Source organism: Oxyura jamaicensis, chromosome 1 (assembly GCF_011077185.1).
Source record: "Oxyura jamaicensis isolate SHBP4307 breed ruddy duck chromosome 1, BPBGC_Ojam_1.0, whole genome shotgun sequence".
NCBI lineage: Eukaryota > Metazoa > Chordata > Aves > Anseriformes > Anatidae > Oxyura > Oxyura jamaicensis.
The window spans coordinates 177,916,460-178,027,029 of record NC_048893.1 but is presented as its reverse complement, the minus strand read 5'-3'; the positions used below and the strand labels follow the sequence as shown (position 1 = coordinate 178,027,029).

The 110,570-nt window shown below is 41.4% G+C and overlaps 3 protein-coding genes across 3 annotated transcripts in view; 1 reads left to right on the top strand and 2 right to left on the bottom strand.

The window, feature by feature from the left end:
• Window positions 1–10,105, bottom strand: part of LHFPL6 (LHFPL tetraspan subfamily member 6) — a 140,173-nt gene extending 130,068 nt beyond the window's left edge. The window contains exons 1-2 of the mRNA XM_035323893.1: window positions 9,722–10,105; window positions 7,453–8,013 (exon numbers count right to left, since the gene is read on the bottom strand). Coding sequence (XP_035179784.1) covers window positions 7,453–7,837 — 385 coding nt within the window. The 5' untranslated portion in view covers window positions 7,838–8,013; window positions 9,722–10,105. The remainder of the gene's footprint in view (window positions 1–7,452; window positions 8,014–9,721) is intronic.
• Window positions 10,106–25,001: 14,896 nt separating this feature from the next.
• Window positions 25,002–75,954, top strand: COG6 (component of oligomeric golgi complex 6). Its single transcript, XM_035323871.1, has 19 exons — window positions 25,002–25,162; window positions 26,392–26,535; window positions 27,312–27,383; window positions 29,186–29,244; window positions 39,596–39,707; window positions 41,314–41,396; window positions 41,624–41,694; window positions 42,787–42,880; window positions 46,517–46,645; window positions 46,758–46,849; window positions 51,162–51,226; window positions 53,240–53,331; window positions 55,017–55,134; window positions 64,149–64,280; window positions 64,798–64,965; window positions 66,833–66,940; window positions 68,476–68,529; window positions 70,413–70,492; window positions 74,069–75,954. The coding sequence occupies exons 1-19, from the start codon at window positions 25,052–25,054 to the stop codon at window positions 74,214–74,216; spliced, it is 1,932 nt and encodes a 643-aa protein (XP_035179762.1). The 5' UTR covers window positions 25,002–25,051; the 3' UTR covers window positions 74,217–75,954.
• Window positions 75,955–79,102: 3,148 nt separating this feature from the next.
• LOC118165677 lies at window positions 79,103–80,125 on the bottom strand. Its single transcript, XM_035323883.1, has 2 exons — window positions 79,970–80,125; window positions 79,103–79,662 (listed from the first exon to the last, which is right to left on the bottom strand). The coding sequence occupies exons 1-2, from the start codon at window positions 80,071–80,073 to the stop codon at window positions 79,137–79,139; spliced, it is 630 nt and encodes a 209-aa protein (XP_035179774.1). The 5' UTR covers window positions 80,074–80,125; the 3' UTR covers window positions 79,103–79,136.
• Between the last annotated feature and the right edge of the window lie 30,445 nt (window positions 80,126–110,570).

The window sequence follows — 110,570 nt, the reverse complement described above, 5'->3', positions numbered from 1 at the left end:
AAACAAACAAAAAAAAAAACAAAAAACAAAACAAAAAAAAAAAAACAGAAGAGTCAAGATATCTCAACTGGCTGGTGACAGAAAAGAACAAAGACCAAAGTTTAAGGACTACTCTCAGCATTGTTTTTCTTCTAGTTGCATCTCCGGTACTCCAAGACCATTACAGCTCCCTACTTGCTCTGTGATGCTTGCTCGTGAGCTTGCTGGCAGGGATGTCCTCTGATTCTGCACTTTGTGACCAGTAACGTTTATTACTGATTCTTGCTTGCTAACCTGCCCCATTAAAATGGTTGGTGCTGGCTTCAATAGGAAATCTTTGCTAACTCAGCTCTCCTTCGGTTGAACTCCTTGGGGAACAATTGCAAAAAGAGCTGTGCTGGTAGATCTGGTGGGGAAGCAGCCTTTAGCAGGGCTCCGTAGAGGACTTCTGTGACCAAGGTGAAGGCAGTCACGGGAAAGGGGATGGTCTCTTGAGAAAATACTGAATGTCAGTCTGCACGTTTTTGTAAACGCGCTGCATACAAGTACCTGCTAACTTTGATTCTCCTCCAGTCAGATTTGGTGGCCCACGCACAGATGAAAGATTCAAGCTATACAGGCTACACCCGATTAAGCGAGTAGAACTCTTCAGTAATGTCATTTGTAAGCCAAGAGCAACAGAGGACATATATTGCATCAGTTCAGCTTTGGTCATGAATTTGTCTCGTATTTGAACTCCTCTTTTCTGTCTGACTACAGCAGAGAGCGATCTGGCTAATCTTCAATAGAGCATATGCTACAAAATCTGCTAAAGATAACATCACCTTCTAAATTCCCTTGTTCTGAACGTCTTCCCAAACACTTCCATGCCTTACTCAGCTGGACTCCAAACCCAAATCCAAGAATTTGACTCTGCGCTGTATCACAGTATTTGAAGGCACCTTGTAGTACTGAGCATCAGCATTAGCAGTCAGAGGATGCAGTTCAGCAAGACAAAGTGAAGCACAGTCAAGCTAAAAAGGGATGAAGCTGCAAAACTATACACTGCACTTAATCTCTTGGGGGATACCTGTAGAAAAATGGAGTGATAGCTGGTGTGAAACACAGCAGCTACGAAGCTGCTTCTATAGTGGTTTTGGTAAAGAAAGCACAGCGTAGCACAGTTTAAAGGGATTAAAAGCAAACTAACTGACGGATCTTGAAAAAAATAATAATTGTAATGATCCTTAAGCGAATGTGATTTTGCAGTGATCTATTCTTGGTGCTACACTTTTTAATATTTGCATTAATGATCTGGAGGAAAAGCAGTCAGGGTAATTCTCCATTGGAACAACTTATGAAGATCCTGCTTTTCTGTAAGTAATTGAATTCAGACTAGAAGGAGAGGTTTTTCAGCTATTTTTGTGTGTGTCTGTGGGCTTTTTTCCTCTCAGAGATATACTCTTGTTTAAACAGGAATTATATGAAGGCTGTCCTATGACCTGTGCTACACCAGACCTCAGTCTCAATAGTCATAGTGCTCTCTGCTGACCTTATTTTTGCTGAATCTATGAGGCTATGACATGACATATAATCACTCACAAGCCACATTTAATGGTGCCCTGTTCCTTGTATGCTCTTCTGTTACCTCCTGGTGAGGCATCTGTTCCTTTAAAATGCCCCTCTTGTAGTGCCTGTATAGATGCACGAATACGTTAGATTAATACTTAGCATGCAGTTTGTCTTTGTCTAGGATGAGGATTGCCCTGTCACATGTCTACATGAGCAAAGTCACTGAAGCTTTGCATCTGACAAGAGGAAAGAGAGGAGAAGATGTGGCAAAACAGCAGTAAGCAGCCAACTTGCAGGGGAAGAGAGCTTGGCTTTGGGCAGAAACAGATGCTGCTCTCTAGCCTCTCCCTAAAAGTTACCCTTTAAAAGATATTTTAAGCTAAAGAGAATGTAAGAACTAAAAGGCTCTTTTTGTGTGTTCTTATGGCTGCCTTTTTTTCTTTTTCTTTTTTTTTCTGGTGCAAATTTCAGAAGGAATTTGGGGGAACATGTATAGATGGGGGAAATGGATGAGATTAGGCTTGGGAGAGCTGCAAATGAGTCTGAGGTAACCATTTGTTTCCTGGAAGCCTTTGGACCATCTTGGATCCTTCCTGCCCCCATCAAGGTTCATTTTCTCCATGCTATTTTCTCGTAGTTACATTTTCTCCCTATGGGCAGAAAATGATCCTGACCTTAGACTTCCAGGCAGAAAGTCTCACTTCAGCTGTCAGACGAAGTAAAGGTTACTGGTCACTGCCTGCAGTTCTTTCCTTACAGCTCCACGCATACCTCTCCCTGGACAGTTTCTAGTCCCTGTAGTCAACTGGAAATACCCTTTCCAAAGCCACTGCTGGCTTTCTCTTAGATCCAAGGCTGCCTTCATTTTCCTTGCTCACAGGCTGCCTTTGACTGTAAGCCACATTTCTTGAAGCTAGACTGTCCCTTAGATTCAGTGACTCCATCTCTCCCAAGAGCTCCTCTTTCTTCTTCAGCTGTTTCCACAAGCATTTCCTTTGAGGGCAGCTTCTCTACATGGTCCCACAGTGCTCTGACTTTAGTCCTCTTCCCCTTTCTTCACCCTATGTTTTAGACCTTCAGCATCTCACCTGCAAAGTCAGACCCAGCCTGCTCATTTGAAAATATCCTTGGCCTTCTCACTTTAAAACCTCAAAGAGTTTCTCTAAGATTTCCTGACAGGCAATACAGAGCCGTCACCCACACTCAATATTCGCTCTTGACGGAGCACTAGTTATTATTCATAACTCCACACCCAGCAAAAACTACTCCTGAGCAGGCTATGGGTGATGGAAACTGCTACAGCCACTATTGGCATGGGACACAGCAATTTTGTATGGTGCTGGGAACTTTTTCCAAAAGGCCACATTTTTTTCTGAGACAAAATCAGAAGTTGCTAGGCTCTGTGTCCTCTTCTTCTCCAACTAAATGCTCCTTTTACCGCTGCTCACTTAAGAGCTCTCCATATTTTCTAACTAGCAATTAAAGGACCATTGTTTCAGGAGCTTTAGCACTCCCATGAGACACAAGGGAAACAAGACAAAGAAATAAGGAGAGGAAGAGAAAGTGCTGCTGGAAACTTTACTAAAAGGAGCAGCAAAACTTCTTGGATACAAACAGTGAGTGGTGAGTACTAAAGATGACAGTGCAAGCCACATGGCTACCCACAACTACGGGGAGTGCTCGCTTCTCACACGTCACTCAGAATCAGGGTCAAAGTGTCAGATTCAGAGAGGTCTCCAAGTCAGGAGATTATTTCATGCTCTGTCCCCTTGGATTCTTACCCCTCTGAGCTTGGCTTAGCTGTCCTACAGAGCTAAAAGGAATCCTGAACAAGTGCAGATTTCAGCCATAATTCCTGCGCGCTGACCGTTTTAATGAAAAACTTCACCTTGCCAGCATAACGCTCTTTAAATTGACCATCCTTGCAACGCTTGCGTCTTTTGATCCACTGCCTCACATAAAACGGGCTAACCTTTCAGTTCATTATGTTCTTAAAATTATTGCTCTGTTCTTAAAATCATTGCTCTGCATTCACAGAGTGAAGCTATTCACCAAATTAGTGTGTCATATCTGAGCTACCTACCCGCAAATTTCTAGTCTCCTCACTTAAGTGGAATTGACTTGCCAACGCACAATGAAAAGAAGATCAATAATTACAGACTCCAATTTGCCATAGATTTGTTAAACTTCACTTCCTGCTGTCATGCCCTCAATAGTTATGGTCAAAGATGCATCCCTGCAATCTGTTCTAGCTAGATTACATATCTCTCTATCTTCCAAACATTCAAAGGAAACCAGCTGGAAACACTGCACTTACTGCTATCAGTGAAGACTGTATCCATCTACATAACTGTGCCCTCAAGAGGTTACAGACAGCATAACTTTCACCTCGGTTGTCAGCTCTTCGAAGCACTTCAGCAGCAATGTTCACGAAGCATGCTGCTGAGATACTGCAGCAGCAGTTTGCACACCATAAACTGCAGGCCCCTGACAGCCACTGAAGAAATGGCCCGCCTTGGGGTGTTGGCTGCTTCTCATAACCCACTACCATGTTTTGCCTTGGAAGAAGCTCAAAATAGCATGTAAGCAGTTGCTGCAATGGCTACAGAGCTGCCACGTGATCATCCATGGGAAAGGAAGTGGTTCCTGTAATTACAAATGGGAGGAAAAGTCCGTCATGCAACCTTTCTGTTAGAAACATAGACTCAGCGCATCCCAGAGTCATCTTAAAATATACGTATGCTCTGTAGCCGGGATTATCTGAAATAGCACATAAGGGCTAGGTACGTAAAAACAACCAGTATCTAAAGAGCTCTTCTGACTCTGTACAGATCTCCAGTTTCCTGCAGCTTCTGCCACTCAATTTTTTATAAGAGTAGATTTATGGTATAAGCACTCATGAATAATTCACTCGCATGAGTTGCCACATACAACTGGGGGAAATCCCAGCTGTAAAACCTTGGCACCACTTAGCTCGCGCTACTTCTGTACAGGTGCTATTCCACTGACCTACTTGGAGTTACACCTCCCTTGCCCTGCTGGAAGAAGAGGATCAGGCTGTTTGCTTACCACCTCTGGCAATTATACCTCCCCACCACCCCTTCACAGCAGTAAACGTGTCTCCAGTATTGGATTAAGTTAGTTTTAGCAGCCCTGGTGCTCTGGCCCACCACAGCTGCAGGGCAGTCTACATCGCACCCACCCACAGGCCTCCTGTAACATGCCACTGTCAATTGACTAAAATCTTCATCAAGTCCATATTTTTAAATCATGTTGAGAAAATTACTTAGATCCTAGACTATCAGAACACCATTAAAACTTTAAACCAGCTACACCGAGGGTGACTATGCTGGTTTCTAAGTTCAAGAACAATACAGTTTATTCAGTCACCCATCCTCCGCCACTGAAAGCAGCAATCGTGTTGGTGCAGGTGACTCCGATGAGAAGAAACAAAGTGAAACTGCCTCCCCATCTCCTTGCCCAATGCAGAGAAAGGCACAGAGGATGAATTAATAGCATCTCTCAGTGCATTGCTTATTTTTCCGCAGGCTTTTTCTGCACAATAAAGATGGCAGGGGGTTCTTTTACACCCCAAAAAATATTTGTGAGGGTTTTATTTGGTTAGATCTCCAGCTGGAAGCCAATTAAAGTGACAATCACAGAAGTGCCACTGAGCCATAGTCAAACCATACCCCATGGTATATAACTAAATCTATAACGGTTACACAGGGAACAAAGACCTGGCATTCCTAGATAGCAAATAATCTGAACAGCTCATGACTATCTTGATTTAAAACAACCTAATAATTACAGAGCCTAATTTCAACATCTGCATAAATGTTGTCATGTCATTTAAGCAATGAAGCTATGCTGACTGATGGCAGCTAAAGATCTGATGAAGGATGCAAGGATCTGAACTTTACCCTAATCTGTGCCTTCAGTTCAGCCAAATTATTGCTTGCACCACCTGGCCTCTCTCCCTGATGACCCCACAGTCAGTTTTTAAGCAGGTTAAGAAATGACGGGTTCTCACTTTGTTCATTTCTTACACACTTCCAGCAGCGCTGAGCGAAATGAGAGACAACCATAAAACCCAGCAGAGGGGAAAATTGGACATGCTGTGTAAATAATTTCTGATCTGTGAATAAAGTTGTTGGCAATTTTCATTTCCTACTACAGGTTCATAGATCTTTGAATTGCCATCGACTGAGGACAAGCTCTACATGCTCACACCCTTCCTGGAGGGAAAGAATGGTGCGCAGTCACTTGGGGCAAGCTCCAGGAGTGGTCACGGCATGGTCGGAAGAGTCCTCTGAGCATCCTGCCTGGCAGAAGGGTGCACACCTGCAGTCCACACCATGGGCACAGGTTTCCCCACATCCCCTGTCCGTGTGTCCAGCCACCCCTTGGGCTGTCGTCTTTCACCAAGGTGGCTGTAACCAGACCCAGGCATGCAGCACCACCAAATGCAAATTAAAACCAGATGAGCAGAGGCAGCAATTGGAAGGAGGGGGGTGGTTAAAGCACAAGCAGAGCCTGTGATGGCTCTCGGTGAAAACAGCCAGACCGAGTGGACTTGCAGAGTGTCACTGAATCGAAAATCCTCTCCACCCCCTGGCTGCCCGGCCGGAGTTTTATAATGGAGCAGCCTTCACGAAGCAGCAGCTTCCAGCAGAGTTAACTCTCAAGCAGCTGCTGCGTTTTCAAATCGTCAGCCAGATTAAACACAGGAATGCAGCACCGAGGGAAGGACGAAGTGACGGGCAGTTTGCTGTAAAGCACAGAAAACGCTCAAAAAGTCAGAGCCAGGGCTCGTGGCAGCCAGGAGAGAGCCGTGACAACATGGCCTGGCTGAAGGTTTGGCACGGGTCCCTACCAGAGCCTCGGCTGTGTCCCCCGAGCCCCACCATTTCCATCTTGTGCCTCCTCCCGGCTGCATGCTGGCAATGTACACACCCTGCCCTGCCTGGGTGCATTCCAGTTTGTGAGGCAGAGGGGCAGAAGCCCCCCCCGAGCTGTGAGCAGACCCAGAGAGACATCCCAAATGCTGGCGCCTGGGCAGAGAAACCCGTCCCCTTACGGGGGCGAGCGCGCGCCGAGCAGCACGAGGTGACAGTGAGTGCCACCGAGACGCGTGTCAGTGATGACAGGAGAGTGATGATTTACTCGGAAAACAGCCCTATAAAAAACACACTGGAGGATCCTGCTTATTGTCTCATACCCTTCAAACACTCCATGGCTAAGGCCATGCAATTTGCAGGCTAAAAAAAGGAGGGGAGGTAATTCTCCCACGCACCGTCTAGACCACAGGCTCCACAAACCCCACGCCCCACCAGGCAACGTGGACCTGGCAGGTGTCCCCCTGGGAGCTCATGGGCTATACCTACCAGGGACAAAGGTCCCCCGCTTCCAACTGGGGCCACAGACTTGTTGCCAGATGGCAGAGGGAGCTGCTGGTGACAGGAGTGGGAAGGAGAAGGAGGAGAGCCAGGGCTGTCCTCACAGTCACACAGCCCCTACCCTGTGATGCTCTGCTGGGCTCTGCGGCCCCCACGCTCCTCCAGGTGCCACCACCCGCGCTGAGCTCTGCTGCAAGCCTGCCAAACCTCCACGAAGACACTGGCCCACGTTAGTCGGTCTTCGGCACAAAGAGCTGCACTCAGCAAGCTGAACCTGTTGTGCAAGTCTCAAAGGTCATACAACAACCGAGCAGGGATTTAAGCGCAAGAGAGCGACCACAGGCGACCAAGCCTTTAGGCCACGTTCAAGCCATCCAGACAACTAGCTCAATGGTCAAGGGAGCCAAGTGGTCTCCCTCACTAGCAGAAGGTTTATATCACTCCCTCCTCTTCCTAAAGCACCACACGTGGACACCTGCAGCCTGAAGACGCCCCCGTCCCCGCACGAGCAGGCAGCACTTACCCCCCAGGAACTGGATGCCTCCTGCCACCCTGCCCACGGTCCTGGAGATGAGCTCGGACACGCAGCAGCCCATGAGGGCCGTCAGGGCCACCAAGAGGAGCAGCCCGCAGCCCAGGCCCGTCACCACCGTGCAGATCCTCCACTCGGCGCTGGGGATGGCCTGGAAGGAGGCGTAGCGGCCGCACTGCTCCACCATCACGGTCGTCTGGCGGCTCTCGTCCCGCACCGGGTAGGAACACCGCCGGAAAGTGCCGAAGGAAACAGACTTCTCCAGCTGGGACCCTAGGAGCCAGTAGGGCATGAAGAAGCCCACGCAGGAAGCCGCAGCACAAAGGAAGGAGAGGAAAGCCCAGACCACGCCGGCGCAGGTGAGGCTGGAGGCCATCTTTGCGTCTGCGCCAAGCCCCCTCACGACGGGGGGACAGGAAAAGCCCCTGTGTGTTTTAGAGGAGGTCTGGGGATAATCCAGAGTCTCTCAGCCTTGACAAATCCTTGCGCTGGGAGAAGCCCGGATCCTAACAGCGAAGGGGATGTTTCCTTCCATCATGAAGACAAAGGTCCCTGATGAAATAACAACATAAAAGGAGAAAAAGAGGAGAAAAAGGCAAGTTCAGAAACATTGACATTAGGGGGCAAAAAGAAAAAAGAAAACATTTATCTGCCAGAGCGTTTCTCCTTCCTGCAGCACTTCTCATGAAGATATCACACACCTCTGTCCCATCCTTGCGAGCGGCCACTAGCACCGCTGCCGGCAGCTGTGGGGACGGTGACGGGAGGCAGCGTGGCCGTGCAGGTTGTGCAGCCACCGCCAGGGCTTCCCTGCCTACTTCCCCGCTTTCTTCTCGCCCCCGTACGTCTTCATCTTTCCCAGGCAAGGTCTCAGTTGTTATCCTTCCTCCTGCGACGCCTGGGGAATGTACTTTAGATGTGGCCCCGCAGCTTCAGTGTGAAACCGTCCGTGGCTTTTCAAGCCCGGACCCCTGTGGCAAGCAGAAAACCTCACTAACACAACGCCTCCTCTTCTTTGCCTCTTCCCAGCCCAAAGCCAGGACCTTTAACTCCTCTGCTTCCTCCTCAGAAAATTCCCAGCCTCCGAGCTCTGTACCAGCATGACCGAGCGCTTTTGGCTGTCGCAGGAACGCTGCTTCCCAGAGGCTGGGGGCACATTTCTTGTTCAATCCACGCTGGATCGCTGCTCCTACCACATTTTAAAATTTATTATCATCTCTCACCATTGCTGCCAAATTAATCCCGATAGCTATTTACAGGGGCTTTTTTTTCTAAGCATGATTAGACGCCAATCAGTGAACGGAATTAATGCACCGGCAATAAAATTAAAACTCCTTCTGCACAAGGAGGGAATGTAGGGAAAGAGTCTGGAAGTGAAATTAAGCATGTGCACCACACAAAAGTTTTGTTTACTTTTACAACACTGAGAAAAAGGAGTCTTTACCCTAACGTTGGAAAAGGCCTGTGCCGCTTCTCAAGAAGCACACGCCTACCTCCTCGCAGACGTAGCCCATCTGCAGAAATGCCTCCCAACCTGCAAAAGCCCCAAACCCCCAGGGACAGAAACTTGGCGGAGGGCATGGGCTGCCCCCAACCCTCCAGAGGCATCTTCTCGGGGAAGGATCCGCCTGTGCCTTGGCGTGGCACCAAAAGGCTACGGCAAAGTGGGTCACGGCACTCGGGGATAAGCGTTCCCTCAACCGGCAGAGGAGACACGGCTGGAGATAGGGGACAACATGGAGGCTTCCAGGGGCAGGACCCTACAAATCCAGCAGGACCCCCCACCGCCCGCGGGCTGCCAGCTAACGCCCCGGACTCTCTCTGGGGAGCGACGCTCGCCAATTTGGCCCCAAAACCCCGGCCCTAGAGCAGGAGGGGGCGGCGGAGAGCTGGGGGGGGGGGGCAGGGAAGGCGGGGGCCGGGAAGCGAAACTCGCCGGGGTGATGCGAGGGGAAGGCAGGCTGCGGGGCGGGAGGGGGGCGAGGGGTTGGCAGGGCTGCGGGAGGGGATCCGGGGGGAGCAGGAGGACGGAGAGGGGAAGGGAGAGAGGTCCGGAGCGGCTGGGAGATCCGGGAAAGAGGGGGGAAGAGGAGGGGAAGGGATGCGGAAGGTTGGGAGGGCAGGAGGGGAAGGGGCTCGGGGGGGTCCGCTGGGACGGGGAGGGGATGCAGGCGGGTGTCGCTGCGGGGAAGGGAAGGGGAAAGAAGGCGAGGGGGGAGGGAAGGAGATCCCGGGGCTCCGGGGGCAGCTGGGTACTTACTCGCACTCCGGTGTCGGCAGCACATGGGCGCCCAGCCGAGGGGGGGGGGGGTTGCGCGGGGGCGGCCGCCCCAAGCGAGTGTCCCCGCGGTCCTCCGGACACTGGAGGGACCGGGACCCTCCCCAGCCCGGCCTCCCCAGTCCTTCCCTGCCTTCCTCGGCGCGTTTCTCTCTCTTTCTCTGCCTCTCTCCCCTCCCTTTCCCCACGTCTGATGCCTCGGGAGGCAAGGCGCTCCGCCGCCTCTCCTCCCACTTCCCCCGCCGCCGCCTCCCCGGGCGGGACCCGCCGCGGTTGGGGCCGGGGGCGAGGGGTCGGGGGATCGGGGGGAGCCTCCCCGAGCCCTCCCCGGGCGGAGCTGGAGGGTCCCGGCTCCGCGGGGCCGGCCCGGGGGGGTCCCGGCTCCCCCAGCCCTCCCCCGGCTGCCCGCGGGGTGTGCGGGGCGCTGGAGCCGGGGGGCGAGGGGGAAAAAGCCGGAGGGGTGGGAGGGTGTTAAAAGGGGGAGGCTGCAGCCCTTAGATGGGGAAAAACATGGGGAAATCTGCCGATGGCGTGCGTGCGAGCTGCTGCTGATCCAGCGTTTTGATCGCAACAGTTTTGGGAGCTGGGCTCCAGCGAGAGCAAATGTGAGCGGAGTACCAAGCAGCTCAGCCCGGCTGCGCCAGGGCCAGGCGGAGAGGGGAGCCCCACTCCCTTCCCACTGCCTGAAGTGGGAAAGTTTTGGGGAGAGATGGTGCAGGCAGAGCCGCTGGGGGACGGAGATTTCCTCCTGCTGCTTCTTCCTCTCTTCCCTGCAGCTTGAATAAATTCCCGCAGACAGAAGACAATTTTATGCCACGTTTAATTTATGTCGGCACCAGACGCGCAAAATCTCTTTGGTAATGTTTCTTTTACAGTCCGGGAACATGGCGTGTGATTTAAGTACTGATCATTAATATTATTAATGCTAAATGGAAGTGAGGTTTATGGCGCTCAGTCTGTATTTACACCATTTAATAGTAACAACAGCCATGTTCCGAATTAAATTATAAAGCCACTTTATTGGATTTAAAAAAAAAAAAAAAAAAGACTCTCCATTTTTTCCCTATAATGCAAAGTCTTAAAATCAGAACACTACTGAAAATGTGTGTTTTCTCAAGGGATGAAAAATGGATGGGAAAGTACATAGCAAGATCTAGTTTTCCACTCCAGCATTTCAAACATACTCTTTAAGGAAAAGTGCTTCAAATAAAAGAAGTCGGTTACATATAGGTTCAGTGCTGGAAGCTATGCAGTGATGTGCTTCACAAGGAAGACAATAAAGGCATACCTCCAAAATAGCCATGCCTCCCCCCCAGCTCCGTCCACAAAGCCTACATCTGTATTAGTATTTGTTGTGGATCAGCCTGAACCAATCTGTGCAGCAAAGCTGTTGGTGCTCAAAGACCTGATGGGTATTCCTGTGTTTTTCTTCCGATTCACACTAACCTGGGTCTCTAGCACTCAAGACTCATTAGTTGCCCTTCTAAAGCCTGTCTTGTTTAGTCTCATCTGAACAGCATCCTCTTTGTGTATGCATCACTGCAGGGTAAACCAAAACGTGGTTAAGGGAGGATGATCTGGAGACTTGCCCCAGAAGTGTGCCCTTGATCCACGCCAAAACACGAATGGGGATATGCCTGTCGGGTGACTTAGTGAAAGGGCGCCAGAGTGACTTTCCCAGGGGTGAGAGCCAGAGCCTGCTCTGCAGCATACCTTGCTGGCACCCTCCCCTCACATCACCTTTCTGCATGGTGCCAAGCCTCCGCCCTGAAAGTGCACCGGCACTTGGTTTGACTTTTGCGCAGAGCTGTGCGCTTCCCAGTGAACGCGTTCACTCTTCAGTGGCTGCTCTCATGCCTTCAGCCAGCACTTGGCTCAGGAGCTTCCTCTCCTGATGTTCATTTTCCCAGTGTGGGAAATGACAGGGGTACAAAGCTAATGTTGTGATACTTGAACCGTGCTCTTGGTATAAAGAAAGAGGAGCACTGTGTACCATTATTACGTTACAATTGCTTAAAGACCTGGTCTTGCATTCTGTCTTCAGCCAAAGGCCTTGGTTAGAATGAAACAATGATAAATGTATCTAAATTAGGTGCGTGTTGGGATTAGATATGGGTAGAAATTGCTTGGCATTACAGTGAGTGTGCAAAAACTCTATTTCACACATGTAAAGCTTCTCAGTTAAAACTAACTTCGTAAACCCAGGGAGAAGCAAACAAGTCTGCATTTATTCATGCAATTTATCTCTTCCATGGTATATGCCAAGGTCCCCAAGTCAGTGTTTGCTTTGCTAATGGCATCTCTACAGCAGTCCATTTGCTTCCCTTATATGGCCTTTATATTCACTCCCTGAGCTGCTGCCATTCCACATTCCCTCATGGAGACTGCACACTGCGTTCTGCATCTCTCCTGGAGCATCTTATCTTGCCAACTGTCTCCGAGTGCCCCCGCAAGCTGGCCGCGTGGCATACTCACTTGTGGAGAAATAAGCTTTATTTCACCATCCATTTTCTGTCAGAGATACAAGTAGTTTTGTTTTGATTAGGAACAAATTAAACACATTGCATGTGTAAGTTAACATCCAAATCCTTATTCCTTTTTTTTTTTTTTTTTTTTTTTTTTCTCCCTAATGTTTGCAATTCAACATGCTTCGACTATATCAACATTTGCTGCCCTTTTCAGGGAACATTGTGCTTTAGATGTATTTTCACTGTGGAAGCCAAAATATTTCAACCCACATCTAACCTGTCTGAAAGAAAAAGGGGGTTACTACATGGCGCTTCTGGACCCACGGTCTTTCTTGTAGCCACAAAAGCAGACACCTCCTCAGAGCAGAGTGATAACAAAAGTCTCGGTCCCCAGGGTCTTGTCTATACTGAAATAGCAACTGGTTTTAGAATTGGTTCAGGTGTTTTGATATTTAAGAGAATCCTCTTTTGAGAGAGCCTCAGAGTTGGTGGCAGGAATGTGAGATGTGAAATTCCCACTGCTGGAACCACCAGAAATCAGACTGGATCAAACGCCCACGAACACACTGTCAGAAAACTGCCGTAGCAGGGAGATGGGAAAATATGCTTATAGATTTTACATCTCTCCCTGATCCATTGACAAAGCTGCTGTTACATCTGGGGTCCTACAGCCTTGATGGAGCTAATCAGTGCAGCAGAATAAAGAGAGAAAAAATCCTGTCAACGCACCTAAATCAATCCAGCCAGCACACACCACGGCCTCGGCCAAAGAATCTTTCATTACAGCATATCCTGTAAGACAATCCACCGCCATATAAAATGCCATAGGGGAGTACGTATGTTCCTGAAAATGAAACAGACAGTGAAACTCCATCTCGTTCTTCAGTCTTTAACAAGAAAAAGGAAAAAAGAAGCTTTTCTTTTGCAGGCCACCATCTGGTTTTCTCTTGTGTGGTCCATAGGAGAGTGATAGCGTCTACATGGTTCCGAGCATCTTACAAAACTGGATCTTCAGGTCATGTCTGTACTCGATTTTAAATGAAAAAGAAAGGTGTAGGCACAACAACAGACTTGAGGCTATGTACTGGGAGCAACAGAAAGTCAACTCAATTATTCAAATATAGTCACTACAGACCAAGCAGACAAGTATTACAGGGAGCCATCTGATAATTAATACATTTACTTTAAATTCTGCACAGCAGTAGGAAAGAAACAACAACTAATCAGGAGGGGAAAAAAAAAAAAAAAAAAAAAAAGTAGAATCTCAAGTCTAACACCTGCAAATTTCTCAGCCAGAGGAACGTAAGAAAAGAAATTCAAGTCACTAAATCATCATACATCTGTACGGTATCTCTTCCAAATCAAACACATTGTATGTTTTCTAGTGTGGGTGGAAGTGGACTCCAGAGATTTGGGGCTGTCACATCTGAACCGAAATCCTGGCCTAAAAACTTAGCTCTATGCAAAACATCCTCTCTCCAGTTCCTTTCCAATGCTATATTATGATTAGGATTTATTTTTATGGTGGTTATGGTGGTAAATTTTACAGATCACATTACCAAAAATTCATGGACAGGATACATTTCTGAAGCACAGCTGTCTCACTGGAAACACTGCTCCTGTTGCTAACATCGGTCGTGATCTCTGGACGCACCTACAAGTAACATAATAATAAGAAAAAAAAAAGGAAGCATCCTTCGTTATGTGCAATAAGCCCTCCTTATGCTGTTTCATCTCTATACCATTATTACTTATCATGTATTACATAAAAGCCACCAGGTGCTCCCAAATAGCAGCTATAGCAAATCAAGCTCCTGATTATCTCTTTCATGTCCTGTTGCTAATGAGCCTGGTGGCTGTGGGAGAAGCTGGGGAGGTTCATTCTGCACCAGCCCCATAGCTAAGGAGGGGAAACGGCTGCTGTGCCAAGGTGACAGAGCTCAGGGCTGACTGTTCTGAGACCCGTCCTCCTTTGATAAGGCATTGGCTTAGTCCTGCACAGATGGAGAACTGCATGGGTGATTTTAATTCTTAAATTTCCACTCTTCCCAAGTGGGCTTGGAAAAACAAGGAACGTCTGGATTGTGAACAAGCGATTTCTCAGACACTCGTTTACTGGCAGCCTGTTCTCTGTGCATATAGACCGATGCGAGCAATTTAATCGTGGCATCTTATTTACCAAGGGAATTTGTCTATCTTCCCCAGGCGTTGTTTCAACAATCTACAAAGTGCAGGTCCTGCCACGGTGCCTTGTTGCCCTTTAGGGAGCACATCTTTGGAGAAATGGTTGTTTAACCTCTTGCCTAATGGGACACAATTTTTCCCTTTGAATTTAAAGTCTCAGTTAGAGATTGGTTTTCATCACATTTAGAAATCAGGGGTGCAAAGTGCAAGTGCCTGAGTCCTCAAAGGTAGAGGGAGGGGAGCCTGCCCACACGGGGAGACTGGGTGCCCTCGTGTCCCTGCTTGGGTGGGAGGTGACTTGGTGGCTGCCCCTGAAGGATTTGGTGCTCCTGCCAACGTTTTTGCAGGCTGCTGGTGGGGAAGGGTGGGTGTGGGAAAGGTGGGGGTGGGGATCTGAGCTTGTTTGTGTTCGCCACAAAATTTATCTGATTCATAACTACCCCACTCCAGTCCTAAGGTTCACAAGCTGTGTTTGCAGAACATGCAAGGCTGCCTTCCCTGGCATGTTTTGCATAAACTGTGTGTCTGTGTGAACGGGATGCAAGGCGTCATGGTGTTCCTCCCCCCAGCCCTGTGCTGCGGGACTGGAGCCGAGCTGCCTCTCCCCCCCAGCTGCAGCCATCGCCTGCATCTAGGTCACCATATTAGATCACATTCCCAAGGATGAGGCTAATGTTTTCTGGTGGGTTTGAAAAGAAAGCTGAAAATCCTCTTGTTGGGAACAAAGGGCAATTCATCGTACAAGTGGAAGCTCATTTGCCCCAGATCACACACGGAGGTTCATAGGGCTCTCAGGCCCTCTGAGAAGCTGGAACCTCTGGATTCTCTCTCATGGCTTCATTTGTGGAAAAAATGTCATGCTAGCACTGTGACTTGAAACCCAAGCAGTGCCTCCTTTCTGGTTTATCCCCTTCCAAAACACAGCAGGGCAAGAAACAAGTTCAGTTTTTAGAAAGCTGTCTAAAAGTCAATATATACCATCCACATATGTATATGTGGATACAGTGATGTGTTATGCATATATAGCTATACCTACACACACACATATATAAATACTGCACAGGGAGTCCGTGAGACCCAGATTCACTCCGTGTAGCTGTGGACCCCAGGCTACCTGACCTCTGTTGTGGATGGGGAGGGTCAGGCCCCTATTCAGCCACATATTCTAGCCAAGCCTTGTGTGCTCAGGGCACCTGCAGCTAGCCAAAGAGGGATGTATCCCTGCTAATCCTTGGCTTTGGCCCATGTTTTCCTTCTACGTTACAAGTTGTTCATCCTATGCCATTAAAAAACACTTTTTCCTCCTTCCATCAAAAGCCGTGTGCTCTGGGAAGAGCTCTTACCAGCATGTGAAAGGTTTTTCTCTATATTTTGTTGTAGCAGGATAACATAGTCATAGACTGTGCTTCTGCAATATAACTACATATTTCAATATTCCTTTTTGTGATGAAAAAGCTAATTAGCTAGGTCGTTACAGTTGCCACTTGTAAAGGGGAAGATAGTAATACCATTAATGTGCTCACAGGAACTTCATTTATATTACCTCTTAACCTTTACAAGGATATTATCATTTCAATAATTAATTGCTTTTTGCCATTTAATTTGTAGTTTACCATTTTCAAAGGAAATTACCCATTAAACTGAAGACTCTTTAAAAAAAAAAAAAAAAGAAAAAAAAATCCCTTACTTAACTGTACACCACAGGCTGTCCTTAGAAAAACTAGGTATTTTGTAAGCCACTTTCACATGTTTGTCTGAGATGAGAGGACTCTGTGGTAGCTCTAAATATTAAAGAACTGCCTGTCCCATGGACATTTGATCTGGAGAAAAATGAGGCAGAATGGGGCCTAGACAATGATGAGCAGGGAATTAATCCTTACTCTCTACCTCCAAATTCAGGAAAGCAATGCATCCTTTCTCTTTGATTGATGTAGTGAGAGTTGTCTTCCGTGTTCACAACCATCTTGTTTCTTCAGCTGACGTTGATTTACACTGCAATATGCATACATGAGTTCTTCTGCTAACTTCAGCGACTGAAAAAATAAAGGAACTTTGGCTCAACCTTGTAAAGCACAGAAACACTGGCCGTGAGTCACCAAGCACTTATGCACATCTGCAAGCCAGTGCCCAACACTTTGGAGAATGAAGCTCCACATATTCCTACTCTCTCTCAAGCTTCTAGCAAAACAGCTATTCATTTCAATGAATCAAACATAAGCTGATATCCCTGTGGAGCTGTGCTGGCACATTATCTCTGTTACAGATAATAAAAAATTGTGCCCAAATCTCACCACGCTAAAAGAAAAATGGATTAATATTGGTATCTGAGAAAGGGAGTCATGCATCCCAAGTAGGCTTATCTATGATAGAGTGAAACACATGCCTCTGAGAGATGGATTTGGATAGGAAGATGGAGAGGAAGTGACAAAGTGAGTGAAAAAATGAGATATAGAAGAAGAGGAAAAGAAGAAGCAGGTATGAACTAGATTATACCATTGATTTATGAATGAATATCTAGAAGTTTTTGTGATTCAGGTGCAAAAAATAAACTAGCCTTTGGGCAGTTCCACCTTTGCAACTGGCAAGTCAATGATATGTCACCCAAGATGATACGCATCTGCCTGATATGTCACATGCCCACAGGCACCAAGTAGATCATTTTACTGTGAAAATAAAACTTTCCATTTACTTTATTGCAAAATAAAATGTTCTGTTTGTTTTATTTTTTTCCCTCCCTTCCCCGTGAGTATAAGAGCATTCACATAGAGTTTGCCATTTCCATTGCACTGATGCTGGGGCACACTCTGTGTTATTTGCAGAGAAGTCAAAAGCCACAGTCAGACCTAGTAGGGGTAAATGAGGTCAATGATCTACCATGCAAGTGTACTATGCTCCTAGTTGAGAGGACTAGTTAAGAACCTTAGGATGAAATGTTTTCTAACCATCAGTTTCTTTCACTCCTTTGATAGATATGAGGCCTGGACAATTAGCTATGGCCTTCACCCCAGACTTTTAGATGGTAGAAGGTCAGTGAGATGCATCCCACCACAGGTACTTAATTATGTCTTCAGGCATCCAAGCTCAATAGAGTGAGAAGAGACTCAGATCCTATTCAGAGCTCCCTATATCAGCAGTGGATCAGCAATCACACCACTGCTAAAGCCCCCAGATAGTCTGTTATTTGACAAGTGGAAGGAAAGCCTAAATCCACATCAGCATCAGTGTTTCTTGCCTTCACATTTCCACAGTGGGGAAAAAATATTGCTTGAAGACAGCCTGCTAATTTCTGCCATTTAGTGCTGCAGCCTGCTGCTGCTTCAGGCACCTGATGCTTCATTTTATGGTGTTACTCTGCCTATATTATCAAGGCTCTGGACTTTATCACACAAAGGGCCACATATGGGACAGAAGCAGAAAGAAGCCTCTAACCATCAAAATTAACATTAAAATATTCAAAACCTCCTGACTGGCAGTTCACCCAGCATGAACTTTGCTTTCAGAAAGCCATGGGCTCTGCATGCACAACAGTGGTTTAAGGTCTTAATGCTGACATGAAGTTACCTGATGCATGAGGTATAGACAGGCTGATGATGTTCTGCAGACAGCTCTACCTGCATGGACAGGATAGTCCTTGCTGGTTGGCATGCAAAAGGAAGCTTGGGGTCTATCCTGGGGAACTTGATAATCTCTTGTAATGAATACTGTAATTGGAGGTGCTGGAAATGCTCGTTGTGTTCCTGCCAGGGAATGTGAGTGTTTCACAAAGCTGTTGAGGCTGTACTGTACACCAGCCGAAGCAACCTACTCGGCTGCTGTAGATGCTTACACAGAACCCCTGCGTTGGCAAAATGCTTGTGTGAGCAGCGAAATGTACAACACTTGTTCCTTCAGATGTAATCAGAGTGACATCAATACCATCCAGCCATCTGACAGCAGCTAGGGTGGCAAGGCTGAGCTGTCCTCCCTCTGCATTTCAAGGCAGGCAGCCTGTCAGCATCACCGGGCTTCCACCAGCCATCCCACGGCCACACGGCAAGGCCAGGATCGGGCTATTCCCGTCTATTCCTGGCAGAGCTGCCCAGGCTGATTCCAGCATCACTATTGCAGATCGCAAATGTACACAGATGCACCAAAGACGCTGAAGTTTAGAAAAAAAGTTGCTTCCTACAACCTTTGCCATCCTCCAGGGACTTAATTATTGGCTTCCAGTGTGTCAGCTGTAGGGATGCCAGCCCTGAAATAATGCCATGAAGGCAGAAATGACCACCAGAAAGGGATGGCAGATCATTTCAGCAAGAAACCACAGGCTTAAACACACTTCTTGTGGAGATGGGCAGATCTTTGCAGAGAAATTGTTTGCAGCTCATCTGCAGTGACTGAGACCAGTGTCAGCCATTAAGTAATAAGTTATTTTTATCCACTGCAGCTCTCCAGCATCTCTGAGGGTGATGGCATCTTGCCAAGGCTTTGGAAAGGCTGCTTGAGCTGACACACAAAGATGAATGGTTGAGGCAAGCCTGGAGGACACTTCTGAGACAACTTTACAGAGGGAATCAAGTCTAAATATACCAGGTAGTTCCACAGTGGAGTTGCTGAGAGGTGTTTTTTGCTTCCCTCCTGAGAGATGACACAGCGTGTCTTCTCCTGGCATTTTGCTACAGCAAAGAAGTTCCATTTAATTCTCCCAAACAGAATTGTAATGAGTACTATGGAAGCCTGTTCTTTGCACCCGTACATGCACAGTTAGGTTTATGTCATAATGCTGCAATAAAAATTGCCATGTTTGTGAATAATTTCTGTGACCTGCACTAGCAACATCTCTAAGGTGCAGTTTCACAATATAATGGCCTTTGTGGTGAAGCTGCTCCACTTTTGCCACTACGCTACACCATTGCTAAAGTTCCTTCTTCCCCCATGGTTCCAGATTCACTTTTGCCTGGTAAAATTGTCAGCTGCCATTTAAAAGGGAGGTCCTATACCCAAGGTGTTCCTAATTGTATACTCTTATCTCTCCTTTGCCAATACTTGCATTTGTGCAGGATTTGCTGGGATATCGAGGTGAGAAATCTATGATTTTATGCAACTACATCAGCTACTAGACACAGTGTAGCAGTTACTAATACAAAAGACTGTACCTTGTATAATTCCTGTGGTAAAGAAATTGGCCAGAGCTGAGAAAAGCCAGTCATTCCACCCTGCCTGTGTGGCAGAAGTGTGCAGGAAAAGGCCAAACGGACAAAAGTCATACAACAGGGGTTTAAAAGGAAGCTTTGGAAAGGACAAATAGGCTTCAAAGCAGAGACCGACTAATGAACACAACAGAGAAAACAAAATGGAGGAAGTCTGCAAAATGCACTTCATCACACATTTTATTATTAGGTATATATTAGTGCATCTCTTGTCCTGTCAAGTAAAGTAATAGTATTTTGGAGTCCGGAATGACACAATATATGCTACATTTATCGTGTGTCTCCAGCAACCTGAACTGTAAACACAAAGCAACCATAATGGTTGGGTTCTGGGGAAAGCAAGAACGCCTAAGCTATGCAGGCATTTCAGCGATGAATGGTCATGGTTCATCATTATCAGTGGAGACTTAAGGTACTGGTCTGGACTTCCATTCCCATGAAGAGATCACAACAGTCTGTTCACATGAAACATGGCAGAAAATCCAAGGGAAGACAAAGTAACAGATTCTACTGACATTCTTAAGACAGGGACAATTTGACCCACAAGTTTGGGTTTAAATGCAGCAGCTTGAGGAACTGTCTGAAAAGGGAACTCTGCCAAGTTTGCAGAAGGTATGGTCCGTGTTAAAACTTGTGCTGATGATGTACTTACTCAAAAGGTATTTTTTCTACTCCTATTAGGAATCCATGCAGTTGGTCAGACCCGTTCCTATGATTTAATAGATCTACCTACTGTTGGCTTCTCTTGATCCATGTCATGGCCATGTTATGATAATATAGATGGCCTCACACTGACGGGCTGATGCAAAGGCAGTGTCCTGTAATTTAGGTATCATTCTTTATCATTATCTAGGTTTCATTTGCCAGGGACTGACCTCAGCTGAGATCAGAATAATAGTGAAGAGAGCTGTTCCTTTGCCTAATAATGAATATTTTTATTTTTGTTGTTGATTATGTTGTTCAGATATTTGGACTACCTTTACTTCATCTGTAAAATGGAATGCATTCCAGAGACTTTTTAGTAGCAGGACATAGGTGGACATTGTTAGAAGAGAACGGATAGCAGGTCTAGTATGCACCATTAGCATTACATCATGTATTAATAGGATCTTGTTTCTACTTCTTCTTCTCTCCCCCCCCCCCAAATAAATAAATAAATAAATAAATCTCCTTCACTATTACATTGTTATTATCCTGTTAATAATAATCTTCCATATTACAGTTCTTATCAACATGCTAAAGGCATATGCAAAGGATGATAAGCTTTATACCCGAGCACAGAGCCACAGGAAGATACTAGTGCTCTTGGCTCCACCATCTAAGCCATTTGTTTCTTCAGAAAATTTTTCTTCCTTTTTCTAGATGCAAGTTTGGTTCTCTCTGAAGTTAGTGGCAGTGCCATGACCAATGCTATTGATTTTGCTGGGGATTCAGCCACATAGTCTAGACAAGGGCTTCCTTAGAGAAGTCCAGTAGAGGTCTAGAGCTGAATATATTTCGACCAAATCCTGTTAGCTTTGCTGACACAGTATTTCCCCTGAAATCAATGGTTGTTTTTTTAGCAGGAGATGAACAGCAAGATTTCATAGGTTTGGTATGCATTAAAGTGCATACTGTACTGCTAGCGTTATCTTTTTCAGTGAATTATAACAAACAGGAGTTTTACAGCTCCTCAACCAGGTGGCTGATTCAGCATCACATATATTATAGCCAGTGCTGCTGACTGTGAGGCATGACAATAAATCCTCAATTGAGATAGCATGAGCTCACCAAAAACTTCAGAACTTTACATTTTTCTGGAGCTTCGAGGGACACAGACATGTTTTGCTACATGACTACAGGTTGTTGCCAGGGTGACCTCTGGCCAAATCACTCAAGGAGTCATACCTTCACTTACAGAATGGGGTCAACACTGTCTGAGCTTTTGAAAAGTAGTTAATTTAAGGAATGGGCTGCTTTGGTCTAGTGAAAAGTATCTACAATAGTAGCTTCTTTCTTGACAAAGAGTCCCTTCACAGCTTTTCTGTAGGTCCCTTTTGGAGGGCCACTATAAGGTCTCCCTGGAGCCTGCTCTTCTCCAGCCTGAACAACCCTAATTCCCTCAGCCTGTCTTTGTAGGAGAGGTACTCCCCCCACCTGATCATCTTCGTGGTCCTCCTCTTAACTCATTCTAATACTTCTATGACCTTCTTGTGCTGGGGGCCCTAGAGCTGAACACAGCACTCCAGGTGAGGTTTCATGAGAGCAGAGTAGAGGGGGACAGTCCCCTCCCTTGCCCTGCTGGTCTCACAAGAACAGAGTAGAGGGAGAGAATCACCTCCCTCACCTTGCTGGCCACACTGCTTTTGATGCAGACCAGGATACTTTTGGCTTTCTGGGCTGCAAGCGCACGTTGCTGGCTCATGTCATGCTTCCTGTCAAGTGACACCCTCAGGTCCTTCTCATCAGGCCTTCTTTCAGTCCATTTTATGCCCAGCCTGTGTTTGTGCTTGGGACTGCCCAGGCCCAGTGCAGGACCCTGCACTTGGAGAGCCTGGCAGAGCCAAGTTCAACTCACTTGGTCTTCTTGTGAGCAACCTGATCTAGTGGAAGGTCTCCAGCCACACGGCAGGGGGACTGGAACTAGAGGATCTTTAGGGTCACTTCCAACCCAAACCATTCTATGATTCTGTGAATCTTTGAATTTCTCTGGGGACCATGACACAGAGGACTGCTGTCACTTCACCAGGGATAGGGTATCTGAGCAGCAAGTTACAATGGCCAGCTTCCTGCAGATACTCTTCCTTGATACATTTGAAAGGACCAAGGCCTACAAACTGTATGTAACAGTAGTATTGTCAATAGTCTTTTTACCTACTACACTGTGAGAAAATACTATTAATTATATATCATACTGAGGCAAGCCCTATATTAGTCTGCTTGTTCTTCCTTCCCTCTTTCCCTCTTTCCTTCCTTCCTTCCTTTCTTCCTTGCTTCCTCCTTTGTTCTCACTTCCCTCCTCCTTCTCTCCCTCCTCAAAAGATTCCTCAGTCTCTTCTATTACTCTTCTTTTAATGTACTTTTATATTCTCTTCTTCCTTCATCACAAAATTTTTCCTTTCTCACTGTCATTTGCTTATGATAACACTTACAGCAAGAGCTATTCTCCACTCTCTATATTTAAGGAAACATTCCCTTTATATCATGCTCTGTCACAAATCTTTTGCCACAGGGTGGGGAAATGCTAGGGAAATACTAGGGGCAGTAAAATACCAGCTCTGGTCACATCTTTGTCTGATCCTAGCCAATCTATCTATCCAGTGGATTTTTCTTCTTATTTAGCCTTTTGAGGAACAGATTCAGGTGACTACTGCAAATGCTTTTGTCTTTCCCTTTAAAACGCACATAACTCCAAGTGTTTGAAGACACAATTGCAATATTAGCTTGGGCTACTTAAACAGCAGGTGGCATTCCACAGGAGTTGTTCCACAGGATAAACTGTGCTCCTATCTGTACTGTACCAAATGTGTGTTTTGTGAACACTTTCACCATAATAAGGAACTGAGATAAGCGAATCAACAGAAAACACTATGTACCAGACATTTCTTTGCTGACACCTGTAGTTTTGCTGCCATATCTGGCTTTAGTAAGGAAAATTATGCTTGCATAAATTATGCACAATACACAAAGTGTCTTCTACTGGTACATGTAGACTGCTATCTGAAATCAAAGCACCCTCTGGCAGTTGCAGATCACAAATGCCCAGTCATTTTATCCCACAATGTTCACCTAGTTGACTTAACAGGAAACTATTTGCTGGTGGACAAGCAAGTCAGTAAGAATGCCACGTCAAAAGTTCCTTCATGACACTACAACATTTACAAGCCGTGAGACAGCAGCTGAGATTTAGGCAGTGATCTCATTGCATGATCACATTTGAATATTATTTTTTTTAACTAATTTTTGAGGAAAAATCTAGCCTGCAAACATTATCCATATTAGAAAAAGAAAGGATTTATTTGTTTGTTATTGTCTTTGTAGATGCATCTAATATTCCTAAACACACATACACAAAATAAATAAATAAAATAAATAAAAGCCCTGATGCCCTTATACAAATGCTTCTCTCAGTTATAGGAGATTAAAATGTGTTCCCTTGATTATTTCTTTTTATTTTTCTTGGGGAACACATGCACAGATAAACACCTACTGTTTCAAAATCCTACAGGTTACTGCCTTATCTAGAAGTAATCCGGCTCATGAAACAAACTCATGAAAAAATACAGTTCCATCAAGAAGCATCTGAAAGTAAAACTGGATGCTTCAAAAGACAGTACATGCACCGACTGCAGAGGAAAATGTTTGTGGTTCCTTATATGTCTGTGGTATAACTTGCTGGATGAGGCTTGGCAACGATCTTATCTTCACACTTGTGATTCAGGTGTTCAAGTCCTTCTGAGTTCAAGGTGTGCCTTCGCTGTGTCAACTCATCAAACAGGTTAACGGCATTGGAATCTTTGTTCAGGCTGGTAGCAATATCCAATTTCAAGTTGGGATGCGATCTTTCTAATAATGGAGTTTTCTTTACATGCTTAAATATAATTGCTCACATCTGTGACGGCGTGCACCTGTGACTGCATGCTGTATTATCTCTTCAAGTCTAAAGCAGATTCTTGACATGGAGAAGGGAGATCCTGGCTCTTGGAAGCTTGGTTGGAAGTAAGGGATGCCTAGGAAGAGGGAACACCAACAAAACACGGTGGAGGAAGAGAAGCTAAGGAGGGAAACTAGGTGTCTAAAAATACATGAAGATCTAAATACATGAAGATTTGTTATCTACAAGAAGAAAATGACGTGACAAGAAAAAGCAAGCCTCTGAGGTGAAATCTGTTTCAGTAAATGAATGGCCAACATAAGATCTCTCCACTTTGACATGCTTTTACTTTCATTTGTATAAGAATAGCCCCCCCATACACTTTATTATTATTATTATTATTATTATTTTCCTTATCACTATTCCCAAACTTTTCCTTTTTCCCCTGAGAATCACTTGTACCAGGGGTCGCGTATTTTGGTCTCATAACTAACCAGAATGGTGACGAGCCCCATTTCAGACTACTAACAAAGTGTGCTTGAGGGATTGTGGATAGGTATCCCCAGAATGCAGTATATAAGTAAAACAGGGAAATCTTTTACAATTCTAACTTTAAAAAGTTAATCTTTTAAATCTCCTCGGTGGCCTCTGTGAGTCTGTGTCCCCTCCACACCCCCACGACGGACTAAACTCGGCTCCCGCACTGCAAACTGCAGGACCTCGGGACCTTAACCACCACCACGCCTGAGGAACAGGCACAGGGCGAATTTCTGTGTGTCTGCCGGTGTCTGTCTGCCACACTGCGCCGGCCTTGCCCCCTCGGGCCCGGCAGCCGCAGGAGGAACCAAAGGCCGGGGAGCGCGTTTCCCCGGGAGCCGCTCCGCCGCCGCAAGCAGCCATGGCCGACACCGCCGCCCCGCCGCAGGTCGCAGCCCCGGCGGGCCCCGGCATCAACCCGCTGGCCCGCAAACTCAACAAGATCCTGGAGACCCGGCTGGACAACGACAAGGTGGGGCGGCAGGCTCCGGCCCCGCCGCTGAGGGGGGCGAAGGGGGCGGCAGGGCCGGGCCGCAGGCCGCAGGGCCCCCCGCGGGCTCTCCGAAGGGAGAAGCGAGCCCTGGCGTCCCCTCGGCTCCGTCCCAGGGGGGCAGGCAGGGGTCTGCAGCAGGAATTGGGAATAAAAGCCGGGTTTGGGCCTCCAGGGGTATGCCATGCAGCTCTGCCCGTCCTGGGGACGTTGTCGCCACGTAGCTCGGGTGGCACCGCTGAGGCTTTTCCCGATTTAGGTGTTTTGTAGTCAGGATTTAAACAACCGTTAGCTTTCTGGTTAAAGCTGTTATATAATAAATAAATAAACAAATAAAATAGAGCTGTGTGCTACAACATATAAAAAGAAGAGAGACTCATCCGTTGTTTTAGTTGTTTACCTATCGATCTATAGCATGTTTTGGTATTTTTTTTTTTTCTGTAAAACCATGCTCTCCTGATCGTGAGCCCGCAGTGTGCCCAGGTGGCCAAGAAGGCCAACAGCATCCTGGCTTGTATCAGGAACGGTGCAGCCAGCAGGTCCAGGGAAGTGATCGTCCCCCTGTACTCTGCTCTGCTGAGGCCGCACCTTGAGCACTGTGTTCAGCTTTGGGCCCCTCACTACAAGAAGGACATCGAGGTGCTGGAGGGTGCTCAGAGCAGGGCTACGAAGGTGGTGAAGGGCCTGGAGCACAAGTCCTGTGAGGAAAGGCTGAGGGCACTGGGGTTGTTTGGTCTGGAGAAGAGGAGGCTCAGGGGAGACCTCATTGCTTTCTGCAGCTACCTGAAAGGAAGGTGTGGGGAGCTGGGGGTTGGCCTCTTCTTGCAGATAACCAGTGATAGGACTAGAGGGAATGGCCTCAACTTGATCCAGGGGACCTTCAGGTTGGAGGTGAGGAGACATTTCTTCTCAGAAAAAGCAGTCAGACACTGGGATGGGTTTCCCGGGGAGGTGGCGGAGTCACCGTCCCTGGGAGTGTTCAAGGAAAGGCTGGACGTGGTGCTTAGGGACATGGTTTAGTGGGTGACACTGGTGGTAGGGGGATGGTTGCACCAGATGGTCTTGGAGGGCTTTTCTAACCTTCATGATTCTGTGATTCTATATAGTACCTTCTTCTCTAAAGCAGTGAACTTGGGGTGGCTGCAGACTACGCAACATGCTTCTTTATAACCTAGTGAAATGTTAATTTAATTTCCTCCTTTACTTCTTAGGAAATGCTGGAAGCACTCAAGGCTCTCTCAACCTTTTTTGTCGAAAATAGTTTGCGCACCCGAAGAAACTTGCGTGGAGACATTGAACGACGAAGCTTAGCCATAAATGAAGAATTTGTCCACATATTTAAGCAAGTTAAAGAGGTAGCAGTTTTACAGTTTGATTAGTGATCTTGTCAGAGTACTCTGCATAATTTTAAAAAGAAAAATGGGTTATGAGAAATCAGGATTTTTTCCCAGACAAATATACATTTACAATAAAAATGTTTCATTGTTTATACCATTTGATGAAAACATTGCACACAGTGAGGTGATATTTCAAACGAATAAAAAAACCTGATTCGTGTGAACATTGATCTTTATGGATGCTTTCTCTCCATTGATTATATAGGAACCCTAGAGCAACTATAGAATTGTAAGACCAACCCAGGTTGCAAGAGACTTTAAAAGATCATCAGGTCTGACCTTTCATGGGAAAAGGGGGGCCTAGATGAGATTATCTGGCACCCGGTCCAATTGCATCTTGCAAATCTCCAGTACAGGGGATTCTGCCATATCTCTGGGGAGATTGTCCCAGTGATTGATTATTTAACTGTAAGAAAATTTTCTATCAAGAGGAAATCTTTCCCAGAACAACTTGGACCTATTGCCCTTTATCGTCTTCATGTGGCTCGTTGCGAAGAAGGAGAATAATTACAGTTTTTCTGCAGAGGGCAGGTTCTCCGGCCCTTTGGTAGTCTTTGTGGCCCTCCTTTGGACTCTGGTCTGTGCACATCTATTTTGAATGGCGGGGACCAGTACTCTATGTACGGTCTGTATGTTTCTTGTAACAGAGCCATTTTGTTTTGGTGGGGTGAGACTGGGCCTAGGCATAGCATTTCTGATTTAAAACACAGTTACTGTTACTTTAATTTATTTAGGAGCTTGAGAGTATAAATGAAGATGTTCAAGCAATGAGCAGCTGCTGTGAAGATATGTCCAGTCGTTTGAAGGTAATATATGAGTAGATGTGCTTTGCGTATTTTTCCTTTTAGGATGTAACTGTTTTCTTTTAGAAGAATAAATATTTATTTTGGAGGATTAACTGTTACAAAGATGTTTCACTACTATGTGTATTATGTATTTTAAGACATTAACGTTTCTTTTTACTTAAATGTGTCGAGGAAATTGCTTTCTTCCAAGTTCCAATTTTGAATGTAGCTATATACTTCTCTGAGAATGTCAAGGTAGTATTTGTGTTTGAGTGGAGAGAAAATACTTCATTAGATCACATGTGTGGTAGATTAAAGGGTTAACTATTTTTGTGGGTTTTGATTTAAAATTTGAATCTTTCACATTGACTAAAGCTGTTGAATTACATGTTCATATAAATACCTCAAGTATATTTGTAAGAAATTATCTTGTTATCCATTGAGCAAGAAAAATCTAGTGTACCATCTTGATTCTGTTGGTTTTGTTTCGTAACGTGTCTCAGGATGCCTTTGCGCAACAAAAGCAATTTGTTCCATATTAATCCCGAAGCCACAATGTAGGTATTTTATAACACGTTGCTAAATCTTAACTGGTTTCAGTGTACAAGTTCAATATTCAGAACAGTCATGAGTTTAAAAGGATTATGGATACTGAAGTGTAGATGTTTGCCAAACCAAATCTGTTCTGAGTATAGCACATAAATTGTAGCGTGTGAATAAGAACTCTTCACTTAAGTCTCCTGTGATAACCTTTCCTTTTTCCCCCTGATGTGTACTCAAAAGGTAATTAAGTGAAGAGGTTTCATGCAAATTGTATGTAATCCTCCTGAGAATGCTTGTTGTTTGATGAACTTGTGCCAAGAAGTGTGAGAATACAGTTAGCCCGCTGCAGTACTTAATTTTCAGTTTTGGAAAGCGATGAGTAATGTAGCTCTGAGGTCTCGCATCTCTTTGAATGCTGTTAATCTGGATGTATTTCCTAATGCAGTTCAGGGACAGTTTGACTAAACTGTCAGATGTGAAAATGAGTGGAGTGTCCATGCGGTTTTTTTGTTCTTTTCTGTCTTTAGATGATGAAGTGTAGCTGTCATCTGTGATTTTTTTTTTTTTTTTCATTTTACACTAGAGCCATCCCATGGTGATTTCTTTTTCTGTTAAAATCAGTAGGTAGTTTTGTGCTGTGCCCCACAGGAGGTTTCTGCTAGAGCCCTGTAGCACTCTTAACTTGTCTTAATTCAGCCCAGGTTTTCTTTCATTGTATGAATAGAAAGTAAGTTAACAAGGCCAGGAATTAGCACTTGGTTGTCAAACATTCTGCTGTTTTATCTGTAATAGGACATCAAGACTCACAGGCATGTGTTCAAGCTGAATAAGAAGACATCAACGTAATAAGAGTAGAGAGAAAACAACATATGAATACAAATAACCGTAGCAAATAAGGCTTAAGAGTGCTAAAAGTGTAGTCTATTAAGGTTGCAGAACAAATATAAGATATGAAAGGGACTGTGTACTCATTAATCAAAAAGCTCTTTACCTTTTTTATTTTGTAAGGTTGTGGTATCATACAGTCCAAACAACAGGCTCGCGTGCAAATATGAATATATATAATGATAAAAATATGTATAGATAAGATTATTGTTTTTTTAATGCCTGAAAATTGGGAGAGTTAAGAAATACTTACTAAAAGAAGGCATTTTATTTTGAAGAGTATGCTCCTTAAACAAATCAGACAGGTTCAAATGTATTATATATTTTAGAAATTGTGTAATGCATTTGGTATGTTTGTGCTTTTCACATTCTTAATGGTTCTGATTGTATTCTAGGCAGCAAAGGAACAAACCCAGGACTTGATAGTAAAAACAACAAAGCTCCAAGCAGAAAAGTATGTATGCCACCTTATTTATTTCTTAAAGACATGACAGTACTGATGTAATTTTATCTTAGGTCTGCCACTTTTATTTTTGTGTAAGGGCTGTGGTTTTTTTTTTGCATTTGTACTTCGTTTTTAACACTCTTTTGTGTTCGTAGCTCAATTGGAATAAAGATGTAGAACTCTTAAGTTTATTCCTAAAGGATACAAAAAGCTAAGAATGTGTTAATGCTTATTGTCATAAAAATTGACCTTTTAGAGAAGAGAATCAGTTATAGTGGTACAGTGTGCTAGAGTAGGGATTTGCTTTACCTAATGTCAGTTGATAGTGTAAGTTAAATAATTTTATAATAGATACAGACCTACATGAGATCACAGTTCTTTAAACATCAGTACGTTATTTTGCATTTTGGACTTAAGTTTTTAGAGTAGAGTTTTAGAAACTTTTAAACTTAGAATAACTTATTTGGTACCAGTTAAGGTATGATGGCTGTTACTGTAATTGTCTGAAGCTAGTTGTTTTTTTTTCCTCCAGATTAGTGTTCCTGTAGTGTGATGCCAATGACTGATTGGTATTTCCTGTATAATTCAGAGACCTGCACAAATTTTGTGCAAATGGACAAAAATATCTTTTTATTTGCTGTGAGCTTTTTCATGTTACAAAGAAACGTTTGTTACATAAAGGACAATCACTGAACAAAACACGGTGTGTTCATATCTTTTAAGTGAACTCCTTCAAGCTACAAATATGTAAATATAGATAAATTGTTGGCCATTGTTTTTGTTTATTTTATTTTTGTGACCTAATATTTGTCTTTAAAGGAAGGACAGCCTGGGTTTAGACTTCAAAGGAAAGGTAGTAGGGAGGGAGGGAACTGGGATTTGTTCTTTTAAAAAGTTTGTGACCTTGGGCTTTAATTCCTGTGCTGATGAAACCTCACCAAAAGTATTTCAGCACTAAGTCTTGCATTAGTGGTGTTAATGCTTCGTATCCATCAGAAATCACTCTTGTGCAGGGACTGGACGTAAGAAGAGAGAGTTGGTTTATGACCTACTTTTCCATCTTTAACACTAACTGTGAAATATATAGGTATCTTAATGAGCCTAATGTAGACCACTTTTTTCCTTGGTTCTCCAGCTTCTTGTGAAAGAAAAGATTTGTATTTTGCTATTTTCAGTATTTTTATTCATAGGAAGAGGATAATAATACCCTGTGACAGGTTCATGTAATCTTTATCGCTTTTATGGCTAAGGCATCTTGTTTTACAGCTTTAGCCTTTGTCAATTTAGAAGGATGAATCTCCTTCCTTTATGAACTTTCTTCTGAAAATTATATATAGCTCACTAGAGATTAGAAATAATTATTTCCAGTGATAAGTTTCTAGTAGAAGTTATGACACTGGATAGCTCTGGGTGCACTTTCAAAATTAATGGGTTCATGTTGTGGACTTCAGAAGTGGATTACCTCCTGTGAGAGTCTGAATGTGACGTTAGAGTGTAATCTGTACGTATTTTAAAGTTGAATGTACAATAACTGCATAAAGTACAATACTGGTTGGTATAAAATGAAGAATTTGGCAGTCACAGTTTAAGTAAGCGAGCAGAAGTCAGGGCTTAGAAAATTTGTTATTTTGAAGATGAGTGTGTGAGGCAGTAAGATGGAGAAGCCATCCTCTATTCTTGTGTAGTCTCAGGAAAAGGAATGCTGCTTTGATTACTTGTTCCAAAGTGGAGTAGAAGGATACCAAGACCCATCCCAAGTGTGATATGTCTAATTGGTCTTAAAGTCCATTAAAGGAGATGATGCAGACTGTAGATCAGTACTTCTACAATATATTCCTTACACAATAACTTACTTAAAAGGTTTCCTCCAAATTAACATGTAAGGTACAGAACATCCCTCTAGCACGAGGAGAGAAAAATGTAAAGGAACTGGCCTGTCCTTCTAAAGCACTCTGTGACCTCAGAGTGCACACCTAGGAAGAAGTTATCTTTCGAAAGGCAGTTCTGTAAGCATACCATCAAAGTACTCGCAGTAGCAGTAGCCAAACGGTATTTGTCATTTTACAATGGAACCATTGTGGAAGACTTGTAGTGCCATTTATTAACAAGGTTAACTTTTTTTCAAAATTATTTTCTGGCTAAATTTATGGCAATTTTAAACAAAAGAGTTGTTGTTATGAATTTCATATATTTAAGATAATTAGGGATTTACCATTTAAAAAACATGTTATTTTTGTATCTGAAAAATTTTAGGGAAAATGAGCTGTATCTTCAATCAGACAATCAGATGAAGTTAGGAAGTTACCTATGTTAGGCAAATAGTTGAGATGGTAGTTTACAGCTTTTTATTAGCTTCCCTTCTTTTTCTCAGAAGATATTTTTGTGTGTGGTAACTGTTAGCTCTGGTTTTGATCAAAGATGTCTCATCTTTCTGTAGTCTTAAGATTGTTTTCAGTAAATGACAGGTGGAACCTGTGACTTAGGTAAGCCCTCTTCATGCCTGACCGGTTCTTGGGGGAAGTCAATTTTGTCAAAAAGTGTTACAATTAGTATCAAGTTTAAATCAAGCTGCAATTAGAAGAAAGAACAATGTTCACTGCAAAAAGGGGAAAATATTTTTAGCTGGAGTTGTAACTTTATTCCCTGAGATACACAAAGCAAATGCTTAAAGGAAGCATTGGAATACTGTGATCTGTTTTCTTAGATTGCAGTGGTTTTTGACCTTGCAAATGTAAGTATCTCTTCGGATTTTTTTTCCCTATGTGGCATTTGAACCTGCATAGCATGATTTTTTTTTTCTTCTCTTTTCTCTCCAAGAACAGTGTGATAACAGTGAAATATGAACACTTTAAGTAAGAGTGCTTATCCATGCTTTTGGCTTTGCCAGGTGTTCTTTCTCTCCTGCAATACTTGCAGAGGAGTGGCTGTGTCAGTGGTTCCACACAGGGACTTGGTTTATTATGCTCACCTGTTATTTTTTTTGTGTAGTTTTATCACTACTGTTAACTGTATTTCAGTTCCTAAGTTCCATTTTCGTGTTCCTAAGCTTCTTACTTGAACTCCTGGTTGTTTTTTCTAGCCTCTCAAATTTGTGATTTGAAGGCATAGTGGTCCCTCCGCAGCATCACGTAGGTAATGAGCTATTTGGGACTTCCTATGTTGGTAATGTGCGATTGGTTAAATAGCTGAGGAAGAAAATAAGATGCTCATTGCAGATTTCAGTTAAAACTTTTGCATTCTCAAATTATTTTCTAGTTAAAATAGTTGGATTGTACATTAGAAACAGAGCAGTTTTCCTTCATATTATTTAAGTTGTGGAATCTGCTTAATGTAGGAACTATTTTTTTTTCCCTGGTGCCCTTAGAAATTGAGATCACAACTTGATAGAACCACATGATGTGAAATAATGTAGTCTAAGCCATTTAGCCCATCTCTCTACACCATAAGATTATTTTATTGATGTTCAGCGATGTAGAGTGTTTAATAGAATGTTTTAATGTATTTCATAATAACCTTCGATAATAAAGAAAAACTGCAGTAGCTAATTTAGACAATTTCTGTGAATTGCTGAAAATCCTCTTCGGTATCTTCAGTAGATTGCTGTACATTTACTTTAGCAGGCTAATATTGCTTTCAGGTTGCATTAGGCTTTGTATGTATAGTAAAGAGTAATTTGTTTTCAAACAACATCTGCTGCTTCTTAAAATATGTGGGTTTGTTTATTCCCTTTGCTAATAGGCTGACAGAAAAATGATCTTGATCCTTGAAGTGTGATTTTTTTTTTTTTTTGATAAAAGCTTCCTTGTCAGTTCTCTTGCTGTATGTGAGTTTAATTCTTTTTTCTTCTTTGTATGAAGCCATAAGCCTGCTTGTAGTACTATCTTCTTTACCTTATACTGGGAGCAGTTTTCCTGGAGCTCCATACAGTTCCAGAACCAAAGAAATTACAGTGCAGTTCCAAAATTTTGTGTGCAGAATGGCAGAAGCCTGGCTTCATAGTAGTACTACCAGCACAAATGACAGCTGTGGACCTAACAATTGAAGAGCGACACCGGAAGATAAGTTACAACATTAATTCTTTTAAAAATAAATAAAAGTGATTATGTGAGTATATGCAAGTGCATAGGGAGATCACAGCAAATAAGCCTGCAGGCATAGAAAATAGATGAGAGTCAGTTTTCTGGAAAGAAAGAAGACCATAGTCTGAAAACTGTATGAGAGAATGAGAATGGAAATGGATTGGACAGTTATTTTTGAGACAGGCTAAAAGATTGCAGACCTTTCATTCAGATCATGCTCTTGAACAACTTTACACATTATCTTACATTGCTAATTTCTATTAATTGTAATCTTAAATGGAGCAAAATGTGTTTCAGTGTCAGAGTCCTTATTAGTTATGTTGATTCTGGAAAACCAGTTTTTGTAGTACTAGTATTGTTTCACTTTTAAAAACACAGTTAAATGTGATTTCTGAGCCTGTCTTGAAATGCAGCAGGTACTTCAATTTGTTTTAATTGAATTATGTTGAAACATGCTCTTTATTTAAATTCAACAGCAACAGTTCTTGGAGTTCAGTGAATGATTTGAGTGTCACCTCAGTGCTCAATAAAAGGTCAAAAGTCTTAGGAAAAATGCTTCTCAGTGAACATCTGCTGCTTCAGTGTACTACAGGTCTCTCCTGCTTGTCTCTTAGTGATACTTTTCCATTTTATTTTCTGTTTTCAGAAACAATTTTTTTGTCATAGTCAAATTGGAAATGATTCAGGAAGCTCAGCGGTGTTTGTAGGAGGTTAGAGAGGTATGCTGAGAAAAGTGGTGATCTGGTGGTTTGCATTAAGGAGGTACATTTCATGCCTTGACCTTTTGAAACTTGTAGTTATGTTTATTCCCGTGAAAATTCTTCATGAGAAAAAGCAGTAACTGCCTGAACTGAATTATAATTCGAAGTGTGTGCGTGTGAATGTTTGAAATTGTGTGCCTGATCTGCTTTCCTGATTTGTATCACAGTAAAGCAAAGGCGATAGGGCATAACACAGGAATCAAAGCAGCTATCATGAATCTGAAGGAAAAAAACAAACAAACAAACAAAAAACTCATTTGTCATGTTCTGGCCATGAACAGCAAAAGGAAAAAAAAAAAAAAAAAAGGTGTGATTTCCTGCGTGCTCTTTTTGCATGAGGCATATTTTTGATCAATATGAAGTGAGGCATGGATTTACAGATTGAGAAACATTCCTCAGAAGTGCACAATCAGTTATACAATAGCATTCCTGACTGATGTTTGTGTAATCTGCTGTTAGAAGAAAAGTCCCTGAACAGAGAGCCCATGGTGTTCCCTGGAAATTGATTTGGGTTCTTTGTTGTTTTCCTAATACCTGATTTAGTTTTCCTTTTGCTGCTGGTTAAGCTCTGATATTACTCCAAGTCGATAGAGAGAACAGCGTGCTGTTTCCATGCCTTTGGTGACATTTTACAGTTTGATGACGAATTTGAAGACTAGACCAAGCAGTCCCATTTCAAATGCCTTTCTATCAGATTATATAAAAAATGTGCTGAAGATACCAGTCCGTTTGACGTGACGGTATCTCACCTCTACAAGACGCAAAAGAATCTATCTACTGGAAACATGCTTCTTGTTAATTTAATCTCTCTTCACAGGTTAGAAGCCATGTATAGTGTCTTAAGCATTGCTAAGCACTGATTTATCTAGTGAGTGTATACATCAAATGACTGCCGTGAAGTTCTGCATGTGAAAATCTTAGCCAGACTGTTCTGTAAATATAGATGATGTCCATGGAAAGCCTGATGGTTAGGTCAGGAAAAACAAAACAAAACAAACCTGTGACTTTACTTACAGCATATAAATTTATTAATTGTAGTGCTTAGTAATCTGACAAGATTTGGATCATTTTGGTGCAGTTAATACCTTATGTTGTTAAACTTTGCATTTACCATTTTTGATTTTTTTTCTTATCCATTTGTTTTTAGAGTGGAATGTATTATATAGCACAGCTACTGCATTGCAGCTTTACTGTCTTTAAACTGGGACTTCAGATTGGAGAAAGCTAAGTTCAAGTCCACTTTCCTGCTGTCAGCTCTCATTTGCATAATGTCTTTCAGAAACTCATCAACATAGAAGTACTTAATTATTTTTGCATTTTGTACCTGCTGCTGTTCTTGGAACACTTACCAAGCTTGTTGTTCTTTCAAGTCTTTTCCTCATTTCCCACCTAATTCTTAGGTATAAATCATCCATTTGCCCATGTTGCCCTTTATCTTAAGGGATGTGGTTTTTTTTTTCCTTTTTTTTTTTTTTTCTTTCCCTTTCCTGTTGTCTTCAGACAACAATCATCTGTCCTCTCAGCTTTCAGCTGCAGAAGATTATTAGGCAGACCATCTTGAAATCTCCTCTCATAAAATAGGTTCTCCATTTTCACTGTCATCGTACGGGCTCTGGCCTGATGGGAGTCCGTTGTTCTTGAACAAAGATGATCGGGATTATGACGTTTTCCAGACGAGGTCTCACTAAAGCTTTCTGTAATAATAATGTTATTTTCCTTTATCCTGGAAATATGTTACACAATTCAATGTGTGCCTCCCTGGTTTTTACTCTAGCAGAAAATAAAATAATTATATTCTAAGATGGAATTGGTCACCAAACACCTTCACATAATGCCTGTGTTCTCTTTTATTAAAAGATGTCTGTTTGACAGCCAAAATGTACCATAAAAATTTGTTCTACAAATCCATTTTTACTTACACAGCTGGTACTTATTTTTAAGAATGGATACTTGTGTATAGGTTTTTTTGTTATATAATTGCATTTATCTGCCTTCCACAAAAACATCACAGAAAAGTATTTTTTCCAGCTTCTGCTGGAAATATCCGTTGAAGATGGTTGTTATTTTTTTGAGTTATAAAACACTAAAAATATCTGAGTTTTTAAAAATATGAACGTTGAGTCCTCAGTAGTGCAAAATGAGAGAACTTTCAGAATATGTTCTGACTTCCTGAGAACGCTAGCAAATATTTATGGTATATTTAGTGGTGAGATAGAATTAAATTTTGGAGAAGTCTGTTTCTCCTCCACCTCATTTTTCGAGCCGTCTAGGTGATAATCCTAACAAACAGTGTGCATTTGTGTTTAGTTCGAGGGAAAAGTGCATGAAGTGCATAGTTTTCCCAGCCTTTTGAGTTCTCTTGCAAAAGAATTCTGTCTCCGTGGTAACCATTAAAATGGGGGAAATTGCTCTTTGTTGGAGTCCTGTCCCCCATCCAAGCTCAAAAGTCCACCAGTGCTTGGCACTTCCCTGCTTTGCATCAGCGCTGTGCTCCCGCGACCTGTGAGCCTTTATGCAGGGGTAACTTTTGTAGGAAAAGAACCAAGAATCCTCTGGGATGACAGCACGGTTTAGCCTTTTTTCTTCTGTACTGTGCATGCCTAGAGCATAGTGTAGAAATGGTTGGGCTGACAGGAAGGACTGGGGGGTCTCAAAGTGCCTGAGTGTCTCCACAGGTACCGGTTCCAGTGGGACGTATGCAAAGTGGCCTTACTCCAGCTTTTCTTGTGGCCTGCAGTCTGGGCTTTGTACAGCACTTAACACAGAGAAATAACCATAGCAAGCTTGAGTGGTACTTTAATCTATTTCCCTGCTTTAATAAGATTCATTAAATTCTAGTTCAAAATCTGTTCATTTATCTCTGAGGAAATATCGATGTCATTTAATACCCGTGTGAATGCATCGCTCTCATTAATACTGCATACTGCCAGGTCGAACACAAGAGTACAAAACACACGCATGTTTTGCTACTGATCCATCATCTTCTAGGAAACAGGATCTCTTTCTCATGCAGATTGATGATCAAGACAACTTACACAGTAAGCGTAAGCAGAGGTGCCTAACCTAGTTTTTGAAACTGGATTGAAGTAGTTTGTTGAAATGCCACGTCTTTTGTGCAGAGCCCAAACGAACTAGCTTTATCAGAAGTCAAAGATGCATGCTGTTAGGTTAGGATAGATGCTTTTCATCACTTTCAAGTCACTGTCTTCAGAAAAATAGATGAAACATTGCTGCCACCTTGAGGCGGTTATTTTATGCTTACATTGTGGAGTTTATGTTAGAGTGTAATGTATTAACTCTTTTTTTCTGTAAGTAAATTACTGAGAATGTGCAGAGTGGGCCAATGAACCGCTATGACAGGGGTTAGCCCTGTCACAGCCAGAGATGGGAATGGCTTTAAAGCACGATTTTAGATTTCTTGTTCTTTGTAGCGGCAAATAAATAAATAAATAAAATAGGAGGGCTATGTAGAGTGAGGACTTGCAGAAGGAGAGAGATTTGGTAGTGAATTTATCTGTGATTGTTCATTTCAAGGATTTTCATTTACAGGAGTAAATGGGGCACAGAATTGCAGAGCTGACTAACAGGTGTGCCATTTTGTATAGTTCCTGACTCTGGGCCTTGTACTCTGGAAGTCTACACGCTAATTCCAACAAATATGTAAAACAAACTGAAAAAAATAATGGTATATCTGGTATACTGCACTTCTTAAAATCAGATCTCACCCTGCCCCAGTTTGATGAAACTGTACAGGCTACTGCTGAAAGCTCCTGTAAAAATATATTTTAAAAATCTGACAAATGAGATGTAAATGGAAATATTTTGTAAGAGCTGTTAAAAATCTTTGTGCTCAGACCAAGTGTTTCTGCATCCCAGTTGTTCCCGTGTTTACGGGAGATCTCATTTCTTCAGCTGAAACCAAAGATGATTTTGCATTTGCTTTTTCTAACCTCTTTTCTACCTTCTTCCTCTTCCCTAAAGGGAGGGATACTCCAGAGTAAATCTACTCAGATTTGTAGTTAAATATAAAATGGGGATCTCCCTCATAAGGGAAGAGAGCAACTAAATAAAGGTAATTCACTGAATAACATTGGTTGTTGTTTCAACCAAATCCAGTGCTGGTGACATTGATGGATTAGAATTCCTTGTCACAGTGGTGTGGAGCAGCAATGCGTTGCTGAAAACACCATCATTTCATGAAATCTGAAGTGTCCATGCCTGATTTTCAATTTGAGTAGCTAAGGCACATGCATTTAGTTTATGTTTACATACATTGCAAAGCTGTCAATGTAAAATCATACCAGCCACATCTGCCCTTGTGAAACCTGACTTGTCATTTAAAGACATGGTATTAAATCATGAGAGGTTTTGGTTTTCTATTTTGTTTACTTTTTTTTCCTTTTTTTTTTTTTTTTTTCTATTAAGCAGTTTTGGATTTTATATTCCTGTCCTTGCTTTTCCGTGTGCTATGACAATTGCAAAACATTTCGTTTGACCTCTGAAAAAGTTTGCAGAACTGCAGGGTGGGGAAGGTCATCCACGTCTACAGAAGGGAAGTTTGTTTTCTGTGCTGCTTCGCCTGAATGCAGTCCAGAGATTAGTTGAGTAGTAAAGAACTGGTAAATAAGTAAAAGCTCAATTTTCAAGCTTTGGTCTTGCAAGAAAATTTAATTACGGCAGCCAGTATTAGAAGCGGACCTGTCTGTCTTACCACTCTATAATAGCAGTGTATTTATCTTGCAGTAAGTACACTGGAAGCTGAAATGGTCTTAAAGTAAATGATCCTTGTTCTTCTGCAAACAATTCAGTATCTTCTCAATGCCTAGAAAAAAAAAAAAGTATTTCATGGAATGCTCTATACTCAAACCACAGCTGGAATTTCTTCTGCTACTGGAATTCCAGTCCCTTCCTGTGGAATGAAGTGAGATTCACTTGGGTCCTTCTGTGGTTGTAAGGCGTGTGGCAAAACTCATGCTGCTCACAAGATGGTGTTTGGATATTAAATCCCTGTTGTGTTTATTTCAGGAAGGGTAACTAACAAGGCAATTAGCCGTTACATATTGACTGCTTGTGAGATCGGTTTTTTGGATCCCATTAGTATATTGTTAAACAGAAACGCATCTCTTCTACAGAATAGTAGATTAATCTAATGATCATTTTCTCATTTTGGATGCTGCAGCATTCTTTCTTGGATGAATTTGAAAGGAGATAATTGCAAGCATTAAATTGTATAAGTACAAAGTATCAGGATTAGATATTTTGTGTTACAGCTGCTAAGGGAATATTTGTAAAGAACTTCCTAGTTTTCAGATGTGTTAACTTTACATTGTTTTGCTCAGGACTATATTTAAGGTAATGGAAAATTGTATGTGAAGATGCAACTCAAGTGTTTGATGGCAAATGTACTGTTAGAATTTAATAGCATTGGTTTCTAATGCTTACTATGTTTCCAAAGGTATGAATATGCAAAATGAGTCGAAGGTCAAAAGCTAATGTCCTTTTCACTTTGTTTTATTACAGTCAGCGACTAGAAATGAAAGCACAAGTTGCAGATGCATTCATAGCAAAATTCCAGCTGACGCCAGATGAAATGAACCTCCTTCGAGGCACAAAAGATGAGCCAATTACTGAGGTAACTCAGCAAACATTAAAAGCTTTGCCCTGAACTTAAATATAAAAACATCCTAGCTGAACTGTACATGAGATCTTATTATCAGTTTTGTAGCTTCATTTTTTATGGAGGAGTGTACCTTTTAACTCAGTGATAAGTTTCTGATGAGTTTGAAATGTGTGATGAAAGATTCTAGTAACAAGAAAGAAAATCGGCATTAAATTCTAGTTGTATAATGAGTTTAAGGGGCAATAAGAGCTATCATGTTTCTACACTTCAAAAAGACCTTTATGGAAACTCAGTTTTTAGCTAAGGTATTTTTAAATTACTACATGCTCAACTAAAGCAAATGAGAAATTTGGTGGGCCTCAGTAATATGTGGTACTGCCCCTGTACACATGCGTGTGTATGTATATGTATATATAGGGATTCAGGGACTTGAAACAATATCATTTAGAACTTTCTCTCGTTATTATGTTGTTGATGAAGCTATTAGGTACCCATTCACTTTTAGACACCTTCCAAAACAAGTTTTTGAATCTGCTCTGGTTTTTTGATAAGACTTATTGTTCTGCAGTACAAGCAAACTGAATAATGAGAGAATTGATTATCCTTGATAGATTTTATTATTGTAGTTGCATGAAAACCTTCACTTTAATTCAGACTATCTGCTGAGATGCAGTATCTCATTTCCACAGGCATCCTGTTTGCAGATAAAGCATTATTAAAAGACATGGAACAGATAACTGTAAACAATGCTAATGAAAGCATAAATGGAATGTATTAAGTGATTATGCACTTGAATAATTGCTGTATGCTTTTGTACCAACTACTACCATGAAAGAATATTCAAGTTTCTAAAAAGCACACGTTGCAGACAACAACGACAGCAACATCGTGCCATATATTCAGTGCTTGGTTTGCAGCACAACAAATATTAATCCTTGTGATACTTTGAGCTACCTTAAAAATGTGCAGAAGTAAATGAGATATGATTGTAGCTGTGCTACTGAAGTTACAGACTTCAGTAAAGTCATATATGTGCTTTTCACCTAGGATAGAATCAACCAGTGTGTTTAGAACATCATTTATGTCGGACTCCTGTTTGGGGAAGAATTTTTTTTTTCCTGAAGGAAGAGTGATTTGGGTTTTTATAAACATACAGTCTTCAACATAGTTGATGCAAGGCAGTATGTTAAATCGTTGAGTGCTTCACTTAGAGAAAATATGTATTTTTACAGGCCTTGAACTAGAACAGAACTCTATTTTTTTGAGGTAAACTGTGTTCAGGTCAAAAAAGAAACATACAGTTACATCCAAATTTTCTGGGGTACTTCCTAATGTTTGAAAGATGACTTCATACATAATAAGACTCCTGTTGGATAATGTTAGTATATTTCTATTGAGACTCTCAAACAGTAACAAAATAACCTTTTTGTACAAATATCCATCTAGAGTTCTTCTAGAGGTTTTTTCTTCACTGCTAGCAATAATTTATCTGGGGTGGAAACATCCCTGAAATCCTCAGTTTAGTCGGTATGTGAAATGGGGAGTACAGACTGCTAGAGGTGTGAATCAGATGTTACTGCTTTTTGACCCTCTTTTTATTTTTATTTTATTGGTTTAGGATTTTTTCAAGGCTTTAGGAAGAGTAAAGCAAATTCATGATGATGTCAAGATTCTCCTCAGGACAAATCAGCAAAGGGCAGGGTGAGTTACTTAAATGCGTGCAAGACAATCATTTGCTAGTTACAAGCAGAAGTTACAGCAAGGAGTCATTTTTACTTTGTGTGTCTGTATAGAGTATTTCACATCAACGTGAAGAGTAGTAACATTTTTAAATTTTCTTAGTTTGAATAGTGGTACTTTTTATTTGTTTTCACATGCCTATGGTAGTGCTGCCTAAAATAGTATTTGCAAATGTTTTTATCGTGTAGGTTGGAAATTATGGAACAGATGGCTTTATTGCAAGAGACGTCTTATGAACGACTTTACAGATGGACTCAAAGTAGGACTACAATTGTTTTTATGTTTATGAATATTATGATGATGATTCTTTTAATTTCTTGATGTGGATTGAACTCAGTAAAAATTCTTTCCAAGATTCATTAATGAGGCTTTGGGTTAGCTTTTTTAAACTAAATGATTAACTGGAGATTCTCCCCTTTTTGTCCTGTTTGTAAAACTGTGTTATTTATTTCTGTTCTCAGATGTTTTTCCACAGACAACAATACTTACAATTTGGTATTCTAAGCCAATTGTGAAGCGTATTGCATTTCATTTTCTTGCAGGTCACAGGGAAGTTCTTGTTTTTGACAATTTGCTAGTAACATTTAGTTTGGTGTGAGGAGTGGCTTATTGTTTAAAAACAAACAAAACCATATGGGTTGAATGATTTTTTGGATGATTGTAGGTGATTATTTTTTCACATGTTTTCTGGATCCAAGTTTCAGTGTTTGATAGAACATCTTGATAATGTAAAATGTAGATGCTTTTGAATTACGTCTCTCTTCTCTGTTGACAGGAAGAGGTGTGAAAAAAGCTGGTGCAATAGGAGATTAAATTACTTGGCTATTCTTCTATGGATACTGAAGTCTCAGATAATAGTTGCAGTTTCACCTTAATGAAAATTAAGCATTATTTTGCTGTTGTGTGATTTAGTTTGTGATTTCCACATTCTTGTATGGAATGTACAAGATTATATAGTTACGACATGAAAGCTAAACAAACAAAAAGCCCTCACAGCTTGGTTGCATACTTGCTTCCTTTTTTTCTCAGTAATTTACTTGTAAAGTGTCAGCCTCTTATAAAGGAGCCTAACAGTGTTGATGGTTGAATGAGTTAACACTTGTACGTGGGTGCAACCGCATAATAAGCTTCTTTTAATTTTTATTCTTGAGATTAGCAATGGGCATCCATTTTAGTCAAAGTACTACTTAAGGAGAGAGTTGAATTACCTTAGTACAAGCAAGACCAGGTAGCATATTCCACAATTCAAAATCAAAAGGCTTTGAGTTTTTAACCCATTTTCTTGTTTATCAGCCTGGTATAAAAGGTACTGAAGTGTAAAGAAAACGCTTTTACCTCTGTTATTTTATAGATGAGTGCAGGACTTTGACACAAGAGTCGTGTGACATTTCTCCAGTTCTTGCTCAAGCCATGGAAGCTTTACAAGATAGACCTGTCCTGTATAAGTAAGTAAACATTAATCGTCATCTCTAACAGAAAAGAGTATTTCCAGCCTACGAGAACTTACGTTATTAAGTTATAATGGCATGTGTTATGGTGCAAAGGATCGTGACAATTTAGTCTTGCATCAAATTTAAAAAATAATATCATATTTAACTTCTCTAAATTTCAAAAGTCTTTTTGACATAATTATGATACAGTAAAGGCTGTTGGACTTTCTCCAACTTACTGCTTTGTAATTGAAGAAACATGTCAGCATTTTGATTTTAACTTAAAAGAATTGTGAATTTCTGCTGCTCTCCTTGTAGGGGAAAAAAATGCAATGCAGAGTATGTGAGTGTCTCCTTTAAATTCCCAAAGTAAAAATTTGACAAATACCAATTAGCTTTAACTGAAGTGCTCCTGGTAGTGAGAATGCCTTCCATTATGAGTTGTTCAGTACTTATTAAAAAAAAATCTACTACATTTGGGCCTCCAAAGCATAGGGGTACTTAGATACATACGTTATATACTAGTTGTTAGTTCTTGTCCAGGCTTTGCTGAGCAGATTGTTTAACGTGAATGAAACAGTAGTTCTCAGAGACAACTTAACCACGAGGTGGCACTCTAAGAACATTCTTTATTGGGGTGACCAGGTACCTGAGGAGGTACAGTTTTACCGTTAATCCTAGTACATTTAGTTTCTTTGTTTTTGAGTTTTGGGTTTGATTTTTTTTTTTTTTGTAATGCATTTACCATGTTTTGCAGCTATTGCAAATTACTCTTAGCCACAGGCATGCAGGACAGCAGATCACTGGGCTGTCTTTCAAAGGCTATCTTTGTCTTTAGCTGTGTCATACTGTACATTTTCATGGGTAAAATGTGTAGTGTGAACATTCAACATTCGTAAACGAGAGAGAGTGCACGTCTCTACAGGCTCTGTCAGATCTGCTAGTAAATTAGAGGAAGAGTTGGTGCCACATGACCTCCCCAGCTATTGCGTGTGGTGCTAATGCTCTGTACATGCACTACAGCCAGCTCCTACGTTAGGCCAGAGCTGGGGTTTGCAGACCTTGTTTTGCAGTCTGTCCTCCAGGCCCTTTTTCATGGCTGCATAGGGTTGTTCACAACATTCTATAGGATTCTTTATAAATACGTATTTTCTGCAACAAATATTTTGTTCTATGATGTTGCCTTCAGACTTCACAAAACTAGTTTTGCTTTCTTAACACTTTAAAAAAAATAATCTATCTTCTGTATAAATCCACATCTGGCCAGTTTAAAATGAATCTGCTAAAGAGACTTCGTTTTTCTTCTGACATCTTTTTGACAAAGAGCAATACTAATGTAACCAGAAGTAGAACAGTGATAGGACTTTTTTTTTCCTCTTAAAGGCAAAAGTAAACATTACTGTACAAGATGGAGCCACGTCCCTCAGCACAGATAACCATGCTTAATTACTTTCTAAAGCAGTATTGTCAAAATAGCAGTACTCGTGCTTTATAGCTTAAATCTGAAGATTACTTATCTGCCTTCGTACATACCAACTTCTGAGTTCAAAGTATAACAATCATCCCATAGAAGAAAATTTAATTTGTTGTTCTTATACATTTTAGCACTGCTGCTAAACTTACTTTTTCTTCTAAATCACAGTCCTTGCATCTGATAAAGGGTGTGATTTGGTTGGATGAAAGTAAGATGGAGAAGGACAGGAGATTAGAAACAAGACTACAAATCCTTGTTTAATTATTTTGAGTTATATTTTGATAACTTTAAGGTGGCAGAAGGATTGTACCATGGATGGACTTTTGGGAACTGCAGCCAGTAGGGATATAAAATAAACGTTTGCTTTTACTTCCTGTTTCTAACAGAAAATCTGAAAACTGTTTCATAGATAGTGCGTGGAGTCATAGCTGGAAGCAGTGTTCTTCTTCCATCCTCCACTCTGGTTTTCCAAGCTTTTCCACTACCTTCTTCCTCTCCCCACTAATGATTATTATTTCACTGGTTTCTGGAAAAAATGGAGCAGAGCTGAAAAGAATACAAATGTTGTTTTCTTACCCTATCATGAATACATGTAATAACATAGTATTAAATACTGTGTTTCTAGTGTAAATAATAGTTAGTAATGATTTTTTATGCATGCAGAATTTTGACATGGTAAAACTCCTTTCTACTGAGAGCAAAAGGGAAATTAGTGTTTTTTTCTTTTTAAACAAAATTATCGTTACTAACTGCTGTTTTCAAAACAAACAGATCTTATCGTGCTATTACGCTGCTGTATTTTTAATGATATAGCTGTTTATTGGAGGGGAAAATGCTGCCATATTTTTAATGATAAGGCTGTTTATTGGAGTGTCACGGGGGGCTTAACTGGTTTCTCCAAACACTTGAGGTTTTTCGCTGCGGTGCTGCTATTCCTGGACTATGGGTAGTCAGCAGATCCCAGAACTCTTCCACTCCTAATTGCATTGTTTTTGTGAGTAGTGATTTATTACAGGCTTACCAGCCTTTAAAATGTAGATAGATAGATCTTTACTCTCCAAGTGAGCAACTACAGTGTGTGGGGAGAAAAAAGATGTAAAAAGAAATTTTCTGATTCTTCACTGTGTTCCCCCCTTATCCTCCCTTAAATAGTAACATAGAGCAAAAAAAATTATGAAGGATCCATTATTTATAGCATAAGAGAAATCTAATTGAACTTACACTGTGTCAAAAATGTTTCAAGTTATTATTTCCTTTTGTATTTTGTCCTCCGCATCTGTTTAATTGCGAGCGTAGTGCTCATTTAACTTCAGTCAGTGAGTAACATGCTTTCTATTATTATTATTTTATTTTTGTATCTGTTCAGCTGCTGGGTGTCATGGGTAAGTGACACCAAGCCTACTCTGTGGCATTTCTTCAGTTATATGGGAAAAATAAGCTGTTGTGTTTATCCTTTTTTTTTTTTTTTTTGCCATTGTAATTTGTGTGCTTTGTTAAAAATACTTAAATTCTGTTGTTGAAAAAAATAAGTGTTCCATTGCTTGCAAATGTCCTGTTTCTAAGCAGATAAGCAAGAATATTAGCAGTGTTCATTTCCCATCACTTGTTAATGTGCTTCAGCCCCAACAGGAAAGTAGCCTGCTCCAAAAATGAGCTGTGTGTATATTCTGGGTACCTCCTCTCTTACCAGCATGCCATTTGGTGTTATGCAGTCTGGGCTGTGGTGTCCGTGCATTAAATATCTTAAGTAAGACTCGGTTGATTGACACGGAGCAACCATCAAATAAATAACTGTCACTACTATTCATCTGGTGGCCTAGAAGAAGGAGATGGAGAAAGCCTTGTGTTGTGGTGCAATAAGTTGCTGCTTCTGTCATTCAGCTGTGAACCACGTGTGAACAGGAGCTCTAGACCTCTCAATACATGCTTGTGTGTGCAAAACTGAAGATGATGATTTTTCACTTATTTATTTGTGTGTGATAAGCAAATGGATGGGTTGAGGAAAAGCTGTCCTCAGTATCTGCTAATGAGGAGTCAAGAAAATCAGGAAGTTCTGAATGCTGTGCAAGCTGTCTAGAGCTGTAGAAACAGTTGCCTGTATTAGCTGTAAAGCTGAACGAATCAAGTGCAATGAGGTGAACTATTTTGTTTTACTCATTTCCATGTTTTAATGACAGGTATACTCTGGATGAGTTTGGAACAGCTCGAAGAAGTGCTGTAGTCCGAGGCTTTATAGATGCTCTTACTAGAGGAGGTCTAGGAGGCACTCCCCGCCCTATTGAAATGCACTCCCACGATCCTCTGAGGTACTGTGCTAGTAAGAATGTATAAGAAATAATCCTTCTTTTGCCTGTTCACACTTCAGATCCCTCACACTGTAAACCCCTGATTTACACAGAATTTTCTGTCTTTGTTTAGGTACGTGGGAGACATGCTGGCCTGGTTGCATCAAGCTACAGCGTCTGAAAAAGAGCATCTAGAAGCTATGCTAAAGCTTGTAACCATTCAAGGTAGTACTGGATTTTGAAACATATATTGGGAAATGTTAAGAAAATAATTTAAAAAGTGTGAGTAATTTCTTAGTCTGGGCTTAAGTTATGAGAGATGAACTTTTAATTTTCCTGGAATTAACTTCAGAATAGCGTAGGTTGCATTTTGCCAGAAGAAAGCCCTTAGCAAAGAAGAGTACTTCAGATATTACTCTTTTCATTCTACTCACAATAGGTTTACACTGAATTTACAGAGGGGCAGAGAGTTCAAAATTGGTTCTCTGAAAACATTATGATAGCATTACTTGTTGATATGTTGAGGATTATCATCCCTCGATCATTTGCTTAGTAATTCATTTCAATAATTCTGTTCCTTCCTTCCTACAAGTAAAATGAAATTTTCTTGTAACGTATCAGCGTAGGTTTCTGAAGGTCAAAGCAGGCCACTCATAGATGCGTGAAGCTTTTTAATATCAAGGCCCTCCTTTAGTAATGCATCTACAGATCCTAACACAAATTCTTCAGCCCCTTTGCTGTGTTTTTAAGTAGATTGAACCATGCTTTTAAGAACTTTCTCATGTGGAAGCTGTAATATGATTAGCCTGTATGGCTTAAGCCAAAGACTTACTAAACAAATAAAACATGTATGTTCAGTTGTAACAAGCCTCAGTGTAAGAGCTGATGTTTAATCTGTGTTTTTGGTGAGTTTCTCAGATGGTATGTCTTAATTGAGTCCTGCTCTGGGATTTAAAGTTAATATGCACTCTCATTTTCCTTGCCGCTGGAAGTATTAAATAGCTTTTGTAATTAAAGGTATATGAGCAAGTAGGCTGTTTAAAGTAGGGACTGTTGTAAATCAAACCAAAGGAATGTTGTTGGTTTTTTAACTACAGTTACAGCATACTGTAGAAGTGATTTTAATTTTATATAGTGATAATATCTCAGAGAGAGAAGAACGTAGACCTCGTGATGCCTGGATGGTGGAGAAAAAGACATGGTAATTCTATACACGAAGATCTGATGCTTTTGCTGTGAATGGGGAGTCCTTCAAGAAAAGCTGGCCACGCAGAGGATGTTACTGCATCTGGTTCTGCAGTTGACTGTGCTATTGCCCAGTCTTCCATTCTGTTCTGAAGTTCTCCCTTGTGCAGTGCTTTAACTATTAGATACTCTGTTCTTCTGGCAGGAAGTCAGGCTCAGATACTATGTACTTCTAATATAAGTACATTTTGAGAATTTCAGCCATAGGCCAGAGTAAACTACTTGAGAATACAGGGAGTAGAAATGTTTTGGGGAAAAAAAAATCCAAAAATATCACCAGGACAAAGCTTTTTTTCCCAAGGGACTAGTATCAACAAGAGTTTCACTATTTGTCTGAAGCAAAAATGTTTTTGTGAGCTCATCAGGAATGGCTTTGCCATCACTGTTGCCCAGTTTTCAGGAAGCATAAGGAGGGATTCTTCACACTGGGAGCAACAAAGCTTAGAGGATGCACCCATTAATTATTCCTCTGCATCTCTGGGAAAAAAAAATCATGATGATGGTTGTAGTATAAGGTCTTGAAGATGAAACAGTATTCAATGGGATACCACAGAGTTTAGCAAGAGCCCTTAAGTGGAGTGTGCAGCATTATGATTCAGATTAAGTAGATTAAGATGATATGCCTCATATAGCTACAAATCCTGAGTTGGTGCTGACTAATCCAGTGAGCACAGAGTGCATTGTACTGAGAGATTCAAGTTGAATTATGTCTATTGTTACGCAGTCTTCAGGTGTCTGGTTACACAGGCTACAGGAGAAGTTAAGTTAGTTTAACTTGCCCATTTAAAAAGGGGACATCTTGTTGATTTTGATGATAGATAATGAGAGTGATTTGCATCTCCAGAAAGCAAATCTTCCTAACAAAATGTACGTCTGACATAGGCATTTCTAGAGGCTTCATCAAAACTGTTTGTTCTGTTTCCTACAGAGGGAGCCCAAGAAGCTAGCATAGATTAGGCAATTAAATCTGAAGGCAAAATTTAGGTGAGATAAGCTTTCTCTGTAATAGGTCAGTCAAATGATTTAACTTTAGTTTCAGCTTGAAGTGCTTTTTGGAAGTAGAACCATTTTTGTAATTTGAAATCAGGATTCGCTGAGTTCAGATTATTGTTTAAATTCTCCTATAAAGTCTATACGATTTCAGGACTGCAGAGAAGGTGGTAAATTGCATCTAAACAAAAAGATGCCATCTTTCTGTAAAATAAAGAAAGAAAGAAAGAAACAAAAGAGAAGCCACATATCTATCTACAGATGGAGACAGATGTCGATTTGATCCCAGTGGAAGCAAAACTGTGTGAATGCTATTTCGGAGAGATGTTCACAGTTTTGAGTTTAGAGAGAATGATCTAAATAAATAGCCCATAATTAAATATTCAAGAATAGCTTCTAAAAAGTTTTATAAACTTGCAAATGTTAACCCTTGAAAATTAATCTGACCAAAATGCTTTCAAAAATTTAAGCATTTAAAACACATTCAGAAAAGATTAATGATTTTGCATTGTACTGAACAGACATAAGGCATCTGGTTCTCTTCTGTGGAGCTCAGGTATGCTGCTAGTAGGGAGCTTTCCAGTCCTGTAGTGAACTTGTACTTGAAAAGAAGGGAGGATTGCAGGCCTTCTGTTTAAGGGAAGCAGTAAAAACCTGCTTTTCATGGAGTTACAGGAAGCTAACTGGAGAGCAGAAGCCACATGAAGGTACAAGAAAGATGTCTCTTACAGAAGGGTATGCAGAGAAAAAATATACATGGTGTAGCAAGCAGCCAAAAGCATATGTTCAGTAATGAACTGTTTCCTACAAGTGATTGTGAGTCTATAAGAGTTGTTTAATCCATAATTCTTCCATGTCACAGTGATGTGCTAATACTTGCAACAGTTATATAATCAATTGTGTCGGAAGATTTATTTTTCCTGTTTGCTGAGTCTAAAATATTCTAATTGGACATGAAAGGTGTATTTGACAGCACAAGCATGTGATATATCAAAATTGTAATTCCGTCTCCCTTGGTATTTAAACTCGTATATTTTTGCAGCTAAAACTTTCATACCCAAGAATTTGTTATTAAGTCAGTCTGGTCTAGATACATGACTGCAAATCTGTGCTTGTTGTATTGATGAACAAAAGTGACTGTTCCTACCAAAAAATGCCAAAGTTATTAGGGTGTGTCTGGGAGTTGGCTATTACATAACAGGCCACAAATCTTGTGGTTTGTAATCTTGTTATCTTCCTTAGCATTGATACTTAAATATACAAACATATTTTAATTACTTACCAAGTAGCATGCTTCAAGACAACCACCACGCCGAATTTAGTTGTTTGTGCTTATGTGGATTTTCATATATTTTGGTCTAAAGAGGCTTTGTCACACATCTCTAATCTTTTATTTTTTATTTTTTTTCCTCTTAGAGATATTCTCTTCTAGTGTGAAATAAGATCTACAAAATATAGCTTCAGGTCACCTGATTTTTATCACATGTCACAGTCAGTTTGTTTACTGTTCATTGCATGGGTCCCATCTGAAGATGAACTCCTGTTGACAAGTTTTAAATTAGAATTAAAGTATTGCTGTCTTCATAAATCTATTCTGAGTTGTTACTGAAGTGAGAGCTTGAAGATCTGTTGCTTTCAGTTTGATTGATTTATGACAGTGCTGGTTGCCATGCAACAATTCATTTATGTTTCACAATAAGATAGGGCAATATTCTCTTTTGTATACAGTTTGTTCTCTGAAAGATCAGTTTCAACTGCTGCTAGAGAGGAAGCATTTGCTAATGCTGTAGTACACTGCAGCGTGCAGGTACAGGTGTGATTTAATTTGTAACACTACGACAAGCACGTCACTACCCAAAACTAACAGATGCGTGTATTTGCAGTTCAGGCCTTTCAAAATGGTAGGTACTGTTGCTCCTTGAACACCTCAGTGCACTTTTTTTTCCTGTTTAGTTTTAAGAAGTGCAGATATTGAGCCTTACTGTGACAGCTTCTGCTAGATCATTTACTCTTCCATTTTGTCCTTCTGCCTCAAATCCCCAGGCACTGCGTTGTGCTAGGAAGCAATCACACAGCATAAGGTAGTGACTCTTTAGGACTCTGGTTTGTCATGCAACCATTTCTTAATGGCTAGATGTGATGTTCAGTGGAGGTGTAAACCAGTCCCATGGAGAAAAGGACATGCAGTTCATAATGCCTTTTTATTGAAGAATAACTCTTACATTTGCTTATTTGTTTTATAGTCTTGAATAAAAGAGAAATAAATTTGCGTGGTCTTAGCATGTGCTTGCTTTAACTATAGGTGTGGAAGAAAATATTCAAGAAGTAGTTGGGCACATCACAGAAGGTGTCTGCAGACCTCTAAAGGTGAGGTATATAGCTTTCTTTAACACTCGAAAAATAAATTTAAAAAAAAAATTTGTTCTGTAGTGTTTTTCCAGATCCCATGTCCCATCTCTACAATGTATTTTCATTTTCCTCGGTTGAGTTAGATTCTCAGCTTTGAATCGTAAAACCCTTCAAAATTAAAGGTTCAGTAGTTTGTAGTTCATGGTAGGGTAATAAATAGTTGTATAGCGAGAGATACGAGGATAGTAAATCTGTATCTTGATTTTGTTTTACGTTTCCGAAAATTCAGAGGTGGTTAAGTGTAAAAATTTAGCTTTGGGATAAGGGTATAGGAATGGCTGGAGTGGGTCAAATGAAAAATTATTTTAGCTGAATGGCTGGAGTGGGTCAAATGAAAAATTATTTTAGCTTAGTACCCTGTTTTTTGTAGTGTCTATTTTGTATACTCAAGGGAAGAGTGTACTGTTGTGCAAGTGTGTCAAGATACTTCTGTGGAATAGTTTCTTTGCCTGTTTGTGGACTTATTGAGGACTTACTGAGCCACAGCTACTCCTTTTGTATTTGATAGACCACAATAGATTTTTCTTTCTTGAATATGTCAAGTTGGTATGAAATGATGTTCACAACATATCCAGCAGGAGGGAAGTGCACAGTTTAACTGTCCTGTTTGAAAAGCCATCTCCTTTCGGTTTTGTTTTGTTTAATAACTCCGGCTCTTGTATTGAAAGAGACTGTGAAAATTCATTTCCTAGTTATCATCTTTGTGCCCACCTGATATGCTGTATTTCTGGCATATCCCTCCACAGGTTTGCCTTAGTTTAGTCACTGGAGCAGTACAGAAGCAGTTCTCAAAATCTCTAATCGTCTTGTTACCTTTCTCTGCACCTTTTTTTACTTCTGTGTTGTTATTTAAAATCTTCAGGCAATACTCAGGCCAAGAGACTATACTCAGTAGCATGCCCCTGCCCAAATGTCCTTTCACACAGTGGAAATGGGTATTTGTATATACGTCTGTACATATGCTTGCTTTGAAGAACAAAGTACACCTGAATGTTGAAATTGACTTTGTGCATCGAGCTTTGCAAATAAAAGTCAAAAAATATTCTGCGTTTTTGGTCTCTGACCTAGAAGCCAAGGGAGCATAATCTTAGTTCCTTCTCTCTGCAGCTGGCGGTGACAAGAAGGCACTGCTGCACATTGTGCTCCTTTGAACAGCAGACAAATAACTTGCGAAGGCGGGTGGCGGCGGGTGATTTGTGTGTAGCCCTTTCACACGCAGGCACGTGGGAGAATAGTGCAGTGATAAGTCACTGACTATCACTGCTTCATGAGTGCCCAGAGCTTGACCTTGGGGTAGCCTTTTATGAGTGAATTGAGACTGTGTACCATGGAGACAAGACAAGACATCGACTGTCCAAGTGTAAAGAAAGTCAGCACTGTTTTGGTCTGCGTAACCAATATCTCCTGGTTGAGATAAACAGGCAACATTGCTGTTTGTTACTTATAAATAATTACGTACCGGTAGCAGGTATGTGATATCTCCTTTAATTAAGGATAGATTGATCCAGGTGAAGTTGTCTTTTGGGTAAAATACCTAATACCTTGGGTGTTCAGAATTGCTGCATTATGCTAGTGATCAATGGTTGTAGTTTAGGGATTTTGCAGCTGTTCTTGCTCTGTTCAGTGCTGGGGAGAATTCCAGTATGTACTGGTGTTAATCCATAAAATGATCTAATTATTTTGAAATTTTCAATAACAAGTTGCAATGAAAACCTATAGAGAAACATTTGTAGCAGCAGGATTAGTTTAGTTTAGTTTTTAAGAATACACCTGCTTGTTTTCTACCCAGAGGTTTTGCACCCAAGAAATACTTTGGTTCAAGCAGAAAGCTAGAGTTAATTGGGCATTGTCTCTTGTTAAATTTATTTCTGTTCAAATTTATTTCTCAGAAGTCAGCATTGTATTATATATAAAATCATAGAGGTTTGCTTTTGGGGTGTTTGACCTGAAGGATGTTTGCTTTTTCTGCAGGTTAGAATTGAGCAGGTGATTGTTGCTGAGCCAGGAGCAGTTTTACTGTACAAGATTTCTAATCTTCTCAAGTTCTACCACCATACAATCAGGTATACAAACTACAAAGTATGTTAAGGATATAATTATTGTTATTATTATTTATTTAAGTATGAAGATTAGTATATTAAAAAGGGTATTCTTGGCCTTAGCAGATGCCATTTATCTGTTGACTGTCATCAGTTCATATGGAGTCTGCTTTGGAATATGGCATCAATTTTAAAAATTTGATAAATAAACTTCCTTTCTTGTGTTGATAGATGTTTTCTGTAGTGTTTTATATATATATATATATATATATATATATATGCACTAAGATGACAAAGTCTCCCTTTGAGAAAGTGATAGAATTAAATTCCAGAAATTCAATTTTTCTTCCAAACAGCTATGTTTGGATACCGTTTTTTCTGATTGTGCACTTGCATTTTCCTGTTGAGAAGATGCTTGCTTTATTCTGTATCTGGCTGTTCAAAGTGCACCAGTAATCTTCCAGATCTTCCAGCCTTTCAGGTGCCACCAAGATCAGTGAACCAAGAGGAAAGCCAGAACCACTGTTTTTTATAGATTGTGGCATTCATAGTAGCTCATATTGGTTAGAAACAACAGTAGCAGTCAAATCTTCATCCACAGCCCTGGACTGAAGTGCTGAGAATTTGAGTCACTAATATAACAACTTGAGCATATTTTCTGGTATTTAGATATTGGTTAATAATAAATGGTTCATGGGCATCTCCTCAAGTCTTCAACTGTGATGGCACTACAGGTCTATGGTAGAACACATATCGGACCCTTTTTCTTTGATAATATTGAGCAAAACGTTTTATTCCTAATTTTGTTGTCAAAAACAGATGAAATATTTTTGCTGTTTTTCTGTCTCCAAAGTGTCTTTCCCAGTGGTAGTAAAGCAATTGAATTCGTGATGTTAAAATGGAGGAGGGTCTTCAGCAGTGTTATCTGTTGCTTTCTCTCCTGCTACGATATGTTGCTTAAAGACCACTGAACTACCTTCTGGCAGCTGAGTAATTTCCTCCGTATACAGGAAGTCTGCCTAACTAGTGAAGGGTAAACCCACTTTGAGAAGCGACCCATTAAATGCAACAAGATTATATTCTGAAAACCAAGCTGCAAGAATTAGCCCTATTATGTAGTCGATTTTTACTTGCCGTTTTTGTAGCTCAGAAGAGTTTTTACTACAGACTAAAGGTAAATTAGTGAGATGTTCATAGTCAGGTAAGGTAGTTCAAGGTTTATGCAGTAATTGTGTTAAATGTAATAGCTTGACACTCGGAATAGCAAGACGTGAATTCTTTTATTACTGGAGATGCCTCACATCACACTGAAGAGAGGTAGGATACTATCCCTAGAGAACAGTATGACAGAATAAAGTTATCAACCCTTTTTGTTTATGTAATCTGTTTTGTATTACAAGTAGATTTGCAGAGTAACAAAACAAAAATCCAGTAAATTTTAGAATTATACTAAAATGTTTGTGCTCAACTTTAGGTAGACTGTACTTAAAATTAATACCTGCTTGATGACATGGTTGATTATGTTTGTTCTCGCAGTCATCTTATGAGTGAATCTCAGAAAGCCAATATGGAGAACTGTTTCCTATGATGATTTGTTGTATGTTTCGAACTCTGAAAAATTTGTGTTTGAAATGCTGTCTACAGTTTCTGACCCTGCCATATTCCTCCCTCCCTTCAGATTATGTAGTTAATCTTAATTTTGTTTTCAGTGGTATTGTAGGAAACAGTGCAGCCACACTGTTGACAACAATTGAAGAAATGCATTTGTTGAGTAAGAAGATATTCTTTAATAGTCTGAGTCTTCATGCAAGTAAACTCATGGACAAGGTTTGTTTCAACATCATGCGGCTTTCATATTTCAAAACAAAAACTTTCATTTCTGTTTTGTCTAGTAAGATTTTTAGATGAATAGCTGCTTTAGATTTCAGCTTTTCCCAAACTGTTTTGTTGTTTCTATATTCTAGAAAAGGGATATCATTAAAACTTAAGAAGTTTTTTTATTATTTCATTACTGCTGGTAAATATGTTTAAAAACAATGTTATTAGCAGCATTTGATAATAGAGCAGCAGAGAAGTTTGCATAGTTTTAAAATCTATGACAAACAAAAATACTAACTGTGAAATTTTCCAAAGTGCAGTAAAGGAAGGTCAGCTGATTGAACTAGGTAATTTGTATTAACGCGTCAGCAGAGTTAATTACTCATGTGCGCAATTCTGTTCTTGAAATTATGAATATATCCCAGGAAGCTAAGCTGAGTAAAAGCAAAACTTATACTTTACTGTCTTTTGTAGAAACAATTCTATGCCATGAACACTTCTATTGTTAAAAGGAGAAAATACTTTTGTATTTCCAAAAAAAGCCTGTCCCTAAGCTAGCATCACTTCCCTGGTATCTTTTCTTCTCCTGTTGTTTGCATTTCAGTGAATTTTCCATTCTTCAGTACCTAATACAGTTCTTGTTAAGCTCTTCCTGCTGTATTTGTATCAGGTTGCTGATGGTGGGTCTACCAAATAAATCTCACCTTCCTGAGATCTAAACAAAGTAAAAGCAAATTGTTAGGCTGCATATCCCTTTCCATTTCCTAGGGATCTGATATTCATCCAACATCCATATCTGAGATGTGGTAGGTTGCCTAGGTCTGAGAATCAAGAAGAGGTGACTTTTCCAAGGTATTGCACAACCCCGGAGTTTGGCAAAGAAGTCCCCATGTTGCTGTTTTTTCTGTTTAGAAAGTGGAAAACAAACACTAAAGTTTTGTAAATGCATTTCTGAATTAGTTGTATTTAACCCAATGGAAAAGCACAGAACATATGTAGATTTGCAGAAGCTGATCTTTGTGCAAAACCTTGTAGATCCCTGACCAGTCACTGGGCTTTTGGTCAATGTTGTTCTGTGGTCCCAAGGTAGTTTTCTCATTATGTTGTTTGCCTCTGGTCCTGCTTCCTTGTGTTTCTACAAAGGCTAAGGAATGTCTTTCTCAAGGGAATAGATGTTCCTCTTCTTTCCTTCCTTATATTCCAGTGACTCCTTTCAGTGGTTTTATACCCTTCATCGGATGACTCATTGGTTGCTGCTGGTCCCCCAGTCCATCCTGCCAAGTCCACGTAGCACGTAGTTTGTTGTCATGGGGTGTTTCCATTTGAATATAGCATCATCAGAATAGTAGTTCCTCTGCTACTGAGTTCATTGATAAAAAGTACAATTAACAGAGACCATGTGATTTTACCAAAGTATGAACAAATAAAGCTTATGGTATATGCTAGCTGCATATTAATTCCTCAGGATATTTTCTTTCCTAATGCATAATCTAAAATAAAATATTTGTTTGTTTATTTGGTCTTTTTATGAAGAGAAATCAGTAATGGACTGTAGCAAAGAACTATGACTGCTTAGAAAGAATGTGCAAAGTAGCGTTTAACAGAATAAATTTTCTTGGCTTTAGGCTGTATTCATCTCTGTTATATTTAGCTCTGTTGTAGTTAACTTGTATTTAGCTCTGTTGTATTTAACCTTCTGGGTCTTGCATCTTACTCAAGCAGGATCCAGCATAATTTTTCTGCTTATATAACTCACAATCTTGGTATTTTGGTTTGGATGATAGGCTGTTTTCAGTTTGGAGACGAGTAGAATTAAGGAGGAATGATAAAGAAATGGTGATCCCCCAGTTAATGGTGTCTGTTCTTTTAGTGGTCACTATAGGAAGGTTGTATAATCCTCTTTGACTTCTTAGTTACCTTCCCCCAGTCTCTGGCCTGGTTGTAGCTGCCTCTAGACACTGTCTTGTTTTATAAAGGAGTTGAATTTGGGTTTACTGACTTTAAATGAAGATGGTGGTGCTTCTTGCAACCTTCAATAGCATTTCAGTGCAAGTCATTTAGGATGAAGTGACATACCCAGCCTACTGTGTATAACATAAGATCATAGCATTGTTCTTTCCCATAAACACATTCTGTATATTAAATCTAAAATTGTCAGTTTTACTTAGCATATATGCTCCCTGAAGATCTTTCCTCAGGATATAATTGAGGTCAATGGCTCAGAGAGACTCAGAAGTTGATTAGATGTATGAGTAACAAAGGCATCTGCAATTATTTATTAATATCCACTTTAAGAGTTAACAGCTCTGGTAGCCGTTAGGGTGAGAAGGAGCCTGACTGTACTGATGTGTAGTACTTTTGACAGGGTTTTAGCCAGTCCTGTGAATCACCTTGTATTATTTCCCTTTATAAATGGGCTACTAATTTGATAGAATAATGTTCTATTTCCTCATGACTAAAATTAGTTTTACTTCACAAAAAAATGCAAAATTAGTAGGCTGAATTACACTCAGAGAGACACTAGTTTTCAGTTGATATAGACCTTTATTTTGTCATAAATTTAATTCTCCTGTTACTTTATTGTGTGTTAATATGCAGATAACCAATTTTTATGCCTTTTCATACGTCTCCATTAATATAGCATTGAAAGTCACAACGGTTTTACATTTTGAGGAGTCTCAAGGCTGCTTTTTACCATCCAGGGTTTTTATTTTTTGTTGTTAACGTGTGTTCAGACCAAAACAGTGCATGTGTGTGAGTACGAGTCTCTTCACGTCCCAACCAGCTTTTTGCTATGTATCCCACTGCATCTGTTTCCAGATTTTCTTTTTTATGTTCAGAGTAAAGTACTGGAAAACAGACCTTTGTGCGTACATATATGATTGCAAAGGCTTTGCTGCTGATCCGTTATGCACAAAGAGGATACTCTTCACTTCTACAGTCTGGAAACCATGTTTTTTTCATATTTCTGCTTAGATTTTGCATCTTAAGCAGTTGATAAGCCTGTTTCAAAGAATATCGACTGTCCGTTACTTTGATTAAATCACCATTTTGATTATAGTATTCCCTCAGTATCATCAGTTGTTGATAATAATCTAGAAATCACGAGCAAATAATTTGAAATGGAAATCAGTTCTACAATTTTTATTTCATTTAAAGGGAATGTGTTTCTGTAATTACTGTTCATAGCTACTCAATTCCAGAAGATTTAGTCATCATTACTGATGAATTTGTAACTTGACAGGGGTTTCTTCAGCCATGTGCAAATTCCCTTGTGCTGTAACGTGGGGAGAACTGTCTAGATTAAATTGATGTGTTGTTATTGTCTTGCTATTATATTTGTTCTAGTATTTACAATTTAATAGTTGATAGATGAGCAGTATTTAAGAAAAACTTGCTCTTAAGTAGAGCTAGTTGTGAACTTTTTAGACAAAGATGGTTTCACTAAATATGCCAACTCCTCTAGACCATCTCCTTTGAATGTAGAGAAATGACAGGACAGAGATTTGTCTCTGTCCTCATTACCACAGAAAACTTAATTCCCTGGGTTGTTGATTATGCTGGTTGGAGCATTGCCTTCAAAGCTGGCTGGCGTTCTATTTCTGAAGCACAATGGGAAACGGAGACTTCAAGATGTTCTTTCTAGGACAAGAAAACAGCTTCCTGCTCACATCTGTTTGTGAGGAAGCGTCCCATATTGCATAATGAGTTTCACAGGCACAGGGCTGTATAGAAACTTGAAGGCAGTCTTAGATCAAGATTCTCCTTCTTTGGTTGTCAAATCATCATTGCAGATGATACAGGGAAATCCCTAGTTATTTCAGAGTACTTATTGGCTTGTTCAGATGCACTTTCCTATGAAGGTTTTTTTCATTACATCAGAAAACCTCAAGCAATTGTAATCCGAAAATAACAGAGTCAGCATTTCTCACAATTTCAGATTCTTCAGTGTGAGAATCTTTTTATCTTGTTCACATTCACACTTCTCAGGTGGCTCCTTAGGATTTAAAATCTATGTAATAGATGCGTTAAGCATACTGTCGAAATGTAAGTTCATTTATATCAAAAGAAAGGCAGTAAGTATGCAAGGGAGTCTTTGTCTCCTGTACTCCTTGAAAGCTGCTGTGAAGTTTGGTGACAGACATTCCAAAGCCACTTTGTTTTCAGGGTTAGAAATGCAATCCACAGCTCCGAGATTCTCGGATTGTCATAGGACTCTACGCTGGCATCATATGGAAGCTGTGCATCATCAGCCTTCTGTCTCACTGAAAGTTCAGTGCATCAACTCTTGTTCTATGGGCTTTTATCCTTCAGAGGATAAAAGTGCTTTCTAGCTCTGGTAACAATGTGTTTAGGTTCTGACTTAGAACACCTTCCTTGTTGAACCCGCATGGGGCTTGGACCACGTTATTGTCCCCCAGTCTGAAAATCCGGTTGGTATCTGTTTTTTATAGTTCTCTTGAACCCCCAAAAACATGCTGAGGAAGTGATTTAGAGTTAGAGGTTCAGTCCCTAAATATCCTTTTTGGGGGTTTCCTTTGTCCATGCACTGATAAACCAAATGTTGAGGGATTTGGGATTCTGTTTGTATTAATCGCTGTCTGGATCTAAATAAAACCAACCTGGTACAGGTTACCATTTTACAGCTGATGATAAATCCAGGATAAAATACTAAATGCAAATAATTATCAGAAAACAAACTGGTCCAATGAAACTGGAAGCTAAGTTACTAACATCTAGTGCACTGAAGTGGATGGACACCTTTCAGTTCTCTCATGTTGAGAGAATTGGCATTTAAAATCACGAGTCCACTGGTGAGTCACTTTAATGAGCCTGTTACACATGGCTCATTATGACAGCACGTTTTATTAGACCAGCTTACAATAAGGGAATTTTCAAGCACACCTGTCCTTACTCTGGTTTCAGTAATACTCCAGAACAATTATTGAAGGAAAGAATTTAGTGGGTACTATTGGTGATAAGGGGGACAGTTGGACTAGATGATCTTGGAGGTCTTTTCTGACCTTTATGGTTCTATGAATAATTTAAAACACTGAAGTGAATAGAATGAAAGGTATCATAAGGGTACTGAAGAGACATTATGCCAAGCTAACCTGTCAGCTGCTGTCTGAAAAGGATGATTATTAGTAGAGTACACAAGACCAGGCTTTGGGATTTCTGTTACTTCATGCTGGTCTTTTTAGACTAGATGTATGCAAATTAAATGCTACGATTGCATTATCTGGTAAGTTGGTAAGTGGGAGAGGTATTAAAGTATTGCATGGGAATAACTGTAAACTTCTTCCTCATAATTTGGTTCCCATCAGAATAAAGCCTCTTAGGTTTCTGGGAAAACAGCTGTGGGACAGATGAAAAGAGGTAGGTTGATGTGGTCTGAGTGATGTTGTGGTCTGAGTGGATCCATGTGAACAAAGGAAAGCTAACAAGATTTTTTCTATTGTCTGTTCTTCTAAGTCCAACTTAAAGAAAGCTAGAAAGAAAAGCATGCCATTAGGCATTCCCCTTTGGAATCTGTGATAGGATTCTAACAGGGCTGAGGAGAGCTTAGGACAGCTGCTCTAAAGCTTCTCTGGTAGACATGCACACAAGTTTCTTATGCTGCTGCTGTTTAATTATGGTGAAAGTTGTCTCATTTTCTAGAATGAAGCATCTGTTGATATGAGCCTGCTGTAACTGAAAGGATGAAATACCCTGATACCTTTTTACAAGGTTGCACAGCTTTAGTGCTTTGTCTCTGCCTCCTTGACAGTGAGGGTTTTAAAAGTCCAGCTTAAAAGATGATTGGGCCCTTCAAGAAGCCACTAACATTTTCATTCTCTCCCTTAGCAGTGCATTCCTTGAGAAGTTGTATACTTAAAACTACCATCTTGTTTTATTTACCACTACTATCACAGAACTACAGAATAGATGAGGTCAGCAGGAACCTCTGGAGATCATCTAGTCCAACCGTCCTGTGTCAAACAGTGTCATCTAGAGCAGGTTGCTGAGAACTGTGTCCCATCGAGTGTCTGCAAGGATGGAGACTGCAGAACCTTGTGGTGCAACTGTCTCCAATATTTGACTCATTTCACACTGAAAAGTTATTTTCTGTGATCCGATGGAATTTCTTGTGTTTCAGTCTGTGGCACATTGCCACTTGACCTGTCACTGCTCACCACCAAGGAGAGCTTTGGCTCCCTCTTCTTTACTCCTCCCGCAAGGCATTTATACACAGTGATAAAATTTCCCCTGAGCCTTCTGTTCTTGGGGCTGCCCAGTCCTAGCTCTCACAGTCTCTCCTTGTATGAGAGACGTTTCAGTGCCTTCACAATCTTTGTGGTCCTTCACTGGACTTGCTCCAGTAAGTCCATGTCTTTCTGCACTGTTAACTTTCTAATGTTCAGGTAGGGTAATATGTAAATAGTTCTGATTGTGTGCCTATAGAGTGTTTACAGATGCATATATGAACTTCTAAGAGCACTGCTCTCATTGATGTCTGCTCCGGTACTTACTAGAATTGCATGTACTCAGTAGAAACAAAGATTGTGAAGATTACTTGCTTAGTAATTATTCCCCACTGACTGATCTGTGGAACTTCGAATTTCAAAGCTGAGAAGTTTAAATGAAGATGCAACCTCTTATACTAAAGCTCACGTACAACTTGTAGCATCCATTGTTATTTTAGGATAACGAGTTTCTGGTTTGTATGTTAGATTTTTTATTTTTTATTTTTTCTTGTTTTCTTTGAATGGATGAGCAGCTGGTTGGACTCTTTTTGGCATGTCTGAACTGCTAGTTACAGCTGATTAGACGCTTAGTACTGTTAGAGTCTGTTTTAATGCTATTGAACTGGCTGCTACCGAACTCTTCTGAGAATTTTCTAGCTAGTCTGGCTTGTGTGTGAACCAGGGTACTTCAAAGGCAGCATTCAGGGTGCGTTTCAAATCTATTTCTCTCGAAATAGCATCATTTATAATCATTTTTTAGTTAATGTAAAAACATTCAGGACATGACATTTTTTTTTTTAATTAGAGCAGCAATTTAGTTCTCACGAATTGATGTCAGTAGCTTCATCTATAAATTAAGATATATCTGATTTTAAACTTTCTTTTTTTCTAATTCTGAAAAAATCACCCTATATTTACGTGCAAAAGGTTGGAATTCTCAATGTGAATATAGCACTGCTTTAATTTTCCTTACACTTACTGGTAATTCTGCCTCTGTTGTTCCCATCTAGAAAACAGTGGACTTCAAAAGAACAGGTTAAATGAAAGATGAAGCTAATTTAGAAACTTCTGACTATCATCTACTGCAAGGGACAAAAATTCTCTGCACAAAGAAGCCTGAGATTATCATTGCCATGATCTGTGTGTATTGGAAGTGAAAGCCCTATCAGTCTCTACTCTCAAATTAATGCCAAAATATCCCTGAACACGGTCCAGTTGAGGTCTGAGAACAGGCTGTTCAGGGCACAATCAATACCCCTAATAATAACAGGAATAAACAAGGAGGAAGTCACTGCAGTAAATTTCAGTAGACTTTACTACTCATCACCACTGAGTAAGTGCCTTTTTTCCAAATTAGTTACTTCATTGCTAGGAGAGTATTTATTTTAAATTTTCAAGACTATTTATGCTGAACAACAACTGTTCTCTGAGCTTATTAGTTCCAGTTCTCCATTAGTTCCTCGAATTCACTATACTGTCTCTTGGAAAGTGAGCACAGAGGAACATTTTGTGTTCAGGAGGATGCAAAAGAGTTCTTGTTAGGGACAGCTATAGAGCCTGTTACCTGTGGCTTGAGCATCCATCCAGAGCTACCTTCTTTTCTTGCTGAACAGGAGCCTTAAGAGCTTTGCAGAGGTGCATACTGCATAGTTCTGCTGCTCCCACACACTTTGAGTGGCACAGGCTAGTCCCAGACCAAGCCAAACTTTGTTCTCACATCCTTTTGGAACGAGATTATGCTTTGATGTGTCTGCTTGCTCTGTTCCTGGGGGTCTCCTTACTCCCACGTGATCCAGCCAGACTTCTGTTTACCCTTAAATAGGTAGGAGACAGGAAGGAGGGAGAAAGGTTGTTGGCAGAAGGAAATAGGGCCGGCAGTTTGGGTTGTGGTGAGGGTCTGGAAGCAGCAGGAAGCCAGTTCGAGGCGTTGCTGAAGACAGGAAGATACAGCTATGTTCCTAGTGAGAAAGAAAAAGAGATGTGCTATTTTATTATATTATCTACACATTTTGTGAGTGACATAATGGGCATTTGCCTGTAAAAGTATTTGAGCCTGTGTTAAAAATGTCATGTAATTGTAGTCCATGTCAGGTGCTCCAACTCACCTGCCTCAGAAAGCGTGTTCTTCACGGTTTTTAAGTGTCTGCATTCCCGTATCTCATCTTTGAAGTCAGCCTGTGTTCTAGTCCTTGCAGTATCATTGCAGTTTCTTAAGTGTACTTGAGTTAGCTTGTGCTGGTTCATTTGTATACTGGTAATTTTTGGTACAAACTTGCTAGGGATTAAGACTGTTGCATCTACCACTACTGCTGCATGGCACAGCTCTCACACCCAGCCATTCACCATGACAAAGGCTATGCAGCCTTGTCAAGAAGATGGCTTCATTCATTCTGCTTGCACTAGATTATGGAGCATTTAAAACAAGCCTTGCTCAAAGTGAACTCAGTGGTGCCAGCAATGTGGCTGTTCTCTGGTACCTAATCGAGCAAATGTATTTTTTTTTGCTACCAAAGCCTGTAGTGTTTGTGTTTCTATACATTATAAGGTAGGCATGCTTTGAGTGAAAGGAGAAATTCAGTTTTGCTTGTTTGTCACTGAATGGGGTGGTTATTCTGAAAGTTGCAGGCAGTTATAATCTGAAACATGCAAGATTTGTCCAGTGTCAAATTAAAATTCTTCTCTGCATGGCTACATGTATTTTTTCAGTTAGATGGTTGTATCTGTGTTATCAGGTTTGATGGTGTTTGCTGTAAATGGAGTTTAAAACAAACAAAAACAGGTAATTCTGTTCTTTAGGTTGAACTTCCACCTCCTGATCTTGGCCCAAGCTCTGCACTAAATCAGACGCTCAATTTGCTACGAGAGGTTCTGGCATCTCACGACTCATCAGTTGTTCCACTGGATGCTCGTCAGGCTGACTTTGTGCAGGTATAAGGAAGTTTGACTGCTGTGAGAGAAGGAAAAAAAAAGTACATTTAAGTTAGTCTTGGTCCATTAATCTTTTTTGTCTAGTCCCATTTTGGATCCTGCTACCAAACCTGAGTTTTTAATGTGAATAAGATGGTGACTAACTAAGTGGATAATTACAGTACAGTATGGAGTGCTACTCTTAGCACAGTGTCTAAATTCTGTTATCCAATTACTACTCCATTAAGTAAATACTCCATCAAGATCGCACAATTGCCAATTATCTAATCTGGGTTACTCTTCCTCCTGCTAGGTTAGAATCTGTTCTTCTCAGGTTTTTATACTTTCCCCATCACTATGGTAGCTGATCACCTGCTGACAAATCCAGTAGAAAACTGCTTTCACAGTTGGAAACTCTCATTTCTCTTTATTCTGCTTTGGGGAATAAATACATGATAGAGACAGAATGATCTTAGAAGCTCTGTGTGACGTGATTTCCTCCCTCCTCTCCCTCTTTTCTGTGTGTTTTCTATTTTAGGTTCTATCTTGTGTGCTAGATCCATTGTTGCAGATGTGTACTATGTCTGCCAGTAATTTGGGCACAGCTGATATGGCAACCTTCATGGTAAATTCGCTTTATATGATGAAGACTACTTTGGCTCTCTTTGAATTCACTGACAAACGTCTAGAAATGTTACAGTTTCAGGTGAGCATAGCCCACCTAAATAGAAAATAAACTTATTACTGTTTGTTTTTGTTTGTTTGTTTGCTTTCCACACTATAAGTCATGATGTAACATAGTTATCTTTGATTATGTTGATTTTGGGTCAATACTAAATCAAGGAAATGGCATAAGAGGGAGGGGTTCTTGTCAGAGATCATAAGCAAAGACCAGATATCAGAGCTGATGGTGGTACTCAGCATCTTCGTACACAAAATTATTAGAAAAGTTAAGTTTTGTTTTGTTGTAGTAAACCCCTATTAGTGAAAAATTTTCATTATCCAAATTATTCTAATACATACCTGCAACTTGAGGCAAATAGTAGCTGAAAGCTTAGTCAAAATGTCTGGCTATGTTCATATGGAGTTTTAACACAGTACAGCTGATGGTGGTTACTACTTTACTGTTTCTTTCTACCTTTCCTAAAGTGCCACGGTAGTAGTTCATATTTGGTACCATTTTGAAATGGAAATGTAGTTTATAAACCATTCACTTGGAAAAACCTAGGCACTCCCCATTTATAGTTTTGCTACATGAACATATCTGCAGTATGTCTCAGGAGAGCTTTTGGAGCTTGAGGGCTTTGAAAAAAGTCACAACTTCTTATTTGAAGGCATCAGTAAAGATGGGTTATGAGACATTTTTCCCTATCTGCTCCTAATTAGAATTTCTAGCACCTTTTAGCACAGAAACAAACAAACAGACAACCCCACCAAACTCTCTGGGGCATTTTGAATCTCCATTAAAAAAAAAGCTCCTTTTCACAGTAAATGTTGCAATTTATTTATTCTTAAAATAAGCAGTAGAACGGAAGGTTATGCATTTAATATCATTTGCTTTCTTCATGCGTTCTACAAATACAGGAATAGATTGAAAAAAATCTTTAAGATTATACCTAAGTAGATTAATAAAGTGGAGGTAGAATGGCATATTAAGTAAGAGAAAAACTTTTCACAGAAGAAAAAAACTCCTGAAGACTGTTAAAATCTTCAAATTGAAAGATTAAGACTTCCCTCCTAAGCTATAAAGAAATGTACATTTTTCTAAACAATTTTAGAAAGTAAAAATGTGAACTCTTAAAATATCACACAGAAGACTTGCGTTTTACTAGAGTTTGATGTATTATGAATTTCAGCTTTTCTTTAAGAGAATAGAAATAAACAAGCATGGGGTAGTTGTCTGTAAAAACAAAGTAATAATGTATATATTCCTCAATCTTCCTGAGACTACTCAAAGGTGATTGCTTCTGCTATGACTGGATTTATTTCTTAGGTTTCCCAGCAAAGTAAAGATTATATTCCGAATTTAAAATATATATAGATATATTTTTGTATGAAGGTAATTAAAGCAAAACTAATAGCTGTAACTTCATTTTCTGTTGTTCTTTCAGTCAACTTTTTTTCAAACACACGGCTGTCAGTATTGAACATAGAAGCCTTACTGATCATGTTTGGTTTCAATTTAATTTTCCTTGTGGAAGACTGACATTTTTTTCCTGTTGTTTATTATAAAGCCTCCATGCTGTTGTCAATATTTTCAAAGAATTATAGTAAAAAATAAATACAACAATTTATAAGGGGTTTGGGTTTTCTTAATTTTTAGTGCTGCTGAATTTACAAATACAAAAAAATAGTCTCTTACACAGAAAGAATCAGCTCTGTTTATTTTATTGGCTTCTCATAATATGAAAGATTGAAATGGGTAAAGTAATTATGCTGTTTGTACTTGTACTTTTTCCTTGTTTCTTTATAATTCTCATATTATTTGTATTTCTAGACCTTTTAACTCCAGACTTGGTTATATTTAGTATTCTCATGCCCATTTTATAAATATCTGATCCTTAAAATTTCAGATTGAAGCTCATTTAGATACACTCATAAATGAACAAGCTTCCTACGTCTTAACTAGAGCTGGTCTGAGTTACATATATAATTCTGTGCAGCAACACAAACCAGAACAGGTAAGATTATGTACTGGATGTATTCAGATGTTAGGGCATACCTGCCTAGTCGAAGAATTCTGGCACTATTATTTTTACAAATTAATTTTCCTTTGAAAGTAAAAACTCAGTAATATCTGTTGATTTTTTTCAAGTGTGAGCAGGGCTATTAGGCAAGGTACCTTGGAAGTACAGGTTTTCCTCATGCTCTATGTTCTAGCAGGTTTGGGATGCATCAGTCCTTTTGTGCAGCTTATCTGTGTACCATCAACAGGTTCTGCACACCAGAGATATCCTGTGCATTCTCAGAATAACTGTATAGGTAGTGTAATGTCCCTGAGAATGTATTAGAATGAAGCTGGGTCTAAAACACAAGTAGTGCGTATGTGTACCTCTTCCATCTAGAACGTATCAGACCTATTGGGTATGTGGCATTCGTTGTTTTTTTTTTTTTTTTTCAAGTGCATGCTATTGTACCATACACAAGAGTGGATGCCTTGCATGCATTCGACATTTACTGCATTTTTTGTTCTGTGAAAAAATGTTGGAAGAATTTAATAGTAATTTGAAATCATGTGGCTTTTTGTCTTTGTTCACTGCTCTACCTATTTGAGGACCAAGACAGTGTGATTCTCAGAGTGAAAACATCAAATTTCTTAGGACAAGTTGAAGACTGGAATTCAGAGCTTGTGCTCTTTTTTCTTTTTGAACCACCATTCAAACATGATAGGTGTTAATACATCCCCTCTTCCCTGTGCCCAAGATCTTTTGCGAAGAAGGTGAATAATGGTGTTTTCTGGAGAAAGCAGTACTGTGTTAGAGAGCTTCATGGTTTTTCTGCGGCCAATATTTCTACATGAAGTGCCCAAGCTCAACAGATTTTTAGAGAACCATTTGAAGTGCAGAAACAATCTGATTAGTAACTCAGCTTGGTTTCCTATTCATGAGCCTATCTCCTCTTCTAAAACCAATTTCAAACAGACCAGGGCAGATTGTTTAACGGAATGTGGTTAGACTTTCCAGTAGCAATTTTCTTTCATATCTATCCTTCTGCCTGGCTGCAGGGGTGAGGCTCTTAGAGGATTTGCCGGGAGGTTAGGCAGCATGTAATTCCTTGTAAACACAGAAGAGTTACTAGGGAGCAGAGTTGAATTTTGCACGGTCCAGGAACAGATGAAGAGGTGGAAGTTGTCCTCTGTAATTCTGGAACACCAAGGGGATTTCAACAGTTGCCAGTTTAGTGTTTATCACAGACCTTGTAGAAAGCATTTTCCAGCATTTTTGTCATTTAATGGTGAAAAAGGAAGAAAAGAACTTGAAAGCACACATGAAAAAGTCAGTATTCCAAGTCTTGGATTCAAGGGAGTGGTGGAATACAAATGAACTGTTACAGCACTTCCAGCATTGGTGTGGTGATTCAGTTTCCAAAAACGTGGTATCTTGTATCAGGACCAAGTAATGATTTAGTATTGAACTGACTGTAGAGTTTAGAGTTTTGTGTCTTTTTCCTTATGCTACAATGACTTTTTTTTCCCCCTTTGATTACCGGTTCTTAGGGTCCTCTTTCAAATTTGCCGAGTTTGGATTCCGTGTCCCTGAAGGTAGCGATGGTAAGCATTTTACAGTTTCATAACGTAGCAATGTAGCTGTGACATGGGAAAGAATTCTGTTAATTGTGTTATGTAGTAGACATTCATCTAACAAGTCATACTCTTTAAGAATAGCTAAATTACATGTCTGGGAATACTTTATTCATTTGTAGTAATTTGACCACTTGAAGTAATAAATTCATAAATTATTTATGAGCTGGTAGTAATAGAATATTAATTTCTAAGTCTTGAGAAGCAGGACTTTATTTGTAAGAACGTTATCCCATGAGTCATCTTAAATTGCTAAAAGCAAATACTTAGCTCTAATTAGTTTTAATCATCAAAATTTATTTTTTTGCCTGAATGCTTTGAAATATAGGTTCTGCTATCATTTATAATTTTGGTCCTAAGGCTTTGATTTTATGCAAGTATTTCAGCTAAACTCAGAAGTTGGGTGCTGGGCATATGCTGCAGTTATATATATATATCTTTAAGCTGAAAGCTGCGATATATTTTAAAACAGATTATTAGCTGATGTTTTTTCTTAATGTGTGTGAAGGGTATTTTACATAGAGATTGCAATATCACAGTTCAATAGACAGTAGCATATGATCTGTCACTCTTCTTGCTTAGCCAAGTTTAGCTTTATTCTGAAAATTTAACTGTAAATAAGGCCTGCTCAGCCAGCAGTGCACTCACCCACACCATGAAAAACATTCTAGTATAAATCTAGACATCACAATGAATTTCTGGGAGGGGAAAGGCAGTTTCTTTTTTGATTAAGAAATGGGTCTTTTTAAAACTTGTGTGTTAAATCCCTTCTCGTTGTGTCAGTATAGCCTGTTTTTCCTCCATTAAAGCTCTAAACCAGTGAATCCCAAGCTCCTTGGAAGAAGAAAACTCTGGCACAGAGCACTCTGTGGTTTACGCAGATCAGCATGCACCCTTATCAATATTTATACATTTTGCATTTAAAATATATTCAACTTATCACAGCCTTGTAGACCTACAAGAAAGTTAAAGACTGCAGCTTGGAGACCATATTTCTAAATTGCATATATATTACTGATTTATAGTCATACATAATAATTCTACTTGAAAAGTTAGAAAATAATCCAACTTTTATTTTCTTCATAACTTTGTTTAATGTATGCTTGTGTGGACACACTTGAACCAGAATGGAACCCAGTACGCTGAAATCAAACCCACATAAATCCCATCTGTCAATGTATTCTGCTTAGAATTTAAACCATAGGAGGGAGGGAATACTTATGGGTAGGTTTGCTGCCTCCCAGCTTAACAGAAAATCAGAGCGCTGTGGTATTTTTTCATTGTTATGTGGGGCAGGAGACGTAAGCCTAGAAGCAGTTCATGGAACCAGAACTAGGTCAATTTGTCTCGTTTCTCCCAGCATAACTGCTCATTAGATTATTAAGCAGTGGCTTCATGTAAAAAAATAAGAAAGTAACATGTCTAACTTGGACAGACTAATTTTTAAAGGTCTTTTCCAACCTAAGTGATTCTGTGATTCCACTGAACAGAGTAGGTCTGCTCTTCAGTGGTGATCTTCAATACGAGCCAGCTACATAGAAAACTTGGGTAGTTATAGAAACTGTTTTCTCATTTTTTTGCCCCTCAATCTGTACTCCTCAGAGTCAGAAACTTGAAATGTTGGTGAGAGAGGTGCTGAAATTAGATGTTTGGTTTCGGTAATGTATTAAGCTCTGCCTTAAATATTGGTATATTATGGTGGCTTCGTTTTTAAATACATAAAAATAGAAAACTGTATAAAGTAAGAAGATGCAATTTTAAAGTAGCCCTTTTTCAGAGATCTGTATTTTTATCTATCCACATGTAACAGCAAGTTCTTTGTATGCTGATCTCATTCTTTTTCCCACCCCTAGGCTCAGTTTGATCGCTATCTTTCTGCTCCAGATAGTCTGCTAATGTCCCAGCTGAATTTCCTTCTGAGTGCCACTGTGAAGTAAGTATCTTAGCTTTGAATTTCTATTATGCCTGTATAATAATCAGAAAGATGAATTTGATTAGGTTTTAGCGGATCATGATGAGAATTCAAGTTATCAGCTGTAATCACATTTGCATTGTACTTCAGTTGACAAATCAATTTTGTTTCGACTGTCCTCTTTTTGAACAAACAGGAATATGTAATTTTGTAACTTTCTGAAGTAGTTACTCTTGACTTAAGACTCTATCAAAATGAATTACCTATTTTGAACATGTTACACTGTGTCAGCATTCTTTGTCAATTTAGTTGTAAATTGTTTTAGACCTATTTTGTAAGCATTCCAAAGATAGATGAAATATTTAATTCTCCACTCAAGATTTCTTTTATCCCCACTGCTCCATCAAATCTAAAATTATCAAATTTGTTGTCTTTATAGTAAAGTATTGACATTGTGCCATTGAATATTGTGCTGAAATTTCCTTTACATGTTTTTTAGCGATTTTTTTCCTTTGAATTACAGAAGTAAGAACTTTATTATTTATCTCTTGTTTCATGAATATATTGTATAATAAGACAAATAAGGAGCAACTGAACTGTAAGGCTAGGGAAAATGCCAAGAATTTATTTCCAATTAAATGTGAACCATATGAGGGCAATTTGTAGTACTTAAATTCAGAGAATTATATGCTGCACTGATCCAAAAGCTTTCTTGACGTTATTTTTTGTGTTTTTGTCAAGAATGCAGGTTACAGAACATATGAGAAATTGACTAGCGCGTCACATTTTGGTGTTAACGTTCTTAACATTTGGATTCTCATTACTGCTGCTACCTGTTTTCCAAATGGGATTGCATTATGGCAACTTGTGATTTAAAAAAGTGACATACGTCAAGGGAAAAAAATACTTCTGAGAACTTGCTGCTCAGGTTCTCCTCCTGCAGAGACTTCCAGTTTCATGCCACATGCCTGGTGCATGGCTTGGCCTGGGGGGGTGTTGGTTCTTTCCATCGGTTTGTTGGGTCTCTCTGCTAGGGTCACTGTTCCCGCAGCTCAGCCAGCAGAGCTGACCCTCTTGTGTAAGAGTTGTCCTGTGCTGGTACAGGAGTGTCAAGCTCTTAAACCTGTATTTTGGCTCTTGATGTATTTTTTTTTTTAAAATAGGTCTCATTACCAGTCATAGTAGATCAATTTGGAAAGTCTCTATTTTACATTGCTAACACAACCCCTGTTTTTTAGAGGCAGATTTTATGCTAATATAAAGACTCAGGCACACAGTGAAATTACCTTGACTTAATCATTTCTTTCTATCAGATGGACCAAGATAAACTGGTCACGTATGCACTCGCACTCTTGGACTTACCCCATTTATGAGCTTTTTAAACCTCTCTTAACATGAATTTGTTTTAAATTGTGCTATCTTGTAACAGTGGGCAGCTGAGAGGTGAGTGAGGAGCTTATGTGAGGATGATTGCTATAGCTGCTACAGCTCAACCTACAAGGGAGTTTATTAACTTCCTGTAACAACATTATAAGTTAGCTTCTGCACAGAATTAATAATAAAAACGTTCAAAGATACATATTTATATCGATGGATGCTTGTAGGATTCAGTATTCAGTGTTTTTGGTAGTAAATAAACCTGCAAAACTCTGAAGTTTCTTAAAATTCAAGTAAAACATTTGACCAATGCTATCATTTTAATGACTTCAGTAGTTCAAATTTTCAAGCTACTTTTGCAGATATTTGTGGTCCATTTTGAAGACTTCCTCCTTGAAGTCACATAAGTGTAATCTCCTGTTCCAGTTGTTGAGCTGGAACCTGACGGTTCAATTCTCAAAATCAGACCACATGCTTTTGTTAAGGGAATATTATATACTCAGTGGCAAAATAATTTAAGCTTTATGACCATGAAGAGCATTCCCTCCAACATTTGCTTTTCAAATTCCTTTGTTCATTTAAAACAAAGTTTTAAGCTATTTATTTACGTGGTTGTTGGTCTTGTAAAGCTCTTTTTGTTTGTATTGGATCACAGAAACTGAATGCTGGAATTACTATTTTTAGAGAGTGCTGCCATTTGTGTTAGTGATAAAATGTATCATGTTGTTATGGCAACTGAAATCCTCATGTACTGATTAATGACACTGACATTAGATGATGGAGAGACTCGTTTGATGCTGTTCAGTCCTATGGAATATTTTAATAAAGTTTTTCTTTTAATTTAGGAGTATTTTTTGCAATACGGTTAGTCTTACACAAATCCTGTGTGCAATACTTTCTTAAAGGGTTGTCACGTTACAGTCGCTTAGTGATCCTAGACTGTGTTCAGAGACAGTTGTTTACCCGAAAATGCTGAATACATTATAACAGTCTTTCTAGATTTGCTATTATAAGGACAGTCTGTTTTTCAGGTATTCTAATAACCTAGTAATACAGGCAGTTTATCATGTTGATTGAAAAAGTGGATACTTTGCATCAGAAGAAAGTGCAGTATTTGTCTCTTCATCTTCTTTCTCGTAGCTTCCATTTGCTAATATTTCCTGAAAATACAAGGCTCCACACACTCAGTATTCGAGACTCTTTTAACTTGTCAGTCCGCACTCACTATGGTCCAGAGCTGGTAAATTTAGCCCTGATTTCAGTGGGTGCAGTTCTGGTGACTTTGTTCCTTGGCTGCATAGTTCAGCAGGGCTGAATCTCGATTCATGATTACCTCAGTTTCCTTACCTTCTCCTGGTGTTCCACTTGCATGGGCTTGGCTGTAAAATAGTTGTAGTTACCATTTTGTTAAATAAAAATTTATGTGGAGCTGTAAACGCATTGCCATGGTGATTAAAGCAAACATGCAATGGATGCTGTAAAATAGAAGTATTTGATTTTCAAATTTTCAATACTTTCAGAAAGTATTAAACTTTCCTGTTAATTTTAGCATGCAATCTCCATGCATTGTTACTTGTTTAGATTAAAAAAAAAAAAAAAAAAGAAAGAAAAACAACAAAATACAGACTTTATAGCATTGTTGGTAAAAGCCTGTAGTAGGTTTTAAATCTCTCACCACTATCTCTTCAGCTCTTCCTCTGGGAGATTATGGACTAGGTGCTGTCAAGATAAAGCAAATAGAATATATTTGCTGGTAGTTGGGGATGGAGACAAAAAAAAACAAAAACCTTTTATTTACAAAGGTCAGCAAGAAATGACAAGAAGCAGAAGGTAGATCACTGAGAATATCAGTCTTAAAAATTGCAGGAGAGTGCAGGTGAACAACTAATGTATGCAAATTAAAAACTAAATTAACCTTTTCCAGTTGTTCCCTTCTACAGTTTTTCCATGATTGCAGAAATAAAAAAGCTAATTTCTTGTTTATCAAGATCATATATCTGAGTTCATCTGTGTACAACACAAACAGATGAAAAAGTCTTACTTTGTTTTAAAGCTTTAAGTTGTTTTCATATTTGAAGTAAAAGGGCTTTTTTAATGTAACTGACACTGAATTTTTAATGTATATTTTTAGTCTATACTGTGAATTCCCTGCATGTAGTACTGTTATATTCCTGACAATTTGCAAATTATGTGGATGTTTGTTTTATTTTTATTTTTTAGAGAGCAGATAATAAAACAGTCGACAGAACTGGTCTGCAGAGCTTACAGTGAGATATATGCAGCTGTGATGGATCCTTCAAATAAGTATAAGGATCCAGAAGCCATACTGCACAGATCGCCTCATCAAGTTCAGGCACTTCTCTCATAGTCTTGCTTCACCCAGATTTATCTGAATCCATCATTCTGTCTTTGAGTATTTAAATTATTTTTCTGTTTTGAATTTTGATGTATAACTATATGCTTAAAATATGTAGGAATGCAGTTTTGTTTAATCTGTTCGGCAAAAGTTGAGTCTTTCCTGTGTCTTTGAATGCCTCCTATAGGCCAGAAAATAGAATATAGATTAAAAATTATTTTAATGTATTCCTGTAATGGAAATGGACCTTGACAATATGCAATTTCTTTGAAAAAGAGACTAAAGGAGAGAGAAGCCTTTTCCTTGCCATACATAATCCTTTTGACCAGATGTTGAACTAGTGTCTCTTATGACCTCACCAATATTTTTATTAGCTCTTTATCCTTGTTCTTTCACTCTTTTTCTCAGCCTATCATCAATACACACTGATACTGTTTCATTTTAATACAGCTGATATGCTTTGAATGTCTCAAGTCTTTTGCAGCTCATAAATCATTTTAGAATATTTGATGCATTTTTTCAAACCCGTTGATTAAATCTTTGAAGCAAAATTCATATATATAGAGATTTAATCCATTGTTTTTGTTGCTATTCTGGTGTTTGTTTTTTTTTTGTAAGAAAAAGGAATACTTGAATAATTTGCATGTACATAACCTGGAACTTCATGCTTTAAGTTATTTTTATAATTTTATTTTACTAGAAAGATTTTTTTAGTGCAGTTGTTCTGTAGCGATCCTTTTATCAGTTGAAGCGTGCAGATCTCTTAAGGTTGGGACCAGGAACAGTGTAGGTTAGGAAGATCGTTCGCACAGCGGTGTAACCATTAGTTATTTGTATGCATCAAGGGGGAGATGAGCAGTCATTCATATTGAATCAGTTATATACTTAAGATGGATGCTTTTATTAATAATTATATTCCCCATATAAAACGTATGCTTAGTGGCAGTCAAGTCTGCACGTTAGTGTATGCTCGTGAAATAGCAAGAAATAGAGAATAGCAGCAACAATGCCTTTTAGTCTCTTGGAAAACTCATTGCACAAGTTAGATCCAGTGTGCTCAGAAATCAGCTTTGGTGGTAATACCACACTGTAATATCTTCTTTATGGGCATAATTTGTTAGTATATTATAAAACGATCTGAAATTGTAAGTGTCCCTGGAGTTCGTGGATCAGGCATAAATTCTTTTGTAAATGTGAATGTTAGGTTTATTCTGTTGAATACACTAGGGCTGTAAGAGAAAAAAAAATCTAGAAGCTTAGGAAAATTGTAATGGAGAATTATGCTTTAACTAGGTAACGTACTTAAATTATTCAGAATTTGTGTTACCACAGTATATATTCAGAAGGCTGTTCATTGTTGTTTAATAATGTTAATATTGCTTAATATGCCTATAATTATTATCTAATATGTGAGAATTACATTAGTTGTGAAAGGGTTATATAAATTAGCTTATTATTAGATTAACATACTCTTAAGAATGAACATTTTCCTCAAATTACACTCAGCCTCCATCTCAAGTAATCACTCAATAGTTTGCATGAGGATTAGTAAGAAGTTGCTTCCTGTCTTTGAGTCCACCTAGAGACTTATCCATGATTTTATCTTCACTGTGTAACAATGCAAAGGCTATAGAAGTTGTAACTTGTAAAAACTAAAATCAATCACTAATTTTGGTCTGCGCAGTTAAAGTAAATGACAGAGGGTCACAAGTGAGCAAATACATCAATAAAAGGCATTTGATGTACTGTCTTCTGTGTGTCTTCTGTGTGTTTCCTCTGCCTGCCTTCCTACAAGAAGGAAGGAAAAGATGATGAGATTCTGACTTATCAGAACTGCCGTGATAGAAATGACACTTTCGATTTTACAAATACCACCCCGGGATTTCCACACCAGGACCCGTGATGCTTCAGTCCTCTGATTGCTCAGACCCGTAAGTGTTGCAGTGAATGGGATCGTGATGGGAGGCAGTACTGGTTCCGTATACACACCAGTTGTTGTAGAGCTGACTTGAGTATCACGGTGCATCAAGAGATGCTCACCTGGGCTGGTTTAGTCAGCACATCTGCTCTTGGGCCTTAAACACTTCATACAGAGGGGCTTGCCTTCAAAGAGTGAGTCTTATTATGTGCTGAGCTGCAGCATGATTGGGAGAACTGCAAAAGGAGGTGTTTGAATACTGGCACTAGTAGGCAGCGTGCTCTGCATTTGACATTCAGACGACCCAGTTCTGAAAGTAGGTGAGTAAAGGGCTTCGAGCACTTTTGTGGGAAGTGGGAAAACTGGGTTCTGGGCCAAAGGAGTTTGGAATCAACATCTCTCTCGTTCCTGGAGAGCACCCAAACCCTTCGCTTGTTGTGCAGCTCGAAATGGGACAGCTCTGATGCTTCTCTCCTGAATTTAGCAGCTGCACAGAAATCAGTGCAAAGCGTGGGAGACATGAGATAGAACAAGCAAGGAGGGATGTGGATCTGTGAATTGCGTGTGAGAGCTCTCCTGAGGAGTCCAAGGTCTAGATCTTCAGCCAGTTGTTACTTAGGGACATTATCTTTGACCTCCAATTACATGAGTCCCAGAAACAGAATCAATATACCAGGACTTTACCATGCACAGAAGTATCAAGCAAACAATTGTCTGAGTTGGACCTGACTGAACAGCACTGGTGGCAATGCCTCTGTCTTCAGTCTTCTCTGTAATGCTTTCTCATCACCTCTCTCTAAATATGTACACCACACTAAAGCTAACATATAAACCTTGTTTTAGTTGCAGCAGCCCAGCCACAGTGATTTTTTCTTTTCTAATAGAGGAAAAGAGAAACTTAAGGAGGTTTAGAAAGGTGATAATATATTGGTTTTTGTAGCAAAGAGTGCTCCTCCCTCTTCCCTGAGATTTATGACTCTAGTCCTGAATTTTGTCTGTTAATAGACTCGGCTTAAATTATTTTTATTAAAGTTTTTGAAATGTGTGTTAGAGGAAAATACTTTCAGAACCACTAACCTTTTCCATTCATTTCAAAAAACCTCTAGCTGCTATTTAATCCCTTTCCTTGCCTTGCTGAGTCACATTGCAGTCAACCCAGGGGGTGGGGAGCTTAGCAAATTTTAAAAAGGAAATGGAGGGCTTAGACGTATTTCCACGAGTAAAACACACCCTACAGAAGCAGCGCAGACATGGGTGTGGGTTTGTTTGAAGTCTGCTGCCACCTGCTTCTGAGAGAAAAATGCCGAAAAGAGCCATTTGCGTGTGACGAGGGCACCCATCCAAAACAGCCACGAAGGGCTTGCTGCCATAAATCGATGCTAAGCCGATGTTACGTTTGACGAGTCAGAGGAAAGAAACCGGCAGTAGAAGTGAAAGGTAGAACTTAACTCCTTCACACATTGGGATTCCTTGCTAAAGGTTTTCAGAGCCTCTCCACGTCCTTTCCCCCATTGCATTTGAAGACTTCACAAGCTAGACCTCGAGACAATCCTGCGACTGCGGTACCTAGCTGACTAGGAACTAGCTGAGTAAAATGAGGTTCTTTGAAGCATCCAATGACATACAAACACTACTTGAACTTGGAGCTGATTTGTTTCTTGAAAGAATTTGAAAAAATGGGAAATGAGTGTAACTTAAACCTGGATGTTTGTCCCACAGGGCAGGGGAGGCCATGCCCTTCATACAGCATCCTGCCTAGAGGAAGGGCTTTGGACACTGGGTTTTTATTCCGATTCCAAACGAAAACCAAGATTTTCTGTGAAATGGGTGTGGCCTGATGCTGTGTGTCGATGGGCCTGGGAGGGCTCAGAAACCCTCAGATCAGGCTACTGAATAGCTGTAGCTCCGTAGCCAGGATTCCTGGGGTACCACATGTTTTTGGGAGCAAACCGAGCAGGCTGCAGGGCTGGGAGCAGGCTCGTGGCTGTGTGCTGGTGGCACACCTGAAAAAAACAAATCCACAGGTATCCAGCCATCCATTGCGTGGTAGGGAGCCAGCTTAGTTTGTCAAAATTAAGCTATTTTTTTTCAAAAAGTTTAATTCTGCTGAAGAGGTGAGTGTGCCTCTCACCGCACAAAGGTCTGCAGATATCCCAGCTGTTCGCGTTTTTGAGTAAAAAGCCATTGATGTAGAGGTGGTGTGGGGAGAAATGGATTAAAACCCAAGCCATTGCTTCTGCCTCAGTCCTTGACCAACTGTCCAACCCCTCAAAGGTAACGTGGGTAAATCGTTGGTAATGTCCAGAATCCCCTGGGGCAAACTGATGGAAAGACAAAGTGAAAAAGACACCTGGCAATGGGCATTTATCCCTACATTACGGCCCAAATGAGGGTACAAACCCCTTGTGCTACAATTGGCTTGGCATACAATGGAAAGACAAACCACAAAGGCTTTTTTCTCTTAAAAGGAAAAAAAAAAAAAAAAAAAAAGAAAAAAAAGGCTTATTTTGACTACTTTGCTTTAGCAGTAAGGAAACCTTGCTCAAGCAAGACATGGCTGAAATATGTTTGATAGATTACTGTAAAGGGGCTGACAAAAAAAAAAAAAATCCGGTTGCATGTTTCATATTCAGACAATGAAGCTTTCATTTGCTGCCTCGTTCACAGATGTGGTATTGTCAAATTGCAGGAAAATGCCTGGCAGACTGTATCATCAACTATATTTAGGGAGAAAAAAAATCAGCACACACTATTTATAGAAGCCACACAAATAAGCACAGGGTTCTTATCAGCCAAAGATAACATTAGTCGTGATTTATCAAAGTAATCTTTATTTTATGGAAAATGGATAATAGGGCGTAATTTAATCCTTTGTGAATTTAATGTATATTTCAAAGGGTTCTTTCTTGTCAATAAAACCATTTGTTGTACTCGTTAAACTAATTAGTCTTGTTGCTGTTGCTTAGGACAGGATAAAAGATACCCGTTAACAAAACGGGGAGGAGAAGATGGGCTCAAAAGTTTGTACAACAGACTGTGGGCCTTGCCAGCCAGCCTTCAACCAAAACAGCCTTCGCTGCGAGCCTGTGTTCATGGAGATGGTGCAGAAGATACATCTGCCTTTTAAAATTCTGGAATGAAACACCCCAAAATTTCAGCTCGTCCCTGGGCCACTCAACTGCTGCAAGCACCAGGGGCTCCCCCGACCTCCGGGCTGGTGGTGGCCCCGTCCCCGGCCTGGCTCTGGCACCCAGCGCTGCCGGGAGGGCAGCGTGCCCGGCCGCCTCTTGCTGCTCCTTGCATTTTTTCCACCATATGCAAACACATTCCGGGAGCTGTGGAGAAGGCGAAGAGGGAAGAAAACAGAACGGCCTCAGTGCTCCCTGCGTCGGGCCCTGGCCGTGCGCATGGAGCGAGGGCAGGTTGGCGGGGCCTGGCGCTTGCTGAGGCCGGGCCTGGGCTTGGCTCTGCGAGGGGACGCGGGGCAGTGCCAGGCTGCAGGCAGAGGACGTGAGCTCATCCCCTGGATCTGCAGCTGACCTTGAAAGAACAGAGTCAGAAGTGGGTAAGAGTCAGAAGAGGACACATTTTATTAACTTTCTTCTTCTTCTTCTTCTTTTTTTTTCTTTTTTTTTTTTTCCCTTAATGTTTTTGGTGTCCTTGTTTGTAGCCTAGCAGCCTTGTGAACTTTAAGTAGGAATTTATGAATGATTTGCAGAAGATGACTCGCTGCTCTCAAAAGACTGGCTCAGCTCTTAAAGATCCTTCTCCCTTAGAAATGGTTCAGAAAATGTCCTCTGAAGGGCCAGGTTATGGAGGAATTCTTAAGAAAGGGTCTTGTCCCTACTGTCTGATCTGTTCTGCCTGGTCATCCCAGTTCCTTGGTTCTCTTTGTACCCTGCATTGTAGAAACTGTCCAAACGTGCCACTTCTGATCCAGAAATATTGCATCCAGAAGTTTCACAAGTCCTTGGATCTCCTGGACATGCCAGTGAGGAGAGGCCCAAGCTTCCAGCTCCCACAGCCCCACTGGCGAGCTCACGAAGCAGATTCGTGTCCTCCTGCCCCCTACTGCTCTGTGTCTACACACTGTGGAAACAATAAACATTTGTTCCTCTCAGGATCCATCCCCAGCAGTGTCCCAGCCAGAAACCTGCATCTGGTGCTCCATCCCCCAGCAGCAGAAGGGAGGTGACAATGCTCAAGGAGCCAGCATGCCCCGGGGACTTCCAGCACAATGACCTGAGCGCAGCATCCAGGGCACTTGGGAACAGTGCTCCAAAAGGCTCTGACCCCAGAGATGCTGTCCCCTGTTTGAGGACAGGGTGCCTCCAAGGCTGGCCCGTCTGGCCGGCTGCCCAGAGGGGTTTCAGCTTGCCAGAAGTACAGGGCATGGCCCTGCATCGAGTCAGGCCATGCCAGAAAGAGCAAGAGAGCTTGGCGGTGCACAAGGGTATCACAGCAATGATATAAGCATGACGGCTTTCCCCTTACACTTTTTCCCCTACATCACTTTAGGGAGGCCTTTGATATTTATTTTTTATGTCATCCAGAATGACAGAAGGACCAAAAGCTGTTTCACAAAGTTCATGCATTAGACAGCAGAGTGAGGAGCACTACCCATTAGTCCTTGTGGCTGTTTTGTTGTTGTTGTTTGTTTTTTCTTGTTTGCTTTTTTTTTTTTTTTTTGTTTTTTGATGAGATCTGAGGCTATTTTCAATCCCCTTCCTTCAGGTGCAACCCCCATATAGCAACGCCTGAACATAAAGCTGTAGTACAGAGGGCAATTCAGAGCACTTACTGAGTGGATTTGGGCATCTTATCGAACCAACACAGAGAGCCAGGTGGCCTCTGGAGACCTCTGAATGGTGCCTTAAGACAACAAATTGGCTTTTTGGGTGCCGGTATCATATCAGAGACGCTTTGGGCCCACGATGAGATGCTGTACAAGCTCCTGCTGCCTGTTCAAATTTTGTTTGAGACAAGTTGGAGGTTTTGTAGGTTTTTTTTTGGCCACAGCAGATCTTGTAATGCTGGAAGTCAAGGAGATTTCAGCAGGATACTGACTTGGGATGCAGGCCCATCCCCTCTAACACTATTTTGCTTTTTCCCTCTGATTCCTCATTCCCTACAAAGATGACAGCCTGCTGAAGCAGGTGGCTAAAAGCAAGAGAGCAACAGTCTTCGTTTCCCCTGTGCTTCTGTGCAGCCGCCCCCTCCACGCATAAAGCAGAGCCTGGAGAGGGAGGTGCCCTCTGCAACTCTACGTGCAGAATTTGCTCCACTAATCCCCACTGCGCAGAGGAAAACAGCCACCTGCATTTTTACCTTTCGTTTGAACGCTGAGTGATGCGGCTTTCAGTTCAGGGAACTGATAGGGACTGACAAAATTGCAGTAAGGTGAGATGCGATATATTTTTTTTGTCAATATTTTTTTTCCTGTGCCGCAGAAACCGCGTTGTCTTTCGTAAACAGGTGAAGAGGTGTCTGTGGTTGTGAACATGTTCTTCCTTTTTCTTCTTGGAAATCCACTCTCAATTAGTCGGGAACATTGGGTAAACTGGTGCTAATGAAATAAAAGGGTTTATTAGGTTACACAACGGTATGCGGGGGCTTAGGGGACAAAGTCAAACATTTACTCAGGCTAACTTTAGGGAGGGAAAACAGCCAGGGAGATCACAAGGGAAAGAGCTGAAAACCAAAACCTCACCAAACCAGGCAGATTTGTAAGCTAAATAGGGAGTAAAGAATACAACAAGGCTGCTGTGTGGAGAGCAACTCCACCTTTTCTGACCCTCTGTTGCAGTTACCACATTCCCTTCGTCTACAGCTGAACCCTGGCATCAGCTTCGCAAGGGCTAGTGTCATTAAATATGTACTTAATATAATACGAGTGACTTCAGATGTACTGTGCTGTAATTTTTTAACTTTTAGTTAAAAAATAGGTGCCAAGAGCCAAAGACAGCTCCTGTTTGAGGCATAGCTCCCAGAGAGCTCAGCAACCCAGCACTGGCGCAAAAAGTGATGCTTTTCTGATCAGATGGAGAAAACAACCTCAGAAGAGACCAGCAGTGCTGCAGAAGTGCTAATTTACTCCCTCAGACAATGCAGAGAAGTTCAGAGCGAGCCACCTGTCCTGGCTTGGACTGAGCCCTGAGCCCAGGTCATGGCCTAAAAGGACCTTAAATGCCACCGCCACGGCAGAAATAAAGTAATTCAGTGGGCACTTAGCCAGCCAGCTACATACATACACTCCTGCCTGCATTTTTCTGGACAGAAAGCAAACGTTGTGACCTCTCCAGGATCCTTTGGAGCACTAATTTCCCCAGCACATCTGGGATGCCACTTGACATGAGCATTGCAAGTCTCAGCTACGGAGTATGTACAGCCAAAAATGAGGGTGAGCGCCCTTAATTACCACCTTCACCTCCACCTGACACCAGCGTATAAAGTTGGGTAGGGATTACTTTGACATGGAATTGACAGGTATCGTTTCTCTCACCCCCTAAAGTGACATTTTCTCATCAGGTAAGTGCGTGTTACTGGGAAATGAGAGTGCACCAGCATTTCTGAATTTGATTTTCCTGATTTTCTGGGTGCAGAAATGTGTTGTTAATGTCCTAAGACTAGAAACAAAAGGTTATTAACTTCCAAGGTATACTTACCCTCGATGTATTTTCTGGAGTCATGATGGGTCTAAAAACTGGTCTAGAAAAGTTGTTAAAAGCATTGTCTAAGTGGGAACCAAAGTCAGCCCAGGACTCTGTTACAGGTGACTCTGACCTGGGAGGCATGGCAGAGCATGAAGGCTGGGAGCATCTATTTTTTTTTTTTTTTTTTTTTAATTTATTTCTTCAGTAAGTTCTTGATGCTGTAGAAATTTAGGCATACATTTTAGTACATGAATAATTCTATTGTGTGTGTATATTTCAAATTAAACAGGGGATTTCAAAGGAAGAGGGCATGTGCATCTCATGAACTCTACCACCAAGGGATGAGGGATGCTGGAACTCATTTGAGGTTTGGGCTCTCAGCAGAGGCATGGTCTAGGAGCAATCTCTGAGAGTGTCCCAGCACATCTGAGTTACTTCTGAGTGCAACTGAAGTTGGAGAAATAATGTTCTTCTGGCTGAGGACTAGCAAGTCTAACAAATGTGCTTAGAGGAAAACTCCCAATCCAGCTCTCCCCGTGGAAAAGACAGACTGGTTTCTAACAAGCCAATGGAAATTGATTACTGCTGCATTTAAGTGTGTTAAAACTACGAGCAAAGTTTAAACATCTTTATCTGCTGCTGTTCCTGCTTTCAAAGAAACTCTTACTAACCTCAGTTAAAATGAATCTAGTCCCTGCATTACCTTTGTATCCCCTCCTGAAAGGAAAAAGAGGTGGATTTCATGATAAACTGTGTTAACTTGGACCTTGCTGCTACGTTGTGTTAAATAACAGAGTATGGAACATGGAATTCCTCAGACGTGGTCCTTTCCCATGTATCTACTTTACACAACGTATTTCTTAACGGTCTGTATATTTAAGCATAATCTTCACTAGATGTCCTGATTTCTCCTAAGCCTATGGAAATACACAGAGCGCTGCGAATTTAGATGTGCATTTTCTTATGAAACCTCTTCTTTTTAGTTTCAAGGAATAATACATAAAACATTTGCAACTTTTCTGACTCTCCTGCTGTAATTTAATATTGCAGCTGCTAAATGTGTTGCCCACATAGCCGATTCCTTGTGAACAGCTCCAGCTGCAGCCATGATTAGAGGCAGTTTTGCTGGAGCAGGGGAACCAGCATGTGCAAGGTAGGCTATGAGTGAAACGGAGTTAGCTGAAAGAAATCAGATCAAAAGCAAATTGCTCTGGCAGTCTGTATTATACTGCCTGGAGATCCCAACTCCCGAGGACAGGAAACACTAAAATCCCAAGCTGGTAGAGAAGAGATTCAGCAGGACAGGAGGAAGAGAGAGGGACAGGGCAGAGCAAGATATGTGAGCTGCAGAAAGACAGGGCATGGCAGATGCTCACTGGAGGCAGAGATTACTCGAGGCAGGAATTAAGATACAAGAGGCAGCAAAAATACAACAGGAAGCTGCTCTAGACCCTGCTGGCAGGGTGCAAGGATGGAGGAAGGGCTGTTGGGGGCAGATAAAGGAGGCGGTTGCAGCCCAGGTGGTGGGGACAGGGACAGGGACAGGGATGTAACGGGGCTGGCAGGCGGGACGGGTGTGATGCAGGTAGCACCAGGATGCTCCTGGTACTGCTTGCGGGGCAGTAACGAGCAGGAGCTGCTCCAAAAGCTGCTCTAAGAAGTGGGGGAGAGAGGAGGCATAAAATTGGAGCTGGTGATCCTTCCCAAGCAAAGGAGCGTGGCATGTGTTAAAAATAGAGCCCGGTGTGCAAGAATAAAGGCTTTTCAGGCTTCGGGTAATGACACCTCAGACAGGCCCATCTATATCAGAAGGCAGAAATGTTAAGATACATGTTACAGGTGTTTACATGCCAGACACAAGCAAACAAAAAACAACCCAGAAGTCAAGCATTTATTTAGAAAGCGCCAGAGTTACGCTCCCCTTTGCATAAGCCTGATAGCCACGCAGCTTGCACTGATGCATCCTTGCACTTTGCATCCTGCAAAGCCACGGGGCCATGTGGGGGGCTGTGCTGACCCTGCGCAGGAGGGGGGCAGCTCCGGAGAGCCTCTGGGGGAGATGGCTGCAGGTATTGAGCAATGTGGGAAGAGAAAGGGAGGTGAGGCTGGGCTAAATGCTGTGCTGAGAGCAGGCGTTGCCTGCTGGTGAGTTTGCTTGGAGAGGGGGGAATAAGCAAGGGACAGTTTTGCAGGAAAGCTTCGTGGTTAAAGCCCCAAACTGCACAGCAGGAAATCCGGGTTACGTTCCTGGTGGTCATAACTGGTGGGGAAGTTCACTTTTAATCTCTGTGCTTCAGTTCCCCCACTCTGGGTGTCGTGAACAGCTCGGCTGGAGCCGAGAATAGCCGTGGGCCCCGGCGGGATGGAGGGGGCTGAACCTAGGCGTGTGTGAGGAAAGGGGCCCTGTGCTTTGCTCTCCCATCCAAAACCGCAGCACTGAATAAGCAGATCTTTTATTACCCTGATGCTGTTGGTCTAATCTGAATCTTTCCGCTCCGTTTGTGCCCTTATCTGGCCACAGCCGGCAGGAGGCTGGCGAGGAGGCTCTGCTCAGCCCGCACCGCGCATCCCGTAGCACCCGCTGGCAGCACAAGATTAAATCTGGTTGCGTGCGCTTCTTATTCTGCCTCTCCAGCGGTGTCTCGGATGGATGCCAGGTCACTGCCCTCATCTGAAATGCCACTTAGCAAGGACTAAGAGGTAGCAAGGCAGTAAGGATAGCTGTGTACTTAACTGCCAGAAAAAAAAAAAAAATGCTTAACATCAAACGACACAGAAGGTAGCCCAGGACAAAAACCTGAATGTTTGCCCTCAGTGGACCATAACTCCAGTGGTAACGACTCCCACAGGGACACAGCTTTGGTCCTGCCTAAATATCCACCTAGGGCAACTGCAGGTGTAATGCCCTGCTTATTGTCTGGCTGCTGTGTTCATGGAGAGGGATTATTTCTTCATTTCCACCCAGCCAGATAAAAGCTTTCACTCAGAGCTATGTCTAATATCCAGAGAACTGTTTCTTCTACTCCAGAGAAGAGTTGGCTTTCTCCAGCCCCACACTCTTCAGGTCCACTTTGCCACACCATTGCTAAGCTGGTGATGGGGAGTACCGGTGGGACGCTTCGCACAGATATTTATTTAAGTGTCCTCATAAATTCTCAAGGTCTTCTGCCTTAAGAGTGAAAGTATGTTCTACACTAAAACGCCCTTTCCTCTTTTCTTATCTTCTTCTGGCCTTATCTTCTCTCTGTCAGAATTACCTGGCACCATTTTTCTTGCAATTTGGACTCCCTTCTTTTGTCCCTGCAGCAGTTTCCCCCATAAACCCCGCTTCCCGTGTAAAGCCTCACTGCCCCCCTGCTCTCTTCCTGGAGCCGTCTTCTGCCACAGACTGGAGCCAGGATGTTTTAACCTTCTCCCATAGTGCCTGATTTTAATCCCTGTCCCTAGTCACTTGTGACTAATTAGATTGCTTTCATACAATCACAGACATTGACACTGGGATTTTAGCCTGTGGTAATCAGAATTTAAGTAGCGCTACTGTTTGTTTTTACTACTTTTAATCGTCTTCTTTCTACAAAACAAACAAACAAACAAACAAACAAACAAAAACCAACCAACCAAAAAAAAACACACAGGGTTCAGGGTGGATTTTTCTGCAACTTCTTTACTTTGTGGATCATTAAGTTGTATTCTCTGTACTAGAGGATATTCTTTATCTTAACCTCATCCATTCTTTTGCTTTAAAAACCACAAATCCTAGGAAAGAACGTTTGGAGTTATTTTCCTTCTCTTTCTGCACCCAGCAGCTGCTCAAGCCCTTTCTGCTGTTTTCCATCTCCTGACTCTTTGTTCAGAGGAATCATCTATGATTAATTTAGCACACTGCATTACATCTTTGCTTGGTATGTCTTTCCCTTCTCTAAGGCATACTCCAACCACCATGTTCTTCCTGTGCTCACTGGGTTGTAACTTCTCTTTTCAGTGCCTCTCCCACTTCTTGTTCACCATTGCTTTATATAAAGACATTTTGCTGCTCCTCTCAGCCTGTCTGAACTGGTTGCAGTCTCTGTTTTGAGCCTGGTTTTGGTTTTTGGTATAGATACCTGTCAGACTGGTAGAAATGGCCATGCTATGAAACCTCGCTGCATGCAAGGGTCTTGAGTACTGTGTGCAGCTGTGGTCCTGCACCTGATCATGGCTATAGGGGAACAAAAATGCTATAGAGAATGGAAATTAATTGATGAAGAGACTGGAGCACGCTGCTTCTGAATAGAGACTGAAAAGGTTGGATTGCTTCAATTCAGAGAGGAGAAGGCTAAGGAAGGATATGGCATCCCTCTATCATCCCTAATCTTACAACTGCTGTGTGGGGCACCCAGCACAACAGACCTTGGGTAGCAGCAGGATTTGTGTGCTTTCCCCTCCAACATCACCCAGCCCAGACAGCCAAGACAGCCGGGAAGGCATTTCCTGCATGTTCCTTCCTGTCTTTCCCATTTATTACCAATGATATCAAGAAACAGGACTCGTGCTATTTGGAGAGGACAAATGGTTTTCTCCAGACTCCTGAACTCTTTGTGCTTCTTCCTTTTAAAGAGTAATTGGGGGGAAAATAAACAAAACAAACAAAACAGCAGAATAGCACTTTAGCATTTGTAGAAGGTAGAGATAGTAAACAAAACCTGAGAAATTTCAATTAAAAAGTGTACTCACTGTCCTGATTTACACTGAGACCTGTAAAGTTCTTTTAAGCCTACACTATTGTTGTAGGTATTTTGCACTATGCTGCAGGAGATGAGTTGCACATAAAAGAATAATGGGCGATTAAAGCCATTTCCTGGTTTTACCCAACCTTCCTCTGGGATCTAGGGGGCTGCTCACCTCTTTTGATGTCAAATTTCTGTCCACTGAGTGCAAACGTTACAGAACTGGGGTCAGTGGCTGATTCACCAGAGGGCCACACTGCCAGCCCGAGGGACCTCGACACCCTGCAGAAACGGGCTGACAGGGAACCTCCTGAAGGCCAACAAGGAGGTGTCATAAGCCAGTGTCTGTGGGTTTTAAAGCACCATCAGACATGTGTAAGGTGAACGAGAATATCAGAATCTGATATTGTGAATAAACATTGTGCAAGACTTTATTGCTCTTCACATTTAGATGCTCTCCATCCTGGGGACCTTGTGTGAAGGCAGATTCCTCACTGCTTCCCTTTGAGAACTTCTGACACCTGCTGCTTGCTCCTTCTCCCAGACCGCTGTACGTAGGGAAGGAATCAGGAATTATTATTTATTTATTTATTTATGTATTTATTTTGTGAAAACCTCTTTCCATTGTCAGCCTTTCTGCATGATGCCTGCCTACCTTTTGCCAGGGAATAATTTCACAATCAGTTTCAGCCAATTCATTTTCCAGAAACCCAGACTGAAACTTAAAAAGAGATTAATTTCTAAAAACAGCTCCAAAATATGCACAGAAAGGAAAATAAAATAAAATAAAAATAAAAATAAAGAGGAAAAGTTTGCCTTGAACCCTGATAAAGGGCTGAAGTGCAGCACTGCCCTGTTCCCTATTTACCCAGTTAGGCAGGCAGCTGCATTTGATCCTGCCAAGTAAAAACAGCAGCAAAATGTTCCTGTTTATATTGGTGCTCCTTTAAACCTGTTTCCGTGGCTGTTTGCTTAGCTTTAGTTTATCAAGAAAGATACACCAGGAAAGCGTGGTTCCAGTTGAAAACCTTGAAGCAGGGACCTTTGCTTGGCATCAACACGGCTGAATGAAGTTGTCCAGAAAGCCAGCCAAGGCTCAGCGAGAGCCAAGCACTGCTGAACTGGGGGGAATGGAGAGGTTAAAAGCTGGATGCAAGCCAGAGGTTGTGAAAATATAACACCTGGCTCCTACTTTAATACATAAGCTTGTGTTAGCATCTTCCTCTCCTACAGAAACCTTCCACCCACCTGTGTTACTTAAGGCCCACCAAGAACCAGCGTTTCCAGCAGGTGGTCACTTCACCACTGACCCCTTCTGTCACTTTCTGTGGTCTAAAGCTGGTGGTGTCTTTTTGAATGCAGTTCCAGCCCTCACGCAGGCAGGGAAAAAAAAAAAAAAAAAAGTAACAACAATAAAATAAATCCTTGCTGCTTACTATTTGAGCTGTCAGAACATCAGCACTGGAGAAACCGTATACCTTTCACGTCAGCAGTGGGGGGCCACTTTTATCACCTCCTCGCATCACGACTGAGCATTAAAAAAAAAAAAAAAAAAAAAGACAAGGGAAGGAAAAAGGAATGCTTCAAGGTGAATGAATCCTCTGGAGGTGCTGCAATTTGTCAGATTAGATCAAGGTTTTCTGAAACTTTTGAAGTATCTTCAGATTAAAGGCTTCCTTGGAAACTCATATCACTCTGCTGCTGGTCCACACAGGATTGTAAAATATACCTGAAATTAGTTGTGGATGGACATCAGAGAAAGAAATAGCCATCCCAGGATGCCATTGACCTTTAACCTGCAGTTCATAGGAGGCAGGACCACACATACTTGTTCGGGCAAAGTTGCCAGCTAACCTTTGCAATTTCAGCTGGTGTGTTTTGTTTCTAGGCTGTTGATTCTTGCTTGGCACAGTAACTTACTATGTTGTACATAGTGCTGTGATTGCTACCTGCATAGCCCCTGTGATTTCAGATTATCTGAGGAACACTCTGCCATTGAGATGCCATTCAAATATGCAAATATGCGCTGTGGGAATGCCCATAAAAGACAGTTTCCCATCTGACTTTTATTTTTGCAGAGGAAGATAAACATTAAATTGTGCGAAGAACAAAAATATGATGGGGGTTGTGAGCAGGAGGCAACAGGAGAAGATAGAGAAGTTCTGCAGATGAAGGTTTTTGCAAAACAACAAATATGTTTGCCTTGAAAGTCGCAGACATTGTTTTCCTGTGAAAACAGCTCTCACACAGGCTCCTTGGGCACTTAATGTAGTCTTACAAGATATTTTTAGAGCAGGGTGGCTATTGCTACTATCAGAGTGTCTAACCTCAAATATCCATTTGATTGCTTACCTTTTAAAGTCTCTTGCTTTGGCCTTGAATAACAACTAGGATTTCTGAGCCTGTGTGTATGAGCAGGAGACTTACCCCAACAAGCAGAGTGGAAAAATAGTGCAATCTGTAGAGGCAAAGAGAAGCTGTGAGTTCAAGGCAAGGTTTAGGCAACGCCAATACACACAATCCCAAAGATGAAAGACAGAAGATCGTTTAGAAGGCATAGCTCTGAAAAGGTGAACAATTCCCTTCTTTTCTCCACCCTTTTTGTATGATTCAGCTGGACAATGTGGACTTTCACAAGATGTTTTAGCTATTCTCAAAATACACTGTCTGTATTTAAATCCAGAAATCTGTCACTGTCTTCAAATGGTGGAGAGCTGCAGGAATGAAGAATTGGGGTACCTCACCTAAAAGCAACTTTGCAAAGCACTCTGATGCAACAAACTGTTGAGGTATGAATAAATAAAATATCTCAGACCTGAGACAACTTTGCTGTGACATTTCTGCACTTGGAAATAGCTTCTAGCCAATGCAAGCATTCATTTACAGGGGTGGGAGGAGGGTCTGGAAGAGGTTTAGCAGGCAAAACAACATGCTCAGTGAGGCCAAGCTTCCCTGTCCCAAAAGTGAAGAGAAGGGAGGTGGAAGAGTGGCAGCAGGAGCTTTAAGTAGGCCCTTAGCCAACAGGGATGCAGAGCAGCCTTAAACATAAATCCTGAAGCCATTTCTGCTAAAAAAGATGTCACCACACTGACAGATAATTGACAGCTGATAACACCTTTTCTCTTATACTGCATGAGTCATCCTAGCTACAATTAGTACCCCTGAAGCAGCGTCTAAATTAGAGGTGTAATTGCCCTAAGATATACCTTGCAGTCAAGGAAAAGAAAGAAACTCCAAACACCATCCCAACCTCGTTCTGGAGGGGTGTCTCCCTTTAACTGACTATGCACCTACACTGGTGACTTAGTTACCTTGTTTGGTGTCTAAATTTAAGTAGGACAAATTGTTTGGGAGGCTGTTCTGGAAGAGGGTAGAAGGCAGCAGTGGTAGAACAGGAGATGCAGTTCTGCAGTGGTATAAATCAAAGCAGTAAAGGATACTAAGGAGTGGAAATGGGTTGGTGCATGATCAGCAAGAGCATGCCTTCTGCAGATGCCATGTTTTCCAATAGATCTCTCTAGTATTCTTTCTAAGATCTTATAAGGTCTTTCTCACCACTGTATCCAAGTGTCCTCCAGAGGACTCTGGAGACAGGAATGTCATCTGCCACAACAGGCTGTTTGGTTTCACCCATAACCCCAAAGACGAGAAAATGATACTTTTAGAAAAAATTGCCATGTGTATGACTTGTGCCTGGGTTTACTGAGATATGGAAAACAAGCTCAAAGAGGCACAGAATCATAGAAACATTCAGGTTGGAAAAGACCTCCAGGATCATCTGGTCCAACCATCACCCTACTACAATGTCACCTACTAAACCATGTCCTTAAGCACCACATCCAACCTTTCCTTGAACACCCTCAGATTTGACCACTTCCCTTGGCAACCTGTTCCAATGCCTGACCGCTCTTTCTGAGAATAAATCTCTCCTGAATGTTTTAATTGTGCAGAGTACTGCTCTTTGTTCAATTCTTTGTTTTAATTGTTGAAGAGTAGGGACATGACATTTCCCTTTTTCCGCTCACCAGGGACATCACCCGACTGCCAGGACTTTTCAACTATGATGGAGAGAGGCTTGGCAACTACATCAGTCAGTTCCCTCAGGATCCTGGGATGTATGTCGTCAGGTCCCATAGACTTGTACCTATTTAGATTCATCAGGTGGTCTCAAACCTGCTCTTCACTTACAGTGGGTGGGATTTGATCCCCCAGCCTCCATTTATGGGTTCAGGAAAATGAAAGGCTTGGGAAGCCCACCTACCAGTGCAGATGGAGGCAAAGAAGGTGTTGTGTACCTCAGCCTTCTCCACTTCTGTTGTTACCAAGTACTCAGCTAGAGAAACTCACCCCTAGGATAAGAAATTAGCCACCTCTAATCGGTTACACACTCCTATTTTCACCCCTCAGTCTATTTTCACAAATGTTAGAGGTGCATGGTGGCCCTCTGGGACTCCTCCTGTCACCTCAGCACAGCAGCCCAAAGGAAGCTGGGTCCTCTCTTGTGCTCTTCCTCGACGTGCAGAAGGGATGCCACCTCTGGCACAAGGGCTGGGGGATGGGGAAGAAGCACTCACACAACCCCTGAGAATTGACAACAGAGTGGTTTATTGCCAGGACGTCTTGCAGGTAAGCCTGCAGGACTTCTATGGTGTTTGGGGGCTCCGAGCTAATGCTTGGGATGGAGCCTGTGTGACAACGAGTAGGGGTCTGACCAGGCACTCCTGTGATGCTCTTTGTGTGCTTGGAGAGCAGAGAGCAAAGACATGCTGCGGGAGTCCCAGGTCTGTTCTGGCCGAGGTGGATCCACTTCCATCGATTCCTCCACGTCTGCTGGTGGATCCACCTCCATGGCTCCTCGGTGTTGGGCAGAAGGCTAAGCCAGTCCTTGCCCAGGACTGCCCAAACGGGATGCCTTCGATCTGTAAGGTTTCCAGGCTGGGGTGCCGAACCATGGGGTCATCCAGTTCCACGCTTACGTGCACTGTCATGTTGATTTCCACACGTGGGTCCGACATTGCCATCTGTTTTATGGCCCTGGCTGGGTCCCCCTCTGTGGTACGGATGATAGGCATGCCTGTGCTCCCCGCGGCTGTCTGCCTGATCCTGCTGCCTTCGCCCCATGCCGCTGTTGCGCCAATCATAGGGCTGAGGCCTGCGGAAGAATTTCTTCCTCACATCTCATCTAATCTAAATCTCCCCTCCATTTGTTCAAAGCCATCACTCCTTGTTCCGTCGCTACACTCCCTGATAGAGTCCCTCTCCAGCTTTCTTTTAGGCCACTGTTATGGGTTAGGTTAGGTGGCAAAACTGCAGGACCTAGAACACTGCAGCCTTATCTACCTTGTTCCACATGTTCCACATGACATTTTCCAGCTCAGGCTCTAGCCTCTCATCAGTGTAACAGAGAATCAAGGAAACATTCAGGTTGGAAAAGACCCCCAAGATCATCTGGTCCAGCTATCACTCTACCACCAATGTCACCCACTAAACCATGTCCCTAAGCACCAGGTCCAACCTTTCTTTGAACAGCCCCAGGGACGGTGTATACCGCGATCCCCAATACCTTTTCTGCAAACATCCCTTCCAACCATCTGGCTTCCAACATCTACTAGTACATGAGATTTCTACTCTCCAGGTACAGGTCTCAGCATTTGCTTTTGTTGAACTGCACGATGTTCCTGTCAGCTCATTTCTCCAGCCTGCCATACTGAGATTATTTAATTTCCATAACGATTAAAATTTATTATTGCTGAAGAGTCACTGCAAAACATATGAATTGCTTAACATGCTTTAAAGCTTTCTCTTAAACACAAGAAGATGTCTTAAATGGGCTTCTAACGTTTTACTGTTATTATATAAGGTACATGAACATGAAGGCAGGTATCATCAGTCTTAAAGACTTATTCTGAAGAATTAACTTAATAAGTCTTTAAGAATTTGATCTCCAGAAGTACAAAATATTCTTGCCTCCAAAAACGGTAATAAAGATAGCTAATTCCTTGCCAGATAAGGCTAGGGCTAGCTTTGTGACTCAATGTCTTTTCTGTACGACAGTCCCGCTGCTCTTTCAGACCAGACTGAAGACTGGTCTTCCCCCCGAGGCCCTGGAGACCTGCTGCCAGGTCAGTGGAGAGATGTCTGGTGCTGATCTTCGAAGGCAAGGGTGGCTTACCTTTTCTTTCTGAGAAAATTGGGGGCTTCCCATTCTCTCTTTAATCTCAGAGCTTTGTAATATCATTCTTGACTCCTTTAATATTTGAGGGGTGTTGGGGATAGTTCAACTGGAAAAGGTTTTATATTTTCCCTAAGCATTACTACATCAGAAGCAGGATCTCTGAGCTGCATAGACCTCGGGTACAATTCCTATCTTCTTAACATGTGTGTATTTATTACTATGCCAATATTTCCCACTAGATGAAAGATCTTTTTGGTGTTTTACCTTAATATATTTAGAGGAACCAAATATATCTTTCTGTCTTTGATTTTCAAGACTAAGGAAGACAATAGCTTTCATTGTCCATTTGCAGAAAAGGTCTCCATTACCCTGACCATCCCACAGTTATGACAATGAGTTATACATGAGCAAGTAGGGGGATTCCGATGTGTACACTGAAGTGCATAGACTATAACTGGGCATGAAAGATTTCTGAAAAAGTATTATGCTTTAAGGCATCCTATAATTAGCATTTTTATATTTTTCCTCCTGAACACACAGAGACTACCTCATAAAATGGATGGATGCCCTAATAATACTATTTCAAATTTTAAAATGAAATTTCATGGAATGGGAAATCTGTAAAATATTTGTAACATATTTTTAAAATCTAAACATTTTCAGTAAAAGTATTTTGATAAAATATACAACCTTATGTTACAAGTCAAAACAGAATTGGTAGTCTCAAGGATGCTTTAAACTAAGATAATTTATACATGTGTTGTTTAATATCTCTAAGCAATATTTACCTCACTTCATATAGATTTCAGGTTGTTTTGGTGGCTTATATATAGTAGCTAGTTCCTTAACACATTTATGAATCTGTTTAATTTATTTCTTGTATTTTATGGCAAGTTAATATGTTCCTATAACTAGCAATGATAGTAAAGTTCTCCCAAAGCATGCCAGCTACAGATGCAAGCATTATAAAGACTAAATAGTGTGTATCATCTCATAAATGTGTCCTTTGAGATAATGCAAAATGAGGTACAGTCAGTTAAGATATTAATCGTGTATGTTTAAAGTCCCTGACAATGAAACTATTTTATGAAATAGCTTTTAAGGCAGTTATAAGAATGGTTCTGTCTCCATTAACACCCACACACGTTTCATAAGCCTCCATTTCACTTTGATAATTTTAGAACTGGATAGCTTTGTTGTGAAGCTGAGAAAGCAACAAACTCACTATTCCTCCTGTGCTACCTGCAAAATGCTGGAGATGACCCCCGAACTGGGTTCCCTTTATTTAAAGGACAGCTGCAGGCAGCAGGATGTTCCCCCAGGTGATGCCTCTGTGACTCCTGAAGAGTTGTGGTTGCTTCAAAAGGGGTAGTTGGTGCTGGCACCTCATGTGCACGGTCTGGAAGGTTACAACAGCCCCCAAATTATCTGCTGATGGCAGAGGTGTGACTGAGTGCAAAACGGTGTATCAAAACCTGTACCATAATGGTGTCCACTCAAATTCACCCCTGGGGTATATATATGCATATATACATACATTCATTCAGGTAGCTATATGTATACATATTCACATCTGCTTCAGGCATAGAGCTCTGGCGAGATGCTGAGAACCAAAATGATGATCTGAAGAGGTCTAGAAAGGCTATGGGGAAAGGCTATGGGGAAAAAATTCCTCTTCTTATTCCCTTCCCTGTTGCTCGTACAGCTCATTAGCTCAGCCAGCATACGGTATTTCAATACAATGATCTCAAGCTCAGTCCCAGCAGGTTCTCACAGGGCCTGATGAACAGTTACTGATTTGCACAGACACATTCTTTTGTTATTATCTGAATGGGATTGTTGCTGATTGATTGACAAGGGGATAAAATACAAACCAGCAAATCCTCCCCTACATTCTGTTCCCCCCAACAGCTTTTGGTGCAGGAAGAAGAAAAAAGCTGGTGTCACTTAATGAGGATAAGGCACCAATGTGCTTAATGAGCATACGCATGGTTATATGAGAAAAGATAAGAAGCTTAGGGATAGCGGAGCTCAGGCTTTGGGGAAACCCGACTTATAACTAATAGGTGCTCAGGAGAGACACCCTCAGTGGGCTGTGGAGTTGTCCCTACAGCTGCATGGAGGTGGCTCACCAATGGTCACGCCCATGCACCACTGATGGAACCCCAGAGACCTTTCTGCTCCCCTCCCAGCCATCACAAGGAAGGCACATGGGCACATCTGGAGAAAATATCTTGCATTATTTTTGGTTTGATGCATTTCTGCACTATGGGGTCCCCAACTATCTCAGGGTCTCCAGTAGGAAAACACCATGGAATGTCCTCTCCAGAGTAATCCCAGGAGGAGGGCAGCCAGCTCTGAAGGAAACCACTGCAGCACTGCCTCTGAGCAGAGGAAGCTTGCATCATGGTGGTCTGTCCTCTGCCCTCTAGTACGTAATTATTTATATTATTCACTTCCTAGCGCCTGCTTCAGAGTAACAGATAGTTGTGCCACATATCTGTGCCTTTGTGCAAGATTTTATTATTGTGTATACTTCGTACTGAAATGCAACTGGGGACAGCACCTGCTCCACAGGGAGCTTCTTCCCTCAGAGCACAGGACAGACAAAAACCAGGTTGTTTTCTGTGGTTTTACACACAAGAGGATGAGCAAGGTCTAGGATGCATTTCAGCAAATCTTAAGCACATCTTCTTAGCAGTAGCATGTGTTGAAGTGATTTGCTAAACCAGGCCCTTCAGAATCAACCAAAGCCTTTCAGGAAAAAAAGGTCCCAGTTCCAGCTATCAGATGGATGCTGGCCAAGTTCAGATTTTCTGTCTTAATTATAGGGAGGTATTTTATTTATCAATGTATTCTTTCAACTCATGTATATAACTCTTCCACAAGTAATCCAGGAGACCAAGAAAACATCTTTCAAAGCTTCCAAGATCCAAAGGGACAATTAGAGGAAATATTTATTTATTTTTTCCACTAAATGGTGAAAACATAAAGAAGGGTGCCACCTCTCAGGAAAGCCACATTGACTCCCTTGCTTCTCAGAGGCTTTTCTAGGAAAGAGGATGGGGTTCCTTCAGTTCCCTTTGAAGAGGGCAATGTCACTGAATTTCAAACCATTCATTTGCAGAGACCTAAGACAAATATTTTCCTGAACTTTGACTACCTGAATCAGGAATAAATAATGTTTATAAACAGACACTGATGTTACTGATGACATACTTGGCTGAAATCACAAAGGCTTATCAGTATTCAGGGGCTTCTGAAGTAGGGTTTGTAAATGTCTAACATGTGTGTAAGTGAGCAATTTCCTGTAAATCAATGTACCTTACTTTAGACTTCAGCTTAATAGCAAATCTACCCTCCAAAACAAATGACACAATCATTGCTTTATCTCTACATGAATGCTGCCCCGTACCGTTTTGCTATTTTCTCTTTTTCTTTTAGCAGAAAATTTGTACTCATCATAAGCTTCAATTACGCTAAATGAGCGCTATAAATCTGGAATACCTGAATGCATAATCAGCAAACAAAGACTGGTTTCTTGGATGTTTTCATTAAAAGGATGTACCTTAATACACAGATGGCAACAAATGCTAGAGAGAATAACAGCACAGCAAAACGGGTACTTGCTTTTTATGGTTTGAAGAATGCCTATTCTGATCATTTAAGAGACCAGAAAAGTAAAACGGAGCAAACGCGCTGATTCAGAGAGCAAACAAAGAAAACAACCACATTCCTTCTCGGCCTTCGTACCGCAGAAGACAGACGATTAGAGTTTGTATTTTCTGTGTTTCTGGGATAAGCAATATTTTCATGGCTAGTCCACCCTCAGCTGATGTAAGCAGGTGGCACTCTGAAGTCACTGCAGCCCAGCCAGTTTACCAGTCCCCAGGATGCCCTGCTCTGTTTTTAGAGCTGTTATTTGAAGAGTGTGCTTCTTAGCAAAGCAGCAAAAGTTAAGCAAGGGGCTGAAGTGGCTCGCACTCCACTTATAAGCCTGGTCCAAAGCTCCATCTTGCACTTCATTTCCAAGCCAGTACCAGGACATAATGTGTATAACTCATCCTACAAAGTTTCTGAAGGAGACCTGGTTTGCCATTTCCCAGCCACAAAGCCTGCAAAACAGGGCTCAGAGGGTACCAAAATGAATTGCCCTGAACTAGGAGCCTCCAAAGCTGTGGCTCAGCAGGAGTTTTCCCTTTTATAAAGAAGCCAAGGAAAGCAAACATCCTGGCCTATCTCTCTCATGGGTCACACAGGATGCTGACCCGTGGGCCCCGCTTGCTGCCCCCTGCTCTGGGTGACGTAGGTAAACGTGTGATGCTGTGCTCTTTGGACAGGGGCTGTTTGCCAGCCTTTGGAAGAGACGAGGCTCTTGTTTCACAACTGAAGAGAGAAGACTAAGCGGTGTGAGAGCTGGCCCCACTTGCTTACGTGCATAGCTGTGGCTGAATGGGATGCTTAAATTGCTAATTCTTCAGGAATCCATTTCCATCAGTAAAATGGGGTTACAAAGACACCTCTTACAAGGACAAACACACACACAAAACAAACAAACAAACAAAAACCCACCAGCTAGGGCTCATGATCACTTTGAGGCCCAAGACTACTAAATTTTCTTCTCTTATATACAAGAGAAAGGGATAAAATAGCCTGGACATCTCATGCTCTGAAGCACTAGCTAGGGCCAGCAGAAGCAAAAATGGAGCTTCCGGAGCAGGGTGGAATTAGAGCAGGAACACGTTTTTTTGGGGAAATGACACTGAAAATTCTGATCCTTTTTACAAATGTGGGCCCACTGAGTTCTGATGCCACAAAGCCAAGGTGTATAAAACCTCTTCAGTACCACTTTCCTGTGTGGATTCTCTGATGTCTGCACAACAATAAACTGATCAGCCATTGCCTGACCTAGTGCATGAGGAGGGGCTGACTTCAGGATATTTTTATAATCATATACACCTCAAAACTGGAAAGTTAAACTACTGGATTCATGCATCATAAAGACAGGATAGACATGAGCATGCCCACAAACTTGATAAGATTATGTGGGAAATCTCCCTTCATGTCCATGGCACAGACGAGTGTACATAGAGCTCCCATCCAGCCATGCCACAGAAGAGCATCATGGCATCAGTGTTGTGAGGGAATGAAGGAAAAAACCCACACCTGCTCTTCTCATCCAAGCTCCTGTCCATACTGGGTGCAGGCTGGATGCAGGATCACTCTTATGGAGAACATCTGTATGTTCACAAGTGGCCCAATGACCATAGCTGCTTGGAGCTGAGAGGTGATGCTGGTGGCCCCCAACTCTACTTCGTGAGAGCTCAGCCAAGAGCTGAGGCCAGGTATGAGGCACAGGGATTCATTCCCTTGCTGCAGACTCGGTGAGGAGGATTTTATCTGTAATATCTGAATCCCACTTCATAATAAGAAACTAATTACCTTAAATGAAGCCTCAGCACAGCTAGTGAACTAGAGGTTATGTATAATCAGCCCTCGTATCAACAGGATAGCAAGTAATTGGCTACTTTCCTGCAATCTTCACCCGGGCTCACCTTGGTGTACAATAATTTCACCGCTCTGCCTCAAAATTCCCTTCCATGCCAAGTAAATAAGGGTGCAATCTTTTCCATTAATTCTAAGAGGCCTTGGAGCAAGCCCTGAACATGTGGGAAGTGCAGCCGTGGTGTGGTCCTGCTGGCTGTGGTCTCCGCTGAAGCACTCCTTCACAGAGCTCATCGCACACCAGCCCGCATACCCAGGGCCACAAAGGCACTTCTTGGCTCCCTTTAAATGTGCGTGTGATGCAGTTAGAGCAGGAGCAGGTATTTCTGTGAACTGACACATTCTGAAAATGCTGGTGCTTTTCACAAATGTAGGCCTGGTGAGGTCTGACCCCGTAAAGCTAACTAAGGCAACAGCCCACAGAAGTGTTTTGGGCATGCTGTCTTTGGGACAGCTGCGATAGGCCTTTCCCTTTCTGCTCATATGATCAGCATATGAACACTCAGGATGTCTTGGGGTTCTCTAGGTGAATTGCTCTGTCTGCATAGAAGAACTTGAACCTGAATTAGCTGCTTCCTTGAGCAATGTGCCAGCCACCAGCCAGAGAGGATGTTCCATGGTTGTGTCCTGGTGTCTCTTCCTGGAGTAATTATATATGTATAGTAATGGTACAGTAATACTATACTGAATATAGTATTTCAGTAATCACTGGAGCAGATCCTGGTCCCCAGCTGACAGCTTACTGCTCCTACAGCATTTCCGTCCTCATCTCTCAGTTAAAATTTAAGCATCAAATAGTTATTCTTTATTAAGAAATATTTAAGTGGGAGAGGTATGGTTTCTGAGGTCACTTGCAAGATAGATGGTTGAGGTGCATTTATAAGATAGAAGTAACTTGGCTCAAACCCAAATGCAAGTCACAGTGAGGATTTGGCCGGCCTCTCTCGTCCCCTGTATGAACACCTAAACCACGTGAGTTCAGGAGTGAAGAACAGTATTACTGCATCTTACTACAGGCAGCCAACCCCTCGGTGGGTATTTGTTTATCTCTTAGGTGGCATGTCTGGGACCCCTCAAAGGCAGTGTCAGGACTACTCATGGTTAAATCCAAACCTCTAGAGGACAGCAGAATGCTCTGCATTATTGCAGATGCTGTGGACATCAGATAACCTCCGCAGCAATGGCAGGGCTCATGGCAGCTGGGAAGTGATCAGCAGCCACCCTGGGCAAGAGAAATCTCTCCCCAGGTTTTGAAATCACACATGTGAAAGTACACAGATGTGTAAGTACATGGAATTGAAACAATTTATTTTCAGTCAGCCATTAATATTTATATATATATATATTGTTTTGAGAAGCTTTCTTTTATTTTTTTCCCCCAGTTTTTATTTCAGACAGTCAAATGAATACATCTGTTATTTGTCTTTCAGTACTTGGAAAATTCAGTGTGTGTTTGCTCTCTGGATTTTACTGCACGAAGCCCATTTCTCTCTAACCCCACCAACATGTTTGATCCTAAAACTACACATGAGAATCAATGTTTCTGTATACTCATGACTAGTTTAATGACTTTTTTTTTTTTTTTTTTTTTTTTTTTCCCCTGGGATGAATGTTCTCTCTTTGAAATGGCACAGAAGACAGCTCTCATACCTCAACGTCACCATGGCTTTATTGCCATGTAGCTGTCCACTTCAGTGCAGTGTCCCTGTGGTACGTGCCAGGTACATTTATCCACCAGGTACATTTACACACGTACATTTACATACTTTACTGACATTGCAAAATGAGATTTTTTTTTGTTTGGTTGGTTTTGTTGTTTTTGTTTTTAAGAAAAGAGTCAAAACCCAATGGGAGCTAGGTGTCCAGCTCTCAGGCTCCTCTTGAAACATCAGACTTAAGGATGCTGAAACAGGTGCAGAACCAATGCACTTGAATGCAGCTCTTCCCAAATAGGGAGCACACAAGCGTTCAGCCTTCAATCATTTTTCAGAGCTGAGTGGGGATCTAGACAGGGTCTTTTCCAAAAGTGAGGACAGTGAAGTCATGTACAAAACACGTGTGGCTCTGCACATACCTCATGCAGTGCTGCAGATAACAGTGATTTATGTCTGCAAGGGACAAGTTGTGCTGGTCCAAACAACTTCAGCAAAGGCTCAGTCACTTGTTCTCCTGTTAGGTAGATGGAGGTGCACCCATACAGGTGTTGTTCATGCATCTTTACATCATCACCAGATTCCCCAGTTTCCCTTTTCTCAGAAACTTCAGTGACAACTCTTCAGGAGGTGTCCATGATACCCACCAAAGGGCTGACTTCAAATCCTTTCTGCATGATAGGGTCCTGACTTACTATTGCCAACATGAGCTGGCAATGTGCACTTGCAGCCCAGAAACCAACCCATAACCTGGGCTGCATCAAAAGCAGCATGGACAGCAGGTGGAAGGAGGTGAGTCTCCCCCTCTGCTCTGCTCTCGTGAGACCCCAGCTGGAGTACTGCTTTCAGCTCTGGGGCCCCAGCACAAGAAGGACATGGAAGTATTAGAATGAGTCCAGAGGAGGGCCACAATGATCAGAGGGCTGGAACACCCCTCCTATGAAGACAGGCTGAGAGAGATGCAGTTGTTCAGCCTGGAGAAGAGAAGGCTCCAGGGAGACCTTATAGCGGCTTTCCAGTACCTAAAGGGGGCTACAGGAAAGCTGGGGAGGGACTCTTTGTCAGGGGGTGTAGTGAGAGGGCAAGGGAGAATGGCTTTAAACTAAAGGGGGGGAGATTTGGATTAGATGTTAGGAAGAAATTCTTCACCCAGAGGGTGGTGAGGTGTTGGGACAGGTTGCCCAGAGAAACTGTGGTTGCCTCATCCCTGGAGGTGTTCAAGGCCAGGCTGGATGAAGCTTTGGGCAACCTGGTCTGGTGGTGTGCCTGCCCATGTCAAGGGGGTGGAATAGGTGATCTTTAAGGTCCCTTCCAACCCAAACCATTCTGTGGTTCTAGGACTGCACTTTGGAGTTTAGAACGTCTCTGGTCCAAAGGGAGAGCTGAGCTTGTAAGATCTCGCATACAGAGCAAGGGCTCTTTTCAACCTCTAAAGGGACATTGCATGAGTGAGATGTGCCTTAAAGTTGTCTTGTTTAAGGACATTTTGTATGGTACTTTAACACCAACCAAGGTGAGGACTGAAATCTAGGTGTACCCTTTCCTTGAGCCATACCTTAGCCATGTGCATGGAGCCAACCACACCTGTCCTCCAACTTCCTAAGCATCTGGAAAATGGGACAATTTCAACTGAGGAGAGCCCAACAACCTTCTGTATGGAAAGGTGATTAAGGTGATGGGAGTACTGCAGCTGGAGACACACTTTCAGCTTGCAGCAAGCAAGCTTGCAGAGGGCAGTCTGCTAAGCTGGGTTTTGCATCTTAGATTTGTTAATGGGAGTGGGTTGGCAGGTCATATCCTACCAGCTGTAAAAATAGGGGAGTTCCTAGCTTTGGGGACTGTTCACAAAAATAAAATAAAATACAAAAACAAACAAACAAACAACAACAACCAAAAAAACATAGAGAGGAGGAGAAGCACTACATTTCCTTTATCAAGGATGTGTTCCAGTGTGTGTCTATTTACAGGTGTCAGTAGATGCCAGGAATACAATAAAGCAAAGACTTGTTGCCTGGTGCAGTGACATTTCTCTCCGTTTATTCACATTACAGTTATTATTACACAATGAGCATGAAGAGAGTTATAATACAGAGGGTGGCAAAGATAAGATCGTGTGCCTGGCACAGGCTGCTGGTACTTTGCACGCAGCTTGATCCCATTCAAAGGCTTAGATGTGCTTAAACCCTATCCGCATACTTTATCACTTTAAGCCTCTTAAAGCTTTAACACTTAAAAAATACACTCTGGACAAGTCAGCCTAACAAAGTGGGGTGAGGAACGGCTGAGAACTTTGGTGGCACTCGTGGCTGGTGCCTAGCCTGGCCAGACATCATGGGTATCCAGGGTGCCCTGGGGAGCGGGGCAGTGCTGGGGGTACAAGCAGAGACACGTCCCTTGCTGGGTGGGGGGGTGTGGTGCTGTAAATAAAAGCCTCTGCAGCAGTGGGATGTTTTAAAGGGTTAAGGAAAATTTTTTTTTTTTTTTTTTTTTTTTTTTTTTCCCTCTTAAGTTTGACATTATGATTTGAGGCAAAGGCGTTAATATCTGCCCCAGTTCCTTTTCCTGAGATGAAATATGACTTCAGTATGCTTGGCATTAAAGTCTGTTTTTAAAGAGTCCTTTTGCAGTATATCTTGTTGCATATATTCATCAAGTGTGGGAATAAAATGTCATAGTTAATGGTTTACTCATCATGCGGCTTCTCTTGTTTCAATGAAAATAATTGATCCCAGGCATGTACATGCAGTGGCGCTTTGCAGACAGCCACGTACTGTACACATACTGTACCAAACGCTGCATACTCTACTCGCAGACTAGAACTTTGTGTCAGCCCATGTGAATTATATGCAAGGCAAAACACAGAGGAATTTTCTCCAGGGAAACACTGAGGTTACAACAGTTCATTTAGCACAGGGGAATCAGCTTCTGGGCTGGAAAAACATGTTATGTGATCTGCTTGTGGAGTGGTTCTGGTTCAAAGACAAGTGTGCAAGGAGCAAATACATTACCAAAAGGAAGAATAAAACACATTTTGCAGAAGAGCAGCAATGATCATATTCCAGCACACCATGCAGGCAGCCCAATGGAGACAAGCTCCTGCCATGACCATGTGGAGATGCTTGGACATGGACCACGTTGTGGTGTCAGTGATGCAGCCTGGGCTTGCTCCCTTCTCTCCTCACTCCCCCATCCCAGTCTGTGATCGTGGCTCGATGTGCTTGAGGGTGGCAGAGCTGCTGGGGTGACGGCGCAGGCACCCACACACCCTACCTATGGGTGATGATGATGATGATAAGGGAGTGTGTTTTGGGGCTAGACGCTGCCTTCCTGCCCACTCTCATGACTGCACAGCAACAGACTCTTCACCCCTGAAGTTCAGATGCCCTGATTCACCACTAAACATGTATCATCCTGCAAAACCCTCTTATGCTGTCATGTCAGGCCTCATTGAAATTGCTCTCTGTGGCCTAACGCTCATCGCTGCAGAGCACATCAGTGAGAGTATGCCTGTGTCAGCTCAAATGATGTACCTACCAGGTCTGTTTGGACTCAAATTGTTATTAGACAACTTTTTTTTTTTTTTTTTTTTTGTGTGTGTGTCCTCTTTGGCCTCAGGTGAACCTTGCACAGTAGAACCTGGCCTAGGAAACTTGTCTAGTGCACTGAAATGCTGACTTGGGGTGCAGCTCAGATCCTGAAAGTGTGGGTGCCTTGTAACCCTGCCCCATAGCCTTGTACCACACTCCTCCTCGTGGTGAAGATGCAATACCATCAATGTTAGGTCTTACTTCCACTCTGTCCTCCGTCATGGTGGAATTTGTCTCTTCTCACACAAGTCCATGTGCTTGTTCAACTCCCTCACCCTCCCAAAGCTTGATGAGAGGGCAGAAAGTACAGGAGGAGCTGCAGAGACATGCAGAGCCAGGGGGTGCCACTGTACCTATCGAGGGTCAGTATTACCTGTGACTCAACAGCAACAATAGGAGCTGTAGGGTGCTCAGCACATAGCAGCAGGAAGACTTGATGCTTTCCAGAAATGGACAAAGTGAATGTACCCAATAATCAGTACAGATTTAGGGAAATTTCCCTGAATTGTTTAATAGTTACAGAACCTTTTTGATAACATAAGTCAACTCCAAATTTGCATTAAATAGAACAGGTCTTCATTTGTTTGTTTAAGCTTTAAGTTACTTTTTGGTTACTTTTTCATGTCCTTGCTTTGTCTTCATTTCCTTCCCTGCTTTTTCAACCACTGTTCCGGTACAAGGAGACTGCCTACCTTTGCAATATTTCTGATATGACTCAAGCCAGAAAAGGCCGGTTTTCATTGGTAGAGATTTACATCCCATCTTACAAGTCATAGGTATACCATAGCATGAGCTGCATTTGTCACATTATCTTAACTTTCAGTCAACTCCCCGAGACATCCCAACATCTGAAGAAAAATATTTTCTACAGAGTTTGACCTAGAGAAAGGGAGAAGAACGGGTAGAGGCACTGAATGGCACTGTGCATAAAGCCAGCTGGGGGCCTGTCATGTTAGTTGGAGCATCCTAAGAACAATCATATGCATTTGCTATGCTACATATAACTATTTTTGCTCATTTGCTTTTTTTTTTTTTTTTTTTTTTTTTTTGAGCAAATGTAAGGATGCTTCCTTTCAAGATATCTCCATGCAGCAGGATAATGTTTGTGTATGGAAACAGTTCTTTTTAGATACTTGGACTCTTTATGAGTTGGGAACAGTGGAGAATTGGTATCATCCTCTATTGCATGTATCAAGTGTGGTGACACCTGATAATCTTATTATTTTGTACTCTGATTGTTTGTGAAATCTTCCTTTCTCAATGTTTTTGGGCTTGGTTCTAGGGTCCAACTCTGTCTGTGCGTCTCTATGTCAGACTTTAAAACTGGTTATTATTTTGCTTGTGCATGTGCATCCTATTTTTTTTTCTTTCCTTTTTTATTATTCTTTGCTCTTATGTATGAACCCCTGAAACCAGAGGAGCTGGAAAAAAAATTCTTGCATTGGGTATAGAGGGGAAAATCACCTTCATGAATATAGTTCTTTGAACAAAGCAAGCAGAGTAACAAGCAAAATGACAATTTCCCGTGACAAACCAGATTTTCCCATCTGAGCCAAGTACTGGGGTGGGTGGGGTGGATTCACCACTCCCCATCTCTGCCCCAAACTCCTGCTGTGAAGGGACAAAATCAGGAAAGGGAACAGCATCCAGGTGTTTTTGTTGTGAGAGCTAGCTAGATGGCAAACAGTTGAAGGTAAACCAGTTTCACCCACTTCTGTGAAGGCCCACAGGCCTGGGCTCCCACAGACCTTCATTTCCCATCCTCTTCTACTCCCAGACACTGCCCAAATCCTGGGCCAGCACCGCAGCTCCTCTCACACAGGGGGTCAGCCCCTGAAGAGGAATGCTGCACCAAACCGGGGACACAACAACACAGGCCCCCAGCCGCCCCAGCTGCCCCAGCTGCCCCGTGCCCCTTGCCCAGAAAGGGCCTGGCTGGTTTTTTGCAAACGTCTGTCTTCTAAAATTGACTTGACCATTCATTCCTTCCACTTCTAGACCTCACCAAGAAATGAAGGGCTGGGAGGGGAGCTGTGGCCGCTCGGTGTGGCTGCCAGCAGCTGTGGTAAGCCACTCGGGCCTGGAGCAAGCACAAGGACATCTGCTCCAGCCGCCTCATAGCAGAAGCCGCAGAAGTCCGTGCAAGAGGCTAAAACAAGCTTGAAGACTTCAGTAACAAAGGCTCGGATGTTTAGAGACTCCACTGCATCCCTGTCAGAGGAAAGAAGGGGTCATCTACATTTTAGGTCCTTTCAGTGTAAGTAGGTCATGGCTGAAGCTGCTGAAAAACAATCCCTTCCTAGCACCAAGAGCCAAAGGCAATATCATGGCAACAGGGATGTATCTCAAGGACTTGAAAGCAGGTCTTTCTCTTAACTTGAACTGGCAATTTTCCTGCAATAAATAAACTTGATTTGTCCCGTGCATTGGCAGGCGCAGCTTAGAGAGCTTCCCTTGTGTCTTGGTTTCCATGTGGCTGGACATTCCTGCAAATTTTCTGGTAGCTATTCAGCACACTCCTGAGCCTTGGTAGAAAGGTGTATTTTGAAGTGGGGTTAAGAAAGGCAATGCTTCTGAGGTCAAGAAGATTAGCAGTGAAATTTCGTTTAGCTAGACAGATCATTAACTACATTGTACGGTGAGATTTCGAGTTTAGCTGGCCTGGCCCAGCTCTGGAGGTAACAGGGCAGTTTAACACCTTTCAGAAATGCTGTGGGTTGATTTCCCAGCAGAAATGCTTGAACCCTGTCCAAGTGAGTGATCAAATCCTGCTTCTTGCCTTTCCCCCTCAGCACAGGAGGACAAGCAAGCCCGCTTGGAAGAGAGCTTGCATTTCTTTCCGCCTTGCTCTCTAAAGGCATGTCAGTTCAGCTGCATCTTATCACTCCAATCTTAGTGGGCCTGCATCTCTGGTGTTAAGAGAGTTCAGGACCACACAGAATCAGATGTTAGTTTAGATGGATAACATGAGACAAAGAACAAGGCTGAGGCTAACCTCGAGAGCTGTGCAGTGGGAAAGCAGACATTGCGTTAGCTGAATGTCATGGCTGATGCTTTCAATACGTGCTTTTTCAGTACTGTGATACTATTTTAATGTATTTTATAAAAACAGCTTGAGAGCTTTAGTAAGATTTGCAAAAGTCTGCTGATCACTTTTAGTATACCTGCGTGTTTCTTTCATTGGAGTGCAGAGTGCTACCCTGTCACTTACTCCACCATAACAATCCTACAAAAAAGGGCTAAAAAGGTTAAATCCACTGCTCCATTTTCAAGCAGCTAGGACATGAAAACATAATTTTACAAGCTGCTGCCAGACAGTGAATTATAAAAGATTCACTCCGACCAGAGAGGAGACCGGATATGACCTTCTCGAAAAGTCTTTAAAGTGTTAATATTTTGTATCAGCTGTGTAAAATACCAATGTGATGAGCACATGTAAGAATGCTGTCCAGGCTGCAGCACATCTGAATGACCGTAAAGGCAGCTCGGGACTGAGAGGGATGTAATGGATGTGGGCTGGGAGTCTTCTGCCTTTGGACACACAGTGATAAATGGTTTCTAGGATTATTTGAAAAAAACAGCATCACTGACTCCTGAATGCAGAAGGACCTCCATAGCTCTCCTAACCCCCCCCCCCCCCCCCCCCACCCCCCCAAACTTCAGTTCAAAATCAATGTCATTTTGTTTATTTAAGGAGTATTCCTAAGTAAGTCCGCACAGATGCCCTCTGTGGTGGTATTGGTGGCTTGGAGAGATTCTCCCAGCAGTGGTCAGCTCTGTTTTCCTTTACCAGACCCCTCCCCTGAAATGTGTGCCCTGGAAAAAGTAAAAATAGGCAGTAGCCTATGTTCACTGAAGCCCAGCTGTGAAGCTGTTAATTAGAGGGATTTTTCCAGAACTTCAAGGCTTGGTAGCTTGACTGTACGTCTAGTTAAGCATTTCATTCTGACTCTTGATTTATCAGGGAAAAAGGCAATGCAGTGCTACCTGGCTTGGAAGGATTTTATTCTCGATGGACTTCACAAGACCCTGTATCCCTGGTATCCCTGCTGTGAACTGTGTCCCTGCTCACAGACTCAAAGTGGACCAGCCAGATGCAGAGGTAATCCAGAAATGCCTTTCTCAGACACAGCGGTGGTGAGAAATGTGCTAAAGCAACAACAGAAGGGTTCAGTGCTGGTTTTGTTCAGTAAATCGCCTGGTATTTGTAAGGTGGTTGAATCATAAGAGTGCCCAGATAGGCTCTGACCAAAGCACCCTGTGTCTCAGCATTGTTTTTCTGCTATTATAATCTGCAGGTCCTCAGTGAAAGGGGAAAGTCTGAAGGCACTTCCTCAGATGCTCCTTTCCAAATTTCAAAGATTGGTATTTCAGAGAAATATTATTGCTATGAAACACATATCTGTATATTCTCTAGCTTCTGAGTGGCAGCCATTTAAAGAAGGGATGGGACAAATACCGCATGACTTGAGTGACTGATTACACTTCATTAAGAGCAACTATTGTGTATCTAAAACATCCAGGGCAGGAGCAGCCTACACACACACACACACACAAAAAAAAAAAAAAAAAAAAAAAAAAAAAAAAAGCATTCCTGTAATCCATACAAATAATCAGCCAATTCCCAGAAATTAGGGAGTGATTGGAGGGCTAACTGATTGAGCTATTTAGCCAGAACAGATGATTTGGTTACTCTAATTAGCATAAGTACATGAAGAAAAGCTTGAAAACCACTTAGCTGCTGAATTACTTAGCCCAGTGGTAGTTGTTGTTTTTTTTATTGGCCTTTAATTAACTGATACATTTACAAAGGCTAAATATAAAAAGGCTCCTTACCAAAAAAAAATTGAAAAAAAAAATGACAGCAGCAAACAGAGCGCTTTTTGTCACAGTGACAGCTGAAGTAAAGGTCTCTGAGCGGTTATCGCTGCCACCACAGCTCTCCTGTCTGGAGCCTTCACTGCATTTCCACCTCTGCCTGCTATGGCCATGAGTGTTTTTCATCCTGGGGCTGCTGGGAGTAGCGTGGGGCCATGGCAGGGATGTTAGGTACCTGTATGCCACACGCCGAGCTTCCCTGCAGGAGCTGGAGGGCGGATTTAATCTGGCCATGGAGCTTTGGTCACGCCTGTCTGCTCACCACACCAGCTGCAGACAGGTGGCCAGGGTGGGCTGCAGGCATTTCTGTACTCATTTATAACCCAACATCGTTCCAAAACCCGAGGTGGCCGACAGCAGCAGCCAACATGAGTGTGTCCTGGACCCCCATGCTTGCTCTCCTACCAGGCATTGTCAATCAGGATGCTGTTTTTTTTTTAAAAAAAAAAAAAAATCCATGAGTTAATTTGTTTCTGTGATGAACTGTCTCTCGGCTGGAAAATGCTGGTTCCATGAAGGAAAACACTCCTTGCAGAAAATGTTGTTTTCTAAAAACTGAGCAAAAGCCACCAGTCAAAAGCATTTCTCTTCAGTCTCTTTCAGACAAAATTTGATTTTCCATTTCAAAGCAACGTTTCAATTTTGTGTTAGGAACTTTTCAGATGTTCTAATTCCCCACAAAACATTGTATTTTTCTTTTGGCAAAAAAGAAATTATCTGACCAGAAGCATTATTTTCCTCATTTCAGTTTTGTCTCCTAAACAATTTATTATTTTCATCTTCTTTTTGGTTCCATTCCGAACAGGAAAATTTTTTGAATCACCAACTTTCCTTTGAAATGCAAAAAACTGTTTTCCACACAGCCCTTTTTAGTGAAGCGAATGTGTTTCAGCAAATGTCCCTGCCATAAGGACCTTCCAGACAAAACTGATTTAAGTCTCATTTAATTTTGCTTTCCTTTCCTGCTCAAGCCTTTGCTGGTTCTCCCTATTGTTTCTAGACCTCTGTTCCTTATTCACAGCAGACTCATACCAACCTCAAACCCCAATTGCCACTAAGTCTGGGACAAGAGATTCATAACTCCACTGAGTATCAAATAGGATGGATTTGGTGGAGATACCAGCTTTGCAGCCCTTCATAATCCTGATCTACCACTGGCTGTAGGCTGTAAATTAGCCATTTCTTTCTTTTTCTTTCTTTCTTTCTTTCTTTCTTTCTTTCTTTCTTTCTTTCTTTCTTTCTTTCTCTTTCTTTCTTTCTTTCTTTCTTTCTTTCTTTCTTTCTTTCTTTCT

Coding starts and splice junctions, on each gene's coding strand:
- COG6 (XM_035323871.1), top strand. CDS start 25,052: ATGGCCGACACCGCCGCCCCGCCGCAGGTCGCAGCCCCGGCGGGCCCC. Junction 55,135..64,148: donor CAAGTAAACTCATGGACAAG/GTTTGTTTCAAC, acceptor TCTGTTCTTTAG/GTTGAACTTCCACCTCCTGA. Junction 70,493..74,068: donor CTTCTGAGTGCCACTGTGAA/GTAAGTATCTTA, acceptor TTTATTTTTTAG/AGAGCAGATAATAAAACAGT.
- LOC118165677 (XM_035323883.1), bottom strand. CDS start 80,073: ATGCAATATTTCTGGATCAGAAGTGGCACGTTTGGACAGTTTCTACAA. Junction 79,663..79,969: donor CAGGCAGAACAGATCAGACA/GTAGGGACAAGA, acceptor TGTTCTTTCAAG/GTCAGCTGCAGATCCAGGGG.